This window comes from Eleutherodactylus coqui, chromosome 4 (assembly GCF_035609145.1).
Source record: "Eleutherodactylus coqui strain aEleCoq1 chromosome 4, aEleCoq1.hap1, whole genome shotgun sequence".
NCBI classification, from domain to species: Eukaryota; Metazoa; Chordata; class Amphibia; order Anura; family Eleutherodactylidae; genus Eleutherodactylus; species Eleutherodactylus coqui.
In genome coordinates this window covers 169458533-169589268 of record NC_089840.1, presented here as the reverse complement: position 1 = coordinate 169589268, position 130736 = coordinate 169458533, and the positions used below count along the sequence as shown (strand labels likewise).

The window sequence follows — 130736 nt, the reverse complement described above, 5'->3', positions numbered from 1 at the left end:
TTCTTCTCTTCTGCCCGGGGATTCAAAAATCCCTGCCTCCTGGAAGCGCTGGCTATGATTGACCGACGCTTAGCCAACGCTCGTTGAATAGCAGTGATTAAACCAATCACAGCCATTCATCGAGTGCTGGCTGTCATTGGCTAAGCGTCAGCCAATCACAGCCAGCATTTGAAGAATGGCTGTGATTGGTTCAATCACTGCCATTCGAGCGCTGGCTGTGATTGGCTAAGCGTCAGCCTATCATAGCCAGCGCTTGCAGGAGGCACAGATTTTTGAATCCCCAGCCAGAAGAGGAGAATATCACTGCCAAGGACCCGGGGAAAAGATGCAGCCGGGCTGACAGTGCGGGACAGGTGATGTATGTGTATTTTGATTTTTTTTTTTGCAGCCAGGGCTTAAATTTTAGCTTTGACAGTAGGATTTTCTACTGTCAGAGTTGCATCGCACCGCACCGCATGAAAATAGTGTTTTTGGTCCATGTAACAAAGAGAAAGGCTCCATATGGAAACATGGGCTACAAAACCTCACGAGTCGCGTGCATATAGCGGGACCTGCAATGCTTGTGTGTGTGTCGCATGCTACACAATATCACACGTGTGAAGTAACCCATAGGAAAGCATGGGCTTCTCATAGCAACGCTACAAAATCGCACGACTTTGTCGCCCGTGTGAACGAGGTCTTAATACTAGATCAGCAATAGACTTTACAGTTCTTCACAGATAACATTAAATTTAAAATAGACACTCAACTTGCAATACAAATGCCTTAAATCAAAATGCACTTGTTGACAACTTGATACTTCATATTTTTATTAGGCTTTTTTGTATTAGGTTACGTTCACAGTTTATATACCTGTACAGTGTGATCTGGAACTGTGGCAACAAAGTAAAAGGTTCATGGGTAGTGCTGTAACTCCTGTAATCTTAGACATTTCCTCATGTGTAAAGAACGGTTTCATAATAAGGCTCCATGGAGTCCAAACAAAAAAAGTTCTGTGCCTATAACATACAGCATATTTACATGATAACCTCATCGTACTCAACTTTTGTACTTCTAAGTTCCAGTTGGTCCACAAGAAACATAAAACCATCCCTTAGCCTCAAGATAGGTCATCAATAGTTGAACGGCAGGGGCCACTGCTTTGGATCCCCGACGATCAGCGGATTTCTCAGCCTGCTGTCAGTGCAGCAGACTGAACATAAGTCTCCAGTGGTCACAGCTGGATGTGTAATAAACCGCTTCACTCCCATTGAAATCAACGGTAGTGATGCCTTCTATCACACTTACAGCTCTGACTGCAATGAGGCATCGGAAGCTTTATAAAAAAAAAAAAATCGCTGTAAGGTGCTGAGCACTAGGAGTCTACCTTCTAATTTACTGTCCACTGCCTGTTGTCAAGTGGAGTCTGTCACTAGTGACAGACACAAACAGAACACAGGAAGTGGAAGTGTTGTCTCATGCATCCCATAGAAGTCTTTGGAGTGAAGAGTGGGGAAGAAAAACCTGCAGCAGAATGAGAAAAATTCATACTGTTACACCTGCTGAAATCACATCCACACTGCTCAATACTGATGCAAAACACCCTTCATATTGCTGCTCTGTCCGAGTGCGCAACACAGATTTAGGGAGCGGAAGCTGCAGTTTTCTTCATTTGCAGTGCATGGGAGACATTGCAGCTAGTCAACACCCACCAGCTTGGAGACAACTGAGAATTTGAGATCCAGTCTGCAAAGAAGAAAACTACTGAAAAATGCCTTACACAGGTTATATTATGATTGAGAAATGGTGGTGTTCTTCATGTACACATACAAGGCGGTTTATTCTGAAAAACCATGTGAAAGTGCAAGTACACTCTAATACACCCTCCCTTGAGTGGCGGTAGGCGGTTGCTGAACTATTCTAAGACCTGTTTGCATCTTGAACCAAACTGTAATCCCACATTCTCAGTTTACCGATCTTTTTCTTGTATTAGTCCGTTTAGGCTGTCGCTCTCTTAACTATCAGTTCTAATTCTGCTTCTGATTAAAAGAACTCCTCCGGCCTGCATTGGACTTGGATGCATGACTTGGTCGTCCTCTGGGATTAATCCTGGACTGTATTAGAAGCCATCTTGCAGGTTTTATCTTGGATACCAGGCCTCTAACACTATTCATTCTTTTATTTTTTTCTAATACACAAAGGATGTAAGTGTACAATGGATTTATTAACATACAACAGAAAAAGCACCAATTCACCTCTTCACCTACTTGGTGTTCCTCCAACTGCTCTTTTGCCATTTTTACAACCTAGTGTGTTACCAATGTTGTAAACATGATTACAGGAAGTGCAATTATATTGGTCATTCCTTTCATTTTTCAAAAAGGGAGATGGAACGAATAGCTGTCTACAGATATCTAAAGGGCTGTCACAGTGCAGAGGGATCAGCCCTATTCTTATTTGCAAAAGGAAAGACTAGAAGCAATGGGATGAAACTGAAAGGGAGGAGACACAGATTAGATATTAGACAGTGAGGGTGATCAATGAGTGGAACAGGTTGCCACGGGAGGTGGCGAGTTCTCCTTCAATGGAAGTCTTCAGAGGCTGGACAGATATCTGTCTGGGATGATTTAGTAAATCCTGCACTAAGCACGGGGTTGGACACAATGACCTGGAGGTCCCCTTCCAACTCTACCATTCTAGGATTTCAAATACCTCTGCAGCACCACTTATTGGACGGCAGCATTTCTTCCATTTCTTAGTAACTCACTGGAAACGAATAGCAATACTAGACAAAACCCAACAACAAGAGTGGAGCAGTTTCTGGAAACAAGACAATTTTTCTCATCTTGGATAACCCTTTACTTTAACCCCTTAACGACCGCCCCATCAGGAAACTACGTCCTCAGAAAGTGGGCTTTAATCCTAGAGGACGTAGTTTTATGCATCCTCTTTGGATTGATGCCCACTGGCCTGAGGACGTGACAGCTCCATGCTGTCGGTGCCCGCAGGTAGCCAGCCGACAGCATGGAGCCGTCATCCCAGCATGCGGGCAGTCCCCCCCTGCATTGCGATTGGCGCTATAAAATGAATAGCGCCGATCGCAAAAAAGTAAATAAAACCGTGTAAAAAAGTAGTAATTCAGCTGCTATGATGGATCAGATCCATCACGGCAGCTGAAAATACTCACACGGTTTGTTGGCGGTGTCCCCCGGAGATCTGGTCCTCCCGGACCCGCCGGCGGCCTTCTGCGCATGCGCGCCAGACGATGACGTCACGCGCAGAAGCCCGGGTGTCCCCGGCAAATTTAAAATCTCCTGCCTCCCGGCTCCTGAAGGTAGCCAGGAACCAGGAGGTGTTACCGGGGACCACTGTGAGCGGGCCCCGGGCCCGCGATCACCGCTATCCATTGCGATAGCGGTGATTGCGAAAAAGTTGAAAAAGTAAAACAAAAGTAAAGTTTCACCTCCCCTCATGGATCCGATCCATGAGGGGAGGTGAAGATACTCACCTCCGGTCCTCTGCGATGTCCCGGGACCCGAAATCCCCGTCTGCGCATTCGCGCCCGATGATTGACATCGGGCGCGTGCACAGAGGGGCTCGAGCCCCGGGAAATTCAAAATTGCTCTGCTCCTGGCTGCCATGTGTAGCCAAGAGCAGAGGGATGTCACCAGGGACATGATCACTGTCATCCAATGGATGACAGTGATCATGGAAAGTAAAAAAAAAGTGCAAAAAGTAAAAAAAAAAAAAAAAAAAAAGTGCAAAAAGTAAAAGAAAAGTTTTAAAAAGTTAAAAAAAAGCTTGCGTTTCATCTCCCCCCACGGATCATATCCGTGAGGGAGGATGAAATGACGTACCTAAGGCCTGAGGATTTATCCGCAGACCTCACCCCAGCTTCTGCGCACGCGCCCGTCGCAATGTGGCAGGCGCATGCGCAAAAGCCGTGTTTTTTTAAAATCTCCCTGCTCCTGGCTACAAAACTTAGCCGAGAGCCTGGAGATTTCACGGAGGCCCGCGGTGAGCGGTTCCTGATCACGTGTTCGCCGTTATCCAAAGAATAATGGCGATCACGTAAAAGTTAAAAAAAGGGGAAGGTTCATCTCCCCTCACCGATGCGATCGGTGAGAGGAGATAAAACTTTTTACCGGAGGCCTCCATATTTGCACCCCGACGCAATCTTCTTCCGTGAACTTTCCCGTATTCTGCGCATGCGACCGCCGGCAAAACACCGGACACATGCGCAGGAGTCGGGGAGCCCAGGAAACGTAATATCTTCTTGCTCTCGGCAACCAACGGTCACCGAGAGCCTGGAGCAGTGACGGGTGGCCTCGTTGAGCAGGCCCCGGTCACGTGAAAAAATGGTAGCGATCTACCTTTGGCCGGTCTCACATGACCGGATAGGAATTACGGATTCCGCATGCGTTTGATTAGCGGTAATACGCAGATCAATCGCATTGGATTACACAATTCCGCTCACATTAGCGGGTTGGAATTGTGTAATCCACTCGCAGAAAACAGAACGCAGCAGGTTCTATTTTATCGCGGATATCCGCAACATAGAGCCCATTGTGCTCCATGGTCATGGATATACCTGCAGCCCATACGCAACTACGTTGTATACGGGCTGCGGGTACCCGCGTCATCGCTAAGCGACGGTGCGGGAAATACAAACAACAAAAAAAAAAAGTGTACTGCGCATGACCGCCCGTGTAAGTACGCATTTATGCGCAGTACATTACGCGGCCGTACGCAGGGTCACAGCCGGGATCCACCTACGGCTGCGTAAGCCCGGCGTTATTCAGACCGCTACCTGTAATACGCAATTTACAAGAAGCCCCGGGAATGCTCGCCTTCCTGCAGTTCCAGGAGCACCTTGTTGAGCGTCTTCTGTGTGAGACCGCCGCACCTCATCAAGCTTACGGAGACTCACGGAACGCCACTTTTTACACCCCATCCCCGCCACTGAGGTCAAAAAATGACCCCCAAAAAGCATGAGAGGAGGGGGGATACCCGATTTTATTGCCCTATGTGCCCATCCCAACCAGCCTCCATAATTACCCGTCTTTGGAAATACTACACAGTTCACATTATTACTTTTATCTAAGATTTGGGGAACGCCGAAAAGGGCGTGGAGGGGGTGGGGATTTTTAGGGAGTCAATTTTTATTCCGTACAAATGAGCAATGGGGCCTGGAATTTATTCAGTTGTGCCCTGCAATCCAATGGGTGTTCCCTCCATTACAGGCCTTGCCATGTTTCCTGTAAGTAGATTAGGGCCACAATGGGTATGTTTTTGAACACGGGACAAACGGGGGTATCCATTTGGGGTGAACGTCTTCATTCCTATGTACACTGTACAAAAAAAAAAGTTTTTAAATTTACAAAATTGCCAAAAAAATGAAAATCGTAATTTTTTCCTTCTGCTTTGCTGAAATTTATTCAAATACTGTGGGGTCAAAATACGCAGTACACCCCTAGATGAATTCGTTAAGGGGTCTAGTTTTTAAAATGGGGATATTTGTGGGGGTTCTTTATAGTTTTGGACGCTCAATGGCTCTATAAGTGGGCAATGGGGCCTGGAATTTATTCCGTTGTACCCTAAAATCCAACGGGTGCTCCTTCCATTATAGGCCTAGCCATGCGTCCTTTAAGTAGATTAGGGCCACAAGGGGTATGGTTCTGAATACGGGACAAACAGGGGTATCCATTTTGGGGTGAAAGTCTTCATTCCTATGTGTGCTGTACAAAAAAAAACAGTTTTTAAATTGATACAACTGCCAAAAAAATGAAAATTGTAATTTTTTTCCTACTGCTTTGCTTAGATTTATTCAAAAATTGTAGGGTAAAAATACACAGTACACCCCTAGATAAATTCGTTAGGGGGTCTAGTTTTCAAAATGGGATCATTTGTGGGGGTTCTCTGTCGTTTTGGCCGCTCAAGGGCTCTACAAGAGGGCAATGGGGCCTAAATCACCTTCATGCTAAATTTCTGTTCTGAAAGCCACGACTACTCCTTTCATTTTGGGCCCCGTTGTGCATCCAGACAAAAGATTAGGGCCACAATGGGTATATGTCTCTGAACACGGGAGAAACAGGGGTATCCACTTTGGGGTGCAAGTCTTCATTCATGTGTGTGCTGTACCAAAAAAGCAGTTTTTAAAACGACAGAATTGCCAAAAAAACGAAAATCACAATTTTTTCCTTTTGCTTTGCTTCAATTCATTCAAAAACTGTGGGGTCAAAATGGTCAGTACACCCCTAGATAAATTCGTTAAGGGGTCTAGTTTTCAAAATGGGGTCACTTGTGGGGGTTCTCTTTGATTTTGGCCGCTCAAGAGCTCTACAAATGTGCTATGGGGCCTAAAACGCCTTCAAGGAAAATCTATGTTCTTAAAGCCACCGACTACTCCTTTCGTTTTGGGCTCCATTGTGCATCCAGACATGAGATTAGGGCCACAATGGGTATGTCTCTGAACACGGGAGAAACAGGGGTATCCATTTTGGGGTGAAAGGCTTCATTCATGCGTGTGCTGTACAAAAAAAGCTGTTTTTAAAATGACAGAATTGACAAAAAAACGAAAATCACAATTTTTTCCTTTTGCTTGGCTTGAATTCATTCAAAAACTCTGGGGTCAAAATGGGCAGTACACCCCTAGATAAATTCGTTAAGGGGTCTAGTTTTCAAAATGGGGTCACTTGTGGGGGTTCTCTTTGGTTTTGGCCACTCAAGAGCTCTACAAAAGTGCTATGGGGCCTAAAACGCCTTCAAGCAAAATTTATGTTCTGAAAGACACCGACTACTCCTTTCATTTTGGCTCCTGTTATGCATCCAGACATAAGATTAGGGCCACAATGGGTATGTTTCTGAACACGGGAGAAACGGGGTATCCATTTTGGTGTGTAAATCCTCATTTTCATGGGCTCTATAGGAAAAAAATAATGTCTTTAAAATGACATATTTGCAAAAATATGAAATTTTATTTTTTCTCCCCTAAATTGAACTAATTCCTGAAAAAAACTGGTGAGGTCAAAATACTCATGACCTCCCTCAGTGAATACACTAAGGGGTGTAGTTTTTAAAATGGGGTCATTTGTGGGTGTATCTATTATTCTGACACTTATGAGCCTTTGCAAACTTGGCTTGGTGCAGGAAAACAAAGTGCTCCTCAAAATGCTGAAAAGTAATGTTAAATTTGTACGTCCTCTAAATGGTTAAAAAAAACACGAAAGTTTTTCAAGTGTGCATTCAGAATAAAGTAAACAGATGGAAATACATATCTTATCAAAAATTTGTACAGTATGTTTGGACATATCTGAGATATTACGGTTGAAAATGTGAAAAAAATGACAATTTTTTCAAAATTTTTCCAATATTGGTACTTTTAATAAATATACACAAATTATATCGGTCTCTTTTTACAATCTAAATGAAGTACAACATGTGGCGAAAAAACTGTCAGAATCACTGGGATATGTAAAGCCTTTACGGAGTTATGCCACGTTGAACGACGCATGTCAGATTTCCAAAATTTGGCTCCGTCACTAAGGCGCAAACAGGCTTCGTCACTAAGGGGTTAAAGTAGTCCTGTTGGAAAAAATATAGTAATATATAGCATTCAGCTCATGTGACCTTTCTTGTTTCTTACAACAATGAAAGAACAAAGATATGTGCAAAACATACAGAACAAATGCTGGCCATATAGATAAGATAGCCAGCCTACAGATGTTTCCTGCTTGGCAGAAGCGTGTTCTGTCTATGAAGGGATAAGCAGCTGCCACGCACCACTAGTCAGCTCATCTTAGGATGAATATAGATTCCAGTTGCTTCTGACATGTTGTAAAGTATTATGTTTTGCAGGATCCACGGTTCAAAATATCGTGTCTACTGCTCCACTGACGGTTTCTATACCTTCCATAGTAAGAAGTATGGAGGGACTATATAAGTTCAAGGATGGGAGCACAAGTTCACACACTTACATACAAAGAATATGGGAACCATCCCCTGCTAATGGCAGTCCATTCAGGTTATATTACTCCACAAAAGAAAAAAGGTTAACAAGCACTTTTTATTTCTTTCTAGAGGCAACAGAAACCTATTTACAGATATGGTACATTGAACGAATATAAATTTTAACATTCAAAAAACTCAAAAATGAGCCATTCAGGAAAAGAAAATAGTGGAATACCCGATCAAAAACATACGTACAGATCTGTCGCTGGTTTAGTTCCAGACAAACGTATTCCCTCAAAATAATCATATTCAAATACTGTCCTGGAATCATAGCTGCTGCAAGGGGTTTTCGGGAACTGAAACATTGCTGGCCTATCTTTAGGCTAGGACCACCGCCTGGTAAACCAGCTGTTGAAGAGGCCGCGGCACTTAGGTGAGTCCAAGATGGCTGCTACCCCACAAATGCAAATTTATGTAAATAAATATACATGATTGTGATCATCTGCATATTCATTGCTTCATAACACAATCCACAACCACACACAGTGTATTTACCAGCGCAGAGATAATGGATTTCAATAATGAATGTGTTTAGGGTGTATACAAGATACAGTTCAATACAGTTTGGTGAACATCTTGTCTTAAATGTTCATCCCTCACACACGCGCACTCTACCCTCCCCCCTTCATGCCTCACACGCGCACTCTACCCTCCCCCCTTCATGCCTCACACGCGCACTCTACCCTCCCCCCTTCATGCCTCACACGCGCACACTCTACCCTCCCCCCTTCATGCCTCACACGCGCGCACTCTACCCTCCCCCCCATACCTCACACGCGCACTCTACCCTCCCCCTCATACCTCACACGCGCACTCTACCCTCCCCCTCATACCTCACACGCGCACTCTACCCTCCCCCTCATACCTCACACGCGCACTCTACCCTCCCCTTCATACCTCACACGCGCACTCTACCCTCCCCTTCATACCTCACACGCGCACTCTACCCTCCCCCTCATACCTCACACGCGCACTCTACCCTCCCCCTCATACCTCACACGCGCACTCTACCCTCCCCTTCATACCTCACGCGCACTCTACCCTCCCCTTCATACCTCACACGCGCACTCTACCCTCCCCCTCATACCTCACACGCGCACTCTACCCTCCCCCTCATACCTCACACGCGCACTCTACCCTCCCCCTCATACCTCACACGCGCACTCTACCCTCCCCTTCATACCTCACACGCGCACTCTACCCTCCCCTTCATACCTCACACGCGCACTCTACCCTCCCCTTCATACCTCACACGCGCACTCTACCCTCCCCTTCATACCTCACACGCGCACTCTACCCTCCCCTTCATACCTCACACGCGCACTCTACCCTCCCCTTCATACCTCACACGCGCACTCTACCCTCCCCTTCATACCTCACACGCGCACTCTACCCTCCCCTTCATACCTCACACGCGCACTCTACCCTCCCCTTCATACCTCATATACTTTATCCTCTACTTGCTGAAGAAGCAGCTGTACTTTTTTTCCATATGAAACATTTACATTTATCTACAATTAACAGTTTCTACTTGCTGATCGGCTCTCCCATCAGCAAGTTACTTAAGGCATCACCAGCTACATCTATAGGTTGTAACTGTGTCTATGGAAGACTCCATCAATGTAAAGGAAGCAGATACTGTAACGGGATGGATGATGTGCTCAACGACTCCGGTTACGTACTAGCGATAGGAAGGTGAAATTCTTTGGTGTCAAAGATGAGCGGTCTCTTAGGTGGATTAGGATCCTTGTCTGCCCTATGCAGAAGCTTGAAGAGCCCGGTACCGATGTTCATAGGGATTCCCATTATTATACATTCTGACACTCCTAGGATAGAAGAGAGTGTGAGCACAAGTTATTCCCAAGGAGGTTGTTGAGATCCCTTACAGGAACTAGGATTATACTTAGAGATACATCACAATGAATGTTCAAAGCTGAAATCTTTACAGCAAAACAGGTTTTGGAAGCCTTTCACAGCACAATGTAAGAAGCCATCTAAGAAGTGGAATGCTCCTATTTACATCTCCAGTCCTAGCAAACATACGATTTTCTTTCTATATATCTATGGAGCTGCAGGAATAGGCAGTTCGCCGCAGATAATAAATGTGCCCTATAGTAAACCTTATAGCATACCCAATCTTTTCAATAAACTTATGCAAGTGGGAAAATGGAACCAGGCCTTTGCAGATCCGGACTATTTCAGGGGATGTGCCCCCCTTCAGAGTACAGTAGGTTGCTGGCTGGCTGGGTGAGAGGCCATGATGTTGGCTGGGAGGGATGAAGGTTCTCCTTAGGCCGGCTGCACACAGAGCGGGATTCCACATGCGAGTTCACACAGCAGATTCTGCTCTGACCCGGGCCAGCAACCCTGCTTTTGCTGTACTGTGGATGACCACGGACGCTCGCCAGCAGGCATGCGCCGTACAGATTTTTTTTTTTTTAATGCTTGTTTTTCCCATTGCTAAGCAATAACGTGGGTACCAGTGGCTTATCCGCAATGTCAATTGCGGGTGGGCTGTGGGTCAAACGGCTTCTGTTGACTTCAATGGAAGTCATCCGTGCGTATTCCGCACAAAAATAGAACATGCTGCAATTTTAAATCTGCTCGCGGAAAATCACAATCCGCTCATCTGAGCAGACAAGCGAATGTTCTATTTTTTTCAATAGGCGCATAATACCATGGATCGTCCGCGGATTCAACTATTGAAATAGGGTCGTGTGCAGACAGTCTTAGGGAGAGCAGAGTAGGTGTCAGGAGACTTATAAGGCCATTCATGCTCTTCTGGGAAATTAATGCAAATTGGAACAGTGCCACCTATTGAAAGGCAGCATTCCTGCAAGTCAATGTCAGATCTTTTCACAGGGGGCTCAGGTGCCAAGACCTCCACAATTTCCAACAGAAAGGAGGAGAAATGCTGTAACCATAGTACAGGCTCACAGAAGTTGATGGCCCATATACCATTGCATCAACCCAAAAATCAACAGAATAAAGCTGCATGATTTTAGAAATTTTTAAAGACTCATCCCGACACAAACAGATACTTTGGACCTGTTAAAAGCTTGTGGAAATGATAGTAATACGAACTATTAGCTGACGACCAGGTTGAGCATCTTGACTCGAATTTACTTACCACAGACGGAGTCTTTTTGCCCAAAATACGCAGCATCAAAGAGGTGGTCAGCAGTCTTTTCAAAGGAAGCCAACATCAAGACACTTTCTTTCATCTTTGCCAGACCAAATCGTGTAATACCAAGCACCTCTCCCTGCGGCAAAAGGGAAGTATACATAAGAAAAGTTAATAAGTCAGCATGGAAAATGGGAGGAGACGACAGGGCCAGAACTTATACTTACCTTGTAAGTCATGAGGTCTGCAAGTAGCATGACATGTCGACGGTCAATGCTCATCCCGTGGTTCACCATCGTGTATTGAATCTCATTTATGATGGTGGAGCGAGCTGCTTCAATACCAATAGTCTTCTCCACCTGATTGAATGGGAAATTAGTAGAACATTTGCAATGAAGATATTCTAAATGGATTGTTGGCTCCCATCAGCCCCTTACACTAGAGTTGCAGTCATAGAAGCTGAAGCAGGTACGTGACTCTCAGGTTATGTTCAAACGATGAAATCTGATACAGAATTTTCTGCATGGATTACACCTCTAAAACCAAAGCAGAAATCCACAACTACTCGCCTATGGATCCTGCTGCAGATCTGCACACAGATTTAGCCCCGTCACTAGGCAAATTCCGTATGTGGAATCACCAAACCATTTCTGTGACAATCCACAAGAAGTGACATGTACTTACAATCCACAAGAAGGAACAAGATTTCAAACGGAAAAACGTAAAAAAAATTATGCATGCGCATTTTGCCTGTTGACAAGGCTAAATCCACCAATGAAACCGTAAGAAAAATATGTGGCATGGCAACGAATTTCGGCCGTGGCTTTAGATGCAGCATCCATGCTGAAAAATCCACATTAGATTCTGCCCTGCGAACATACCCTCATGCTTACCTTCCTCGCAGTTCCATTTGAAAATATGCCGCTGCATACGTCCCGAGGCCTACTTAGGCACACGCTTTGCAAGAGGACAGATGGGGCAAAGGGGGGAACGGCAAGGAGGGCAAGTATGAAAGTCACATCCATGGAATCATGAGATTGCAGTTATCCACAGAAGTAATTCCTAGTACTACCTATCACACTGAAGGTAGTAACACATTATCTTGCTGTGTTTTTTTATTAAAATAAAAGAAACTAAAATTAAGCTCATCTTAACAAACAGACAGGCAACCTAAAAATCCTCCACTTTATAAGCCCTCATTATTAAAGGTGTTGTCTCGCGAAAGCAAGTGGGGTTCAGCACTTCTGTATGGCCATATTAATGCACTTTGTAATATACATCGTGCATTAAATATGAGCCATACAGAAGTTATTCACTTACCTTCCCTGTGCTGGCGTCCCCGTCTCCGTCTAACTTCAGCGTCTAATCGGGCGATTAGACGCTGAAGTTAGACGGAGCCATGGAGACGGGGACGCCAGCGCAGGGAAGGTAAGTGAATAACTTCTGTATGGCTCATATTTAATGCACGATGTATATTACAAAGTGCATTAATATGGCCATACAGAAGTGTATAACCCCACTTGCTTTCGCGAGACAACCCCTTTAAGTAATGTCGATCATAAATAATATAGCTTACTTCATAGGTGTTGTTTGACGTGGTATGAGAGCCCTTCACTCCATGGGTAGCCATGACAGCACGCAGATTATCCCCCTCCACCAGAAGTTTATACTTTTCTTTGCCACTCTGTTCATCAATGTGTATGACTGCACGGGCGACTTCCGGAATGCCCTGCACCACCACCTAAACAGATAAAAAAGGGGGGAAAAAATGTAGAGATTGTGTAGCAAGTCTATCAAACGCTTAGATCTCACACTCAAAAAGAATCAGAATAAGCCAAAGCTGTAAATAGACCTATAAAAATAGAGTTAACTAAAATCAGTCAACTTTTATTGGGTTGTCCAAACAGAAGACAAAAAGAAAATATAACACAAAAACATCCTCAATGAATCGGTTTTTCCCACAAATGGTAAAAGCTCATCTGTGTACAAAGCCACGCGTTCCTCCCAATGTCCATCCTGAAGCCTATGTGGAACGTAGAATAACCAACGTTCTACTGCCACTGCAAATAGAAGTGCCATGAGCGGCCAACCTGCTCATGTGACCCTCTCAAGGCAGAAACTATCAGAAAAAGCATAATTAGACCTCATGCAAGTACTAAAGGACACAGAGCATCTGAACCTATGTAATAAGTTTCAGGCCAAAGCCTATTTTATCCAGAATGGCTCACAGGTAACAGCGTTTGCTGCCTGGAAATTAAGATACAAGTGGCGATAATTAACCACAGCAGACTTTACTAGTGTAAATCCAGACTGGTCTAGATGTATTAGTGATGTTATCACACCTGCCAAGCCAGCACCACAGCAATACTTTAACAGCCGCTGTAAGGAGAGCGATCAGCCTGTATGAATTGGGAATAGTTGGATCTTTTTGTATTCAGGTCCATCAACAGCATCTGTATGTACTTCTAACAGTTCTGGCACGAGATCCTCCTCATACATCTTCTACAGCTCCACCAGAAGGCCACCAGCCCCTGGAGCACTCTCACCCTTATATCCTCTATCAAATCCTGCAGGTCTAATAAGATGGGAGATTCTAGCCAATCCCTTTCCTCGTGAGAATAAAGAGAGGTTCACGCCGTCCAGATACACCCACAAATTGTCTGGGTCATACACAGCCTTACTACTGTACATGGGTTTGTAAAACCCATAGAACGCCAGAAGTATCCACAACAGTCTGCCCCATTGAGTAATGAGATGATCCATTATGCCCCCATCAAAATATGCTGCTTGAGAAACATTGTTATTATCCATTTGCTCCAGTAAATATGTAGCGCTTCAGTAATAGCCACTCTAGTTTGGAGTTCAACCTCCATCTGTTTGAGCCGAATAGTAGTAATATTTTAATTAGCGGCCCCTAAGATATGCTTTCATAGACAGCCTGGGATTTTAAACCTCAAATATTCTTGAAGGCAACTGAGGATCTCCACTTTATTCCTTTCAACTAAGATAGCTTCAATTTCCAATCCAGGTGACCTCTTGGTTTCACAGGCACAAAGTTACACCGCATTCATAAAATCTTCAGTCCCTCTCAATTTTTTTTACATTTTATTATGTTTTGGCCTTGTGCAAATTTCCTAAAAAATTATTTAACTTTTCCCCCCAATCATTCTGCAGTACCCCATAATGACAAAGTGACAACAGAATGGTAGAAATCTCTATAAATAGGTTTTAAATTAAAAACATTTAGCATTGACATAAGTATCCATACCCTTTGGTATGACACTTGAAATTTAGTTCTGGGGTTCCCCAATTCTCTTGATCACCTTTGAGATGTCTCTACACCTTGATTGGAGTCACCAGTGGGAAATTCAGTTGATTGAACATAATTTTTAAAGATACCCCCTTGTCTATATAAGGTGTCTCAGCTCACAATACATATCAGAGGGAAAACCACACCATGAGGAGGAAAGAACTGTCTGCAGAGCTCATAGACAAGATTCTATGGAGGCACACATCTGGAGAAGGCGACAAAACATTATGCTGGACCGATAATTACCAAGAGCTCAGCGGCCTCCATAATTCTTACATGGCAGAAATGTGGAACAGTTAGGACTCTTCCTGGAGCCGCCGAACCACCAAACTAAGAGGAAGAAGAGGCTTGGTAAGAGGTGACCAAGTACCCAATGGTCGCTCTGGCTGAGTTCCAAAGATCCTGTGTGCAGATGGGAGAAACTTCCAGAAGGTCAACCATTGTACAATCACCAAGGTGGGACTGTGAAGCATAAGCTGCATTATAAACCAAGATATATGAAAATACAGTCAAAATGGCAAACTGCCTGGGTATCGTAGTGACTATCCCATGCAACAAATAGCAAAAAGTCATCAAATTGTTCAATTTATGGTGGGTGGTCACAGGAGTTGGTATATGGAGTGGGCTTGGGAGCACTCTGTGTGTATCGGCATTTCTGATAGCTGACACTCTCCTGCAACTTGAGCTAGCTTCCTGTGGGGTTCAGGGTGGGTAGGTATGAGGTGGTACCCTTTTCACCACAAACAAATGAGTCTTTGGCAAATACCTGTATCAGCCAGTTTTCAAAGAATGTATTGGGGTCCGATCCCTCCATCCTCACCAGAAGCCCAACACCACATGTTACTACAGTGGAGCCCATTTTCTAAATTGTCTGTTTTTGCAAAAGCAACATCTTGCACATTTTTCTGTAAATTTCTCTGTACTGGTGGAATAAATCCCCCCATTTCATTTACGAGGCCCTCCATTGCAGGAGCTCACTCTGACACTTTTTCCAAGTCATGGAATATAATCTAAACATCTTTCTGGATGCCTTATAACTGATGAGTTAAGGATAATAGTGCTTTTTTTTGCACTGATTAATGGCTGAAAATACATCCATAACCGTAGACTCTGACTCCAAAGTTCTAGATTTATCAGGCCTCTGAGAGTCAATGCTAATTGGTACAGTTCCTGAGTCAGAATATACTGCTGCCTACATAAACAGTTTCTCCACCGTTCAGTCAGCAAGGTTTTCCCATCAGCTGGGCGATCATCAGAGATCCAGGACGGCATCACTTTTCTGGCCGGGAAGCCTCCAGGCACTGCTGAGCAGCTGCTGCTTAATCTTCCTGTGCCAGAGTTAAAGGGGTTGTCCCGCGAAACAAAGTGGGGGTATACACTTCTGTATGGCCATATTAATGCACTTTGTAATGTACATTGTGCATTAATTATGAGCCATACAGAAGTTATTCACTTACCTGTTCCGTTGCTGGCGTCCCCGTCTCCATGGTGCCGTCTAATCTTCAGCGTCTAATCGCCCGATTAGACGCGCTTGCGCAGTCCGGTCTTCTCCCTTCTGAATGGGGCCGCTCGTGCCAGAGAGCGGCTCCTCGTAGCTCCGCCCCGTCACGTGTGCCGATTCCAGCCAATCAGGAGGCTGGAATCGGCAATGGACCGCACAGAAGACCTGCGGTCCACCGAGGGTGAAGATCCCGGCGGCCATCTTCACAAGGTAAGTAAGAAGTCACCGGAGCGCGGGGATTCAGGTAAGTACTACCCGGTTTGTTTTTTTTATCCCTGCATCGGGTTTGTCTCGCGCCGAACGGGGGGGCTATTGAAAAAAAAAAAAAAAACCCGTTTCGGCGCGGGACAACCCCTTTAAGGCACCATGTTAGGCCTTCACCACAATGTCTGTCTGACTTTCCACCATAATATAAAGTTCTCTCTCTGGAGCCGATATGTTCAGGCGAGTCTTAGAACGCATTAGGAACGCTTTTGAGTTGTTTTCCACAGGACTTTAATAACAAATAACTGATATAAGCAGCAATGTTCTGAGTCTCTCTGTTCAACAGCCTGCTAAGCCACGCCCACAGCCCTATTAAAGGGGTTTTCTAAGAACCTGACACTGTCGGTAATGGGAGAACACCTGAAAGAAAACAAACCTCAATACTCACCTTCAGCTGTGCATTGTTCCCCCACTGCCAGTGACTGCCGCTTCGGTCTTCTGTTTACATCGGCTGTAGCACTGAGATGGGTTGTTTACCCACCTAACTGCTGCAAACAATGGGAGGGAGGCAGGGACATTATTAGAAGCCCACATAACAAGTTTACGGGACATCATCAGACTTTCTGGCCAGGTGACGTCACCTGACAAATGTCATGACACCGGACTGCCGAAGCGCGCACAGGGATTCAAAACTATATAAAACGTAACAACTTGGAAAACCCTTTAAACTATAAACAACTGTAGAATACTTCAAAGCCAATTACTACAGAGTAGAAACCCAAATCATTTTGTGTGCAGTGGCATATTTCAGAGGAACGCTTAAAATGGGTTCCTCATTTGGTTTTATTTTGACTTGTAACTAAGTGAACCTCATAGTATTGATGTTCAGTTCACTACACTGGCCTTTGAAGGGGTTATAAAAGATTTCAGATGGGTATCATTGACTATTCTAATTTCCATCCCAACTGGAGCATCCAATAGAGCCCCAGTTACAAGAAAAACAGCCCTAGAAATGACAATAGTCACAGGCAAATGTGCTTTGGGTCTGATGAAATACAGATCCTCTGCCGAGGGCATCCTGTGATCATGGCATCTGTCATATAATCTAAGGCCCAATAGTCACAACAGCATTGTGGCATGCTGCAGATTTAAGAAATCCAGTGTATATTCTACAGGGTTTTTTTTTGTTTTTTTTAGAAGTAAGGATACCCTAATCAATACTCTTAGCCAGTTGAAAGTGGCTTTGTAGCAAGCAACACCTTTCTATTACTGGACAGTGACCAGTTGCCATTTTCAATACTGCAGAAGTCCGTATATAACATCAGTTGCTGCATGAATAAAACCTTATGGTGATCACAGCAGCTTCCACGTGAAATGTCCATTATGAGGATACTTTGTTCATGGAAAGGACTTGCTGTTCTGAAGACGAAGGTAGGCTCTACTCTCCATTTACCCATCACACTTAGGCCGCGTTCACAATGGTGTGAAAATTGTGCAAGATTTGTGCATTGCAAGACGCACAAAACACACACAAAAATGAGCTCCATTCTTTTTGAATGGGGTCATACACATTAGAAATTTTTTCCTGCATGGCACTGCGATGTGGCATGTTCTATCTAGCTGTGAGAACTCGCAGTGCACCCTCATTGTTTTCAAACAATGGGAGAACTCTGCGATCCTCTGCTGCCAATTCCCTTCATCCCCACAGGGATGCAAGGCTGTTTTCACATGAAAACACTGCGCATCCACAGGGCTGTCACATGAATGGCAAGGGGAATATCAGGCCGTGATTAACAGCCCAATACTGCCCTCACCAGTGTGAAGGAGCCCTTACAGTTGAGCAGCAGTTTATTTATCTGATATACACTCTGTGACCCCCCCCCCCCCCCCCAAAATAAAAAGAAATCCCGCCCCCAGAAGTTGTCGTTTTGCTGCAAAAAACTCAGCATGCGGATCCATCTCAGGCAGATCTGTAAATTTTGAGAGTTGTAGTGTGATTAGATGAACTGTCCAGAGACCCTAAAAGTGGTTCCTCCCTTGGCCTATAAAGGGCTCTCGGAGGCTCCTTGTGTGTAGTGACCTCTTCTTTCACTTGTGTAGAGCTTGTTGACCACTAGACATCTCTGCGACGCAGAGAAGAGATTTCACCCCCTTACCAGTGTCTGAGAGAGGCGCATTATTGGAATGTGAGAAGCTGGATGGTCGTATCAATGAATTGTTCCCCATCTGGGCCGTTCTGTCCAGACTGTTAGGGGGTGTTGGGATGAGTGGATGTGGGAGGGCACACAAGTCGACCAGGATAAGGACGCCCCCTACAGACCACCAGCAGAGAGGAGCATCTGACAAGCACCAGCAGCTTTAATTGTTTGGTTGTCCACCATCCAGAGACAGGTGGTGCCATCCCTACACCCCTATGTCTGTTTGAACCATTTCTAGGTGCTTGGCTGAAGGACATTTGGGCTCACAACGCCCATTACGTGTACTGCCTTTGACACCCACCTTCTGTGGTGTCGTGAATGATGAAACTAGATTCCTACAGCATGGAAACGGGTTGTCTTCAGGGACAAATCCAGGGTTAGTTTGGGCGCCAAAGAAATAGCGGTAAGCACCTCAATCTGCCTTTGCTGTGGAGCGGCACACTGCCCCCTGCAGGCGGGATGCACTGGGGGGCCATCGCATACAACAGTCGGTTACCTCTAGTAGTGGTAGGAGGGACAATGACAGCTCAACAATATGTTCAAGACATCCGGCAGCCACGTGTTCCTCTCACGGCAGCTTCCAAGAGGCAGTAGGATAATACTCAGCCGCACACAAGGGGGTCACAGCAAGCCCCCACAACATTGTCACAATTCCGTGGCCTGCCTAGTCACCAGATTTATCGCCAATAGAACACGTATAGGACCAGCTGGGATGCCAACTTCAACAGCCCACAAATTTACATAATCTAGAGGCTCAGTTACAGCTAGTGCGGAGCGATATGCCACAGGATACCATACAGAACCTGTAAGCCTCCATGCCCACCCGTATCACATCTTGTATCCAAGCTAGAGGCGGCCCAACAAAGTACTAGAGCCTCCATGTCCATCCGTATGGCATCTTGTATCCAAGCTGAAGGTGGCCCAATAGGGTACCAGAGCCTCTTTGCCTGCCCGTATTACATCTTGTATCCAAGCTAGAGGTGGCCCAACAGGGTACTGGAATTTCCTCCTGCAAGGGGTCAGCTCCCCCCCACCTTGCAATATTTCTAGTAAAAAAAACAATACAATGAAGAACAAAAACATATTTGATATTGCTGTGTTGGTAGAAGTCCAATCTATCAAAGTAACAAAATTATTCGTCCTACATTATGCATGTAAAAAAAAAAAAATACACAAGTTGAGGTTTTTTTTGGTCACCTCCATGTCCAAGAAAAAGATTACTTATATGAATTTTGTACTGTCATAATAGTATTGTTTCACAAACTAATGTTATGTCTTTTTTGCCGCAGTATGTAACCGTAAGAACAAAGCCACCCAAAGATGGCGAAAGTTACGGATTACTTACCGGTAGTCCCATTTCCAGGAGTCATCACGACGGCCCCATTACGTATGGAGGTTGCCCTCTGACCCAGGTAGGAACAGGAAGAGTTTAAAAGCACCTCCCTTTCCACCCGTGCTTTAGTGACTTACAAATTATTATGGTGGACAATGTTTACTAAACCAAATTTTACCTTTATTCGGTCATATTTACATTTGAAGAACATGAATTAACTAAAGGGAGGGAACTATGGGCCGTCGTGATGACTCCTGGAAATGGGACTACCGGTAAGTAATCCGTAACTTTCCAGAGCGTCATCCCGACGGCCCCATTACGTATGGAGTATACCAAATTATACGTGGCTCTAGGGTGGGACCACTGCCTGAAGGACTTTCCGTCCATAGCGCAGGTCTTTGTCCGACTGGACGTTAACCCTGTAATGTCGGGTAAATGTATGTATGCTAGACCAGGTGGCTGCTTTGCAAATCTGCTCGGCAGACGCCTGGCCTTTTTCTGCCCAAGAGGAGGAGAGGGAGCGTGTGGAGTGGGCTCTAATTTTCCCCGGAGGATCGAGACCCCTGGCTTTATATGCCTCTTGGATGGCGGTCTTGATCCACCTCGCGATGGTGCTCTTAGATGCCGTCTTTCCTTTTGCCGGCCCCTGAAATTGGATAAAGAGGTGGTTATTTTTACGGAAAGAACGGGTGGCCTCTAGGTACGCTAGAACAGCTCTCCTAACGTCTAGGCTATGAAATTCTCTCTCTTTTTTGTTGCGGGGATTTTGACAGAAGGAGGGCAGAGTGATCGTCTGCTCCCTATGAAATCTTGACACGACCTTCGGTAGGAAGGCTGGGTCCAGTCTGAAGGTAATCCTGTCGTCTTGTATTACCATGTATGGTTCAATACAGTATAACGCTTGTAATTCCCCTATTCTCCGAGCCGAAGTTATAGCAACTAAAAGGGTGACTTTTAGCGTGAGTAGTCTCAGGGAGAGTTGTGAGAGGGGTTCAAAGGGGGGTTGGCAAAAGCTAGTTAATACTATATTTAGGTCCCAGGTAGGGAAAGTTTCTCTAACAAAGGGTCGAAGCCGTTCTGCCCCTTTGAGAAACCTACGTACCCAGTGGTGTTCTGCCAAAGGGAAATCTAAGTAGGACCCTAGTGCTGCTGTATGAACTTTAAGGGTTCTAGGGCTAAGGCCTTTTTCTAGGCCTGCCTGTAAAAATTCCAGGATTACAGGTATGTCAATCCCTGGGATTTTCCCTGGCTCTATTTTACAGAAATCTGTGAATTTCTTCCATATCCTATCGTAGATAGCTGTCGTGATAGGTTTACGGCTTTTTGTCAGGGTAGTAATTACATTATGGGAGAGTCCCTTCCCACGCAGTATCATGCTTTCAGCATCCATGCTGCTAGACTCAATTTTTCGACCCCCGGGTATGTTAGCGGGCCCTGGAGGAGGAGATCTTCCACGGCAGGTAGTAGGAGTGGACCTCGAATAGTCAAGGCTTTTAGCAGGGGATACCAGGGCCTTTTGTCCCACATAGGGGCAACTAGTATGACTGACGCCCGGCTGGTTTGGATTTTCCTGAGGGTGCGGGGGATCAGTGGGAAGGGGGGGAAGGCATAGGCTAGGTCCATGTCCCAGCTTTGAGACAGGGCATCTACCCCGCATGGATTGTCTCTGGGGTTCAGCGAGTAAAAGTCCCGGCACTTTGAATTTTTCTTCGTGGCGAACAGGTCTATCTGTGGTTCTCCCCACTGGCAGATTAGTTGGTCGAAGACTCGCTGGTTCAGTCCCCATTCTCCTGGATGAATGCTCTGTCTGCTCAGGAAGTCGGCAGCGACGTTTGTGGACCCTTTTAGGTGGATCGCTGAGAGGGACAGCACGTTGGATTCCGCCCAGCGGAGTATCTTTGTTGCCAGTTGTTGCAGGTGTGGGTGTCGCGTTCCCCCCTGGTGACGAACAAATGACAGAACTGTCATATTATCGGTTAGAATTTTTACATGCCTTCCTCTTATAAGGGGTTCTGCTGCCTGAAGGGCCTCCCAGATTGCCCTTAGTTCTCTGAAATTGGACGAGCGTTTAGCTACTTGGGGGTCCCAGATTCCCTGTAGATTTAGGTCGGCTACTTGTGCTCCCCATCCCGTTTTGCTGGCATCAGTAGTGATGGGTACAGTAGATTCTTGTGACCAAGAGGTACCTTTGCTTAGGTTCCTCTGTGAGGTCCACCAGCGTAGGGACTCTGACTCGGACGGACAGGCTCACCTTCTTATCCAGGGATGTCTGTCATTTGTCCCAGTTGGCAAGGATAAATCCTTGTAGTTGCCGGGTATGGGCTTGTGCCCATGGGACTTTCTGAATGCAAGCTGTCAGAATGCCCAGCACCTTCATTGTTTCTCTAATGGAAACCGTCGTAGCCTGACAGAGGGAGTTTACTCTTTGGGTGAGGTCTTCCTTCCTAGATGATGGAAGCCGGGATTCCTGGATGTGGGAGTCTAGTAATACACCCAGGTACACCTTCTGTGTACCAGGGTTCAGGTCGGACTTCTGTTTGTTGACTATCCACCCTAAACTGTTTAGGGTGGACAAGACCATGGATAGGTCTATACACATGGTCTTCTCTGTCCTTGACACTAACAAGAAGTCATTCAGATATGGAAATATACGGATCTGGTTCCGCCTGAAATAGGCTACCATCTCTATTACGATTTTCGTGAACACCCGAGGGGCGGTGGAGATTCCGAATGGAAGGGCCGTGAATTGATAATGTTGGATCTTGTCACCCTCCCGCAGAGCAAATCTCAGGTACTTGTGATGGGCAGAAGTTATTGGGACGTGGTAATATGCATCTTTGAGATCTATGGTGCACATTACACTATCTCGGTCTATTAGTGAGACGATAGATCTTACTGATTCCATCTTGAATTTTTTGTACGAGATAAATTTATTTAGGGCTTTAAGATTAAATATAGTCCTAATGGAACCGTTTGGTTTTTTGATTAGAAATAGGGGGGAATAGAATCCCTCACCCCTTTCGTAATCAGGGACTTGTGTAATGAACCCTAGGTCCTTGAGTTCCTGTACACCTTTTATGAGGTTCCCTTATTCCTGTAGGGACCCAGGGGAGGTTATGAGGAATCTCCTAGGGGGTAGAGAGTGGAACTCAATTTGGTACCCTGTTTCGATTATTCGGAGTACCCAGGGGTTAGAGGTTATCCCCTGCCACTGGCTTAGATAGCCCGCTAATCTACCCCCTGTTTGTTCAGAGGAGGGTTGGACTTCCTTACCCCGACCTCCCTTGGGGTACGACCATCTTCCAGTCTTCCCTTTCCCTTTAACTTCGGGAGGTGGCTGGCGTGTCCTCTTCGGGAAGGATGGTTTCCTGAAAGGTTGTCTGTCGGGCAGGGTCTTACTCTTGTCGTCGACTTTCTCCAGGATTTTGTCCAGGACGGGCCCAAACATATATTCCCCTTGGAAGGGGATGGCGCAGAGCTTGCTTTTCGATGTAATATCTGCGGGCCAAGTCTTCAGCCATAATGCCCTTCTCGCTGAGTTGCTGAGGACTCCGGTTTTTGCACCGTATCGCACCGTCTCCGCTGATGCGTCAGCCAGGAAGGCGGTAGCCATTTTTAGGAGGGGAAGACAGCTGGCCAACTCCTCTCTGGGGGCCCGATCCTTTATGGAGGCTTCTAGCCTGTTTAGCCAGAGCACCATGGATCTAGCCACTGAAGTTGAGGCTATGTTAGCCTCGATGGTGAGGGATGTTGCCTCCCAGGCTTTCTTCATTAATCCGTCGATTTTTTTATCCATCGGATCGGATAGCTGGGAGGTGTTCTCGAAGGGCAAGAGGGTCTTCTTGGCCGCTTTTGCAATTTGGATGTCCACCTTAGCGGTCTCCCTGTACAGGCGGACGTCCTCGGTAGCGAATGCGAGCCGGTTTCGGATTTCTCTTGAAACCGCTATCCTTTTTTCCGGTTCCTGCCATTCGTCTGTAATCACTTGCTGCAGGGTCTGATTGACCGGGAACATGATCTTTCTCCTGGACCGGAGGCCGCCAAACATCTCATCTTGGATTGTCCTTGGCGGGTTATTCTCCTCAATTTGCATTGTTTCCCTCACCGCCTTGATGAGGTGCGCAATGTCGCTTGATGAGAAGTAATACTTTCTCTCATCTTCTGTAGGAACTGGTGGGTCCTCTAATTCCCCTTCGGACGGGAGCTCCAGTGATTCACCGGAGATTGAACTCGCCGATTCGGTCTGCCTAGGTCTTTTAGGGACCCGTGACGGACCTGGCTGGGCCTGGGGAAGGGACGCCATGGAAGCCTACAGTTCTTCCCTAATCATGCAGCGGATATCAGATTTGAATGCTGCTTTCTCTTCTGCGAGTATTTTCCCCGTGCATTCCTCGCATAGGGGCTTTTTATAGCTCTCCTCAAGCCTTTTGTTGCAGAGGACGCATTTTTTCGATTTTTTTCTCGGGTCCGTTTTCTTTGGACCCTCCTTATCCATCTACCCATGAAAGTGGGGGAGAGGGGAGAGAAGAAGGGGAACATATATGCATCCGCTGTACAAGTGATCATTTTGCGCATTCTTTTTGGCGTATAGCCTACTTACAGTTGGTAGGGTATCAATCTCTCCCTCACGTGCTGAGCTGTCGCGGGTAGACATACTCACATACACTGTCTGGCAGTCAGCAGGATCCTCCATGGAGTTTAGCCTGCTTATATGGGGAGGATTTTCAAATTTGGCGCCATTTCCGGGTTCTTGCCAGTAGCCACGCCCCCTACATTGAGCGCGTGATGTCACCGCGCCGGATGACGTCACCGCTATGCGCCCGAGGACCAGGGCGGCCCGAACGTGCGAACCGCGCGAGGGAGACCAGCGCTGCTGAGGCGACTTACGGCTCAGTCGGTGGCGCAGGTCGGGGATGCAGGGACTCGTGAGTGTGCGGCCCCGACCTCTACCCCTCCAGGGGGACCGCACAGCGTGCGGTAACTTTTTTCTTCCTTCTCCGCAGCTTGTCTGGAGCTGCTCCTCTGTCCCACCGTAGGGACAGGAAGACACTAAAGCACGGGTGGAAAGGGAAGTGCTTTTAAACTCTTCCTGTCCCTACCTGGGTCAGAGGGCAACCTCCATACGTAATGGGGCCGTCGGGATGACGCTCTGGAAATTACATTTTTTCCCCCATTTCAGTTTTTTACTAAGTACTAAGTTTTGTACTAAGTTTTTCAGTACATTAAATGGTACCATTGAAAAAAATACAACTCGGTCCACAAAAAAGAAAGCCCTCAGACAGCGATACCGATAAAAAAATGTTATAAGTACAGTGGTACCTCGGGTTACGAGTGCCTTGGCTTGCGAGTTTTTTTTTTTACTTGCGAGCAAGGCTCCCCCCCAAATCTTTGCTCTGATTTACGAGCAAAAATTCGGGATACGAGCCTGCTTGCAAGAAAAAAAACTCGCAAGCTGAGGCACGGGGGTGGATGAGGAGAGATCTATACTAACCAGTCACCGGCGTGTCGTCCTCCCGATGGTTTGCGGCACTGCTGCAGGCTGTCGCTCCCTCCTCCTTGCCGACAGAGCATTGCTTTTTGAATGACATCATGAATGGCTGTGATTGGTTAACGCAGCGCCGGCTTTCATTGGCTGACGCCACGCTGAGTTAGCCAATCAGAGCATTATCTTTCTGGAGCAGCACCGCAGATCATCGCAGAGCGAGGTAGATATAGTTTCCCTATTGAAATGCACTGGAACACATTTATGACGTTTCAATGCATTTCAATGGGGAAAAGTGCTTTGACATTAGTTTTTTGCCTAACGAGCTCCGTCTCGGAACGGATTAAACTCGTATGTCAAGGCACCATTGTATTTGAAAGTGGGAGAAGAAACTGAAAAGGGGGTAAAAGAAAAAAAAAAGCGGGGGTTGTCCTTACAGTACTGTAGACACGTTGTATCACCCACCTTTGGAAGCTCCTCTTTAAGTGACTGTAAGACGTAGTACATGGAGCTCTTGTTGTTCTCTCTGGGTGTAACACATAGCACAGCCTCGCCATGAACGGCGATATCTCCAGGCTTCACACGCAGTTTAGACATGCAGATGGAGTATCTCACAGTCTCTGCATTCACCTGAAAAAAACCACCATCACCTGTTAATGGGATGTTTCAATAATAATAAAAAAAACAACTAACCAGAGAAGTTTGTAGACTAACTCACCTCAAGCCTCAGCAACCGTATCCGTTCTAGTGAAAGCTTCACCAAGAGGAAACAATCATCAGGAAGAAACACCTCTTCTATGTACTCCGATATCTGTGTACAAATGTCAAGAAGTAAATTGTTACTAGCCAATTGGTGATATAACTTATTTTTTCAATGTCATATATCCACTACAGATTTTTAAACTTAGATTTTCAAATCTAGTCAAATCTTACAGCAAACTGTGCTTTTAGGTAGCCATCAGTAGGCCTACTACTCAACGACATGTGGATGGTAGTCTTAAAAGCTGAACAATGACAGTGGTCCAAGAGAACTACTCTCTCCGTCAGACGAAGCAATGCCAGTGTCACAGTAGATATATTTTGAATGTCTAAGTTACTATTCCAAAACTAGAGACCTCAAAATTCAATTCCAGTAGTCAGTAGTGACGACCATTCATGATATGATCAATACTCTCCAAAAACCCGTACTTTCACTGGCTCAATGACATCAACTACTACAAAAACTACCATGTCTCCGGTTTCATAATTAAAAGATGAACTGCTACCTTGTATTAACAGATAATACGACACCTCAACTATCATCACTCCTCCTCACTATACAGCACCAACATACTCCGCAGCACTTCAATCAAGTAGTTTTATTCCGAACTGGTTTTGATCCAACTACAGTCTGGTCAATTAACATAAGTATTAAGTTTTTATATTCTAGTCAGATTATTTGGATGTTAAAGTATTTCTTATAGCATTTTTCTTATTGTTGGAGAACTTTTTGAACATAAAAATACTTGGTTGGTCCATGTTACGGCCATAACATGATGATTATGTAGAGTCATAGCTATGTGGCTGTTCTCCATACCGACATCACATCATTCTGGATCTCCGCTGCGCCAATCATACTGACGTCACATCATTCTGGATCTCCGCTGCGCCAATCATACTGACGTCACATCATTCTGGATCTCCGCTGCACCAATCATACCGACGTCACATCATTCTGGATCTCCACTGCGCCAATCATACCGACGTCACATCATTCTAGATCTCCGCTGCGCCAACCATACCGACGTCACATCATTCTAGATCTCCGCTGCGCCAATCATACTGACGTCACATCATTCTGGATCTCCGCTGCACCAATCATACCGACGTCACATCATTCTGGATCTCCGCTGCGCCAATCATACCGACGTCACATCATTCTAGATCTCCGCTGCACCAATCATACTGACGTCACATCATTCTAGATCTCCGCTGCACCAATCATACCGACGTCACATCATTCTAGATCTCCGCTGCGCCAATCATAGCAACAAGTGGCCAGAATAAACACAGGCAGCTAATAAACCAGCTACAGCTGGACAGTTAAGAGTTATTGTAGACGCTTACTCATTTTCAATAGGGTCAGTTTTGGTCCTTGGGGGGGCTGACGGAAGTAGAAAGGACCAGCCACGTGAGCCGCAGTAAGGACTAATCCTGAGAGACTGTTGGAGCAGATATCCACCAACTTCTTACCGTTGGAGGGGTGTAAGAAGCATGATGGCAAGGCAGTAGCATACTCCTTTTCATCTGGTTAGATTAAACAGTAGTGTAAGCGGATGCAATTAGTTTGATGCAAGCAATGCAGCACCCCATTATATATAAAAAACTGTATTCGTTACTCATTTTAAAGTGCTATTTATTCCAGGACGCCACTGATATGAAAACGGGGGCTTAGATACATTATCTATATATATAAAATTGAATGTCTGTCTGTCTGTCTGTCTGTCCTTTATGCGCTACTACACCATTCATCTGATCGCCATGAAACTTTGGGAAGTTGTTGAGTACACTCCTGGGAAGATTATAGGCATAGTACATTTATGCTATGATAAATGGCACGCGTGCGTGCGTCGTCGACAGTTACGCCCCCCCCCACGTAGATCGTTCGATTTCCATCATTGCCACTAATTCTCTCACTTCCCGATGTCGTAGAAACATGAAATTTGGCACGAGCATAGATTATGTCATAAATAGGAAAAGCTAATGGGTCCCAACTCAATTATTCAATTATAAGCGCCAAAGAATTAGCGTCCAAATTTTACGTACGAAATCTAATTTTCTCACTTCCCAATGTCATAGAAACTTGAAATTTAGCACGAGCATTGATTATGTCATAAATAGGTAAAGTTAATGGGCCCCAACTCGATTATTCAATTACAAGCGCTAAAGAATTAGCATCCAAATTTTACGTACGGAATCTAATTTTCTCACTTCCCAATGTCATAGAAACTTGAAATTTGGCACGAGCATTGATTATGTCATAAATAGGAAACGGTGATGGGTCCCAACTCAATTATTCAATTGTAAGCGCAAAAGAATTAGTCTCTCTCTCTATATTTATTTATTTAATATATATATATATATATATATATATATATATATATATATATATATATATATATATATATATATATATATATATATAAAAAGGAATGTATGTCTGTCTGTCCTTTTTGCGCTACTACACCATTCATCTAATCGCCATGAAACTTTGGGAAGTTGAGTACACTCCTCCGAAGATTACTGGCATAATACATCTATCCTTCGATAGGTGATGCGCGTGTGAGCATCGTCGACAGTTATGTCCCCCAGACAAAGATCGTTTGATTTCCATCTCAAGCACGAAAGCAAAAGGCATTATGAGCAACGGGATGCGTGTTAAACTACAAAATGATGCATCCGCCGAACGTTTCGCAAGACAATTGCTGGATATTGAGAATCCTGAGGTAAAATGAAAGCTGTGCTGTGATTGGTTGCTATTTTTTATACTGCTGAGGTAACATGAAAGCTGCTGTGCTGTGATTGGTTGTTATATATTATACCGCTGAGGTCACTTGAAAGCTGCTATCTAGATATATAAAAACGAATGTATGTATGTATGTATGTCTGTCTGTCTTCGCAGCAACGCGCGACGGGTACGCTAGTCTATCTATATAAAATTGAATGTATGCGTGTCTGTATGCGTGTGTGTCTGTTTGTCCTTTAAGCGCTACTACACCATTCATCCGATCGCCATGAAACTTTGGGAATGTATGTATGGATGTATGTATGTCTGTCTTCGCAGCAACGTGCGACAGGTAAGCTAGTATACAATAAAAGACAAGTTCAATAAATAAAAGACATAAGGAGGATTATAGTGTGCAAGGAGGGCGGAAAGCAGACAATAGGTGAGATATATGCTTCTCCTAAGGCAGCATAGTACTAGCAGGTTACTGTACTTGTAGACTTATTGCTACTTACAAACATTTAGTTGCTTACCTCCCCTAAAAGGGTCTTCTCAATTCTGCCTTTTACCAGACGGGCAAAGTCAGAGTCATCATCCCTGTCCAGGTGGGCTGTTATGATTGGAGTACTGAAGCGATAAGAATTTCAACACACAACTGTTACATTTTAACAACTGTTACAGTTGTTACAAGTGTCGTAGCACAACACCCCTCCCCCGATGCAGATAGCCCAGCAATGAGCCGATTGCTGTAGGGCTAGATTCAGAAACCCCCAGTGTATTAGTACACCAAAGTAATACATTCTAAGTATAAAACAAAAATGGCAAATCCGTTAGAGAGCTTTCCCACCAAAAAAAGCTAAACTATCTTCAGAATAGTGGCTAATTAGATTGGAGGGGTCTGACCGCAGAAACCCCCCCACATATCCAGTGAACAGCCAGAACAAAGCGTTGGTTACACATGTGCTGCGACGCCATTCATTTCAATTGGACCACCGCAGACACCCAAGCTATTGACTGTGGCTATTTCTGAGTTTCTTGTGAAATTAATAGAATGGTAGTCCACATGGGCAACCACTTTTATTCTAAAACGCTTTGGATGGCGTGAGTCCCAGCGGTTGGACATCCACCCTTTTGCTAGTTATCCCCTAATCATGTGGTTAGCAGATAACTTATTTTGGTGGGACAACCCCTTTAATGTGAACTGTACACTACATAAAAACAAAAAACATACAAATATTAGGCATTCAAACCACCATAAGCAGCTGAAGAAAAAAAAATCAGAAAACTGTTTTCTATACCCACATAGCAAAAGAAAACCATATAAACTGCACAGGATTTCATACATCTACTATCAAACAGCACTGAAAACAAGCCCTCATACAGCCACATCAATGAAAACAGAGTTATGTCTGCTTAAATAAGAGGCCAAACCAAAAATAATTTAGCTGTCATTAAGGTACAAACAGGCCAGGTTATTAAGAGGTTAGACATTCCCTTTAACTGGGGCTAACAGCCAAACTCTGTTCTCACACTGGAACGCATGTATAATTGGTACGACACTGGTACTACAACCAACTTATCACATACCTGATGTTCTTTGAAGCATTAATGATTTCCTTAATACGAGGCACACCCAAGGTGATATTCATGGAGGCAACTCCGGCAAAATGGAAGGTCTTCAGAGTCATCTGTGTTCCCGGCTCCCCAATACTTTGAGCACACAGGGCTCCGACTGCAGACCCCGGCTCCATCTGCGCTCTGGGGAAGAGTTAAAAATTAAATGAAAGGCAACTCTGCTTCAGAAGTAATAATCTTGTCCTCTACGGCCAACTACTAGGTGGGGGGCACAAGGTGTTGGGCATCGTGATGAGGTATGGTGGCTTTCATGCATTCCTGTGTCTGTACCCAAACTGCTGAACATTACCCACAGTATATATACAGTAGACATTTACACCCTTTATGCATCTTACAATTCGGTGTATGCTATAGTAAAAAAAAAACTGGTAATTTCATACCTCATGTACTTATCACGGCAGGTCTCCAAAAATTTTTCCAATTGAGTTGGTGTAATCCTGTCCAGTTGGTATAAAACACGCGGCTGTGCATGGAAGACATATATGTCATTAATAGTTCATGCATTATCTCACCAGGCAGGAAGAAGCCAAGTTCGATTTCTCAGTCATTAACTTGCGATCAAGGAACTTTATTTTTTGACTGGCTGCTGAAGTTACAACAGAGGTTTTTAAATATCTTTTTTGACTACTTTTTTCTTTTTTTTAAGTTTTATTGGTAAAAGGTTAAAAAAAATTAAGATTTATAGCATTGTTTTAATTAGTATATTTATGCTACAATAAAAGTGTAGGAATGGGTTCCTCATTTTGTTTTGGACGTTTTGATATACAATCTGTGTTGTTTCGGATTACATGGCGCATACAGTGACAGTTTTGGGTCATTTTATTTTTTATTTATATATCTTTATTTTATGTTGTAATTTTTTTAAAAACTTATTTATGTAATTTTTTTAACCATCTATGACTCCCATGACATCATATAAGACCTCTGGGGGTCATTCACATGGTCTTTTTTTCCCTCACACCTTTTCCACTGTCGCTGGGGAAGCCATAGGAGCCGCATCCATAGGAGCCCCAGTTACAGGGAAACATCCCCCTATAGTGACAATAGTCACTGACAGAACTGATCCGGGTCTCCTAGGACCCTGTAGTTCTGCTGGGACATGGGCTCCCATGATGGTCACGTCATTGCTGGGGCGCATAGTGGAAGAATCACTTCCAAGTCTTAGTACATGACATTCTTTGAGCATTATGTGCCTGGGAAAAGAGAAGGCAGAAACCACTTCACCCTTATCCTCCAGGTTCTTAGCTGTGACTAACAGCCGAGGACCCAACCTGCTCCTACTCTATTGCAGGAGTAGAGGCTGTATATTTACGATTGGCTGGGATTAGAGCCCAGGACCAAGCGCCGTATATTTACAGCGCTTGGTCCTTAATGGGTTGATATATTAGCAAACAGTCTGTTACTTCAGCTCCGGGGGACTTACAGTGTGCAAGTACTCAACCAGGCATTCTTCTACAAAGTAACTGATTCCATGCACTCAGGAGGAGACACTCCAACACCTTTGTGCTCGCGGATTACCTCGGTGGTGCCGTTGTCATTGATGCCGTATTTATCTCTAGTCTTCTTGATGCTTTCTGATACAGTCTTCACAAACTTTCTAATTTCCTGATAAAATAGATACAAAAATAAATAAATAAAAATCCATGTGACATGAAAATATTAAGCAATCCTGCTTGTGCACAAAACTGCGTAGCACTAATCTCTTAGGCCCACGGGCGGATTTTAATTATAAAATTTGCTCGAGTCTCCCGCGCAGGAGATCTGCAGCTACAGACGCCTATAGGGATGCATGAGCATCTGCAAAACAATTTAGAGTTTGCGGATGTGATTTTTTTCGCAGCATGCTCCTTTTTTCTGCGGATCCCACGGGATGGCTTCCATTGAAGTTAATGGAAGCAGTCTGATCCGCGGGAAAGCTGGAGATTTAAAAAAATAAATTAAAAAGTTGCACTGCGCATGCGTCTGGCACGTCAGCTGGCGCGCCGCCCGCATCTGCCGTGCTGAAGAAATAAGATCCGGTGCGATGAAGAAAACCCGCACGGCAGCCGGACAGGTAAGAAATGTCTCTTTAGGCCTCATGGCTGTGGGTAAGGGTGGAAACTGCTGCGGGATTCTACATTTGGAAACCGTGTGTACCTGTGGACATGAGGCCTTAGGCTTTTATTCACACAAACTTAGCACTCCAACGTTTGTTCCAACTTTTAAGCAGAAAATTGGCCGGTGATGGAAACCAGGAGTGAATGTGGGAGATGGAAACCTCTTTGGTCTCCGTCAGTATTATCAGCTGGATAGTAAAGTGTAGTCCAGGTCAGTATTGGTTTCTTTCCCTAGCAGTTTTCTGCATAAAAGATGGAGATCGGGACCCACCCAGTGCTGAAGTGTTATAGTGTGAAAGCAGCTGTGATGGGTATTGCTGAGTATAAGGATAAATACTGCAGTATTACATGTGTATATCATTGTTACACTATGGGCATTTATGCAAACTTTTGCCAGCAGAGAGTGTTCCTATGTAGTAGCGAACATTAATTCCACCCCTGCGTGGCGGGCAATGAACAAGTCTGATCCGTGGGCTTTGAACTTCAGAATCTAAAAGGCTTATGCACACAACACGCTACAACTCTGCAGCAGCACACTTGTCTCCATATGCCTCACATGTCTCTCCAGAGGCTCATGGAGACTTTCTCAGCAGGATTCCACATGCAGTATTATGGAGCTAATCTCCCAGAGAAGCTCGGCTATCAAGGAAGAATAGTTCCGTAACGCTTTGTCTAGTGCTATAACTTCCAGGACGCTGAACATATGAAACAGAAGGGGCTCTAAACACAAAGATCAGCTATAAAAACTACAACTGAACTGCAAGTTATCCCACTCTTCTGGACTCTTAGGGCTCCTGTACACGGCAGAACCGGATTCTGCATGTGGCATCTGGCCCTGGGAAGAATGGCGTACGCGCATACCTTGTCACTTTCGCTTTCATCTGTACTGCGGATTGTTTGCATCGTGAACCGTCGGACATGCGCAGTACAGATTAAACAACTGATTTACCCATGTCATTGCCTAGTGATGACGCGGAATCTGCAACCTTTTCCCAATGTCAATTGCAGAAGGGCCACAGATCGGACAGCTTCCATGGACTTCAATGGAAGGCGTCCGCATGGAATCAGCGGAAAAGTGGAGCATGCTGCGATTTTTCTTTCGCTTGCAGAATTGGCTGCGGATCCGCAGTGCAGAAGGCCGCCACGGATTCCACAGCAAATATCCGTCCGTGTGCAGGAGGCCTTAGCAGAATGTTTGCCGCTTATAACCAGAAATAGGAACTGAATCCGAATGTTCATTTTTTATTAATCAGTGGCGGTAGTCCTAAACCTTCCAGATAAGGTAAACATGTGGAGAACTGAAGACCTAAGTTACCATCTAGACTGCATGTTACCCCACATGGATCAACAATGCCAAACACAAGCACTTTTCATGTATGGGGATTCTGCAATTCACTGTCATTATCACGGCTTGCGACAAGATCGCTCTCTTCAGAAATCTGTGGCTATACCATTATACTTACTCCAGTCCACGGCTTACTCGCGACTAATGCCAGGCTCACATGAGCGTAATTTAATTGCGCATTACATACACAATGTACGCAAGCATAATACAAGGTAAGTGGAGTCAATTAAAGTACATTGATTTTCATTGATCCACTCACACTTGCGTACATTCATTGTGTGTAATACTCCCATAGAAAACGCAGACTGTTCTATTGTACAGTGCATTACACGTGATAGACCCTATTGTTCTCTATGGGTGCGTATAAAAAACCCTGTACATACAAAATTACATTACGTGTGTACACTGGGTTTCTTGCATGTTGATGGGAAACAAGACTTGAAAGTTGAAAAAAACAAACAAACAAACAAACAAACAAAAAAAAAAACAGGCAGCGGCTGCAGGAGAGCATCCGTGAGATATGCTGTCATGCGCAGGCAAACACGCTGATACACAGCTCCACACGAGCAGTAAAATGCAATGTTTTACCATCCGGTTGTGTGAGACCGGCCTTAGATAAATTTCGAAAAAAACAAATTGCTGCTGGACTGAAAAATAGGAAATAAAATTAAAAAATACCAGAAAACCTCCCACCCTGCAGACTGCTGTAATGAAGCGGCTTCCAGTCCTAACAGACTATGCGACTTATCTTCCCCAGGATGTTTGCTTTGACTCCTCATATTAAAATTCTTCCACTGGACAAAAAGTATCAGATATGTGAATGTGTAATATATATCTATCCACACGGTTCTTCCAGGATGGCCTCACATTCAACGGCTTAATTCTTGTCTACTATTTCTTGAACTCTTGTGGCATTATGTAACGGACTGTTACACCTTAGAACCATTTGGATGTTGGGCACCGTTCACATTTGGGCATTTTCCTAAACAAAAAAACTTAATGTACTAAAAGCCAGTCCAACAAGAGGGGTCTAGTGAGCGACAGACTGGTATAGGAGAGGGTCCGGCACGCCACAAGCCGCAATGAAGGACTAAAAAGGGAGCATACGATGCCATATAAAGGCCACATTAAGTGCCTGGCGTACTATGTCACTGCAAGGACCCAGTGTGCCCCTCTACAAGATGCTTGCAGTCTCTTTCAAGCAAACCAAGTAAGGTTAGAGGAACATACATGCAGGTCTCCATTTACTAGCCACAGATTTACTCTGCTGGTTTCTGCACTCAAGAACACGTATCACTTCATTAGATGATTAATAACTGACGTGGTTCACTTCCAACACTGTCATTTCGGGCTCATTCACACAGCCATATGCAGAAAGCGTCATGGGTATTACGCAGCGTTCTACCCCAGTGAGCCAGCTGTCGCTGCCTAGGGCAGCAATTGTGCACTGCACATAACAGCGCATCACAGACACTGCCATGTGCAGTGTGACTAGTTTATGTTTTGTTTTAGAATTCCTCGCTCGGTCTCTCAGCGGCATTGTGTATTAAATGCCGCACATATGCAATGTATTGTGTATGTACAGCGTTTATAACGCAACCTACAGAGAACAAAATGGCTGTAAGCGCATAATACGCGGTAAAATAGAACATGCTGCATTCTTTTATATGCATATTATATGCAATAAAAAAACCTATTGTGTTGACCTAATGAGTCAATGAAGATCAATGTAATTTTATTGATTCAATTCACTGCATAAACCGCAGTGAAATTCTGCTGGTGTGAATGAGCCAAAGACAGTAACATGCACGCGTCTGAACACGAGAGTTGTTAGGTGTATACCTCTGTATGGACTTATCTGCAACATGCAAGTGTCCAAGAGGCAACAGGAAGCACATAGTAGAGACAGACACAGTATGTTCATGTTCCACCTCCGCACACAGCACGCTACCCTCCCACATCGGGGGAGAGACCTCAACCCATGCTTCATTACCTCATAATAGTGGCTAAACCCAGTATCTGTGAGGGACTTCAAGCAGAGAAAGGAAATCTCATGGAACAGCTGCTACAAATACACTGCTATCTAATAATGCAGATTATATAACCGCAGTGTGGGGAGTCTTCAACTAACTTTATAAGATTTAGAACTCTCCAAAAGTAAAGCGTTCTCTCTCTTCTATCACAATCACAAAGCAGCTTTCATTTAGTATTTTGCTCTTCAGAAGTGAAGGGTGGGCTGTGACTGGTTGTTAGGGTTCTTTTTAAGAGTCACCATTAACTGCAGGACACAGTGTTGTCAGAGTGCTGGTCACGTGGCACCGAGTATTGTCAGAGCGCTGGTCACATGACTTAACCCCTTAAGGACATGGCCTGTTTGGCGTTGAGGACCAAACGATTTTTGGTATTTTTTCATTTGCATTTTTCAAAACCCAAATTGCGCTTTTTGGGGGACAAAAAGCTAAAAATTGGCATTTTGCCTCAGTTTTTTAGCATTTTTTTCCACCGCATTTTGCCATGCAGGATAAAAAGCGTGTTCAATTTATTGTACGTCGTTACGGACGCGCCGATACCAAATATGTGGCATTTTTAATTTTTTTTATGCCAATATGAGAAAAAGCATAAAAAAGTTTTTTTTAACTTTTTTTTTAAAACATCTTTATTTTTTTGTATTTATTTTATTTATTTATTTTTTTTACACAGTCTGTGTCCCTCTGAGGGACTCACACAGCAGGACTGCAGATCGCTACGGTAAGGCATGGCAGGACTTCTCTGCTGCCATGCCTTATCGCTTACTATAGCGATCACAGGCTATGGCAATACAGGACGCTGGTATCTGGCGTCCTGTTGCCATAGCAACCAGCCAGGCTCTTGCGATGTTATCGCGAGAGCCGGCTGGAGTCACAGAGGGAGCGCCCTCCCTCTGTGAACCCTTTCCCTGCCACGATCTACTTAGATCACAGCAGGGAAGGGGTTACCAGCGTGAGTGTGTGTGTGTGGGGGGGGGGGGGGGGGGGGGGAGCGGGACGTTGGCTACTAGTGACGGCTACTATGATCTTGCACTATCCCTATGACGTAAGGGTACGTCTTTTTGTGGGAAGTACCCTGCTCCCATGACGTACCCTTACGTCATGGGGCGGGAAGGGGTTAAAAGGCAGGAAAGGAAAAGAATACACAGGCTGGAGGGGAGGAGCTACAGAGACAGATTCTTCACAGCAGCTATGGTGAGGTCTTCCACACCCCTCCAAAAAAAAGCCTGTCCAGAGCAAGAGCAAACCGCTGCTAAAAGAAAGTAGCAGATCCACATGCAAGAACAGGTCCTTCTTATGCTACCAACACCTGAGCGCAGTAAAACAGAGCTGCACATCTAGACTTACACAGTAGCGCTCATCTAAGAAACACAACACTCACATTTGCTTACTGCACTTATGAAGTTATAATAACTTACCTGCCTGCTTTTAGAACAATTCTCATGTTAGGCCGGCTGAACACAAGCGGGTCGGATTCCGTATAGGGAGCCTGCAGCTGAATCGGACCCTGTGCTTAGCCGGCGCCCACACGTACCTGTATTTATCTGTACTGTGGATGGTCCGTATGGCTTGCTGTCGGACATGCGCAGTACAGATTTTTTATTCAAATCTTTTTTTCCCCGCGCCGTCACAAGGCGGTGACACAGAATCCAGGACCTTTTGCAATGTCAAAAGGGCCGAGGGTCGGACGGCTTCAATTGACGCTGTCCATGTGGAAAACACATGCTGTGACTGTTCTTCTGCTTGCAGAAATCAATTCTGCAAGTGTGCAGGAGGAAGCGCTTTTCCATAGCATTTAACGAATGGTATTTGCTGCGGATTTGCAGTGCAGACACAGACTGTAGATTCCGCAATTCCCATTGGTTTGTGTGCAGCTGGACTTAGTCTTTTACATGATTTTTGTGTTACATGACAAGAAGTTAGAAATACCTGTAAGTAAGAATCCTGGCAGGATAAGAATTCCGCCTTCTTCAGTATGGACTCCGTAGTCAGAACAAGTTCATTCTTACTTAACGCCGGTTCATCAGAGCAGGGAAACACAGCCTGTGGAAACAAATAGGTCACCATGAAGGTCACAGGAGGAAGAGAAACTGTGCTTTTTCATGGAGGCTCCGATTGGCTGAGCAACAGCGCTCATGATCCAATCACAGCATGATCCAATCGCTTGCTGGAGGTGGGGTATTCAAAGCCCAGTTACCAGAAAGAGTTTTCGGTCATTGCTTAAGATTACACTGCAGCCTACCGCAGCACCGAAGACCAGCGCGAGGTACCCAGACGCCGCCGGCTTAGTGAGTATAAGACACCCCCCGAAAATATGACACTGCCTATTTTGGGGCAAAAATTAATACAAGACTGTCTTGTTTTTCGGGAAACACGGTATTTGTCGTATCTGATCTCCAATCATTCGCCTTTACCAGGGCCATAAAAACACGCTCAACCTTACGGCATCCAAAGACACACCGGATAAGTTCTTTAAAACATGGTACTAATGGACTGAGTTTCAAAATTTAGAGGAATATAAGAACCTGTGTGCTCAATAACGAAATTTTGGGGGTGGCTTGGGATTGTTTTTTGTTTTTATTTTTCTTCCCCTCTTTGTCTCCTTCCTACGTGTTCCCCACCCTTCCCTCTCCCTCGATCCTTGGTACCCCCCCCACACACACACACTCATTCGCTCCTGTCATAACCTACCCCCTTCTCTCACAACTTTTGGAGGCCAGTGGACAACTCCCAAAATTAATAGGATTTTTTTGATAAATATTAATTTAGTTTAGGTTTCCAACATTTTTGTCAAATTGCACAATGATTAAATCAGATAATCTGCATCAACTCATGTCAATAGACATAGATAAGTATAGGGAAACCTAGAAGCATGTTCTTCGCACTGCCTTTGAACAATATGTAATTGTATTTTTACTTTGAAATTAAATTTGAAAAAAAAAAAAAAAGTCACGTGGGCTGTGGACATGACAGTTCCATGCTGTTGGCTACCGGAGGTATCCATGAGGGGAGCTGAAAGTACTCACCCCTGTCCTCCGCAATGTCCTGCGACCAGAGGCGTAACTTGAAGCTCCTGGGCCCCTATTAAAAACCTGTAACAGGGCCCCCAACTCTAATGCTTTGTTCATAGTACTGGGCTCCCTATGTGGAGAAGAGGGGCCTTATGGGCCCCCTAAGGCTGCTGGGCCCTGGTGCAACCGCATCCCCTGCATTCTCTATAGTTACGCCCCTGCCTGCGACGCATGTGCGCCAGACATTATACGTCGGGCGCGTGCACAGAAGGGCTTATGGACCAGGGAATATAAAATCCCTCAGCTCCCGGCTAACGGATGTACGCAACTGACTCCCAAATTTGGGATTTTGAAGGGACAAGGGCATTAGGAGTATTTCCCAGATACTGTCAGGAGACTAATTAAAGCAATTTGGCCAATTACAAAAGGATTACTATCTGTTGCATACAATTATTACAAATAATTCTAGCTTACAGGACAGAACTGATCTCCACAGGGATAAGTATTTTTAACCTGGTTTAGTGCACGTTATTGGTAAGACCACTTCTACAAACAGGAAACATATCAATATTATACACTCTTCTTCATCGTAGTTCTAACTCGCCAAGCCCTGTTACAATTAAGGCCCAATGTCCACGGGCAGATTTTAATGATAAAATCTGCGCGAGTCTCCCGCGCAGGAGATCCACAGCTCTAGGCGGCCATAGGAATGCATTAGCATCCGCAAAACAATTCAGAGCATGCGGATGTGATTTTTTTTCTTCCAGCGAGTGAATCGCATGCACGGGAAGAAATTGCAGCATGCTCTATTTTTCTGCAGATCCCGCTGGACAGCTTTCATTGAAGTCAATGGAAGCCGTCCGATCCACGGCACAGCCACAGCTGTCACTGTGGACGTGCTGGGGATCCGCTGGAAAGCATAAGATTTAAAAAAAAAAAATAAAAATATATATTTATTTTAATAATAATAACAACAACAATAATAATAACAACACATGCGTCCGGCACATCGCCGGCACGTGAGGACGCATCCGTCCATCCTGAAGAAAGATCCGTCCGGCACAGAGGAGATCCCCGCTGAAGCAGGACAGGTAAGAAAGTGTATTTTTCTGTTCATGTCTGCGGGCACAGATTTAGCAGTGGAATCCGTGTGTGCAAATGGATATTGGGCCCAAGAGTAAGTAGGAGGGAGACACTAGTCCCATCGAGGACTCACAGGTGGGCAAAATCACGCAGATCACATTGGCTGTCACAACTATATTTGTTGCAAAGAGTATATTGCACTCCCACTTTCCTACATGACATAGGGGTAAGGGAATCTCCCCTACCTCTGCAATTTGAAATTCAACTTGTAACACACATGATGTAGCACAGTCCAAAGATAACTAGATACTGGAATGAGGTCCACACTATTAAGTAAACTTGGATTCTTGGCTGAGTGATCTCCCAGTGGTAAAAATCAAAACAGATAGCAGCCGGCACATCACAGAGCTTGGGAGACGCCGGGAGCGGTTGAGCCGCAGGGCTGTGCAGGAGCTAGGGTCTGCATCCCACTGTGAAAACCCTAGCAGCAGGATCCGACCTGGCCGTCTGCAGGCGGCCTTAATTGTATAGGATCGGATTGTTTTGGAGGAGGTTTCTGTGCGTCTGCTCATTCATACCCTTCCTGTAAATATGATTGTTACTCATGTACTGGAATAAGTGTGATGTCTCAGATGTCACTTGCCCTGTATGCGTCTACTTTGGATTATTTTCACACCATTATAGAGGCCATGCGGTTGCAGATCTGTTGTATATGTTAAATGCATTGCTGCTATGATGACACCATAAACTGTTATGTACATTTATGCTGCTTTAAATGCTACATTTTTAGTGTGGCACCAATGTCACATAACCGCCGCGGGAGTAATAGGTTTTCCTACTCCATTTCTCTGTAATGGGATTGTTGTAGAACATTCATAGACATTCTCTCTTGATGGGATTTTGGCTGAACTGTCTACTGGGAAGAAGGGACGGAGAGAGGGTGGAGTGGGAAGAGGTTTGTAATGTTGTGCGCTTTATTGTTAAAAATACTCAATAAAAGCTACTTAATCTGAAAATAATGTAACTCAGGTTTGGGTGCCACTGCATTGGAGAGCGAAAGTGGGGCAAACAAAACACACACCACCTCCTTTTTGGAATAGTTGGGGGTCCCAGCATTCACACCCCCAAAAAGCATCTTAATCTGAAAATGCCGTAACTCAGAGCATTTCTCATGATGATCAAAAAGTTAAAGGGGTTGTCCGGCCATAAACATTAGGTCTCATTACTTCTGTTTGCCCAATACAATGCACTTTGTAATATACATTGTGCATTGTAAATTAGGCAAACAGAAGTTATTCACTTACCTTTTGGAGTGCCCCCCCCGTGTTGCTCCTCGGTTGCCATTGGTTCCGACAAGTCTCTTGTCCTCTTCTTGTCGGGCCAGCTCCAGGTGCTCTCTGCACGGGGACGCGCTTCTTCTACTCCGCGCATGCGCAGTAGATCTTCTTCTGCCGGCTGCTTCAGGAAGCTCTGGTCTGCCTGCAGGGGACGCGCGGCCGCGGGATCTTCAGCTGACAGGTAAGGGGAGTGGAGGAGGGGGAGTGGAGTGTCGGTCTCTCACGGGGGAGGGGTGCTGCGAGCTGTCAGTAGTCAGGGGTGGGGAGGTGTAGGGGTGACAGACCTGTCAGTCAGTAGTCCCGGGATGGGGGTGAGGGGGAAGGTGGGGGAGCTGCTGGTCGGAGCTGTCAGCCAGTGGGGGGGGGGGGGGGGGGGGGGGGGGGAGAAGCTGCTGGTCGGAGCTGTCAGCTGGTGGCTTGCGGGGGAGGGGGGGCACTGGAGGGGGACACTGTGGGGTGCATGTGTGGAGGGGGCTGTGTGTGTGTCAGTCATGTTTGGTGCTACTTTCACTTTCAATAGCTGAGGATCGCGATTCTCTGCTATTGAAAGTGCTGCTACAGATCACGATCCTGCTAGAGCTGTGACAGCTGTTAGCAGGAGATTCCTTCATCTCCTCAGCATGTCCCCTCATTACTGGACACTGACAGGGCTGTCACAGTGTCCAGTAATGAGGGGACATGCCAGGGAGATGAAGGAATCTACTGCTACAGTTGTCACAGCTCTAGCAGGAGATCGCACTGCTCTCCCTGCCCTCTCATTGCTCTGAATGGGGCCGGACGGCTGCCGGCTCCATTCAAAGCAGTGAAGTGTGCATTTGCATTATGACGCCGGTCTTCCAGTCATGTGACCGGTGTCATCGGGAGTGCGCACGCTGAGGAGAGAGAGGCAGCAGTGCATCATGGGAACTACCCAGCGGCGCCATCTTTGAAGAATTCTTCAGGCAAACTTTATAAAGGGAAGAAAAGGAATGAAAAGGTAAGCAGAATATCGATTTTTATGTGAAAGGCTGTTGTCTGTGATGCTTCTACTCCACAGGGCATTAATGGGGGGGAAAAAAAAAAATCAGTTTGGGCGGCGGACAACCCCTTTAAATTCTAGTCTTATCTGACCAGAGAACCTCTTATGTGCTTGTGCAGTTGGTCACATTCTGTTTGGCAAACTGCAAACAGGTTTTCTTTAAGCAACTTTTTTCTTGCCGGTTTCCAAAAAGCTCCACTTTGAAATGTGCGGCTTGTTGCGCTTCTATGGAGAGATACTTCCATCTCCGCTGTGGATCTTTGTAGCGCTTTTCAGAATTATCACTGATGTCTTTGAAGGTTTAATCAGAGATTTCCAAAACCCCCAAAGATGGAGCATGCAGAGGCAAAAACTGCTGAGAAACTCCACATACAAGTCATGTAACCGCCAGCTGCAGTATTATCCCTCGTGCACACAAACCGCTTATTCCAGAAAGTCACCTAACACAGATATGTTGTAAAACCTATCCAACTCTTCAGAATTAGATGCTGTGTGTACATGAGGTGTAGCACCATTTCTGGCCATTATATGACTTGTATTCTGCATTTATCAATGGTTTTACCCACTGCAGGCTGTACGTTCTTCAGTTTCCCCTGAGCTGGCGGGTGGGGACTGCTGTTCTGATGGGTCCCGTACACAGCACATGGAAAAAATAGAAGACTCTGTTCCATTCATTTCTATAGCACACCCACAGAAATAATAGCATCATGGAGGACACTAGAAAAGTATTGAACAATTTAGATGTGAATTCAGTAGCTGTAACAGTAAGGCTGGGGTCACACAGGGCGGATTTGCCGCGGATTGCCGTTGCATATCCGCACTGCGGGAAAACCGCTGCGTTTGCAGTGCAATGCAGCACAAATGAGATTTGCCAAAAAGCTGTTCTCACAGGACGGATTTTTTCCGCACAGCCGCAGTGCGCAAATGCAACTGCGTCGCGGTTTTAAAAGGTGCAGCATGTTCATTCTTTGGTCATTTCCGCAGCGCTTTTTTGTCCATAGACCTCTATGGACGCAGCCAAAACCGCACCAAATACGCGACAAATACGCGACAAAAGTAAAAACCGCTGCGGAAAAAAACGCTTGCGGATTTTTCCGTATGAAAATCCGCAAGCCCAAATTAACCTTTGAAGCGGTTTTGCCGCAGAAGCAATTCTTCTGCGTCAAAACCGCAACAGAAAAACCGCAGCACAACCGCAACAAATCCGCCCTGTGTGACCCTAGCCTAAATAACTCATTGTTAGCTGCTGCACCATGTCTGCTGAAGCAGCTTCTCTCTCCCACCTCCTCACCTCTTCATAGAGTTCTATAGGCAACATGAGACATCACCCCCTGCACCTCCTGTAACCTTGCTGTCTGTTACCGGATACGGGCATCACTTAACAGACAGTGGACATGAAATTAGAAAATGTGAGAACCCCTAGTGGCCAGCACTTGAGGAATTTTTCAGTACAAAAAAAACCATTTCAGGTGATTTGAACTTTTGCTAGTTATCACATTGACAGAAGTTAATGACCATTTAAGTAAATGATGCATTTCACTCTCCAGACTAGAAAATGCCAAAATGAAGATGGAAAAAACAACAACTTCTACCTTTATATTGTCCAAGACTCTCTTAAATTCAAGAGGTTCATCCTTTCCTTCCATAGCTGCAGGGTCCAAGCCATCTCCTCCATATATAAACTGAATAATATCACCAGTAGAGCTCCTGACAGTCAAGTCATATTGTGAACAGAGATCCTCCAGAGATTTCACAAGGCGCCTCTGCAAAACAGAAATGGATTTAGGTTTTATAAGGTTGTCTTGAGGTTTAATGTGTATATATTCTATAATGAATATTTAACAGCTTCCTGACACCTACCATACAAGTACGGCGGAAGTAGAAAGGGACAAGATGGAGCAGGCTCAGGAGCTAAGCCAGCTTCATACTAAGTGAGTGCCAGAGGTGTTACACAGGTGACACCTTCCACAGTGACTTTGACTAAAGCTATGACTCTGGATGTCTAACTTCTTAGATGCACCGACTCCGGCATCTAAGTGGTTAGACCGATAGATTATGCTTCCTCCGTACAACGCAATCACGGGTGCCAAACGGTTCCCATAACAGCTAAAAACATACTAAAGGCCTCCAGGTCTGCCGCTCTAGTACTTCTATTACACACTGCCTGTGGTAGGGTGTAATGGGACGACAGGCAAAAAGTGATCAAATGTTGAAATCCCACCAGGGGACTTTATATACAAAGATGTTTTTTACAAAAATATATAGAAATATATTACAGGTTCAACTTTTCCAATCTTTTTACATAAAAAGATCAACACATGAAAAAAAAAAAAATCTGTCCGTGGTATTGTCATGTCCGAAAAAGGTAACATCTAAAATAAAACCAAAAACAAGCAAAAATGCAAAGCGATTTCTACAAAAACAGAAGCCTCTGAAGAATGGGGGGGGGAAGCTACTTGCTTTCTCATTTAAGAAGTGCACAATTTATCAACTGCAAAAGATGCATTGGGAGGCTACACAAGAGCACACACACTCTCCTCAGCTCTTGGTCTTCTATTGTGTCTCCCTTTGCTATGAGATCTGTGAGAAGTGTAGAAAGAATCCATGTCAGCAGGATTTTCTATATATATATTTTTTTTTTAAACACTGGGGTCCGATCTACATAGATTGCAACATGTAGGGGGGTTATTAACAGCGGGGAATACTGTCCTCATGCACCTCTACTGTTGCAGCGGGAGGCTGGCTATCAGTGGCAGCCGACTCCCGTTGTTGGATGGTTATGTCCTGTTGCGGTAAGTATCCCGCTGCCATGACGTAACGTTACATCCCGTGGCATTACACATTACAATTTATTATGAAAGCTGCATTTACACCTCTGATAGATGTAAAGCTCAATAAGGGCAGTCATTAGAGTCTATCAGAAATGACAAACTGATTTATACTTTATCTATAAAGTACACTGCAATATGAATAAACACTTTAAAATATACTTCTATATCTTGGAGACCAAGCTAACTCTACAGGCAAACTTAGCAGACTAGAAGGCACTCTGCACCTTCGTTGCTGGGCAAGTTTTATTGCAGCTAGAGGTACAGCTTTAGGCTATTGAGCTGTAATACATAATCTTGACCAGGGTCTTTATATACAGACATATGCAATTATTTCACAGTTTTACTTTGTAATAGAGGGTGTTACGCTCTCTCAGACACACTTGCCTGGATGCACCTAGAGCTGAACTACAGTTAGTCCCCGACTTGCGAACAGGTTCCGTTCCGGGAGCCCGTTCGCAAGTCCGTTTTGTTCGCAAGTCGAACAAATGGTTGTATGGAGGGGATCGCGGGTGGATCCCGCTCCATACAACGTCGGGTGCCGGCTTTTTCTTACAGCGGGCACCCGGCGGCAGCAGTTCCGACGAGCCGTGGCGCTTGTCGGAACTGTTAACACTTTAAATACCGCTCTGACAGCGGTATTTAAAGTGTTAACAGTTCTGACGAGCAGCGCGGCTCGTCGGAACTGCTGCCACCGGGTCCCCGCTGTAAGAACAGCCTGCACCCGACGTTCAGGGGGCCCGTACAGCGTCCCATGATGAGATCGCGGGACGCTGTGCGGTTGCTAGGCAGCCGGGGACCTCCTGAAAGGCCCCAGGGCTGCCTATGCAGAGTGCCCATCAAGCGCACGGCTTGCTAGGCGCTCTGCATAGACAGCCCTAGGGCCTTTCAGAAGGCCCCCGGCTGCCCAGCAGCCGCGATGTGACCGGACAGGCTTCTATCAGGCTTGATAGAAGCCTGTCCGGTCCCTGCACAGAATGATGTAATGCCATAGCATTACATCATACTGTGCAGGACAGATAGTCCCCGACTTGCGAACATTCGACTTACGAATTTCGCTAGATACGAACTATCTGTACTGATTTGTTGTGCCAGGGCTATGGAAAATGCTTGAGAATACCAAAAGAATATGTACATGTGCTTCATCAACTACAACCTTTGACTGCGTTGACCATGACAAGCTATGGCAGACCCTACAAGAGCTGGGCGTTTTGGAACATCTAGTCAAGCTGATAAAATCAGAAACAGAAGCAGGTCTAAAGCAGCTGATAAAACTGAAAGTGAAAAAATGTGCCTCTACCTGTATTTAAGGAAGACTAAAATTATGACAACTGCAAAAAATTGCCAAATTCAAATCAAAATAGACAATGAGGTCATAGAATGCGTGTGAGACTTCATCTTCCTTGGCTCAAAAACTGCGCAGACTGGCGTATCTTTGCCAGAGATAAAACGCATGATAGCATTGGGGCAAAGTGCAATGCTTAATATGGACAAAATCTGGATAAGTAGGGATATCGGTATAACAACTAAACGCAGGATAGTGTAAACCATCGGTTTCCCCATTGCAATGCATGGATGTGAACGCTGGATTGCAAGGGATGCTGATCAGAAGATTGATGTGTTTGATCTGTGGCGCTGGTGAACGCTGCTGCGTATACCATGGACGGCGAGAGTCCAAGCAAAGTCCTGAATCGTATAAGACCCGATATATCACTGGAGGGTAGGATGACTGGGTTCAGGCTCACGTATTTTAGCCATGTAATAATAATATATATATATTTTTTTTAAAGAAACGTTTATTTAGCCAAAATAGATACATTTACAAAAACAGCGGACACCAAAAAGAATGCACATCTTGTTGATACATCACAGTATATGAGAATTGAGAGAAAAAGAGGACAAAAGCAAAAACACTGAGTGTCTCGCATATTCATGTGCATTTCTCATAAGACATAGTATTTGGCTGTTCATTTTCGCATTTATTTATCAACTGCTCATAATAAAACAAACCCAAACCAGGTTAGGGCTCCAAGCCTCAGAGTCCAAAAATACCAGGAGAGAAAGAAAGAGAAGAAGAAGAGAAGAAAAAGAGAACGGGAGGACCCCCCCCCCCCCCCCCAAGGTCAAAATAAACAAAGGGACATAAGAAAGATTAGAGAAAGCACCCCCCCTCCCAGAAAGAATTTTAACCCTCCCCCCTTAATCCCTTAAACAACAAACCTGTGCGACTCTTAAAGAAAAAAAAAAAAAAAAAGGATTAGCCTAAACAGTAGATTGGTTCAAGTGCGTGTACCTTATTTTATCCCTTCCTAGTTTCTAGACAGGCATCTCTGCTGCCGTTGCAGGACAGTTTACCGAGCCCCCCCAAATTTTGTCAAACTTCTCAGGACATCCTCTCGCCATATAAGTCAGTTTGTACATTGGAAGCACAGAGTTCACCACCTGGATCCATGCGTTTCTGGTTGGCTTACCAGGGTGTTTCCAATTCAACAAAATCACCTTTTTAGCATAGAAAAATAGTAGTTTATATAAGGTGCGGGTTGCTGCTGCCACTGGTAGGTCTCCAACAAGCCCAAAGAGGCACACCCCAGGGTGCATGATCCTCGGGGCCCCAGGTGAGATTCCATAAATATGAGGACGCCCCCCCAGTAGTTTTGCATGACACCACAGTCCCAAAACATGTGTATGATGGTCCCATCGGCAATTAAACATCGGGGGCAGGTCGCTGAGGGGAGTAGACCCATTACATGTAGCCTAGATGGGGTGTAGTATATCCGGTGTAGGAACCTTACCTGGATGAGCCTATCTCTAGCACTAATCAAGGGAGGAACAGAGCTCGTCAATATGTCTTCACCCTCTCCCTCCAACAGATCAGGAATGTCAATGATCCATTTTTGGGTGGCTCTCTCTCTCAACGGGGCAAAACACTGCACTAAGTGGGCATAGAAACTGGACAATGGTCTTACTATGTTGCACATCTGTGCCAAACCCTCCAACCGAGTCAGGGACAGCGGTATGGACAGGCCCTGAAACTGAGCCCTGATCACATGTCGTAACTGGTAGTATCTGAAATAGGAGTGTTCAGGCAGGTTGTAGACTATCTGCAGTTGAAGGAAGGTGCAGAAGATGCCCTCAGTGACTATGTCAGATAGTAGATTAATACCATGAGCTCTCCAGAATGCAGACTCTGTAAAGCGCTGCAGGTGCGGCAAGTGTGGATTATCCCACAAAGGAGTATGTGGGGACCATGTGACTTCCACTACAGGGGTCAGCTGCAATGCCTTGTGCCATATTTTAAGTGTTACCAGCATGGGGGCAGGTAAGGGGGCACTAGAAGAGGAGTGGCCGCGCATCAGCAGACCCCTCAATCCCAGGGTGGGGTCCGCCACACTGCGCTCCAGTCCAACCACCGGATTGTAATCCGATGAGGTCAGCCACCACCCAGCATACACCAGCTGGCTGGCCAGGTAGTAATAGTAAAAATGGGGTAAGGCTAATCCTCCCCAGCTCACTGGGAGGCACAGGGTCTCCAATTTAATCCTGGGGGTGGAGCCTCTCCACAGGATACGCAGTACAATCCCACGAAGCGTAGCGAAGAATCTGATTGGGACCAGGACAGGGGAGTTATGTAGTACGTACAAAAATTTTGGTAGCAGCTTCATCTTTATCAAATTGACCCTGCCCACTAGAGTGAGCGGGAGAGAGGCCCATCGTGTCGCCATTTCCTCAGCCCATTTCAGGAGGGGAGCTAAATTAAGGTCAAAGAAGGCAGAAGCCCTCACCGACACTCTTATACCCAAGTAGGTTGTCTGAGTTGTCCAGCTCAGTGGAGCGGGCAAAGGGAGCTCAGCCGCTGCAGAGTCTATTGCAATTAAATGGGTTTTGTCCCAATTGACCCGAATACCTGAATGCAGGCCAAATGTGTCAAAAATGGTGAGTGCAGAGTCAAGTGAGGACTCCGGATCCTGGAGGAAGAGGAGGGTGTCATCAGCGTATAGTGCTATGCGCTCTTCATAGTTGTGAAGTTTAAATCCTTTTATTACCGGCGATGTCCGGACCCGGACTGCAAGTGGCTCTATAGCAAGGGCAAACAGGGCAGGGGACAGGGGGCAACCCTGTCGTGTGCCTCTACCGAGGGGGAACTGGGCCGAAATATGGACATTGGTTTTAACACTGGCTACTGGGGAATCATATAGGATCTTTACCCATTTAATAAATACTGGCCCAAATCCAAACCATTGCATCACTGCCCACAAGTACCTCCACTCTACTGAGTCGAAGGCCTTTGCCTGGTCTATAAATACCAGGGTGCGTTTCCCGCAGTTAGAGTGTTCATATGTCAGATGGTCAAAAAGCCACCTTAGATTCAGGTCTGTACTTTTGCCAGGCATGAAGCCAGATTGGTCAGGGTGTATAATCTCTTTAAGAACGGAAATTATGCGCGTCACCAGTATTTTTGCTAGAATTTTAACGTCGTTGTTAAGAAGCGAGATGGGCCTATAGGAACCACAATCTGCAGGATCTTTTCCAGCTTTAGGAATCATGACAATTATGGCCTTGCGCATGGTGTCCGGCACGGCACCATCTCGCAGAATAAAGTTATATAGCGTTAGAAGCCGGGGAGCTAGGAAATCCGCATTCTTTTTATACCACTCCCCAGGGAGTCCATCCAACCCTGGCGATTTCCTATTGGGAAGTGACTCGATAGCGTCCATTACCTCCTACTTAAGTCCCCATCCAAATAAGTGGCACTACTTGGGCTCAGCGCTGGGAAAGGGACATCACCAAGGTAAGCTATTAGCTGTTCATCCGAGCAGCTAAGTTTGGAAGTATAAAGATTACTATAGAAGTGGGCAAACGTTAGATTGATCAGTTTGGGATTATCCACCAGGGTCCCCGAAGCATCGCGCACCACCGTGATTGGCAGCAATGTCTGATCCTCCCTTGCTAAATAGGCCAGCAGGCGACCGTTCTTATCTCCCTGGTCAAAGACCTGGTGACGAGTGTAAAGAAACTTCTTTTTGGTATATTCAGTGAGTAGTAGCTTGTATTCCCGCCGTAGGTTATTTAAGTCCAGGTAGGCCTCTGGGGAAGGATCTGCTATGTGTCTGGCCTCTGCCGCAACAAGGCAGCGTTCCAGGTCCAATCGGGCAGCATGCAGCGATCTTCTATACTCAGCAATGGCGGATGTGAAAGACCCCCTAGTAAAAGCCTTAAAGGCGTCCCACACAGTCAGCTCCGAAGCAGTCCCCTCATTGACCTCCCAGTATATCCCTGCTTCCTGCTCAGTGTACTCATGTACCTCTCCCTGCGCCAGCCATAGAGGGCTGAGTCTCCACAAAGGGCGAGAGCCCTCCACACCAAGGTCAAGGACCAGATGGAGTGGGGAATGGTCCGATATGCCCCTGGGCAGATAGGAAACATCCCGCACCATAGGAAGACAGTCCGGGGAGCCAAAACACAGGTCGATGTGGGAAAAAAATAGATTATACTTACCCGATAATCGGGTTTCCAGTAGTCTCCACGACAGCACCACCTGAGATTGCCTCCTCCTGATAGGACAGGAACATACTGAGAGGTTAAAAGCTCCCCCCCCCCCCCTTCCCCCCTTCCCCACTTTCCTCAGTGGATTCTAACGAATTGCCGGGGTAGGAGCCTAAATTAAAATTTTTTTATTTTTTCCCCCCAACTGGGGTTTTTTTTTTTTTTTTTTTTGGAAAATGATATTCTATAATTTCTTTTCTATCAATTTAGGGGGGGAATGTACGGGTGCTGTCGTGGAGACTACTGGAAACCCGATTATCGGGTAAGTATAATCTATTTTTTCCCCAGTCGTCTCCACGACAGCACCACCTGAGACGTACCAACTAAAGTCTTTTTCTAGGGTGGGATTGCTGCCGAGAGGACTTTGCGGCCGAAGGCCATGTCCTCGTCCTGCTGCACTTTTACCCTCTAGTGTTTAATGAACGTGTGGGTTTTTTTTCCAGACTGCGGCCTTGCATATCTGCTCGACCGAAGCTGAGCTATGTTCGGCCCATGACGATGCTACTGCCCTTGTAGAATGGGCTTTAAGAGCTAAAGGGATTTCCTTCCCGAGGGCCTTGTAGGACTCTATGATGGCTAGGTGGATCCACCTGGCTATGGAGCTTTTTGCTGCTTTGCTCCCTTTGTTTGGGCCACTGAACTGGACGAACAGGTTGTCGTCCCGTCTCCAGTGGCTTGTCGCCTCTATGTAGCCTAGGACTGCTCTCCTAACGTCCAGGCAGTTTAGGGTTTTTTCTTCTTCGTTTTTAGGCTTACTGAAGAAGGAGGGAATTATTAGGTCTTGTGACCTATGAAAATGTGATACTACTTTCGGCATGAAGGCAGGTTCCGTTTTAAATACTAATTTGGAGTCCGAGATTTTCAGGAACGGGTGGCGAATGGACAGGGCCTGCAACGCGCTAACTTGCCTTGCGGAGGTGATGGCTACTCTAGGAAAATAGTCTTGATCGTAAGCATTTTTATCGTTAATGCTTCGATCGGCTCGAATGGTTCTGTTGTCATGGCTTTTAGGGCCCAATTAAAGGGGTTGTCCCGCTCCGAAACGGGTTTTTTTTTTAACCCCCCCCCCCCCGGTTCGGCGCGAGACAATCCCGATGCAGGGGTTAAAAAAACAAACCGGAGAGTGCTTACCTGAATCCCGGCGGTCCGGCGTCTTCATACTCACCTGCTGAAGATGGCCGCCGGGGTCTGCTCCCTCCGTGGACCGCAGGGCTTCTGTGCGGTCCATTGCCGATTCCAGCCTCCTGATTGGCTGGAATCGGCACGTGACGGGGCGGAGCTACACGGAGCCGGCATTCTGCACGAGCGGCCCCATTGAAGACAGCAGAAGACCCGGACTGCGCAAGCGCGGCTAATTTGGCCATCGGAGGCCGAAAATTAGTCGGCACCATGGAGACGAGGACGCCAGCAACGGAGCAGGTAAGTATAAAACTTTTGATAACTTCTGTATGGCTCATAATTAATGCACAATGTACATTACAAAGTGCATTAATATGGCCATACAGAAGTGTATAGACCCACTTGCTGCCGCGGGACAACCCCTTTAAGGTTCCAGTCTGGGCAAACATTTATGGGCCTGGGTCGCAGTCTAGCTGCTGCTGTCAGGAACCTGCTGACCCATCTGTTTTCTGCGAACTTTGTGTCGCATATAGCGCTAAGGGCTGCGATCTGGACTCTCAGGGTACTTGGAGAGAGGCCCATTTCTAGACCTTTCTGTAAGAACTCTAACATCAGAGGGATATCCGGGATGGAATCCCGGGAATCCCTTCCCTGTCTCCATGAGAAAAACCTTCTCCAAACCTTCTGGTAGATAAGGTGGGTCGTCTTTTTCCTGCTGGACATTAGTGTTTCGACCACTCTCTCTGAGAACCCCTTCCCTCTTAGTGAGGATTCCTCAAGAGCCATGCTGTTAAATGGAGCCTGTCTATGCCCGGGTGGTTCAGTGGCCCCTGTGATAGCAGGTCTGTCCAAGTAGGAAAGGTGACTGGGTCCTGGATGCTCAGTGTTGTCAGGAGACCGAACCAACTTCTCTTGGGCCAGAAGGGGGTCACCAGGATTAGTGCGCATACCTGGGTTCTGAAATGTTGTAAGACCCTGGGGATCAGCTATATCGGAGGAAAAGCGTACGCCAGCCCCTCTCCCCAGTGCTGGCCTAGGGCGTCTATTGCTGTAGGACGATCTCCTGGCCAGAGGGAGAAGAAGTTGCTTACTTTGGCATTCTCCCTGGTTGCGAATAGGTCTAATTATGAGGTCCCCCACCGGTTGGTCAGGATTCTGAATGCTTCCTGGGAGAGAGACCACTCTCCTGGGTCTAACTGCCTCCTGCTGAGAAAATCCGCTTTTTGATTTAGTGTCCCCTTCAAATGTGTTGCCGTGATCGAGAGGATCAGGGCCTCTGCCCAGTGGAAAATTTTTTGCTCGATGTTTTGCAGGGCGGGAGACCTTGTGCCCCCCTGGTGCCAAATATGGGCAACCGCGGTGGTATTGTCCGACAATATCTTTATGTGCTGGTTCTGTAGCGAGTTTCCTAACTGCTGTAGGACCCACCATACGGCCTGTAGTTCCCTGTAATTTGAGGATTGGTCTCTTATCCTTTGTGGCCATAGGCCCTGAAGGAACTGGTCCCCCACATGCGCTCCCCATCCCCAAGCGCTTGCGTCCGTTGTGATGTGCGTGGTCGGGTTCTGTATCCAGTGGACCCCTCTCCGCAGGTTCGCTGGGGATGTCCATCAACGCGGGGATGTTTTTACTGTGTTTGGGATGTACATTCTTGCCCCTAGAGAGGACTGTTTTTTTGTCCCACGTGGATAGGACTGAGGCTTGCAGAGCTCTGCTGGGAGCCTGGGCCCATGCTACTCCTGGAATGCATGATGTCAGGCTTCCCAGGAGAGACATGGCTTCCTGAATTGTGCACGATTGTCTCCGTAGGCAGGTTTTGACTAGCCGTCGGATTTTTTGTATTTTTTCCTCGGGTAGGCAGGAGCATTGAGATTCTGAGTTGAGTGCTATGCCCAGAAACGTTTCTTCCTTGCCGGGGTTTAGGCTGGATTTTTCCCAGTCCTAGGGACTGGAGAAGTTCTAGCACTATCTCCAGGTATTTTGTTAGGAGCTCCCTGGACTCTATTATCAAAATATCGTCCAGGTCGGGTATTATTAGGATCGACTTCTTCCTCAGGTAGGCGGCTACCTCTGCCATAATTTTGGTGAAAATCCTGGGTGCTGAGGAAATCCCGAAAGGCAGGCATCTGAATTGGTGGTGCTCTATTCCTTTGCCCATACCCACTGCGAACCTTAGGTATTTCTGGGACCCCTTGTGGATCGGCACGTGGAAATAAGCGTCTTTTAGATGGATGGATGCCATGTAGGCCCCTCTGGGAATCAACTTTATTGCTGAGGAGATGCACTCCATTTTGAATTTCCTGTATCTGACGCAGGCGTTCAGAGGCTTCAGATTCACCATCATCCTCTGTCTCCCGCAGGGTTTTCTTACTAGGAAGAGCCTGGAATAATGGCCCTGGGTTTCCTCGTTTCAAGGTACGGGGGATATTGCGTTTAGTTGTTGCAGGTCCCGAACGCTTTGCCTCTGTTGCCCTGAACCTCCTGTGGTAACGAATTTCCTTCTGAGGAGGGACACCAGCTCTATCCGGTATCCCTGCTGTAAGATCTTTGGGATCCATGTGCTTTCGCAAATCGCGGCCCATTGATCCGCAAAGCTCCCCAGCCTTGCCCCTACGGGGATGGCGTCAGGGTCTCTGCTTTTTGGCTCCCCCTGGTGGGGGTTAAAGAAGATATTCCTTCCTTTGCCCCACTTAGGGTAACTCCAACGTCCCGTCTTGCCCTTGCCTCGGTAGGTCTCGGGCTGTTGCACTGGGGCCCGGAAGAAGGTCTTCCCTCTCTGTGGCTTTTCTTCCGGGAACCCCCTCTGTCGGCCGCCTTCTCCAGGATCTTGTCTAAGTCTGGTCCGAACAGAAACTGGCCGTAGAACGGGAGGGCACATAGCTTATTTTTAGAGGCTAGGTAGTCTGACCACGACTTCAGCCATAACACCCGTCTGGCTGAGTTAGACCGGGCTGTAGCTTTCACCGAGAGCTTGACTGTTTCGGCTGCTGCATCTGCTAGGAAATTTGTTGCCATCCGCAGGATAGGGAGCGAGTTTAGGATCTGTTCCCTTGGCATCTTATTGGTTAAATGCAGCTCCAGCTGTTCTAGCCATACCCCCAGAGTCCACACCACGCAAGTGGCTGCGTTACCTGGCCTGAGTATGTTTGCCGCTGCCTCCCACGATTTTTTTGAATAATTCTAGTGATGTTTTTGTGGACAGGGAAGGTATGCTTACGCCTCTCCCCTAGTCCCCCGAATATCTCATCCTGCAGGGTGCGTAGTTCCCTGGGCTCTTCCATTTTTAGGGTAGCCCTGACCGACTTAATCAGTTCCGTTAAGTCGTCCTGATGAAATAGGTAGTTTTTGTAGTCCTCCTCATCTGAGGACTCCTCGGCCGCCGGTTCCTCTTGCTCCGACCCGATTGAACTCGGAGTCGGAAGGCTCCTCGGGAACGTACGCCTTTTTCTGGCGCTTAGCTGGCGGCGCTATCTGTGACTTTAGGGCTGATCGAACCTCCTCTTTCACCAGCTTCCTAACGTCCTCCCGATTCCTCTTTGACTAGCCTAGCTACGCACGCCTTGCATAGAGGCCCTGGTACGTAGCTGGCAGTCTTGTCCCGCCTCCACGCATTTTTTGAGTTTTGTTCTGGGGGGGGGCATCTTTTTTATCCCCCTGACAAAAGAGCATTTTTGCGGGTAAATATGCAATTTTCCATACATAATACACTGGATTTTTGCATTTGTATTTTTTGCCGCACTGGCTACTTACGGCCGCTGAGGCTGAGGTTTCAGCTATCTCTGGAGCTGGAGCACTCATTACTATACCGGTGCTGCAGACACCCTGCGACCTGTAGTGCTGGTCCACCTTCTGGCTTCTCTCAGGTTCCTTATTTTGAATTTTTTGCGCTCCTGCGCTAAGCCCCGCCCCCTCTGTGTGTCTCCTGATGCGAGCGTGATGACGTCACCACGCTGGACACGTGACGCGACGCCCCGCCACCCGCCGTCAAAGGGCTTCCTGGAGCGCCGCGCTGTGACTATACGAGGAGGAGGAGGAGGAGGGGGGGCTGAGGCTCCCGCTTTGTACCCCCCATGGGCCGCCGTTCCGGGAGGAACCTGGCCCGGGGGCTACCACCCCATGTGGCGTCCCGGGAGTCGTCTGGCTGGGAAGGGAGGACAGGCTGACCCACTGCCCTCCGATCCGCCCGTGAGTATGCTTTGGCTGGCTTCTCCACCAGCCCCTCTCAGAGATCCTGCCTCCTGGCAGGACAGGAAGACACTGAGGAAAGTGGGGAAGGGGGGAGCTTTTAACCTCTCAGTATGTTCCTGTCCTATCAGGAGGAGGCAATCTCAGGTGGTGCTGTCGTGGAGACGACTGGGGAAAAAGCATTATGTGTTAGGGAATGACATGAATAGGCAGTGTCATGCAGGTGTCGCCATATTTCCTGCAGCAAGTAGGAGTCAGCCCATGTCAGCAATCTGGTTGATACCGAGGCAGCTGGAGTGAACCGGTCCCGCACCGGGTCCAAAATCAGATTGAAGTCCCCCATAAATATTATTGGAGTAGGTTCGAGCAAAACCACCTGGGCCATCACATCGGAGAGGATTTTATCAGCGGGGGGCGGCAGATAGATATTGATTATTGTGAGGAGCCGACCATGGAAGGTGCCCTGAAGGATCAAAAACCGACCCCCAGGATCAATGTGGATTTGTCAAAGTACAAATTGGGCTGCTTTAGTTACCAGGACGCTGACTCCCCTGGCATAGTTGGAATAAGTAGCGTGGTACGCAGCGCCTATATTGGCCCTCTTAAGAGCCAGTATCTTTGAGCCCTGTAGATGTGTCTCCTGAAGTAGTATGATGTGGGGAGAATGGATTTTTAGAAAATTGAAAGTTAAAGCTCTCTTAAATTTGGAATTCAAACCCCTAACATTCCAGGAGATCAGCTTGAGATGCGTGTTAGCCATTGTCATAGAGTTGGACATTGTTTGCGCAGGACACCCGCATAACACCGAAAGAAGAGTCACGCCAAAACAAAGTGCAATAAAGTAGAATGGTTATCTTAGATGTATGAACCATAACAAAAACCCCTTCCCACCCTACCCATCCCCCCGAACTTAGGACAGGTTTGGATCCCAGAATACAAAACTTTGAATAATAATAATAATCTTTACTTGTATAGCGCCAACTTATTCCGCAGCGTGAGCAGAGTCGCTAGAAAAATTTATAATGCTTGCACCGATCAGTGGCAAAAGAATACCTGGCCGCCAAAAAACACGATCGCTGATACTGGCATGGATATCACACAACTGAAAAAAAGCAGTGCAAAACCGAAAAACATGGAGGGAGGAAGCCTTTAGGGTTGCTGAGGGGCGTGAATGACTAAACGGTTAACAACAACGAATAGACCATTTCAAATGATATTGAAACTGAACTTCTCAGCTCAAATCCTCTACTAGGTGTGCTTCAAATAGAAAATGCAAGGCATAAATCAAAAAGTCAGAGAAAGTCATGTTATTAATGCACCTAATGAGACGATACAGATACACAACTTAGATAGCATCCAGGCCATACCTGCATATAACCAGTCTCAGCTGTCTTTACAGCTGTGTCTACTAGGCCTTCACGTCCAGCCATGGTGTGGAAGAAGAATTCTGTGGGCGTTAGTCCAGAATAAAAGCTGTTTGCCACAAATCCTTTGGCTGCCGGTAGCTGTGATTACATATTAAAATTTCAAAATGAGTTTTCTGAGAGATTTATCATCCATTACCCTCATTCATGAGATCTGTACAATAAATAAGTGATTTTCTTACAATAGATGTAATCTACACCAAAACTAAGAAAATTAACTGTATTCCCTGCAAGGTTTTAGGTTATTTGATGAGAAATCTGGTTCCATATCAAAACCTACAAGACTGACATATTTAGATGTCAAGATGAGAAAGTACTCATCAAAAAAGTCGTGCTCAGAAACTCACCTTTGAATGTTTCTCAAAATGTGGAAGAGATCTGTTCTCAAAGCCGTCAGGAACACGAGAGCCACTGATCGCCTGCTGACCCACGCAAGCAATCATCTGGGAGATGTTAATAAATGAACCTAAATAAAAAGTAAAATGATCACTTGTACTGGGAGCAAGGCTCATAAAACATTCTTTCCTTTGAAGAAGCCTTCAGTACATGTTAAAATCACTCAGCTGTTTTTGGTAAAATACATTGTGGCATTATTGACGTTCGATTGTAATGATACAAACTAAGAATTCCATGCAGGTTTTCATTTAGCGAGATCTACTAGAAACCTGTAAGATGTTCCACCCCTTATAGGAAGGTTTTCCTAGGTTAAACAAATATGAAAGCGGAAAATCACTTGAGAGCTTGGAGTAACATTTTTAAAGGGATTGTCTCGCGAAAGCAAGTGGGGGTATACACTTCTGTATGGCCATATTAATGCACTTTGTAATATACATCGTGCATTAAATATGAGCCATACAGAAGTTATTCACTTACCCACTCCGTTGCTGGCGTCCCCGTCTCCATGGCTCCGTCTAATTTCAGCGTCTAATCACTCGATTAGACGCGCTTGCGCAGAAGGGTCTTCTCCCTTCTGGTCGGTCCGGGCACGAGCGGCGTTCTGGCTCCGCTCCTTATACGCGTCATCACGTAGCTCCGCCCCGTCACGTGTGCCGATTCCAGCCAATCAGGAGGCTGGAATCGGCAATGGACCGCACAGAGCCCACGGTGCACCATGGGAGAAGACCCGCTGTGCATCGTGGGTGAAGATCCTGGTGGCCATCTTGGAGGAAAAGAAGGAAGAAGTTGCAGAGAGGGGATTCGGGAAAGTAAAATTTTTTTTTTAATTTCAACACATCCCTTGGGTTTGTCCTGCACTGAACGGGGGGCCTATGCGAAAAAAAAACCAAAAAAATGTTTCGGCGTGGGACAACCCCTTTAAGTCACCAACAAGTGCAGCTGATGACGACGTATCGGTAATAAGTACCAAATCTGGTCTTTCTCCCTGTTATCATACCTTTAGAGCCACACAGTGCCATAATGAGGGGGCTGTTGCTCTTGTCCAGTTCTCTCAGGCAGGCGCTGCCAGCGTGGTCTCTGATCACTGACAGCTCACGTAAGATCAAGGCCTTGGGGGGAAAAAAACGAATGAGAAAGGACACTCATTTTTAATTCCATCAGGAACCAAAAGACATTTGTCAGTAGAAGATAGAGAAAATAACTGCAATACAGATTTAATTTACTGAAAAACCCAGCAGTGATCATGTCTGATGGATACCGGTACGTGACATTACAACACATGGATGTAGAAAAACTGGCTTTACAAAAACTAAATGGAAGCAGGCAGCTACCAAGCAGACTTGCATTCCAGCTCACCTGTACACGTTGTAAGTGCTTGCAGTGCTACAACTCTAAGACTGGGTTCACACCGAGCGGAATTGCCATGCAGACTTTCTTCACGGAAATTCTGCCGGCAATTTTTATTCCGAGATAAAGCAGCAAAGTGCACGAGACTTACAAAAATCTCGGCCACAATGGCTTCTGCACAGTGTGCGGACAAGCCGCACTGAAACTGACATGCCGTGTGGAAATCAATGTCGCGCCATGTCAATTTTAGCGCCGTCTCCGCTGCGGCCATCTCTTCTCTATGGGCAGAGACGGACGCAGGTAGACTACAGGCAGCGAAGCAGCTTCAAAATCTGCGCCGTACGGCGCGAGTTTGGAAGCTGCATTTCAGCCGCGGAAATCTTGAGGGATTTCTGTGCGGTCACACTGCAGTCATTCCGCGAGATTTCCGTGGGATTTCTGTTCAGTGGGAACACAGCCTAACACAATGTATGTTACACAGCCCAAGTACTTCCTGTCCTGATACTTTGTAATAGGGAACTTTGTAATAGGGAACCCTAGTAGCCAAGCACCCAGATGTACAGAAAAATATCTCCTTTCACTAAATGTAAGAGAAGGATTTTTAGACCGTGAAATTAAGTCATAACTGATCCTTACATAATGATTAGGCTTCATTTACATAAAAACCTTATGTTTTGGTGATAAACACCTCTAACTATCCTGGAATTAATAATGATTGAAAAAATGGGTATTAGTGTATCTTGACGCCACCAGCCTGAGGGGTGGAAATGGGCTGAGGAGAAGGGAACGCCCAAAGATTCCCATTGGCAGATGCATACACACCCTCAGCGATATGCCAGGGGCATATCGCTGAGGGTGTGTATGCATCTGCCAATGAGAATCTTTGCGCATTCCCTTCTCCTCAGCCCATCTGCACCCCTCAGGCTGGTGGCGTTAAGAAACACTAATACCGACAAAAGGTATCCCTGGTAGAACTTCCCTGGTACAATATTTGGAGACTAAATTTCAACCAAAGCCAGATAAATCAGCAGCACATACTTATATAGGACCTACCTCTAAGGTCTCTTCAGCACTACACCCAGGTTGCTGTTGTAACTTTCCAGTGTTTAGCGCTTCAATGTACTCATCACACTTCTTGTAACCAGCATCTAAAAGATCTTGTTTGGCCTTTAGTAGACCTTGTCCTGGAGTGACATCGCCAATGCCAATGGAGAAACCTCTGTTTGCTGAATCAGAACCAAAAACATATGAGGTAAATTATTACGGTTGGCATTAAATCATGCTCAATGTCTGTATTAAGAGACAAAAACACGCAAAAAAAAAAAACCAAACAAACAAAACACATGATCAAAAAAGAACAAAAGTATGAAAAAATTTACAGCCTATCGATTCCTGTTGCAGATTTCCCTCACCAAGTTCAAAATGGGAAGTAAGAATCCACAATAAAACTCGGTTGTGACAAATTTTGCTGTTAGTGTATACACATATACTAACGATCAAAAGTTGTACAACACCAATTTTTCCAGTCTTTATTGAGGTTTCCACAGTTTAATATCTTGAATGTACTTGGAAATGAAAGCATAGAACAAACAAGAGGACTAAAAATGGATTAACTTTGTTGCACTAAAATAAACCTAGATTTTTGAGTTTTCCTAGTCGCACCTGCTAGATGATATAACAGCTTTACACAATCGAGGCTTTCTTTTTACAATTGCATTTGGATATTTTTTCAGAAATTTCTTCACAATATCATTGCAGAAGTTCCCACAAATGTGCTGAACTTGTAGGTTGCTTTGCTTTCACCCTTCTGACCTGTTCATCCCAAACAAGGTCAATGGGGTGTAAGTCTGGAGAGACTGCAGCCCTTTCCATTCTATGATGCCTACTGGCTTCTTCCGGTCTTATTAAGTAGTTCTGACATAACCTAGAAGTATGTCTTGGATCATTGTCTTGCTGTAATATAAACCCCATACCAATTAGGAGTACACCAGAGGGTATTGCATGGTGTATCAAAATGCTGTGACCCTTTTTGTCCAGTGTGCCAGTCACCCTGTGCAAATTACCAACTCTGGATTCAGCAAAAGAGCCATCACATTTCCTCCTCCATGCTTGACAGTTGGTGTCACACTCAGAAACCATCTTTTCACCTTCTCGATGGCATACAAAAACAGTTTGATGTACTAAAGATGTCAAATTTTGATTCATCAGTCCATAAGATATTCTGACACTCTTTAGCAGTCCACTGGAGCTGCTGCTTAGTCTTTTTATTTTGCAATCTTAGCAGTGTCTTTCTTACTGATATTCTACCTGTCAGACCTGCAGGTAGAAGCCTTCTCCTAAGTTAAAATGGCAACTTGTTTATTTTTTTGCTGCATCAAGCTGTACTTGAAGATTTTGTCCTGTGATGCACCGATCACACAAATTGTTGCCTCTCAAAAACCTGTCAACTGATTTTGTAGAGATCTTTAGTCTGCGGACCTCTTTCTGTCAGTCTTCTCAAGTTTCCAAGTGCCTTTTCATGGTATAAGAATCTAAACTGACTGCCACCTTGGCTTTCTTGGCATGGTCTCTGTAGGACAGATCTACACTTCTAAGGGTTAGAATTGTCTGTCTTCTTTGATTGCTATTAGAGATGAGCGAGCGTACTCGGAAAAGCACTACTCGCTCGAGTAATTTGCTTTATCCGAGTATCGCTGTGCTCGTCCCTGAAGATTCGGGTGCCGGCACGGAGCGGGGAGCTGCAGGGGAGAGCGGGGAGGAACGGAGGGGAGATCTTTCTCTCCCTCTCTCCCGCCCGCTCTCCCCTGCTCCCCGCTGCGACTCACCTGTCAGCCGCAGCGGCACCCGAATCTTCAGGGACGAGCACAGCGATACTCGGATAAAGCAAATTACTCGAGCGAGTAGTGCTTTTCCGAGTACGCTCGCTCATCTCTAATTGCTATCATAATGGCAAGAAAAAGGCAATGTTCTCTGTCCTTAAGAGCACAACTGGCTAAATCCTGCCCCAGGCTGTTTCAACACTGGCTATATAGAATCAGAGGGTTTGAAAGTAATCTTCAGAAGCTGAGACACCTGTGCTCTACAGGTTCACATTTACTATTACTGATCCCCCAGACCATTACACCAGCAGTGGGGGCAGGATTGAGGCATCAACACTAGGTCTCCAGACACGAACATGGCCGCCACCAGTGACCCAACCAAACCAGGATTTATTGCTAAAGACAACCCTGGTTCCGCTCTGTAGCAGTCCAGTTTCATCACTCACAATAGCACTACAAACAGAAGCAAGGGTGTATATGTGTTAAAGGCAGTGCATGTAATGGGCGCTGAGAGATCGAATGTCCTTCAGTCAAGCGCCAGGAAATGGCTCAGACAGACACATCTGTAATGATCGTGCCACCCATCTCTGGATGGTGAACAATGAAATAGTTGGAGCTGCTGATGCTTGTTAGACGATCAGATGCTCCTCTCTACTGGTGGTCTGAGCCCGATCGCCTCGTTTGCCCTCACACATCCACTGGTTGCAAGAGTCTGGTTAGAACAGCCGGTGGGGGACAATTTATTGATACGACCATCCAGCTTCTCGCATTCCAATATTTCGCACATCTTAAATTCTTAACGGGATAAAATTTATTCTGTGCATCGTAGAGGCGTCTAGTGGTCAACAAGCTCTACACAAGCGGAAGAAGAGGTCACTACACACAAGGAGCCTCTGAGAGCCTTTGTTATAAGTCAAGGGTGGAAGCACTTTTAGGGCCTCAGAGGGCAAGACTGTTCATCTAAAACACAACTCATCATTTGCTTATTTGCCCGAGATGGAACTGCATGCCGAGTTTTGCAGCAAGACAACAACTTCTGGGGGCTGGATATTTTTTTATTTGACAAAGTATAACTGTAGGCCATGACAAAGAGTGTGGTGGAGGAATAATAGTTATGCGCAGGAGGCCGGGAAACAGAGACCAGTAGGATACCAGGCAAGTATAGTTTGGCCTGGTTTTTAAACAATGCACAGCAGCAAATTAGCAGCAAAATCCACTAATTTTGGTAGGGATATGCCTGCATCCTTCTCCAAATTTTCTGCAGAAAATCAGCTGTATGTGGATGTAATCTGACAAAACACATATGTCAGGCTTACAGCAATAGGTGCTCAAATGCATAAAATAGTGGATATGTCTAACATTGAAAACTTTTAAGACCGACATTTCATCCTAATGCTTTCAGTGGAATATTTCCCTGTGAAGCTCTACAGGTTAAAAGTGGACCATATATTGCAAAAAGAAAAGTTAAAAAGGGACTCTGGCAGGTCTGAACATATTATATAATCATTTATTAGTAGTACAATCTTATTAATGACGTGACAGTAGGTCATCCCTATTAAAAAATAAAATAAAATCTTGAAAACCCTTTTAACAATGGTGTCTAAGGCCCATTTATACTCAAAGAATCTTTCGAACAATTGAAAGATTGACAGTTTTAGTGATCATTTTGCATGAAGTATTACAGCGGACTAATGCCCATGAACACTATCAGCTTCATTTGAGTGTAAAACGCCCTCCAGAGGCTGTTTGCAGAGCACAGCATGTTGTCTGAGCTCTGCACATAGCTCCATTGTTCTTGCATGGGCTGTCAACAGAATACAATGTAATCAGCTGCTCCTGTACAGAACACAGCGTGCGGTTCCTGTTATCTCTCTCTCCAGCTGAATGACGGATTTTAAATTCACCTTTAAAATCGTTCAGCCAACGAGTGAACGAAGGAACCGTTTACACGCAACGATTATCGCACTTATGCCATCATGAACGAATTTTGAGTGATAATCTTTGCTTGTAAATGAGCCTTAAGACAACAGTTGAACAGCTTATTTACAATGCCATGGTGCAAACTTTTACTTACACAGGTATACCGGCGCCAGTCTTGCCAGACGTGACATAGCATCAGCAGCCTCAACTTGGCCCCAGTCTCTCAGGAGAATATAGAAAATGTTGTTTTTCGACCCGGAACCCAAAGTTCCTTTATCCATACTACCACACATCAGGTCACTATTCTGAATGGTCACATCTGTGGAAACAGTCCTACTACTTGTAAAGTAAATCATTTAAAAAGGAAGAAAAAAACATGTAAAAGTTCCTTTAATACGGAACTTTACCCATATTTGCCAACAGAAATTAAAAGGGTTGTGCCATGACTAATGTATACATGCTTATAAAGGGGCTGACAGAGTAAAATATTTCTGTAAAAAATGACAATGTATGCTCTGAAATAAAAGAATAGATGCTTACCTCTCTTCTCTCCACTGGAAGCAGGGGAGAGGCTGCGGTGAAGGTCCCTCTATCAGTGCTGGCCGGAAGTCAGGTGATCGCTGCGGCGGCAATGTCTTATACTGAATTCTTGGCAGCACGGCGCCTAGGATGTGGGTGCTGATGCCAGGAGAATGGAAGGTGATGCTCCAGCTGCTGATTGGCTGCAGTGTTTACCCGATTTCCGGACAGAGCTGACAGCACAAGACTAACAAGAGCAGTTCCACTGCCTCCAGGGTGGAGAACAGAGGTAAGCATCCATTTCATTATTTTAGAGCATGCCTGACATGGCCAATCCATTCTTTATAAAGTAGAGAGTACTAGAGAATGGAGTAAAAGAATTTCTGTTGGCTAATAAAAGGCAAAATAACTTACTGTCCAAATAAAGAGAACTTACAAGAATCGTTAGAGCACAGATCCTCTCCTTTCCCACAGTACTGCTTTCCCTTCGTACGCAGGTTGGCACGGACAGGATTGTCTACACTTGGTTGCAGGATAATGCTAAAGATTTGCTTTCCAGTCCACAAAGTTACGGGCTGTGGAAGTAAAGTAGAATTGTGTGAGCCACAAAGTGTGAAAATGCACAACAACTCACCAGACGAAGATTAAAAACAAATACCTTTAAGATTGCTGGATGTGGCAGGCGGACTTTAATCTTTTCATCTTTACCAACTAAGATAGAGGCAATGATTTGACAAGCTTTGGACCGGTCAAAGAATGTGTCCTTGAGCGTGAGGAGGTAGGCGGCTGGTAAAAGTAGACATCACCATTTAACACTATAGAAATGCACAAGTCGAAAATTCCCCAACAGGCTTCTACATACAAATATTACATGTGACATACCTGTAAGAAAGTCCTGAATAGCAGCAATCAGCGGCTCCCCATTACGAGGTGTGACCAGGTTAGCTTTAGTCTGAAAAGTAGGTTAGAAAATTTTGAATCATATGCAAAGCAAAAGAGGTTTGCCTGATAAAAAAGAAAAATAAAATAACCCCAGAAACAGCACAACTCTGTCTGGGATTGAGGCTCAATACATGTAACTTTTTTGTGCATCAGTGGTGTGAATCTTAGCAATATGTAACCAGTGTAACCCCTTAAAAGGGGACGTACCACGGAAAAATATCACTCATCGTTAAATGCAACCCATAATGAAACTTTTTTTTTTTTTGCATTTACATTTATTAAAAAGTGTTTCTATCCCCAGATATTCCCAGAGTAATGCTAGAATAGCACCACCTGCTGTCTCTATTCTGTGTCCATATCAGTAGACGTTCCAAGATGCTCAGTCTTACTATTCTCTGTGCTGCACTGGGTATGTGGAGGGTCCCTGGGGTGGCAAGCGGCTACTTCTGAACCTGCAGAGTCTTCTCTGCTTGTCAGAAGAGATGCAGATCAACTGCAGTAACAATGTCTCACTCATATCACTTGCTCAGCAATTCCTCCAAGTAGTAGAAAAGTTGCATCAAAAGCGGTTGACTTGAGGGGCAGAGTCTGACTGGGTAGATGCAAGCCGTGTGAACTCTGAGCTCCCGGTGTTGAACTCCTACTAGCCTAGCTATTACTTGAGCAACACAGGATGGGGAAGCACAATCTGATGGAGAAGACCAGGGAGATCTCCTAGCTCCCATCAAAACAGCAGCCAGAGATGGATAAATTCTTTAAAAAGCAGAGAGAAACAGCTGCATCTCATGGTCTCACGATGGCGCCGGCAGAGGAACTTACCAACTACACCTCTGAAGATTCGGAGGAGGACACTGCAACAGAGGGAGCAAAAGGTACATGCCATATAAAGAGAATGTCTTAGAAAACTCTCTCCTTGGCCTTAGTCCCTATCGCTAATGATGTAACAGACATTAAAGCAGATGTACGCCCGATCGAAGGAAGAGTAGATTACCTGGAGCAATCTCAACAAGCACTAACCCAATTCTGTGGTGCGCTAAAAGACCAAGTCACGCTGCAATGCTCTCATTCCTACTTCTGGAGGACCAGCAGAATCAGAGCAGGTGGTCTAATGTAAGAATCAGAGGCCTACATAAGCAGGGTAAGCACTCCACCCTACTCGTGAATGTGGGAGCCATTTTCTCAGACCTAGTGGGCCAACAGCGTGCAAGGATCCATATTAAAAGGGCTCACAGAGCCTTGAGACCAATACCAGCCCCGTCGGACTCATCAAGGGATGCGATTTGTGGCCTCCTGCGCTACAGATACCGCGTTGTTGCTGACAAAAACATGAGAACAGGGTCAGCTAGAGTGGGAAGGGGCAAATATCCACATTTATCATGATCGGGCCCCTACTACTTTATTCAAGCGCAAGCTCTTAAAATCGAGACAAGTTGAGAGGGATAAATATCCCCTATAGATGGGCATTCCCTTTTGGCCTCGGCTTTACAAAAAATGGCAAAAGAGTCCCCATCTGAAATCTGGAGGATTTAACATCTTTCTGCGAAACATTGGATATCCCCCCACTTAAATTGGACACTCTGCTTCAGATACCAAAAGTGGAAGATTGGCCAACCTTACCTACATCTTCCTCCTGGACCCAGGTCCAGAGGAACAAGTCACCTAAGTCCAAGAAACGTGCAGGACTATGAGCAGACTGATGTTTAATTGTCAGGACTATGTAGTGCTTAACAAATGAAGAGTGCTTTTTTGCGCATTGGATCTGTCCCGTTCCCTATGGGACTGAGAAACTTTATGCAAAGTCACTAGTTTCATCTCATTTAGCGATCTCTTGATACTCTTCCTTTGATTACCCATGCCGTACTTCCGCAGCTATGTTTTTTTTTATCCTTTATGTAAAAGGCAAATTGCTCAATTTTATTTGAATACACTTAAAGGGGTTCTGACACAAATAATGTTTTTATGCTTTAGCAGCCATTGTTCCCTGGTGTGCCTAACGGACCCAGGGAACCCATGGTTTAATGGCTGCTAAAGCATAAAAAGATAACACTTACCTGTTCTTCTGTTGTTGACATCGGGGGGGTCATCTCCCAGCAGGCGCTGTTCCTCCTCTTCTGTCTGCACTAGCCGCGCCGCTCCGGGATCACGCGCATGCGCAGTGGAGAGGTGCCCTCTGACAGGAGTCAGGACGGGCTGCGTCTCCACTGCGCATGCGCAGCACTCCGGAGTTCAGCAGGACGGACGGGCCGCCCACAGTAAGCACTGTGCGGTCCGTCCGTTCACCTCGGAAGTGCCTGACGGACGGACCAGAGCAGGAAGCGGTCTTTTTGACCGCTCCTGCTCTGCTTTAAAGGCAAAGAAGAAGATGCCGGCTGGAGGGGACATGCCTGGCGATCGGGCCAGGCCAGGCAAGGTGAGTACAAATTTTTTTTTTTTTATGTCAGAACCCCTTTTAAATTATGGCTATGGGAGTTACTCCGATCGGGAATTCCATTTTTCTTTCCTTCCTCCTCCCCTCCACTCATCTCACCCTCTTTCCCCTCCTGTCCATACCCTCACCGTTTTCCTACTAGCGGCAGAGGCACAAATTCAACTAGCAGACCTAAGAAATTAATTAAAACGCATATTAAAACTACCAAGCTGCTAAGGCTTTGCCCCATTACAGATATAAAAACTACGCTCATGGGAATTGGGGTGGGGGTGGTGGGGGAGTCATGTCCGCCACGATCAGGAAATGCAAACTAGACTCGTGGATCCACGACACAAAGGGTGTGGCTAGGTCTTTTTCCTCTTTCTATTTCAACCTTTATAACACACGGTCTAAACAATATCACCCTTCCCAAACTGACAATGGAAGAACAAGAGACATTGCTACTCCCCATCTCATCAGATGAAATTAAGTTAGTACTTTACTCCATCTCTAGTGGACGGAGTCCTGGACTAGATGGATTCCCCATCTCGTACTACTAAAAAATTATTCCATACTCTTGCAGTACCCTTGACCATTTTTTCAACAACCTTTAAGAAGGAGCCCCACTTGCCAATCATTAGAGGCCTATGTCACCATCATACACAAAGAAGGTTCCCACTTGCTGTGGTAATTACAGACCTATATCCCACCTTAATAATGGCATCAAACTATGGTCCAAATTGATAGCAAATCCCATAGCCCCATTCTTACATAAATAAGTGCATCCAGACCAAACAAGTTTCATTAAGGGTAGGGAGGAGAGAGGAAATGTGTTAAAGATCCTCTATGCTATTCAACATATGAAAAACACCCATTCCAAACTCCCTTTATTAAGGACTGATGCAGAAAAGGCTTCCGACAGAATTGACTGGTCATTCAAGAAATCCACACTACTAAAATTTAACTTCCCACAAAATTCATTGACCTAATCACCGCCATTTATTCTACACCACATGCACAACTTAAAGTAAACTGAACTTTAGACAGGACTGAGTTAGACAGGACTGTCCTCTTTTACCCTCTTTATTTTAACGATAGAGACTCTAATTCAAAACATACGCAAAAATCCCTTAGATTGAAGCATTAGAGTACGAGAGGGGGAACACAAAATAGCCGCATTTGCGGATGACCTGCTCTTTTTCTTATGGAACCCTGCCAGGGCTTTTCCCTCTCTCCTCCAAACATTTAAAACTTTTGGTTTCATCTCGAATTTTAAAATAAACCTATCAAAATGTGAAGCACTTGGAATCTCAATCACTGACAGATAGATCCTTGATGACTTATCACTTCTCTGACATATCTAGGAATCAAAATACCAAAGGATGTATATACTTTTAATCACATTCCCCTCCTTAGATTCATACGTTCCCAACTTCAGTTACTCGACTTGCATATGATCTCCTGAATGGGTAGGAAAGATCTAATCAATATGTGTTACAGGTAGCACCCACCTGGCTACCAGGTTCCTTCTTTTGTGAATTAAAATCCCTTTTCTTGAAGTTTTTATGTAAATCACGGTGGGGTAGACTAGCTTACACCACACTTCGCTTACCAAAAGAACTAGGGGAATTCGATTTGCCGGATGTGGCCTTATATTACTAAGACATTCAGCTGCATCTTCATACAAAGCCATTATCGGCACATATAAGTAAACCATATAAACAATTAGCAGAATAGATTATGAGCAATAGGGAATTAGCATCACTGTGAGATTTAAAACTATATATATATCTAAGCAGAAAATGTCTAGATCTGTCTTTAAAGGAGTCATTCAGTCGTGGCAGAAAATTAATCAATCTTATCCTCCAATACAAAACCCCTCCCCAATTATGCCAACAATTTTACTACCATTGACAGTCCAACCAGACTTTGTGGATCCGATAGAAATATGGCATGTGCTTGGAGGTATACATGTAGGTGATCTCCTTAGAGGAGAAAACTATACCTTCATTCCAGTCCCTACAAGAATCACAGAGGTGTTGGTTGGGTATGAAGCAGACTCAGAAGCAGAACTCACTGTATCTGGCCTAATCACACAGAAAAGCTGTAAAGCCTTGTTACAGCCCAACTATACCCCTTCAGAGGTCACCCTAATGGCAGTGCCCTCTTTCAGCAGGATAATGTGCCCGGCCACAGGGCAAAAATTGTCCAAAAATGGTTTCAGAGACATGACAAAAAGATCAAGATGACAACTTGCTCTATCAGATTGAGACCTAGAGGACATCTGTGGGACATGATTGAGATACAAGTCCGATGCATGGAGGCCAATTTCTCCATTAGGCTAGACCACTTGTGCTCTGTTGCAGCTTCTGCTGGTCATTATCACGTACTTCAGGGATATCACAAGGAACTATGCTCCATTTGGCTGTTGTCAATCCGACTGGCTAGTAGTTTTGTATTAACCATCTATTAAGCTTTCAGTGTTTTTTAAGCCTCTCATTTCTGAAAGTTTACAAGGTTTCCAACCACCTGACATGGTAGGAGACTGTCCTTTTATATAAAAAAAAAAAAAAAAAAAAAAAAAAAAAAAAATCGGCACTCAAATAAAGTTTCGGTCTTTTATGCCAAATTGTTGTTAGAATTGGCTCCTAAGAAACCTTGTTTTATATCTACGTGGGAAAGAGAGCTAAATAGAAAATGCCCTGCATCTGAAATGAACCAAATCTTAACTAGATTACACGGTTTTTCAAGCTGCATGACCACTCAGGAAAATGCATACAAAATAATCACTAGGTGGCTTAGAACACCCCACACATTAGCAAAAATGCACCAGGACATCTCAGATAATTGCTGGCGGTGGTGGACAGGGAAAAGGAACAATGCTCCATATCCGCTGGGCTCAGATTGAACTAAAGGTGAATTAGATATCTAAAACGAATTTGACTCTCACCCCCGAGATAGAACTTCTGAGTTGGACTCATTAGTGCAGCAAAAACCACTATTCTTATTGAAAATTTCAGCTTTTTCTTGTAAACATCTGTGGCGAATGTTTTATTGAAGTTTGTTATAGTTTTACGAAGTGGATTAAGATTTGATACATATATATCATCATTATTATATGATATATAATATTGTGTAATTCAAACTTTATCTATGACTGTACAACTATATTGAAAAGTCACGTGATGTACTCTTATGTTTCGTACATCTTTGTTGGTCTCTAATAAAATGAGATTTGGTTAAAAAAAAAAAAAGAAAAAAAGGAGGTTGACTTACTACACCAACAACCCTCCACATACACAGTGGAGCAGACCAGACTAAATAATGGTAGCATTTTATATTATGTTAACCTTTGATTTTTGGAATCATATTTTACACTTTTTGTAACTTCAACAAGGGGACTTATAGAAGTGATCCTTTGATCGCTACCATAATACACTGCACTATATATGTAATGCGGAGCATTATGCCTGCATGTGACTACTCTGACAGGCGGGACATCAGAATAGAAATCAGATGTGGTGGCCTTTTGTCATGCCTGCTGTTACCATGGCAAGACACTGGTATGCTGTAATGGCATTATGAAGGCACCGATGCGCCGACAGAATGAGCCTCTTACCTCTGTCAATGTCTGGCTGCACTGCGATCTAGTTGGAAGCACTTACCCCCATCAATACATAGGCTTCTGCTTTGGCTTCTTCTGTCTGGGGGAGATGAAGGTTCATTTCGTCGCCATCAAAATCTGCATTGTATGGTGTGCAGACACATTCGTTGAAGCGAAAAGTCCTATGTGGTTTAACCTTGGCCTACATGGGGAAGATACCGGAATTACCAATCATGGAATCTCCTTCATAACAAAACGATGTAAAACATTTTTAGGGATAATATAATTAATGTTTAGTGGAAAAATGCAAAGAGCAAAGTCCCAGTCAAGGAATAGAGGATTAATTGCAATCAGCTATATCTGAAGGGTCCACACTGTGAGGAGAACAAAGGGACCACCAAAACTTATATCTTAAAGGGGTTTTCCCTCGGCAGCAAGTGGGGTTATACACTTCTGTATGGCCATATTAATGCACTTTGTAATATACATCGTGCATTAAATATGAGCCATACAGAAGTTATACACCTACTTCCTCCGGTGCTGGCATCCCCGTCTCCATGGCGCCAACTCAAGCTGCCTTCTCCTTCCATTAGACGCGCTTGCGCTGTCCGGTCTTCTGCTCTGTTGAATGGGGCCGCTCCGGCGTGCTTGCGCCGGAGAGCGGGTCTGCACATGCGCAGAAGACATGTGCGGCGCGAGCACGCCGGAGCGGCCCCATTCAACAGAGCAGAAGACCGGACAGCGCAAATGCGTCTAATGGAAGGAGAAGGCAGCTTTAGTCGGCGCCATGGAGACGGGGACGCCAGCACCGGAGGGGGTAAGTGTATAACTTCTGTATGGCTCATATTTAATGCACGATGTATATTACGAAGTGCATTAATATGGCCATACAGAAGTGCATAACCCCACTTGCTGCCGCGGGACAACCCCTTTAAGACATAGGAGATGAAGCCAAGAGGAAAGGACAATCTAATGCAAAGGACCTCCTTAATAGCAGTAAGCAAAAATAAAATACTCTTTCCAAAGAGCATAAGAATGCTGTTAACGGATAAATCACCTGTCAGCAATAGGAAATCACACTGCCCAAACTTAGAAGAAAAAACAGTACATGTGAACTTACTCTTTAAGAGAGGTTTAAAAAAATACCAACAAGAGAGGTGTAAAAAATACCAACATTACACGGGAGTTAGGCTAACAGCACACAGGCAAGTGCGATACTGGGCCGGGAAACTGGGTTCGATCTCTCACTAAATGTGCGTTTGCCACAGATAAGAGGTGATAGGCAAAAATGCCTCACTTTTGTGAAATTCCGATCCTTCTGCACAACTTTCACGCACGATAGTGGATTGGTTTCTTTTCTCATTTCAATGGAAAACCTCGCATTGCAATCAAATGCACATCGCACAGCAAGCCAGTGCCATGCAATGTATTTGAGGCCTCATTCAAATTAATGGGCAACGCGTTCTGAGGAACACAAAAAAATAGATGTGCCATGATTTTTTTTTTCCTTGCAGCATCACTGTAAGGGAAAACATCGCTCATGTGTATGACGCCATTTAAAAGAATGAAGTTCAAATTCATGCAAATTTTCTGTGCCTTGCAATGCACAAAACTTGTGCAAGATTCCTGGGCGTGTGACACCGGCCTTAGAGAACTAATGGCTTCCAGTGACAAATCTACACATCATCACTCGAGCGAACATTCTCGTCCGAGCTTGATGCTCGTTCGAGTATTAGCATACTCGATGGTGCTCGTTACTCAAGCCAGTACCACGCAGTGTTCGACCCCTCCCCGGACTACCACCTCCTGCTGTGACATGCCAGCGTGTGCACGTCCACAGCAAGGAGGGAGGGAGAAAAAAAAAAGCTCGGCACCCGGCGGAGCCATTGCAAAAATGCTCGGGTCTCCCATTGACTTTAATGGGGTTTGTTACTCGAATAGAGCTCTCGAATATTACGAAAAGCTTGACTCGAATAACGAGCACCCGAGCATTTTGGTGCTTGCTCATCTCTAATAATCACATAACCCTGCAGAAAAAACGTCCTATAAAAAGGTCAAGTACACGGTCATTTCTGGGCTAAATATCCTACCATATGTTGGGTCAGGCAAATACCTGCATGACCTGAAAAGTAACATCTGCGGAGCGGGATGAATTTGGTTTAAAATATAATCAATTAGACAAATGTTTTATTTTTCATATAATTTAGTTATAAAAGAAAAAAAAGTTTATAAAATAGCTAAATAGAGGTTTACTAAATGATGAGAATATACATTCACTATGGACAAGTTGAGTATTAGGAACTTATCCTCCATACAATAAACATCCCTATTCCAAGTTACTTACTATATGAGCCATGATGCTGAGTTTGTGCAGCGATGGCTGTCTGTTAAACAGAACGATGTCTCCATCTATGAGGTGCCTCTCCACTATGTCTCCATATCGGAGCTCCTGCGCCATCTTTTCACGGTTACCATACTTAAGAAACCTGCAAAAACAAGTTTTCCACTATAGACATGATGGATGCAAATGCATAGTAGTTAGCTTACAGAAAAAAGTTATATATTTAGGTTCTCCATCCCATCTTGGGTGATTTTAGACCCCTTCAACGCTACTAGACCCCTTCACACTAATGGAGCAGTTTCATTGCTGCTGTACAATAAGAGACCTTTTTCTAACATTATTTGTGCTACATTTAGCCTTTCTCCAGTTCTTGAGTCATTACCATCTTCTTATCTTGCATTCAACTTTGGTATTTTGAGTTACATATTCCCACCATATAAAGGTACCGCTTTATACTATTTCAATGGCCCTCTGATTCCCTTTACTTGTCCTTTTTAATTGTCTTGTTTTATTATGTGCCTGAATAAAGATATGGTTTTAAACTGAGAATTATTGCCCAATCTCAGTGTTGGTTCTATGTGCTTGGGGGAGCGTTCTTGTATGTATTGGATTAAGGAAATCATTTTGGATGTATATTGGGTGCAGTCCTCCAGTTCTTGCCTACACTCCGCTGTATATGCTATATACAAAGCTTAAACACAGGAAAGGCGAACCTCTTCATCTGGGTATGTCTCTGCTGAATGAAGTTGGCCCCTGGATGGACATCCGGACCGTTCTGCACTAGCTTCCTCATAAAATGCATATTTGCTTTGTTCACCTGTAAGAAACAAAGTGAGATATGTAGCATTAAAGAGATGCTAAAGTGGTGGAGAAAGAAGATCATAGACTAAATGATATATTGAAGGGAGTCTGTCAGCTCTGTGGAGCCCTGTAAGCTAAACCTATAAGCTCATCGGAGCTGACACAGAGAGTCTGGATATGCGAGTCTAATAAAGGTTTATTACAAATGACTAATGGTCTTCCCTATAACCTGTAGGAAAGTGTCTGGCTCCTCCTCCATTAGAATACAATTCCGGAGATTTCATACCTGGCAGTGACAGATATGGCTTCTGCCGCAGCCAGAACAAGGAATCCCAGGTTTCATCTTCCAACAGTACGGAGCAGCCCCATCCCACACAATGAAGTCAGAAGTGCACTCAGTAGGTGACTACTGAACAGATGGATTAACCGGCAGATGGTGACGATAGGGACCTTCCTACTTGGCCCCTCATGTTCCCTGGACCTTACGCCTTGTAATTGTTCTAGGGGAGGGTTAGCATCTACATGCCCCCCCTTACCACCCACCAGGCACGATCTGTGAAGACGCATCCCAGAAGCTATTGCATCAGTTAGGATCCTTTAAAATGTGTCTGGCTCTGATGAGAAAAACATTTTTGATGTTGTGCTACAAAACTTTTTGAGTTGGTTTCCATGGATATAAAATTTTAGAGGCTTCAAATTGGGAAGATCATTTGTTATAACCCTGTACTTACTTTCCCCGCCGTTTCCTCGAGGTGCACTGTCAAAGCCACCGGTAAATGTATCCAGCAAACCACTTGTGTGCATGTACAGTACGAGAGGACTAGTTCTCTTATTCCACGTGTGCGCACAAGTGGACTGCGGAGTGCATTCAGCTACAGCTTTCACAGCACACAGCAAAAATAATGCTCAAATGTTCAGACTGAGTCGGCTCCTATGAGTCCATAAGTTTAGCTTAATGGGGCTCAAAGGAGCTGACAAACCCCTTTAGAAAGGAGTTGTGCCAAATTATAAAGTTATCTCCTATTGACAGGATAGGGAATAGGTTTATGATCAGTGGGGGCCCAAACACTTGTATTCCTACTGATACCGATCCGGAGAACGGGGGTGCCAAACATCCCGGAATGAATAAAATTAAGGATGATCCTTTTATTTCAATGGGAACACTAGAGATTGCCAAGCATCTATACATGCCAATTTCCTATGCCCCCAATGAAATGGGGAAGGGGGGGTTGGTGTGCATGCGTTTCCTACACTCCATTCATGACCTTCTGTTCTCAAGGTCGGTGGGGATCACAGTAATCCAAGTTGGACCCACCGTAATCTAAGTTGTCGCCTATACTGTGGGTAGTGGATAACTGTAACTTGGCACAACCCCCTTAGCCTAAACACTGCCAAAATAAAGTTTGGTTCACAGGGAATTATGGCCAGGATCAGTTCTAACAATTTCGGCAAAGTTCCTTGGTTTGGCTGAAACCAAATATTGTTTTCTTCCATCTTTGGACTGATCCTAATCTAAATCATATGGTACATATTCTGCTCTACCTGTCTGCAGCTTTAGAATAATATCCTGCCCACTGAATGCGACGGCTGACCTTGCTATGTTGAACATTGCTATATCATCCAATAGCAGAAACCAACCTCACTAATGTATGCAAACCCTGCAACTGTCTTCAAAGTCTAGTGATGAACCTTCCCAGGAGAGTGAAGGAAGGAAGGTTAATAGTTGTAACTTAAGAGAGTTTCGGGCAAGTTTACCTTCTCAGGAAAAGTAAGTATTTTGGCAACGTGAACAGGAACAGCAACTTCATCAATACGGAGGTTGGGATCAGGAGAGATAACTGTGCGGCCAGAGAAATCTACTCTTTTGCCTGAAAGATTCCCTCTGAACCGACCTGTAAGAGAAAAAAAAAAAAAAAAAAAGAGTGAAGAAACAGAAGTTAAAATTATTTTAACTGTAAGCCTTCTACCATTTTCAATAAATATTTTTGTAAAGAGAGGGGACCCTTCAGTGCGCCATTTGCCCATTAATATCGGGCATACTTTGGAGCTTAACAAGACACATTTAGGACCTAAAAAACGAATATTCCCAGAATGCCTCAAACCACAGCTGACCTGATCCACAATGAAATAACGTTTTTGAACGCCGCAAGGCCACATCTCGGACCATACGAAGTCATGAAAAGAGTTGCAGGGCCTAAAGGTGGACGTCTAAAGCAAGTAAATCACCAAAGTTCAAACTAAATCCAACCCATGGAGAGCATGTGTCTTTGGATGTGAAGCTGAAGGACAAGAGGGCAAAACGATGAGGCAGGATGACACCACCTGCAGCAGGAAGGAGAGCACAGGACCGTGAAAGGAGGTTTGGGCCGACAGGGCTGTGAGCTCACAGACACGGTGAATGGAGGGAACAGCCACCAAAAACGCCACCTTGCAGGCCAAAAGGTCAGCAGGTATGTGCAGAGGCTCGAAGGGATGAGACTGTAAGGCTGGGTTCACACAGGGCAGATTTGCCACGGTTTTGCCGCAGCAGTTCTGCCCGCGGCCGCTAATCTCGGGATTAGCCAGCCATGTGGATGAGATTTCTCAGAAATCTCGTCCACACAGGACGGCTAATCCACTGTGGTAAATCCGGTGGAAACCGCGGCTGCGGCCGCCGCAGCTTCAAATGATGCAGCATGTCTATTTACTTTTTTTTTTGTTTATTTTCGTCGCGGCCGCGCTCTCCTCTATGGAGCGCCGGCCGCAACGGAAAAGCAAGCGGTCGGGCCGCTTCAAAGCCGCCGCGGCTTAAACCGCAGCTGTTCTCCCGGCGGAAATCTCACGGTTTTTGCTGCGGCCAAACCGAGAGATTTCCGACGGGAATCCGCCCCGTGTGAACCCAGCCTAAGCCTTCCAGGACCAGATTAAGGTTCCAAGACAAAACTGTTCAACATCAGGGAGGGGCGGTGTACGCGACTCCCTGTCTGAAAGTGCAGGTGGCCAATTTTAAAGCCAAACTGTACTGGAAAAGGATGGACAGCACTGATACCCAACTTTTTAGGGCTCACTCACACGCAAACAAGCGATGCTAAAAGCCCATTGATTTCTATTGGGCCACTCACATCTGCGTTTTTTTCATGTGTTTAAAAAAAAAAAAAAAAAAAAAAAAAAGAATGCAGCATGTCCATTTTGATGTGTATTACATACCAAGGGTGATCAATGAGTGCAACAGGTTGCCACGGGAGGTGGGTAGTTCTTCAATGGAAGTCTTCAGAGGCTGGACAGACATCTGTTTAGGATGATTTAGTGATCCTGCATTGAGTAGGGGATTGGACTCGATGACCCCAGAGGTCCCTTCCAACTCTACCATACTAGGATTCTGATATAGGCTATGGGGATCGTGAAAAACATGTGCATAATTCCCCAGTCACAATATGCCACTATGAGTGTGCTCTTAAAGAACTGATGCCCAAGACAAAGTCCAGACCTTCTTGGAGAAAGGATAGGAATCAGACAGAGAAAAGCACATGGAAGGAAAATTCTTTTCCTTGCACCACAAAAAGTTCTCCACATGCGGTGGTAAACCCAAGAAGATGAGGATTTTCTAGCCTTTAGCATAGTCTGGATGACAGGTTACATAAAGCCAGTATTGTGGCTTCAATCGTCACGCCGTTAAAGGAAGACTGGATAAACTCGGGTGGAAGATAATCTTGAAGAGGAAGGCACCACGGAGCTCAACCAGATTGGCGTATGAGGTGTATCAAGGCCAGGCTGGAGGCACAAGAATCACTGAGAAACCTTTCAGTTTGTTCTTTTTGAAAAGGTGATGGATGAGTGGGAATGGAGGAAATATGTAGTGAAGCTTACTGCCGTTCCACATAATTACAAGGAAATCCACTGCCCGAACATGGAGGTGGGTCTAACAATCTAGACATGAAGGTTGGAAGCTTGTAACCGATTTGCAAACATCTGGGAAACCCCATTTATGGCAAAACGCGTCAGTATAGTTCCTAGGTCACAGCAGTGAACAGGCATGAAGGCTGTGGCGCGAGAAAAAGGACATGGTTACGGGCACTGTATAAGGGGAGAACAGGAACCAATATGGATGTGGGAGAATGTAGTGCCCAAAGCCCTGATTGGGCCCTAGGTATGGAAGCATGGCTATAGAAGGGAAAGCGTAAGAGTACCTTACGAGACACATCCAGGGGAGGGAGAAAATGCTAGTTGATGGTACTACCTAGAACTAATGTGGTGGAGAAATGGGGAGGGGGATTGTATATTTACCCATCCACAATGTGCGTTCCTATACTTGCTAACTTTTGTGCAGGACTCGGGCAGGGGTCACTATGGCTGTGGACCATGCCTCCTTGTTTTTAGAGGGTAGAGCATACAACAATGTGTTTAACTCCACACTGTTAGCCTTCCTTGGTGGGGTAACAGAGCAAGCCTAGTGCCAGCCCTATACTCTGGAGTCCAGAAAACGATACAAGCTGAAGACTGATGAAAGTGTCCGCAGAAGGGAGACCTCTAAGCTAAAACAGATTAACTTGACACAATTATATGACGACTTGTTTTTTTGTGGGATGGGAAGCATTTTTAAAAATGGCATCATTGAACATACTGAAAAGAAAAAACAGTTAAAAAAAAAAAAAAAAGGATGATGCAACTGTGTGGTAAACAGCAGGCTTGTTTAATTCTTTTGGTTGGTACAATTATGGTGATACCAAAATTTATATAGTTTGAATGTTTTACCACTTTAGAGAAAAAAAAATATTTTTTAGTAGAAAAATTTTTTTTGATTGGTATCGCCATTTTTTTTATGGGTCACAGGTCACCATACATGGCAAACCTCAAGGTCATGTACCTCAGGCCATGGGCATGCTGTGATCAAATCACATAAGTGCTAATAGCGTGAAGGAGGGAACCTTCCCGATGGTTGCAGGAGGACTGTGGCTGTAACTTAGAACTACAATCCTGTTCCGATTACTCCGCTCTTGAGTCCTTCCAGTAATCCGTTCGGAACATGGACGGCATGCAGAAACTACCGACCCACTGCACTGTATCCAGGTTTAGTTTGGGCACAGACGATGGTCTTGTTTGTGTCTGAAGACCTATGGGGGGGGGGGTTGGGGGGAGGAAGCATCGCAAACGACAATCGGTCACCCCTAGTAGAGGTACGAGGAACAATGACAGCTCAGCAATATGTTTGAACATTTCTGGAGAACAGGAGTAGTCCCATAAGATTGGAGAAACACAAAAGTTGTCCCCAATAGGGAAAATGTTCGATCCACGAAACTACAGGTCTGTGAGCCTGACTTCTACACTGGAAAATATTTTTGATCAAATTATCAAACAGCAGCACATGTGAAATAGACTTCAGTATACTAATAGATCACAGACTGAACATGAGTTAACAATGTGATGCAACAGCAAAAAATACAAACGCAATTCTGCAATGTATTAAGAGAAGCATAGAGTCTAGATCAGTGTTCCTCAACTCCAGTCCTCAGGGACCGCCAACAGGTCACGTTTTCAGGATTTACTCAGTATTGCACATGTGATGTAATTATTGTCAGGACCTCAGACATTGCCACAGCTGTTCTTACCATAGGATATCCTGAAAACATGACCTATTGGTGGTCCCTGAGGACTGGAGTTGGGGACCCCTGGTCTAGATCACATGAGGTAATTATTCCCATCTACTCTTCCTTAGTCAGACCTTATCTGGAACACTGTGTCTAGTTCTGGACACTCCAATTTAAAAAGACAAACAAACTGGAGCAAGTTCAGAGAAGAGCTACCACGACGGTGAGCAGTTGGCAAACCATGTCATATGACATCCCGTATCAAATCTTGTATCCAAGCTAAAGATGGTACAAAAGGGTACTAGAGCCTCCATGCCCATTCGTATCACATCTTGTATCCAAGCTAGAGGCGAAATACAACTGGGTTCTTGAGCCTCCATGACCATCCGAATCACATCTCGTATCTAAGCTAGAGGTGGTATAACAAGGTACTAGAGTCTCCTTACAAGAGGTCAGTTCTCCACAATAAATTATACTTTTGCTCCAATATTGTAATCACTTACTTATATCAAATGTCACAATCACACAGAGAAAGTTTCATCCATCCGACAACTCCTAGATTTTTTTCTTTTACAAGGAGTGTGATCGCACGTTCAGTATGGCATTAGTTATGAATACATTGCATGATATCCACAACGATCCGAATACAATTCGACATGGAACTGTTCAGATACTTGAATATAATGTCTCTGTGCTTCACCGAACTAATATGTTCTAATACAATAGTTTCCTCCTAACTCTCAGACTGCATATTTACAGGTCATACCACCAGCAACCATATAAGGGCATATTAAATCAAAAGGTCTGTGACTATACCTTGCTTCCCCTTTAGTCTTTGAACAAAGCCACGTGTCCATTTCTTGGGAGCCATATTTAGAGGAATCCCAGAGAGTTCACTATTTATGTAAAGTGCACATTGCAGCTGAAGGAAATCCCAGTCCTCGATGATCATCTGAGTTTTGGCTCCTGAGATTCTATGCTAAAAACCAGATAGAATAGTCAGCATTCTGTACCCCATTGTTATTGACATTTAGATTTATCAGCACTCCTTACATTTTCAAACCCACTTGTACTTCCCTGAAGACCCCATCAGCAGAATACTTCTACCGCACTGAGGAAAGACAACACACAGAATGCGACGTTGTGCTTTAAGCTACTCCCACATGCCGCACACGTAACACCCGGATTTTGACACAGATTTCATCCCTTCAATTGAAGATGTGAAGCCCAGGCTAATAACCCGTGGCACGGACATGAAACAGATTTAGAATTCTGCTCCGCTAATCAACTTACACTGCAATATGTGGATTAGATCTGAGACCTTATCCACATTGCTGGTACTGGAAATGGTACAAATTTTCTGCAGCCGATTCCACTACAGAAAGTGTGAAATCTATTCACTGTGTGTAAATATACCTTTACTTTAGTCTTCCTGTGGTTATGCCATGGGAACTGTGGTCCTGCTTCCCAACACCACCAACTCATATGAACAGCGTGGTATAAATGGTATAAATAAAGGCCATTTTCTATCTAACTTAACAGCACAGTAATTAAATATTACATTCTGGTAACAAATAAAATTCCCGTTCACATCGCATTTGCCCCATATGTGGGGAAGTCTCCCAGTATATGCTGAACATAAAGCCCTGATGTATGCCATTGTACACAGTGGCATGCATCATACACATATAACAGTGTTAGAAAAAAAATCCCCACAATACAATATTTTTGCGGAGGCCACAGAAAGCACAGCGGACTCTTTCCTATACAAAAACAAAAGGTCATGTATAGCTGCCCAGCAGATACCGATAGGATGTAGTGTGAGTGGAGACTGGGCGCTGTGCTAAACATTCTTGGCAACGGAAATTACATTGCATGAGAGAAAATAGACAAAGAAGCTGTATACACGACTTAAGTCTACTTCTGTAGCATCATACAGCTATTCCACATTGATGATATTCGACTATCGGCAGCAATAAAGGTTTGCAAGTGTGGCTGCACCAAGACCTTCCATATTGTGTATGGCCTGCCTAATATAGCTTTCATATTAACAATTACATATTGAAGTGCAGACATTTCTTTTCTACGTACTGGAATGGGAATCCTACTCTTTGCACCTAGCATACCTCAGACTGCAGTCGATTAACTTCCAAGACTTGCAACCACAGAAATGTGCTTTTAACCCTTTCCAATCCAATTTTGGATTCAGGGTTTTCTAAAAGGCTTTCTCTTTTTGCTGTTATACAACAGTGCCATCTGCTGGCTAAAGTCAGTGTGTGTGCGCCAGAGAAGCTCTGACAGTGGAGTGGCTGACAATAGACAGTAAGAATACCCTGTCGGAAGTCTTCTGACATTGGAGCTGTAAAAGCTTTAATCAGAATGTAAGAAGACGTCAGACAGTGGATTAGAAAGGGTTAATATCATTTCAGCAGTTCTTACATGGTAAACAAAAGTTAAAATGAAGGAACAAAGCCGCCTCTTACCTTCTTAATGACATCATTTAAGAAAATTATTTCTGTCAGCTTCATAGTCAGATCATCTTCGTTAGTGCCAGACTTCAGGTCACTCACTACGGACGGTCGGATGCAGAGTGGAGGAACAAGCAGTCTGGTGAGGAGGAGGTCGCACGGCTTACCAGCTTCCGGATTCATGAGCAGTAGAGGAATATCTTCAGCTGGGATCCGTTTCAGAAGATTCAATACGACTAACGGGTTTAGATTCTCCTGCAATAAATATAGATGTAAAGTTTGCTTGTGAAACATTAAATGGGTATTCTGGTGATCTTATTAAGCTAATAACTAAAGGCCCATTTACATGGAGCGATGATCACTCAAACGACAGTTTGAGTGACAGCTTTGAGCGATCATTTTGCATAAACTTAAGTAGCTACTCAGCTACTTAATAGCTATTTAGTGTGCAAATGAAGCCTTTAGCTGAATGCAGTTAGTGGCCGAAGGGCTCTTATCTGCTTTCAGTTCCTTTGTTCTCCGACGGGAAACAATGCTGTTAGCACTACCCATAGAGAACTGATCAGACCGCACAACGATTTTTAGGTTGGCCTGAATTTAACGATCAGCTAGCCATGCACAAAAAGTGTATGATGGTCGAGCGTTTAAACGCAACAATTATCGCTCAAGCGATCGCTTTTGAGCGATCATCGCTCCGTGTAAAAGGGCCCTAACTGATTTGTGGGGTCTGACTGCTGAGACCCCCACCAACCGTCAGAACGAGGGTTCCATATCCCCTTGAGACACCGCCAAAGCGAATGGAGCAGTAGCGTGCTTACTCAGCCAACCATTCATTTCAAAAGGGAGAACCGGAGACTGCAGAGTACCTGAACACCATTATTTGTAGCCCCCACTGATCAGCTACTTACCCAGTCTATCCCACTTAATTAGGACTTTGACATAGCTTGCAGATATATTTTTCTAACTCTTTTTGCTGCATATTTGATATACCTATAAAGTCCCTGTTCCACTTCTTCCAAAATGCCAGAATAAAATTGTGAAGGCTTTTACCATACTCCATCAAAAAGACATATGCATTTTTTTCCCCTCAACTTCACCAGGGTAAAAGGGGAGTCAGAGGATCCCCCGTTTCTCCCAATAGGTGGAGCCTCTACTCCGAGACCCCACAACCTATCAGATGTTTGTGGCATCCTGTGGATATGCTTTACTGCAAAAACTCTTTCAAGGAAAAATAGCTAAGTTAAAACTTAAGGGAGGTAAAACACTGGTGAAATGGATACTTTTTTTAAGGCACCTGCAGAGGCCAAGCTGACAGAAATCAATGGGAACACTTAGAAACGACAGTAATACTTTATAGAATATAGCACACAAATGCCTATGATTGGGTTCATATATTAAAGCTCTCACCTGTGCCCGTCCTAAGAGAGCCTCCACCTCCTTGTTGTGCTCTATGGCATTCTCAAAGGACTGCAAGAACTCAGACACCATTGGATCGATCACTTTTTTAGTAGTCTTGTACTTTTCATGAATGATTTTGAGCAGACCGCACTTCTTCACGGGGCCTGCAAACATTACATGGAGAAAACCTTAAACTAAATCCACTTATTTTACAGTGCTGAAATAAACATCTCTTGTATGTTGTAGAGGCTTTTACTAATTGTGTGGTCCGGCAGGACAAATACTCCTGCGTAAGCTGCACTTTTAAGAAGGTTGGGCAACATTACCAATTGCTACATGTCTAACTGAACAACAGTCTTAGAAACAAATCTAACCATTGAAGGCTCCACAGTACAAACAAGTTGTCTTTTTGCGACACTTCTCAGATACTTTTTTCTTTAGTCCTCTTTTCTGCAGGTAAGTAAGGCCGGGCCTCTTCAATAGATCCAAAAATTGTTTCTTCTCGTCGGCGCTCAGCATGATATGGGAGCAGGTCTTACAGATCATCTGGGAAAGAGTCAAAACAGGCAGTCTGAACAAACATGGAAACGTGAACATGTAAGGCCGTCTGTCCTGTACAGCCTTAAATAATAATGTCTTCCGAGGGCAGACAGTGAATTGGAATGGGTTAATGGATGCTGAACACCGGACAGAACTCTGAAGCCAATTACATTATTGTCAAACATGTGGAGTAAAAAAAAAACACTAAAAAAAAAGGCAAAAACACAGAAAGAAAATATCAAAGAAAGTTGCCATATACTTACTGATATACTGATACAAGAGGGCACCACAACCACCAGCATTCAGACAGCCAGACTGTTGTATAAAGGAGCAAGGGACAGATGAACAACCACTCAGCACCTTCCTTTTACTGAGGAGGGTGCTACTTAGTACTATACTTGCACATAGAAAAAGCACATCAAGGGTGTTGGGCCACGTAGCATTTGTAGTGCACCATGCAGGCTTACAGCCTATTAGTAACGCCATATTTCAGTCCAGCGGGCTGTCCCGTACTTATTGGTGAACCACACTGGCACCTCCGGGACCCCCAGCGTTTACAGCCGCACCACATTTTACTGATACTTACAATGTAGAATGCTCCACTATTGAGCAGTCTGGCTGTCTGCATGCTGGGGGTTGTGGTGCTTCTACCGATCCTCTTGTATTAAAATATCAGTAAGTATATGGCCGCTTTCTGAGGAAGGGGGGGGGGGGGGGGGGTGAATGTAAAAAAATATACTTAAAATCTTGCTTATTTACAGAATTTTGTAACAAAATTTTCCTAGGTTGTTGAAAATCAGTCTCAGTTCCACATACTGTGTTTCCCCCAAAATAAAACCCTGTCTTATGTTAATTTTTGCCCCAAAAGAAGCACTAGGTCTTAATATACTATGTAGATAAAGGGTTCCACAGTAGCACCTAATTTCAGGCAGGGTATGCCAATACTGGCAAAAACGTGTGCGGGTTCAAAAAAACGGGGTTGGATCCAGTCCCCCAAACAACAATTCAAACAAGAAGAAGTATGAATAGCACAGTTAGGTGCAATAATAAAAGTTTACATCCGCATGGATGTCACTTTATTTTTCAAGCTTGACAAATACTGCGGCTGTGCAGTCGAAACGTCGCCTGTTTTCTTTTATGCCAATGAAAAATTAAGTGACATCCATGTGGATGTAAACTTTTATTATAGCACCTAATTGTGCTGTTCATACTTCTTGTTAGGTCTTAATATACTTACCTAGCAGGCTCAGTCCAGGTTCCTCCCGCTGCTCTCCAGAGCTCTGACACGCTGAGCCCCTGCATTGATTGGCCTAATCATAGATCCTGCCTCCACAACGCAATGGCTGTGATTGCTTCTTTGATCGCTGCTTAGCAAATCAATGCAGTTCCCGATAAACCAATCACAGCCATCGCATTGGTTCATCGAGCACTGCATTGATTAGCTGAGCAGCACCTGAGAACCAATCAGAGGCATCGCTTCCCATAACCAAGAAGTGATCTTCTGTGTGGTGAACGAGCACTGCAGGACGCACAGTGGATCTCCGGACAGCAGCAGGAGGACCTGAACCGAGCCTGCTAGGTAAGTATTCCTTTTTTTTTCCTTATGTAATGCAGCTAGGACTTATATTTTAAGCTCCCTCAAAGACTCAGGGTAGGGCTTATTTTCAGGAAAACAGGGTAGTATAGTACTGCCTGAACTGACCTGTAAGATGCCAATGACGGCCTTGAAATATCCTACATGAAAGCAAGGTAGTTCAAGATCCAGGTATCCATAATGACCTAAACAGTCAGCCAAGTTCTTTCCGCAGGTCAGGCAGTTCCGGTCCTTCTCACTGGTACCCTAAAAAGAGAGCAGTTTAGTAAACCCATTTATATACCCCATTAGGGAATTCTGAGCTATTAGAGGGAGGTCCCATTCTCCGGACCAGAGTGGTAGAACTGTTACACAGAGGGTCTGCCCCTCCAGAGCAGCAGTTTTGGCTAGCATTACGTAGACAACACAATGATTTGAATAGCCAGTGTAACGCTTGGTTTCTCCAATGACAGCGCACATCTACGCCAACTCATCATACTAAAACTTACACCCGTTTCCAGCATACATCACAGTAAATCTGTAGGGAAGTAAAAAGGCCAGACCCCTCCTGTTACCCTCCATCCACTTTCCACATTACTTTTTTAAAGTAAAAAGAACTATAGAATGATTACAAGTTGTTACATTTTGTGTGACTATCATACGAGATCCAAATGTTGTCAAAGAACCCTTCCAGCAAGCGGGGATTATCCAAAGCAGGCCCCCTCTAAAGAGAGGCTTTAGCAGACAAATCAGAACCTTCTCCCTACACCATTACCTAGAACCCCCGTTATGACACGTCCCCCTCCCCACACAGATACTAAATTGCTTCTGCTGCCAATGTGGCTATAGAACTGCCTGCCGATCGCAACGCTGACACTTACTGACGCCTGTGACGCTTAACTAAAGAAGGTGCAGCCACATCTATCAGAAGGGATCAGCATATAGACCTTTCCATACCGTGAGCCAGAAGCCAGAGGGCTCCAAGGCCAGAGATCACCAGTGAGAGCCTCCATCACCTGCAGATTCAGTGACGACAGAAGACACGAGGACAAGATCTGCTGTCCTCACCCGCTACATCCTGGGGTCTTTCTATGCAATCACCTATCCTAAAAGGAAAAGCACTGCCGAGGACACCAGATACCAGGATTACACGGAAGGCTCAAATACTTCCACCGCAGGCTTTTTTCCTACTTCAATACTCCGTTACATGACAAAAACATTTAATAACATTATCAAACGTTCTGCAAAAACAGCAGGTTAAAGTGGTTTGCAGGGAGAATACTAGTGGTGATCTGCAGTCTCCTCAGGATAGATCATCAATAGTTGGTCAGCTGGGGTCCGTGGCTCGGGACCCCAACTGATCAGCTGATTGTGTGCCTGCTGACAGTGCCACAATTACACAGCGGAAGTCTCTACTCCGACCTCTGTATGGGCTGGGGTCTCACTGAAATCACTACGAGCCGTGCCTGCAGTTACAAGTGCCAGCCACTACACATATGTCGGCGGAGACTTCTGTGTAATTTTGGCATGGTCAGCGGGCGCACAATCAGCTGATCAACTGGGGTCCCAAGCGACGGACCCCAACCGAACAGTTGAGGATGGGTCATCAATAGTATTCTCCCTGGAAACCCCCTTTAGCCCGGACTAACAGGTTTCTTCTAGAACTAGAAAAAAAGAAATAGTGCTTCAAAATAATTCCAACAAGTGAAATAAAGGCGGAGCAGTTACGTACCATGCGGTGATCCAGGACGCCAAACGGAAGGGGCGAGTGGTTGTTGTCCTGGCTGTACAGACTCTTGCTGACCACCTGGATGTGCGCCTGCTGCCTCATCTGCTCCGCAGACTTCACCCCAAAGCAGATATGGCTTCTAGAGAGGGACGGCAGAGAGGAACACATCAGCAGACATAGCAGACTCAGCAGGGACCGCTGTGTAGTAACGCGGTCCCTGCTGAGGCCCAGGGGCCGCTGCTGTGTAGTAACGCGGTCCCAGTTGATGTCACCCCCCCCCCCCCCTTTCCCGGGACAAAGTCACATCCAGACACCAGGGGGTCACTTTCAGGCCCCCGTCGGTCTAGAACCTGTGGTCTACGTCTACAGACGTGACCTCTTCTATAATCATGTGACCGTGGTAACCAAGCACTGGCCTCGGATGTATACGGTTGGGGAGCGCTGTGGATTGTCGGTCACGTGTGTGTGATATCACTGCAGCAGCGAGGACTGGACAGACGGAGATACAACGGACAGAACAGCAGGGTCTGCGTGTCCCCAACTGTCCAACAGTGTGGAGAATCCCTCTAGAGGGGAGCCGCTGCCCCCTGAGGTTAAGGACCGCGGGGAAAGAAGTGTCCCCCCAACAGCATCACTCCTCCTATGGGCAGTCACTGTAGTCTAAGGGGCTCGAGGGGGAGGACCACCATAGTGACATCACTCCGCCGTCACACAGGTCTGATGATGTCACCAGTCAGTGCAGCATCACCGGGGGCGCCAGAGGGGCAGTCACGACACTGCGGGGTCCTACCAGCCACAGGGGCTGCTGAGAACCGGGGTCATGTATTCCCCACTGCAAGGAGGAGGAGGCGACAGGCAGCAGCGGATGCTCCGGGCACCGCGGGGGAAAACAGCGGGAGAGAGCCGGGAGATGACCGGAGCACCGACACTGCACAGCGGGACCCCATGTTGAGCAAGTCTCCTCCATCCCCGCCGAGCTACACGGCGCCATATCTGGTACTCCGGCGGCCCCGTCCAGCACTCACATCTTCTTCGCCACATCCGTCTCTCTGAACTGTTCCTTCATCTTTCCTCGATGAGCCCCAACCGCCACCTACACACTGTCAGCGCTGCATGCCACAGCCGGCATTTCCGGGAGACCTCCCACCTCACTATAGAGTCCCAGCAAGCGGAGAGGAAAGATGCCGAGTGGCGCCCGCTGGAAGAGCGCCACCGTCAGGCCGATGTCTAGACTGCAGTCTGCCATCACTGCTACAGAACAAGGGGTAACGTCCACCACAAAGCACCGCGTCCTGCAGGCATATTTAGGATTTCAGCCGCAGTTCAGCAGCGCTGCTGATTAGAGCCACCTAATTGGCTCTTCGGCACCACGTGACTACACAGCGTACACGCGCATTGCCTTCAGCAGCCGTGCACTACACGCTACAGTTAAGCAGACGTGCGCTACACACTACACTTAAAGGGGTTGTCCCGCGGCAGCAAGTGGGTCTATACACTTCTGTATGGCCATAATAATGCACTTTGTAATATACATTGTGCATTAATTATGAGCCATACAGAAGTTATAAAAAGTTTTATACTTTTTATAAGACCTATCATGTCAGCTGACGGTCAGTCAGCGCTCTACGCCTGTGGGCGCCAAAACGACAGCAATAGACGACTGCAGCAACCACCACCTAGGCCTCCATCACAGCGCCGATTAACACGCCTCGGGGGGGGGGGGGGTTGAAAAAAAAAAAAAACCCCGTTTCGGCGCGGGACAACCCCTTTAAGCAGCACGGGGTTAGGGTTTAGGGTTAAGAACCGATGTGATTGAAGAGAAGCAGCATCCACGGATATTTATCTCAACGCTTTAATTTATGCAGCATAAAACAACGTTTCAACCATGATATGGTCTTTGTCAAGTTCCATATCATGGTTGAAACGTTGTTTTATGCTGGATAAATTAAAGCGTTGAGAGAAATATCCGTGGATGCTGCTTCTCTTCAATCACATCGGTTCTTAACATTTTCCGGTCCGAGTGGATCCAGGACTGGTAAAGAAGCGCGCAGTTTCTTGCCCAGTGGTTTCCTCCCTCTCCACATTGAGGTTTGGCGTGTGCTGTTGTCTTTTGATTTCTGAGGGTTTAGGGTTAGGTTTAGGTAAACCTAACCCTAAACCTAACCCTGTGCTGCTTAAGTGTGGTGTGTAGTACACTTCTGCTTAACTGTAGTGTGTAGTGCACAGCTGCTGAAGGCAATCCGCGTGCACGCTGTGTAGTCACGTGGTGCCGAAGAGCCAATCAGGGGGCTCTAATCAGCAGCACTGCTGAACTGCAGCTGAAATCCGAAATATGGGTCCTGCAGTACTAGGGTGCTCTGTGGGGGCGTCACCCCTTGTACTACAGGAGGCGGTGCTCTGTGGGGGGTCAACCCTTGTACTGCAGGAGGCGATGCTCTTTGGTGGCGTCACCCCTTGTACTGCAGGAGGCGGTGCTCTGTGGGGGGGGGTAAACCCTTGTACTGTAGGAGGCGATGCTCTTTGCTGGCGTCACCCCTTGTACTGTAGGAGGCGGTGCTCTGTGGGGGTGCCACCCCTTGTACTGCAGGAGACGGTGCTCTATGGGGGGGGTCACCCCTTGTACTGCAGGAGGCGGTGCTCTCTGGGGGGGGGCCCTTGTACTGCAGGAGGCGATGCTCTTTGGTGGCGTCACCCCTTGCACTGCAGGAGGCGGTGCTCTGTGGAAGCGTCACCCCTTGTACTGCAGGAGGCGGTGCTCTGTGGGGGCACCACCCCTTATACTGCAGGACGCTATGCTCTTTGATGGCGTCACCCCTTGTACTGCAGGAGGCGGTGCTCTGAGGTGGGGTGTGCCCCCTGGTACTGCAGCAGGCGGTGCTCTTAGGGGGGGGGGTCACTCCTATTACTGCAGCAGGCGGTGCTCTGTAGTGGGGGGTCACCCCTTGTACTGCAGGAGGCGGTGCTCAGTAGGGTGGGTCACCCCTTGTACTGCAGGAGGCGGTGCTCAGTAGGGTGGGTCACCCCTTGTACTGCAGGAGGCGGTGCTCTGTAGGGGGGGTCACCCCTTGTACTGCAGGAGGCGGTGCTCAGTAGGGTGGGTCACCCCTTGTACTGCAGGAGGCGGTGCTCAGTAGGGTGGGTCACCCCTTGTACTGCAGGAGGCGGTGTTCAGTGGGGGGGTCACTCCTTGTACTGCAGGAGGCGGTGCTCTGTGGGGGGGGGGTCACCCTTGTACTGCAGGAGGCGGTGCTGTGTGGGGGGGTCACCCTTGTACTGCAGGAGGCGGTGCTCTGTGGGGGGGTCAGCCTTGTACTGCAGGAGGCGATGCTCTTTGGTGGCGTCACCCCTTGTACTGCAGGAGGCGGTGCTCTGTGGGGGGGGGGGGGTAAACCCTTGTACTGTAGGAGGCGATGCTCTTTGCTGGCGTCACCCCTTGTACTGTAGGAGGCGGTGCTCTGTGGGGGTGCCACCCCTTGTACTGCAGGAGACGGTGCTCTATGGGGGGGGTCACCCCTTGTACTGCAGGAGGCGGTGCTCTCTGGGGGGGGGGCCCTTGTACTGCAGGAGGCGATGCTCTTTGGTGGCGTCACCCCTTGCACTGCAGGAGGCGGTGCTCTGTGGAAGCGTCACCCCTTGTACTGCAGGAGGCGGTGCTCTGTGGGGGCACCACCCCTTATACTGCAGGACGCTATGCTCTTTGATGGCGTCACCCCTTGTACTGCAGGAGGCGGTGCTCTGAGGTGGGGTGTGCCCCCTGGTACTGCAGCAGGCGGTGCTCTTAGGGGGGGGGTCACTCCTATTACTGCAGCAGGCGGTGCTCTGTAGTGGGGGGTCACCCCTTGTACTGCAGGAGGCGGTGCTCAGTAGGGTGGGTCACCCCTTGTACTGCAGGAGGCGGTGCTCAGTAGGGTGGGTCACCCCTTGTACTGCAGGAGGCGGTGCTCTGTAGGGGGGGTCACCCCTTGTACTGCAGGAGGCGGTGCTCAGTAGGGTGGGTCACCCCTTGTACTGCAGGAGGCGGTGCTCAGTAGGGTGGGTCACCCCTTGTACTGCAGGAGGCGGTGTTCAGTGGGGGGGTCACTCCTTGTACTGCAGGAGGCGGTGCTCTGTGGGGGGGGGTCACCCTTGTACTGCAGGAGGCGGTGCTCTGTGGGGGGGGGTCACCCTTGTACTGCAGGAGGCGGTGCTCTGTGGGGGGGTCACCCTTGTACTGCAGGAGGCGGTGCTCTGTGGGGGGGTCAGCCTTGTACTGCAGGAGGCGGTGCTCTGTGGGGGGGGGGTCAGCCTTGTACTGCAGGAGGCGGTGCTCTGTGGGGGGGTCAGCCTTGTACTGCAGGAGGCGGTGCTCTGTGGGGGGGGTCACCCTTGTACTGCAGGAGGTGGTGCTCTGTGGGGGGGGGGGGCATCCTTTGTATTGCAGGAGTAAGCTATTAGAAACCATGGGCTTCACAGACATGTTTTGTAGCAATGATTTTGTAGCCGGTGTGAAAGAGGCCTCAGACTAGATGATGTTATCCGCAACACAAGTCATGTGACCGTAGACCCCCGTGTAGCGCTACCACCTCGCACGGATATTGAACCTAATGAATTCCCAGGTTACCAGAATGTTGCAGCGCACTAAAACCTGAGCTCATGAGATCTGTGGCGTAAGCGATGGACAGGCCTTATGTTGGTGTGAATGAGCCTCTGCAGTAAAGGTGCGTTCACACGCTGTCAATAGGAGTATTGCAGTCCATGACCCTGCGGCGTGCTCGTGGCCGCACTGCGCTGTTATCTTGCGTTTTTTCTGCTGATTGACATTTTGCTTACGGACATTCATAGTGTATTTATGTGCTTAGAAAAATGCACAAAATTGCACATGGTCGGATTTTCATTGCGGAATCCAGAGTGGGCGCCTTCCTCAAGGTTCCATAGCAAGACGCAATTTCCTCTACGCAAACGGAAATCAATTTCGATTTTCCGCTCGCGAAATAGAAAACGCGGCATGGTGCAATTCTGTGCGGCCTCTGTGCAGACGGCTTCCATTGAAGTCAATAGAAGCCGTCCGCTCTGCAACCATTTCGCATTCATCATTGCGGAAAGGCTGCGGGTTCCGCGTCATTGCCTAGCAACGGCATGGCATTATCTGTACTGTAAAGGTGCGCAGGGGGAAAATGACATCCGCAGGTATTTAATTACCTGCGAGTGCCCAATGATTTGCTATAGGCGCGTATCACACGCGGGAGACCCACGCGGATTTTGTAAATTAATTTATGCCATGGACATGAGGCGTAATTGATTTTTAACCTTCAAATCCGCAGTGAATCTGCAAACGTATTTGCGGATCACTGCAGATCGTAAACTCCTACAGAGATGAATGGAGCACATCTGCCCGTGATCCATGTTAAACTGAAGCATGCTGTGATTTATTATCCGCGCGTGGCATCCGCAAATCATCTAAAATCAAATCTGCAGGTATTAATTGATGTGCGGACACCCCATGCATGGATTCCGTAAATCAAATACGCCTGTAGACATTGGACCTAAGACGCAGTAAGATGGGACAGCCTGCGTATCTTGTCATGTGATCGCACATCATGTGAACACAGCCATTGTAAACAATGAGATCTATTCACTGCATATTACATGTGCAAAAATTGGCTGGTACGCCGGTGTGAGCGAACCCCGAGGAGGTGAGCCGTGAGCCGCCTACCGCCACCACCGTGCACTCGGAGACACGGAAACTAGCGTTGCTCCTTTAAATGGGCGGGAACTATGTACATGACTGACAGTGCATTGGACCACTGATTGCCTTCACAGCGACTCTAGAGCCACACCCACTTCCTGTAAAGCCGACGTTATGATTGGCTGAGCGAAGCTCGCTCTTTCTTTCCTTCCTCCCCGAGAGAGACGTTACAAGATGGTGAGTGTCACCGCCCGGTACAATCCGCCGTGTATCTGCGCCATCCCGCCCCGCACGGCGCTGAGCTCCTCCAGCGTGGCCCTCCGACCGCTTCTGCACCGCCGCTGTCGTGGACTGCTGCTCTCCGGAGCTTCCTGATGCCGTGTTGTCCGGTATCGGTGGCGCGGCGCTTGGTTGGGTTGCAGAGATGTAGCTGAGCTGACGGTTGACTTTGCACCTCTCGCTTATCTACAGGTCCGCCGTGGAGAGGCTGAGGGGCCTAGTGGGGTCCGTCTAGGGGGGCTTACTGCTGCTGGAGAGGGTCGGTGGGGTCCTCCACTTTCTGCTATCTGGCAGGCTGGTCGGCGGGGGTGCAGCGGCTCCTGCAGCGGTGATGTTATCTGCCTGCCCTCATGGCCCCCCAGTATCGGACCCACCAAGGCCGCTCTCACACAGTTTTTAAGCCGCAGCGGTAATGGTGGCCCAATACTTTCATTGACTTCACTGTGTCCTCGCAGACCTGCATGCGAAGTGGAGCGCTGTCTGCTCTATTTTGGCGCGGCTTTATGTCTTTTATCGCTCCTCCTCGCCCGTTAGTGGTGGTTGCACTAAAAACTGTTAGATGCTGCAATCTGCTTTTAAAATTGTTGGTAAAAATCTCAGTAAAATGCGATTAATCGAGGCGTGTTATCGGCGCTGTGATGGAGGCCTAGGTGGTGGTTGCTGCAGTCGTCTATTGCTGTCGTTTTGGCGCCCACAGGCGTAGAGCGCTGACTGACCGTCAGCTGACATGATAGGTCTTATAAAGCATGATCATTCGTGAAAGTACTGTGCAGAAACTCGCGTGCGCCGATCCCTGCTGGTGAGGCTGGTTATCGCATATCTGACAATAACCGACATCGCGAAAGTGCAGCGTTTGTATACAGCGGCACTAAGTAGAGCGGGAAGTAAGACGGCGCGAGACAACGTCACATCCCTGTGCTACGCGGCTAACCTAGCGGTAGAACGCTGCGGTGTACATACGGTGTTCTCCCATCCGTGTCTCCCCTACCCTCTTGCGCAATGCTCTCCAGTCAGTGGCGGCCCCTGCTGGCTGTTGTCGCCCCTGCAGGGTTGGTAGAACACCATTGATGTATAACTGACTTTCCGTCTTCTTCCTCTTAGAACGACAGCGTCACCATCCGGACCCGGAAGTTCATGACCAACAGGCTGCTTCAGAGGAAGCAAATGGTAAGCCGCTGCCTGCCCTGATCATGCCGATGACTGCTGTCCTTTATGCTGGACTTATAAACCTCTTCTCTGTGTCATTGTGTGACCCAACAGACCAAGGTATAGCTGCTGCCACTAAAAGGTGACACAAAGCAGAGTGTTGGCTTCTCCTACTGGCCCTCTCCCTCCTGCAGCCACTAGGCTAAATACGATATAGGTGTTCTGCAGACCTAAGTGTTTGGATATAATGTATCCCCTCCCAGAAGACTCTGAAGAGGTATCTGCTGCGGGTGGAAAGTAATCGCCATGGATGGCAGTCTCCTGGATTAGGGAGGTGTCTACAGCAAGCCAACGGTGAGGGGCAAGTGGTCCATTCAGTAAGCCACATGGTCAGTCAATGTGCTGGAGCTCCGGGCTACCCACCTGTCCTTCAAGCGTTGAACTCGTAGGACATCCAGTCAGGGTACAGACCGACAACGTGTTAGTGGCATACGCCAATCATCATGGTGGCACCTGCAGCTCCACCGCCATGATGGAGGCCTCAGATCCACCAGTGGGTGAAGGCTCACTGTCCAGCACTCAGCAGTCTACATTGTGTGGAGGGGACAATCGGCGTGTAGACTTTCCCAGCTTGGAAGTGAGTAGATCCTTGAGTGATCGCTACCCCACAACATGTTGCAGGACGTCTGCACCAGGTAGGGAGTTCTGAACGTGGACTTCATGGCCTTCAGATTCAACCACCAGCTTTCAGCCCTCGTGTCCCGTACTCATAACCTCATGCCCTGGGCATGGATGCGTTAGCAAAACGGAAGCCATTCTACTTTACATATTCCTTTCCACCAGTTCCACTGTCTGGCTACTCAAGAAAGCCAAACTGGAGGGCCTTCCACTGATCCTCATCGCTCCAGACTTTACGCCGGTGTGGTCACTCTGCTTGCCAGCACACTCTGGAAACTCTCGCTCAGAGGAGCTCCTCTCAGGGTGCAATCTTCCACCGGAATTTAGCCATGCTGCATTCAACGGTCCAGTTGTTGAGACCGCGGTTCTGAAGGTGCTTGGTTTTGTGGACTGAGTCGCGCATAACATGCATAGGACCAGAAAACCCTCTTGCTGTATCTACTACTGGGCTTGTAGGGACTTCAGCTTCTGCACTCCCACCCATGTGCTTCATCTCTCATCCTGCCATTCCTTCTGGAGGGGATATATTTGGGGTTGGGGCTTAGCTTATTCAAAGGTCAGTTCTTCGTACTGTTGATCCTTTTCCAGCCGCCTCTGGCATTGAAGGCTGCGATACTTTCCTTCAGGGGTCACTCTATTCCCTCCTTAAATGACCCCTCTGTGCTATGGGACTGAGGTCTCATGTCCACGGTCATGCATGGATTCCCAGTGCAGAATCCTGTAGCGGTTTCTACTTGTGCCTGCAGCCATGAGGCCAAAAATACATTTTATCACCTGTCCAAATGTGGTGTGGGTCTCCTCAATCGTGGCCGCATCTTTTTCTTCTGCAAGGTGGATGCTTTTAGGCGTGCTGCACGCATGCGCTGTGTTTTTGTTTTTTAAATACATAATTTAAATCTGCTTTCCCAGTGTCAGCTGTGGCCGTGCCCCGCTGATCGGATGGCTCGTAGTTGGTCTGCTCTTAGGTTTTGTCAATCTATGTCTCTGCGCCATCGCTTCTACTGCTCGCATGAGAACTCTATCCCTCCTGCCGCCACTAAGCGAACACCTTTTTTTGCTTAGTGTCGCCTCCTAGTGGCAGCTGCAATACCCAAGGTCTGCTGTGTTCCCCAATGGATGAGCGCTTCCGCTAAGTAACATCAATCCCATGTTTAGATGTGAGCTCCAAGGAGTCATTGCTGTATCTTGCGTCAATGGACGATATTAGTAAACATGCAGTTTAGGAAGAAGACAAATGTAGCAACGTGGCCAGTTTTCAGTATTGCTGATTATATAATGTGCATGTTGTGCTTGCTTTTAGGTCATAGATGTCCTCCATCCTGGAAAAGCTACTGTCCCAAAAACTGAAATCAGGGAGAAGCTGGCAAAAATGTACAAGACAACCCCAGATGTCATCTTTGTCTTCGGTTTCAGGACTCACTTTGGTGGTGGAAAAACTACCGGCTTTGGCATGATCTATGACTCGCTAGACTATGCAAAGAAGAACGAACCCAAACACAGACTGGCCCGAGTAAGTGACAAGGAGGGCCAAAGGCTTTCCTACCCTTAAAACTGTCCAGGGACCCGGATGATCCTTTAGACCATCCAGACAGGCTGCATACATCAGATGCTGTCCTGCTGACTTAATTGCAACCCACTGTACGTAGTAAGGCTGGCACTGGAGTACTTACTGTCTAGTACGCCTTCTCCACTACAGTGTGAAGCTTGGTTATACATGGCACAGGTAGGGCTACAAGATTATTGATTGTGATGGAGTCAGCGGGACTATAGCAGGATGGGCTGCATATCTTTTCAGCTGATCAGAGCAGCTCTTTAATGTGGGAAGAAGGAAAAATTCAAATATTCTTGCCTTTAAAGGGAACCTGTCATGTTTGAACCCCATAAACTGTTATGGGGCTGAGATGAGGGAAAGTAGCTGTTCCATTCCAGTGCTGTGTCCTTAGTATGCACATGGCTTGACTACTGCATGATTCTCCTACTCATTTCTATGCAGAGAGTCAAGGTGCTGACGTGTGCCAACTTAGTGGGGACACAATGCTGGAATAGGGCACCCGGTAAGTATTAAATGCAGCTTCCCCGTTCCCTCAACTTTGAGCCACATAATGTAGTTTATGAGGCTGGAATGTGGTGATGAGTTGCATGTAAAATAAAGCTACCCTAGTTATTTGACTCTAAAGCCTGATGACCTGACTGCAGACAGACCAGAATATCATTCCCGTTCTGATCCAAACTAGTTTAAATGGAAGTGTTGGCAGTTATGGACAGAAAAGCGCATAATTTGGTAATCTGATTAAGTCTGCATTCAAATGTGTTTTGTATCACAGTAGCTTATGGCCTGAATACGGACTACCGCACTAAAGACAATAGTCTGTAGCTTGGATAGAACAACCACCACAGGGATTTCCAGTCACTCCTATGTTCAAACACCAAAAATAAAGGGAATCTTAACCACTTGAATTGAGCAAATCAAATATCTAATGAAGGTGACAGTTATTGAAATAAAAGCTGTCTTTAGTAATTCCTGCCTGGCGGTACCTGCAGGGGGCATATAGCATTACATGGCTACTACTGATGAATGGTGGTCAGTCTGCCAGACTAGTAGGGTCCCCTCTGACATCACTGATCCTCCTTGAGACAACCTTTACTTTAATTCTGCACAAGTTTAACCCATTCCCGCTGCAGGGCGTAAGTTTACGTCCTGGGAGCGGGGTACTTCCCGCAACAGGGCGTAAACTTACGTCCTGGAGATAGCGCGGGATCACATATGATCCAGCGCTATCCCGCAGCGGGAGCCGGCTGTCAGTCACAGCCGGCGTCTCGCTGCAGCAGCGGGGGGACATCGGAGATGCGCCCGCCACTTTTAACCCCTTCCCTGCCGCGATCTAAGTAGATCGCGGCAGGGAAAGAGTTCACAGCGGGAGCGTGGCTCCCTCTGTGTCTCCGGCCGGAACTCGCGATGTCATCGCGAGAGCCCGGCCTGTCACCATGGCAACAGGACGCCAGACACTGGCGTCCTGTATTGCCTATGCCTGAGATCGCTGTATGAGCGATAAGGCATGGGAGAGCAGTAGCTCTGCCATGCCTTATGACGGCGATCATCAGGGCAGTGATTAAAGTCCCTCAGAGGGACTCAAACAGTGTAAAAAAAAAAAAGAAAGATTTAAAAAATGAATTAAAAAAAAGAGTAAAAAAACCATTTTTTTTATGCTTTCTCAGATTAGCATAAAAAAAGGTAAAAAAAAAATAAAACCCCACATATTTGGTATTGTCGCGTCCGTAACGATGCGTACAATAAGTTGCACATGCTTTTGACTGTGCACTGAAAAAAACGCTAAAAAAAAAGCTAAAAAACTGAGGCAAAATGCTCATTTTTAGCATTTTGCCTCACTAAAAACGCAATAAAAGTGATCAAAAAAGTCGTATGTACGCCAAAATGGTACCAATAAAATCTACAGCTCGTCTCGCAAAAAATAAGCCCTCATAGAGCTCTGTACATCAAAAAATAAAAAAGTTACGTGACTTTGAATGCAGCAATTTAGAATAGAAAAAAGATTTCCAAAAAAAGGTTTTTATTGCAGAAAAGTGGGAAAACCTAAAAAAAAGTTAGAATTTTGGTATCGTTGTAACCGTAGCAGTCTGCAGAAAAAATGGTAAGTCTCATTTATGCTGCATGATTAACGGTGTAAAAAAAAAAATAAAAAAATCTATGGCAGAATTGATGCGTTTTCTCTCTGCTATCATTAAAAAAAAAATTTACAATATAGTCTATGTACCCAAAATTGGCATCGATAAAAACTACAGTTCGCCACGCAAAAAACAAGCCCTTATACGGCCGCGTCCACGGAAAAATAAAAGTGATGGCTTTTGAAAAATGGAGATGGAAAAATACCAAAAAATCGCTTGGTCCTCAACGCCAAAATAGGCCATGTCATGAAGGGGTTAAAAGCTGCTCTGATATGTTGTACACTGTAACAGGATTTTGTTTCTAATGGCCCTTCTACACAGGATGACTGTTCAGATTCCCATACTCCCACAGGAATATGAGCGATAATCGTTCTGTGTAAACGCATGCAGCGAATGAACCTGTCGTTCAGTGTACACAGCAGGTGGTCACTTTCAGAACTACTTACTGTGAATGGAGTTGGGCGGGTTGAGAACGCTCCTCGGCTGCTCTGCTTCTATTCTGGCAGCACTGAGCGATGCCAACGATACCTGCTCCAATATAACTGCTCAGGAGGAGCCTCACTGGGACATGCTGTCCTGGCATTATTTGCCCAACAGCTCATCCCGTGTAAAAGGGCCATAAGAAAAAACCAAATAAAATGAAAGGGAGGGGAAAAAAAACTTTCCTGTCATTATGTAAGGGACAGTTCCTGTAGTTGCTGAGATTAAATATACTTTTTTCTTTTATAGCACGGTCTGTATGAGAAGAAAAAGACTTCCAGAAAACAGCGTAAAGAAAGGAAGAACAGAATGAAAAAAGTCAGGGGTACAGCTAAAGCCAGTGTGGGTGCTAGCAAAAAGGTAAGTGTGACGCAGTGATACCCTTGGCTTCCTTTACAATGGTTGGTAATGTCCCTTTAAACGGCCTCTCTAATAACTTTCAATTTTCTCTAATCTTTACTTCCACACTTCTGAAGTACAGAAGGTAACCTTTCCTCTAGAGAATTAGGATGTAGAGTCTACACGACTGTAGCTTTGTACTTGTTAATGTTGTGAAGAGAACCCCTCAGCATTAACTCAATTTGGCTCGTGCTGTAATCCTCTTGGGGTGCTAGTATTGCAACTTTGTTCCAAAAAGCCGGTGGAGCTGTGCTTCTGCGGCCGCCAGCTGGACTCTTCACACTGAGCTGACGAGTCCCAAGTGGCAGCCGCAGTTGGGGTTCCTCAGCGTGCTTTTTGCAGTGGGGATGCTACTTGGAATTAGCACCCCAACTGACTCTAGAAGTGCTGCTTGTCTAGAGAATTTGTCTGCATGCTCCAAAGGTCCATGTAGCCTAATATAGTACAGGCCATGGTAAGGCACCAGGGGCCTACTAGACCATTTACATGTACTTTCGGTGGAATTTTGTGTATATTTATATTAGCCTGTATATATTTGCTGAGCACTTGTTTAATTTATAGCACCATATTATAAAACAAAAGGACTGCTCTTTCAGAGTATTTGCTTCCCTAGTTATTAAGGGAGACACTAAGGCCTCCCTCACACAGGCGTTTTTTTGTACAGTGTTTAGCACTGCTGAAAACGCAGCGCAACTTGGTACTGCTTTATTGACTGCGCTAAACGCAAGCCCTAGCTACACTACCAAAAAAAGGCAATACTCGCCAAGCTGGCGCCAGCTGGTTTCCTGCAGCTGCTCTCCAAAGCTCAACCAGGCTTCCGGGCACTTGTCAGCGGCGCAGATCATCTTTTGCTAGTAATAGGGTTTGAAGACCACGCTTCCAGCAAGAGATTGCTCTGATTGGCTGAGCTAGCACTTGAGGCACCAATCGGAGCCAGCACTTGAACTAATCACAGCAATTGAATGAATGGCTGTAATTGGCTCAGCTGCAGGCCGAGCCAATCTCTTGCTGAAGGCAGGGTCTTTAACCCCTTCCCGCTGCAGGGCGTAAGTTTACATCCTGGGAGCCTGGTACTTCCCGCAACAGGACGTAAACTTACGGGGGGGGGGGGGGGCCATCGGAGATGCGTCCCGCCGCAATAGCGTGCGCGGGTGGGGTGGGGGGATCGGAGATGCGTCCCCGCTGCAACAGCGCGCTGCTTCTCTCTCCGGCCGGCTCTCGCGATGTCATCGCGAGAGCCCGGCCTGTCCTGTATTGCCAATGCCTATTATCACTGTATAAGCGATAAGGCTCTGCCATGCCTTATCACAGCAATCATGAGGGCAATGTTGTAAGTCCCCCAGGGGGACACAAATGTTGTAAAACAAAAAAACCTAAAGATTAAAAAAATTAAAAATGCTTTTTTACCTTTTTTATGCTTTTTCTCAGATTAGCATAAAAAATGGTGAAAAAAATAAAGCCCCACATATTTGGTATTGTCGCGTCCGTAACGACGCGTACAATAAGGTGCACATGCTTTTGACTGTGCACGGAAAAAAAGCGTTTAAAAAAATGCTAATTTTTAGCATTTTGCTTCACTAAAAACGCAATAAGTGATCTAAAAAGACGTATGTACTCCAAAATGGTACCAATAAAAACTACAGCTCATCTTGCAAAAAATAAGCCCTCATAGAGCTCCGTACATCAAAAAATAAGTTACAGGACTTTGAATGGAGTGATTTAGAGAAAAAATGTTTTCCAAAAAAGGGGTTTTATTGCAGAAAAGTGGAAAAACCTTTAAAAAATGTAAGCATTTTGGTATCGTAACCGTACCGACCCGCAGAAAAAATGGAATTGTCTCATTTATGCTGCATGATTAACGCTGTAAAAAAAAAAAAAAAAAATATCTATGGCAGAATTGATGCGTTTTCTCTCCCTGCGATCATAAAAGTTTTACAATATAGTTAATGTACCCAAAAATGACGCCGATAAAAACTACAGTTGGGCACGCAAAAAACAAGCCCTTACACGGCCGCATCGACGAAAAAATAAGTTATGGCTTTTGATATTTGGAGAAGAAAATCCGCCAAAAATTGTTGCGTCCGTAAGCCCAAAATAGGCCATGTCATGAAGGGGTTAAACACTATTACTAGCAAAAGATGATTTGTCGCTGCTGACAAGTGCTCAGAAGCCTGGCCAGAGCTTTGGAGAGCAGCAGTAGGAGCCAGACAGCACCAGCTTGGTATTTTTTATTTTCCAGCTTTCCTGGCTGCGGTTTCAACTGTGCTTAAAACGTATGCCAGCGCTGCTGAAAATGCTGTGTTTCTGCAAACGCCTGTGAGGGAGACCTATGTTTTTGGCTGTAACAAACTGGTTAAGTTGTTGTGTTCACTCTTTCTGCCTCTCTGTTTCACTCTTTCTTGGCACCCTTCTTCAGAAATAAAGTGACCTACAGGTATAGTGACTGCATGAGTGTGACTGCTGTTCCAAACTGTCCCATTTTAGGTTTGCATGTGACTGTTCTCATTGTACATGAGTTAATGGAACATGACTGAAAACATAGATGGTAAAACTTGTTTACTGCAATGTCTCTAGAATCAGAAGAACACTTTAAAAATTCATATTGCATAGTGTAAGATGTGGAATTCATCTGATCTACAAATGTGAGGCGGTTTTTACACTTTCTAGCTCTCATGGGTGCACTTCTGGAGACTATTAATCCCTTGTGGACTTTTCAAAAGAATCAAAACTTTTGTTTTTTGCAGACTAGCTGTATTTTTCAATGCTACTATTTAATGTACCATATAATGTCCTGAAACTTAAAAAAAAAAAAACTTAAATGGAGTGATTTTAGAAAAACATAACTTCACTGTGAACACACTGCAGAAGACTTGAGCTTGCAATCATTAAATCCCCCATGCAGTATCGCTTGGATCAGGGTATTTAAATGCTGCTGTTAGAACTGACAGTAGCATTTCAAAGGTTAACAGCCGCGATCAGCGTTCTCGTGGATTGCTGCTGTAATGAACAGCCAGCATCTGCATTATAGGGAGCGGAGTTGGCTCACAATCCCCCCTCCCTACAAACCCTGAACAAACGGTGTAAATTTACATCCTGTGTCGTTAAGGGTTTAAAATTTTTTTTATACAAGCTGGACTGACAGGTAAGGGCTCATATAAATGGCAGTCTACATTGCTCCTCTGTATAAGCACAATCCTACTCCATGTGTTCGGATATTGTCTGTAAAAGCAAATCTTCATGTAAATGGCAGCGGTACGATAGAGGCTTAATGCCATACAAAATAAACCCAGAGAGAACATCCACATGACATATTCTCCGCAGCAGGATTTTGTCATGATTTGTGGCTAAATTTTCATGCAGAATTCAATTGCAAAAGGTGCAACTGGCAACAAGAAAAGCCACTGTATAAATTGATTCTCTACTTCTGAACTGCAGGTCAAGTTAAAGTGGTTTCACATCTGCGGCGGGGAAGGGGGGAACCCCGGCTGAATGGGTCTGTCTTATGATGGAACTGAACAGTGCCACTTGGACCCCACTGAAAATGATGGGGTCTGGTTGTTTTCTGCTCGCCTGCATTTTTCTTCCAGTCTTTTGTGTCAGATCTGCGATGGACCCTCCAACCCTTACACTGCAGATTTCAAAAGAGTGAATTTAAAAAAATAAAAAAAAAAATATCATATACATGTAATAAAAGATCATCCACTGTGCTGCTAGTGCAAATGCTGTGGATTTTTAGCACTTATAGGGAGTCTGTTCTGCAGGCATCATATTATGGGAAAACTGTATGTATGGTCATTCAGATAGCTATCAATCACTGGCTCCACCCACTGGACTGCGTCTCTGAGCAAGCAGAGCTGCACGTGAATAAAATTCTACTGAATTGGCAACTACATATCATCTACTCTGCTCTTCTGGCTCTACAGCATGATACCTGCAGAATGGATAAAATGTTCCAGCTGACAGACTCCCTTTAATTCTAATCGAGGAAGTCTCCAATGGCTACACCCAGTGTGTATGTAACCCAACTCGAGTAACCTGCCAAAAACTTCTTGTATTGGTAGCAGACGTCAGTTGTGACAGTACTATGTTCTGTTGCAGTGTGAATGAGTAGTGGCTACAAGACTTGCTGTGTTTTGCACAGCAACAGTTTTGTTAAGTTGTAAATGTCTGTTGCCGGTAAGCAGTTCAAAGGTCAAACTACATAGACATTAGCATTTAAAGTCTGCAGAGTCCTTAGCCACACAGTGGCCACTACATATTTCTGCACCCTTGGGGTATTTTCAGATGCTGCGGGTGCACTGGAGCTCCCGTATCTGCAGTATTCATAGTAGCAGCAGTGCAGATGAGACATAACCAAATGTCCTATCAGTTGTGCTGCGCAGAGCTCTTCGATCACACAGGTTGCATCGCTGTAGCGCTGCTTAAATCTGCACTATTTGGGGTGGTTTTTGCTGGTGTGGAGAACCTGCAACAGACCCCCCCCCCCCCCCCCCCCCCCTTTTTGTGGCTAAACGCTTAGGTTGGGTTCACACAGGGTGTGTTTGCTGCAGAAATTCCATGCAGAATTTTGCTGTGGCCACTAATACTGGTATTAGCCAGCCATGTGGACGAGACTTGTCAAATCTTGTCCACACAGGATGGCCAATCTGTTGTGGCGTTAGCTGACACTGTAGCGTGGATTTCCCTGCCACAGCATGTCCATTTCTTTATTTTTTTCTCCTCTGTGGGAGCGCTGGTCGCAACGGAAAAGCATGCGGCAAGCTGCTCGAAAGTAGCTAAGTGCCGCGGGTTTTGAAGCTGCGCTTTCCTGGCAGAAGTCTCGCAGCTTTACCACAAGATTTTCGACGGGATTCCGCCCCGTATGCATCCAGCCTTAGTGTTCATGCAGAGCACAATTGAGCAGCGTATGAACGCAATTTCTGTAATCATGTTAAAATTGTTTCATATGAATACACATAAATGGGGAAACGCATGAGCTGTTGTGTCCCAACATATATTGGTTTTGGTGTTTTTTTAGATTTTTAATGTGATTTTTTTTTTTTTTTGCTTTATTTCTTTTTAACATCACTTTGCTATAGGTTGTTGGGTTTTCGCTTTATCGCTTCAAGGGCTCCCTCATACAAGTACACAGCAAATACACATGTAACATTGCACATTTACTGCATATTCTATGCACCCATAGACTTTAATGATGACTATTATGCGCCAAAATAGGACATGCTGCCGTTTTTCCCCCACATGTATAACGTTCTGAACGCCAGTGTAAGTCAATGGGCTTTTAGCACTGTGTTCTGTGAGCAAAAAAATACACACATAATATGTAGCCTAAATACTAGAGATGAGCGAGCATACTCGCTAAGGCAAACTACTTGAGCGAGTAGTGCCTTATAAGAGTACCTGCCCGCTCGTCTCTAAAAATTCGGGTGCTGGCGGGGGGGGGGTGTGTGTGTTGTAGTGAGTTCCTCCCTGCCGACACGTGAATCTTTAGAGACAAGCGGGCAGGTACTTGCATAAGGCAAATACGCTTGTGAGTGAGCCCTAACTATGGTTAATACTGGGAACTCGTCACTTTTAAGTTGTAAAACATCTTGGGTTTAAAGTCTCATTTACTAGATTTTCCTAACTAGCATTGTTTCTCACTTGGTTTCCTCTAATATTTGGGTGTCCTCAACTTATATTCTTCCTTTTCTTTTCCTGCTACTTTCCCAGTGAGTTTGAGGCTAGTTTTCACAGGTACTTCAATTCTGATGTAATGCATGATTGCATGAAACAATACTGCTTTTATAGGATGGCTGATGACACAAAGCTTTGCATGCTTATTTTGTGTGCATTTAGAGTAGTTAGCTTATGTACTGTTAATTACTGTTAATTAGTATAGGAAAAACCTCACTGCATGATAAAAACATATATTTTTTTTTTTTGTCATGGAAATTTGCCTAAAGGGACTTTTGCTACCTTATTTGACGAGTGCTTGAGGCTAAATTCTGTCATGCGAGTTGCGTATTGGGGCAGACTCCCCTCATCAGGTCATCTGTATACACTTGGCTTTTTTTTAGGTTACTTAAGTTGTGTTTGCTCGTGTGTTGGTCCCTTTTCTGATTCTAGGGCATGCTGCAGTTTAAGCTAGGGGGATGTTGAGAAACTTATCTTTTGCCATGTAGTTTTTATGTTTGGTGTTTTGTTTATCTTTCTTTTCTACTTTTGTCTTTTTGCAGAAGGACTAAAGGATCCCAAGATTGTCCACATGTCGATTGTACTTCAGTTCTGGATCTTGTAATAAAAATGTACAAAAATCGATGCTTTTGACTTTAATTGCTTTTGTTTAAGACTTATTTTCTCAGGGGCACATGTTCATTTTCCGTATGGATACCTCAGGGGCTGCAAACGCAGCATTGTGTCCAAAAATCATCCCAGCAAAGTCTACATTCCAAAAGCCAAAAACACTTCTTGTCTGAGCCCTGACACATGCACGAGTTTACGTGCACAAATGGGGCATTTGTAAAAACAGAGAAACAAAGCTCTGAAGTTATTACTGATTCTGCAAACTCCTGCTGTGTTATAGGAAAAAAAAGGTTTTTACATTGAAAATCTACAAAAAAGAAAAATGAAATTTCAGTTGCCCTTTGCTTTTAATTCCTGTAAAACATCTGAATGGTTAAACTCCCTAAAGATGGATTCACACGAAAGTATATCGGCTCGGCTTTCGCGCTGAGCCGATATACATCGTCTCTCTCTGCACGGGGGGAGGCTGGAAGAGCCAGGAGCAGTGCTCTCAGCTCCTGCCCCCTCTCTGCCTCCTCTCCGCCCCTCTGCACTATTTGCAATGGGGAGAGGTGGGGCTAATTTGTGGAACTTAGCCCCCCCCCCTGTCCCGCCTCCTTTCATTGCAAATAGTGCAGAGGGGGCGGGAGCTCAGTTCCTGCCCCTGGCTCTTCCATCCTCCTCCTCTGCAGATGAGGACGACGTATATCGGCTCGGCGTGAAAACCAAGCCGATATATGTTCGTGTGAATCCAGCCCTAGGCTGGGTTCACACTGGACAGAGTTGCTGTGCAGAATGTCCACACGGCAATTCCATCCTGGCTCCTAATCTCGGGATTAGCCAGCAAAGTGGATGAGACTTTGCAAAAATGTCATCCACACGCTGCGACTAAGCTGAACAGAAACTGACTTGTGGCGCGGAATTCAATTCTGCAGCATGTCAATTCTTTTCTCTCCTTCCTATGGGGAGAGGAAGCCAAAGCGGAATGCCGACGGCGAAACCGCTCCAATTCCTGTGGCTAAAGGCCAAGGGTTTGAAGCTTTTTCAGCTGGAAAAAAAAAAAAAATCAAAATTCTATCCCGTGTGACCCGAGCCTAAATGCCACTTTGAAGGGTGCAGATTTTAAAATGTAGTAGTCAAGGTGGATTTTCTGATATTTAAAGGGGGTATCGCCATAATAAAAAAAAAATTCTATACTTTCATATTTTTTCCCAGGTAGACTTCCTAAGGCATCATCTCTATTGTCTAGTCCCCCGGTCACCTTGCTTCCAGTTGGCTTGTTATGAAGCATGTATTCCTTGCATTCTTCTGCAGGTCAGTAAAGGTCTCGTCCTGACATAGCGCTCACTGGCTGGGTAGGAATGCTGAATCTATTGAAACAACAGGCATGCACATTCTCTGCAATAGCTAGGCACTCCGTACATTGCAGGAAGACTGCCTGTGGATGTACGTAACGTCACAGGAAACAGACTGGTCAGCCAGCTGGAGGGAGTGACTCACACCCCCACAGGACTGCAGGAGAAGATGAGGTAAGTAGACTGTGTGGGGAGAAATGGGGACGCATAATTATATATTTATATATTTTCCCCAATGACAACCCCTTTAAGCCCTTAAAATCTGTCAACTGAATTGGTCCTTTTTAAAAAGAGAAAAATCAGCTATTGAAATTTGTTAGTAAATGTGAAAAGTTAATGCTAAACTTGTACACAAACGTTAAAAATTATTGCAATATATATAGTAGTCCTATGGTAAATGTTAGTCAGACATCACAAAAAAATCTGCCTATGGCCTCCCTCACACAGGTGTTTTTGTACAGGGTTTAGCGCAGCTTTTCCCCATGACATCATGACAGCATATGCTGGAGGTTGCTCACCTGCTGACCTGATGGGACAGGAAGAGGCAGAGTATAAAAAGAACCTCCCCTCCACCAACACCAGTGTTTTTCCTGTCCCTTCAGGACAGCAACGGCAGAGCTCCAGCGACGCTGTCCCATGCCGGAGGAGGACTTACCGACGAAGCGGCAACCCCAGTGGGAAGGACCCCATCTGGGCGCTTTCCGGGGACTGCGTGGGCCGGGGTCCAAGTACGGGCTGCCGGCACCACTGCGGCCGTCATTTCAGGCGGCGGCCGCCATCTCCGGGTCCAGGGCCGACAGGAGCGCTCCAGGGCGGCGGAATACAGCGCGGTGACATCAGACGCTCCGCAAAGGGGCCGTGGCCTGCAAAGGGTGTGTGGCCTGGCACGGCCGGCGCTGAATTTAAAAATCTGCTGCCCCTGCATCAGCTGGTGGTGTTTCCCCACGCTAAGGAACGATCCTAAGTACAGGAAGCGTTCCTGCAAGACGCAAGATGTCGGCCAGAGAGGACCCAGAGACCCTCCAAACTGTAAGTGGTCCGGTGGACCAACCTACACCTGCACTACATACACTTCCCGACTAACAGAGTTTCCCTTGTCTTACAGGACAGGGATACTCAAAAACCGAGGGAGGCTAGACGAAGGAGTAAAAAATGTCCAGTATGTCTAACCAAACTCGACGACTCCTGCACAAAAACGTTATGTGCTACCTGTTCCGCAAAAGTTATGCAGGAGGAAAAAACTTCCCTTAGGCCGCCTGCACACGAGCGTTCCGGATTCCACTCGCGGATTTTCACGCGCGTATGGTACCTAAATGTGCTTGCGGATAGGTGCGGATGCGTGAAAAATCACGCGCGGATATACGCGGATGTGTTGCGGAAAAAAACGCGCAGAAAAATCCGGAAGACACCCTTATTGTAAACCCAACCCCTAGAGAACTGCCCATTCCCTGGAAAACAGCTTAAAAACCAACACCCAGACTCCGTTTTGTCCCTCTTGCTTGTGTGAGCACTGTTAAATTATTCTGGCAACATGCTTTCACCCGGTGAGCAGATGTCTTTGTGGGCATGGTTGATCCATGAAACTTTTTTCGGACGTACTGCGGTAACGGAGGAGGAAGAGCCCCCCAGGAAAAAAAGGAGGTACTGGGTGTACCCTGGCTGGTGTCTGCTGGCTGCTCTCTGGTAGATGAGGGGACTGAAAGGACAGATCTGCAGTTGAAATGTGCCTGTGAAGCTCTGCTGTGTGTTGGGACGCCTCCTACCATGCCTACTTCCTGTAGTCATAGCAACCAGTGACTCCATCCGCAGCTGCACTCCGGATGTACTGCGTGAAAAAACGCACCCATTCACTTGTATTGGAGGCTTCACGCGCATGATCCGACCAAAATTAGAACAGGTCGCAGATTTTTTCACTCGCGTGAAAAAACGCGATACACATCCGTCCGTCTGGGGACAACTGCGGATCCTCATAGGAGTATATTGGCTGCGGTCTGGGGCGGATTATGTGCCTAAAATCACGCGCTTGAAATTCTGCTCGTGTGCAGGCACCCTTATGGCCGAAATTCGGTCAGTCGCACGGGAAGAAGTGCAGTCCTCCCTCTCGGACCTCCAACCTGGGCTTTCTGGGGTTACACGCAGGTCGGTTCCGGCGGTGTCTGAGTCCGACTCCGACATAGCGGAAAATATGGATTTTGACGGGGAAGTGACGCAGGAGGACAAAAAATATCTTTTCTCTACCTCAGACATGGATCAACTGCTAAAAGCTGTACGCAGAACCATGCAGGTGGAGGAAGACGTGCAGCAACCCCGCACAGTCCAGGAGGATATGTTCGCGGGGTTACTCCCGCAACAGAAATCTTCATTCCCCGTAAACGCCACGCTCAAGCAGCTGATTCTAAATGAGTGGGAGGGCGTGGATCAGGCTCCGCTAATTCCTAGGGAATTCAAAGAACGCCTTTTATTTCCGGGAGATGAGGTGTCCTTTTTGGACGAGATACCAAAAGTCGATGCGGCAATTGCCATGGTATCCAGAAAGTCCGGATTACCCTTTGAGGATACGTCCCACTTAAAGGACCCGTTGGACCATAAGGTGGACACAACCATGCGTAAAGCCTGGTCTACCTCCGGTCTGATCATGAAATCCAACATCGCGGCCACATCCGTGGCTCGTTCCATGGCAATCTGGTTGGACCAATTCGCAGCCCTAGTCGACCAAAAACCCCTAGGGAGGAGTTCGCAAGTGGCATCCCTCTGCTACGGATGGCAACAGGGTTTCTGGCAGATGCTTCAATGGAAACAGTCCGCTTCGGAGCCCGCATGGCAGCACTATCGAACACCGCCAGAAGGGCAGTGTGGGTAAAAGAGTGGTCGGGGGACTCAGCTTCCAAAAATAGGCTATGTACCCTACCGTTCCGGGGCGGGCGCATATTTGGACCAGACCTGGATCGTCTGCTGGAGAAAGCAGCTGACAAGAGTCACGGACTACCTGCCACCAGACCACCCAAGAGACCCTTCACTCCTCATCCCTCGTCCACGTACGCCGGGAAGGGGAAGACCGGAAGATGGTCTTATCCGAAGGGCGGAAGGGGTAAGACTTTAACTTTTGTCCCTCAGCCCATACTTTCGGGCCCGGTAGGGGGTAGACTGGCTTGCTATTCCAATAGCTGGCGTAGTATTACAACTAACGAGTGGGTACTGCACCTAGTGTCGGAGGGGTACAGGATCGAGCTACTATCCCGCCCCCCGGACAGATTTGTGATAACCCCAACCCAGTCTCTAGGCCTAGAACAGGCTCTGTTGGAGGGCGTACGGAACCTGCAGGGTCTCGGCGCGATTATCCCGGTCCCCAAGAAGGAACAGGGAAAAGGTTTCTATTCCCCCCCTCTTTCTGGTTCCCAAACCAGATGGCTCCCACCGCACCATTATCAATCTCAAACAACTGAATAGATTCATTGAATATAGGAAATTCAAAATGGAAACCATTAGAACTGCAACTCCTCTAATTGCCAGAGATAACGTAATGGCTACAATAGACCTTAAGGATGCCTATTTTCACATCCCTATTTACGCCAACTCACAAAAGTTCCTGAGGTTTGCGCTGGGGGTAGAGGGGGAAATCTGCCACTTTCAGTTCGTCTGCCTCCCATTTGGAATCTCCTCGGCTCCGCGAATTTTTTCCAAGGTCGTGATAGAAATGGTGGCCTTCTTACGAAATCAGGGTGTCATGATCATCCCCTACTTGGACGACTTCCTATTGGTGGCAGATTCCCCGTCTACTCTGAGATCACACTTGGAGTCCACATTGCAATTATTTAAGGAGCTTGGCTGGATTATTAACGAGTCAAAATCCAACATGGAGCCAGAAACCAGGAAGAAATTCCTGGGTGTCATCCTGGATTCCAGTCTACAAAATTCGTCCCTTCCTCCCCTAAGAAAACATCTTATCATAGAGGAATGTTCCAACCTCTATAAAAAACATAGGGTAACGATAAGAGACGCAATGCGGATCCTGGGACTAATGACTTCGTGCATCGGCGTGGTCCCCTGGGCCCAGTTCCATAGTCGCGGACTCCAGTCACTAATTCTCCAGAATTGGGACAAGGTAGCCCTGCTTGTGGCAGTTACGTCGGCCAGACGTGTGGGGGAAATCCAGGCCCTCTCACGAAGGGCCCCATATATGACTATCCACCCAGACAAAATAGTTTTTTCTTTAGACCTGTCCTTCCAGCCTAAAGTATTGTCACATTTCCACAAGGGCCAACCAATAGTTATTCCAGCCTTTTGCCAAAATTTCAAAAATGGAAAAGAACAAAAGCTCCACAATATAGATGTCAAAAGAGCGGTACTAGCGTACCTTGAGGCAACGGAAAGTTTCAGGAAGTCTGACAAACTTTTCGTTCAATTTCAGGGGCAGGCCAAAGGAAAGGCCGCTTCTAAAGATGCGATCGCCAGGTGGCTCAGGAGAGCCATCCAGGAGGCTTACAAGGCCAAGGGCATCCCCCCTCCAGAAGGATTGAATGCCCACTCAACGAGAGCGGTGGCATCCTCTTGGGCAGAGAGCGCACGCGTCGATTGAGCAAATCTGTAACGCAGCCACATGGACTTCAGGCCATACTTTCATTAAACATTATAGGCTGGACTTTAAATATAGTCAGGACGTATCCTTCGGTAGGAAGGTGCTCCAAGCCGTAATCCCTCCCTAAAAAGCACATGCCACTTATTTGGTATTCCTCCAGCGTATGATGTCATGGGGAAAACGGGAATTTTTTCTTACCGATTAATTCCCTTTCTGGAAGACATCATGACAGCATACAGGCTTCCCCCCCCCCCCCCCCTTACCAACATGGTTACCCTAGTTTGTCCAACACATGAGGTAATCTGTATGCTTTGACTTCTGAGGTGTGTGATGTCAATAAAAACACACCTTCTGGTTAAATAGCTGGTCACTGGGGTCATTTGGAACGCACTGGTGTTGGTGGAGGGGAGGTTCTTTTTATACTCTGCCTCTTCCTGTCCCATCAGGTCAGCAGGTGAGCAACCTCCAGCGTATGCTGTCATGATGTCTTCCAGAAAGGGAATTATTGGTTAGGAAAAATTCCCGTTTTTCAGCACAGGGCTAAACGCTCCCATTCATTTCAATGGGGCTGCTCATACAAGGCTGATATGCAACGCTGTTGAAGACGCTGCGCTATTTTATTTTTGGCCGTTTTCAACCCTGTGTTGCCCATTGAAACGAATGGGCAGCGGTTTCAGTGCTGACAGACGCGGAACAACTTAGCACTGCCGAAAGTGCAGTACCAAACGCCCTAGCTACACTGCCTGAGTCAAAAAAAAATACCCACCTGACAGGTGATGTCTCTGTCCTCGGGGGTGCTCTTGGGACTTGTCCCTGCCTCCAACAAGAGATTGCTCAGCCAATCACAGCCAGCGTTCTATGCATCCAATCACATTCATTAAATGGCTGTGATTGGACGCATCCAATGCTGGCTCTGATTGTCCAGCCAGCTATCACTCGGCGGCGCTTAGCCAATCAGAGCAATCAACTGGCTTCACAAGGTCCTGACAGCGACTTCAGCAGCTAGGGGAGTATTGAGATTTTTTATTTTTTTTCCCTATCGGGAGCCTTGGCTCTGCTGAAAATGCAGCCAAAACGCAGGCATAACGCATGCCAGCACTGCTGAAACCAGGCAGAATCTGTAGAAAACCTTGCATTTCTGCTAACACCAGTGAAAGAGGCTTAAAGGGGTTGTCCCGCACCGAAACGGGTTTTTTTTTTTTTTTCAACCCAACCCCCCCCCCCCCCCCCCCCCCCCGTTCGGTGCGAGACAACCCCGATGCAGGGGTCAAAAAAGAAAACCGGAGAGTGCTTACCTGAATCCCCGCGCTCTGGTGACTTCTTACTTACCTGCTGAAGATGGCCGCCGGGATCTTCTCCCTCGGTGGACCGCAGGGCTTCTGTGCGGTCCATTGCCGATTCCAGCCTCCTGATTGGCTGGAATCGGCACATGACGGGGCGGAGCTACACGGAGCCGCTCTCCGGCACGAGCGATCCCATTCATAAAAGAAGACCCGGACTGCGCAAGCGCGTCTAATCTAGACGCTGAAAATTAGACGGCTCCATGGAAACGACGCTAGCAACGGAACAGGTAAGTGAGAAATTTCTTAACTTCTGTATGGCTCATAATTAATGCACAATGTACATTACAAAGTGCATTAATATGGCCATACAGAAGTGTATAGACCCACTTGCTGCCGCGGGACAACCCCTTTAAGGCTAGCCATACACAGGTGAGTGATATTCGGCCATGAATCACAGCCCAGTATCACACTTGCCACCATGTAAAAGCCCCAGGAATACGAGGCGGTTTTTATGTGAGAACGGCCTTGCATTATGTAGAGGATCACCACGTTTTCACATTGCTTTCAATGGGGCTGCTGCCACCCCTGTTGAGAACAGTGGGAGATCTCACAGCTAGATTGGACATGCTGCAATAGGTTTGTGGGAAACCATCGCTCGTGTATGAACCTATTCAAAAGAATGGGGTTCATATTTTTTCATCTCAAAACGCACAAATCTCAGTTTTTTTTAGCCTTGTGAAACCTGTATTACAAGGAAAAACATTAAATTGTGAATCTTTCCCAATTTTTTTTTTTTTTTTGTTATATAGATGAAAATTTTACAACTAGTCATTGTGTTTTGAGAAGTAAAAGCATTTGAAAATTAGTGACATGTCTGGTTTGGAAAAAAAAAAGAATCAGGCTTGGTCATTAAGGCCAAAATAGGCACATGTGTGCTGTGTCTTGAGTGTGATTTGGGATTAGTGACTTGATTCAAGGCCTTTGCAAGAGTGCCTTGTATTTACTGAATTTTGGCATATATTAAAGTATCTGGATAGCATGGTCAATCACAAGGCCTTGTTCACATGGCTGACAGTCGTGTTGCTACAAATCGCATGTATGTGAAGCCAATGCTTTCCTATGGGTTACTTCACACATGCGATGTTTTGTAGCATGCAACATCCTGACACAAACTTCTCAGGTCTGTTGCTATGCCCACGCCTCGTGATGTTTTGTAGCCCATGTTTCCCTATGGAGCCTCCCTCTGTTTTATCACAGAGTTTGCTGCTTACTGTGCAGGCACTTGCTAGGGCAAATGTAGGGGTGGGTGGTAATTTAGAAGAGCAGGATCAGGCAGTTAGCTGGGTGACAGGAGGAGAAGATACAGGAAAAATTCAGGGAGGCTAGTCCTGAATCAGACCGACACTGACTGGCGATCTCACGTACCTTCCTGTCCCAACAGATATAGAGGAGAGCGACTCCAGGGAGTACTGGAGGGAGGATGGAAAAGACCGTTTACCTAAGTGTTGAAGAGCGTGGTGCGGTGCCTGCTCAGTAAGTGTTGATGGTTTTCGGATTGCTGGACCATCTTTACATGCTTCAGCATCCCTGCACATGGGCCAGACATTCAGCCTGCAACACTGCATCCGGCACAGGGGCACTGGACGACGACGACGACGACTCAGAAATGAGTATACTCGCTAAGGCTAACTCCGAGAGAGAGAGACCCTCCCTCCCTCCCTGTACCAGTGGAAATCTATCTAAAGTTGAGCATGGTGATCGTCTCCTGCTCTCTGCATTGATCTAAGTTTTATATAGAGGCACTTATTAGCTCCTCTTACTGACTGTTTCCATTGGATACTTATACCCTGTACAAGTGGAAATCTATCCAAAGTTGAGCACTAGTACGATCGATGGTTCCAGTCACTTACCTTGATCTTATTATATAGCTCAGCTCTAATCACACATTATAAGCGTTAATAATATATCGGATAGTTGGTGTGAATATATAACATACTGGTTCCTGATGAAGTGTCTGCATGTGACACAGAAACGTGTGGAACCGAACCCACATAATTTTCAATCAGAATTTTCTGACATTGGAACCATAAATATAGATACAAATAAGATCCTTCTTTCAAGTAATCATAATTTTAACCTTGCTGATTGCACCATGAAACATCCATGTTTGGGAATATTATTATTTACTACCAAAATGAAAAACAGGGATCCATTTTTGTTTATATTGTCCACTCAACAGGTTACTTGATTGATTTTGAGGTTGCAGTCCATCAATTATTCTGTGCTTGCCAATTGGCATGATTGGACAACTGTGACAAATCTGACAAATCTAACACTATCACCCTCAATCGGCTATGGTGACAGCGCCGCCTACTGCCTATAACACGGTGTTAAGTTGGACATTTTTTGATGTGTTTTGTGTGAGTTTGTCTTTGTCAGCCCAAGATTTTAACTAGTATCAATAAAAGATTATCTATGGAATCTGTACTCCTCCCCTCAAATTTATACACCAGGTTTTCTCTAAGATTTCCCCTACAAAAAGGTACCAGACAGGGATGCCCGCTCTCTCCCCTTTTATTCAACCTTGCAATAGAACCATTAGCAAGAATACTATAAGGGACTACAGGGATCAAAGGTATCAAGATCCGGGACAAAATGGTCAAGACAATGCTATTTGCGGATGATATTTTGTTGGCACTTGGTGGTCCGCACACTGATTTGCCATGGGTTTTTGCTATATTAGAATCTTTTGGGAAGAAATCGGGTTTCAAGGTAAACACTACAAAAAGTAGATTGCTGGACATATCCCCCCATGGCAAACTCACTGGCATAAATCTCAAAAGTTCTCCAGTCAGTATAGTCCAAAAATAGTATTAAATACTTGGGAATAAATATAGGCAAGAGACCAGAATCCCTTTACTCTCTAAACTATCCCCCATTGATACTAAAGATAATAAAAGAGGTAATCTCCCTCTCTCCCTTCTGGGCAGATGTCAATTAAAATGGTAAGCTTCCCAAGACTCCTTTACCCTCTGCAGACAATAGCCCTCTTACTACAAAGATGCGACTTGAAGAAATTGCACATGCTATTCATGACCTTTGTTTGGTCTCGGAGGCGAGCACGTATTGCCCTAAAACAAAATGATGCTCCCTAGGAATGGAGGTGGAGTAAATTTCCCAGACATCCGTATGTACAATGTTGCTAGCCTTATGCGACCTTCTCTGGACTGGATAAGGGGATCTAGCGAATTTTCTAATAATAACTTAGAGGTGGAATTATTCAACCCATGGAGCTTAAATGCCCTCTTGCATACAGGTTTTTCTAATCTTCCTATTGAAAGTAAACATTCTATATTGGCTAGAGCCACTATAGCAGCCTGGTAGATAGCACGTAAGAGATATGACCTGCCATTTAAAATCTCCAAACATATGGACTTATGAAATCAGCCAGAATTTAAAGAAGGAAGGGAAAACAAAATGTTCAAAACATGGCGACTGAAGGGTATTCTAAAAGTTCAACACCTTATACATCCAGAAGGTCCTAGATATAAGTCTTTTAGGGAGCTGTGCAAAGAACACAATTTACCAGCGTCACATTTTCTCCCATACGCCCAAGTACAAAACCTCTTACAGAAAAGACTAACTGATATAATAGAGGAGGCAATATCTAACCCTATCGATACACTAGTTAAAAATCTCTCACATAAATATTCGATTTCTGTTTTATATAACAAATTTAGAGAGGGGTGGGTGATGGAGAACAGCTCTAACTTATTCCAAAAATGGTCCCACGACCTACAGATCCCGGAACTTCCCGAGGGAATGATTAAGAGCTAGAACTCTGTGAGAAAGGCAATCTCAAATGAACGATGGCAGAAAACATATTTTAAAATAATCCACGGAGCAATTTATGGGTTTGACAAAGCGCAGAATCCAAATGGCCCAACAAGGTTACAAGCTTGCCCTAATGCACCACGCCTAAATCTGATTTCTTACATGGCATTTGGCAAAGCCCAAAGATAAGTAGGTACTGGGTTGAGATCCAAAAGTTGGTGCAAGACATAGGGGGTCAGAACCTGCAATTAACACCACAAGTATTTATACTTCACCAATTTCCAAAACAGATGAGAAAGGTTAATATGACACATACCATACTTCTGATCGGCAAGAGGTGCCTTCTGAATAACTGGCTGCTACCTAAACCCCTGTGAATAAATGATGCCTTACAACAGTTAAAACACCTGAAAATGGAAAGAACTGAGATTGAGCGATGTGTGGAATCTCAAGCCCCTAAATTTTTCGAAAAGTGGAGGGATTTCATGGAAAAATTTCTTGGCCACAGGGAAATTATGGAATGTATGTCACAGTTCACCAACACCACTTGGGACTAGAGATGAGCGAGCACCAAAATGCTCGGGTGCTCGTTACTCGAGTCGAACTTCCCGCGATGCTCGAGGGTTTCTTTTCGAGTAACGAACCCCATTGAAGTCAATGGGCGACTCGAGCATTTTTGTATATCGCCGATGCTCGCTAAGGTTTTCATTTGTGAAAATCTGGGAAATTCAAGAAACGATAGGAACGACAAAGAAACGGATAGGGCAGGCGAGGGGCTACATGTTGGGCTGCATCTCAAGTTCCCAGGTCCCACTATTAAGCCACAATAGCGGCAAGAGTGGGACCCCCCCAACAATTTTTACTTCTGAAAAACCCTCATTAGCAAGGCATACCTTAGCTAAGCACCACACTACCTCCAACAAAGCACAATCACTGCCTGCATGACACTCCGCTGTCACTTCTCCTGGGTTACATGCTGCCCAACCCCCCCGCACGACCCAGTGTCCACAGCGCACACCAAAGTCCCTGCGCAGCCTTCAGCTGCCCTCATGCCACACGCTGGCCTCATAGCCACACCACCCTCGTCTATTTATAAGTGCGTCTGCCATGAGGAGGAACTGGAGGCACACACTGCAGAGGATTGGCAGGGCCAGGCAGCGACCCTCTTTAAAAGGGGCGGGGCGATAGCCCACAATGCTGTACAGAAGCAATGAGAACTCCAATCCTGTGCCACCTCCGTCAGGAGCTGCAAACGTGGGCATAGCAATGGGGAATCCATGTGCCACACAGTATTCATTCTGTCAAGGTGTCACATAGCTCAATCCACACTGCAAAGGGAAAGCCGTCAGCACTCTGCCCCCTACCCAAGTCAGTCAGTGCCTTTTGTGCCAGACAGGTCAAGCACCGCAATTGGAACTAAGTTTGCACCAACAGCATAGGTGGGTCCTAGGAAGCCCAAGACATGAACAAAAAATTGATCTGAGCGGCCAAACAAGGCAGACTTGCACCGCGCCCACGGCATAGGCCTCGGCCCACAGATTCAGCAATCCTAGGCTGGGAGCGGACTTTCACTGCACCCACGACATAGGCCTCTGCACAAACCCTCAGCAATCGCGTGCCTACAGCGGACTCCAATGCTAGCGTAGCTGTGCACGTCTCATTAGCGCTGTATTGCTCCTGTAGTTTGTCCCAATGCAGTGCCCCGGATAGTAGAGCTAACGTCAGATTAAATACAGGTGGGCTTCGGCCCACACTGCATGCCCCAGTCAGACTGGGGTTCTTTATAAGTAGACACAGGCAGGTACAACTCCGTCTGGACCGACAGCATGGGTGGGTCCCAGGAAGCCACCGGCGTTGTATAAATAAATCCCATTGCATTGCCCAGCACAGCTGAGGTAACGTCAGATTAAATGCAGGTGGGCTTCGGCCCACACTGCATGCCGCAGTCTGACCGGGGTTTTTAATACATAGACACAGGCAGGTACAACTCAATAATGTAAAGTCCGTGAGGACCAACAGCATGGGTGGCTCCCTGGAACCCACCGGCGGTACATAAACAATCCCATTGCAGTGCCCTGGACAGCAGAGCTAACGTCAGATTAAATACAGGTGGGCTTCGGCCCGCATTGCATGCCCCAGTCAGACTGGGGTTCTTTATAAGTAGACACAGGCAGGTACAACTCCGTGTGGACCGACAGCATGGGTGGGTTCCAGGAAGCCACCGGCGTTACATAAATAAATCCAATTGCATTGCCCAGCACAGCTGAGGTAACGTCAGATTAAACGCAGGTGGGCTTCGGCCCACACTGCATGCCCCAGTCGGACCGGAGTTTTTAATACATAGACACAGGCAGGTACAACTCAATAATGTGAAGTCCGTGTGGACCAACAGCATGGGTGGCTCCCTGGAACCCACCGGCGGTACATAAACAAATTCCATTGCAGTGCCCTGGACAGCAGAGCTAACGTCAGATTAAATACAGGTGGGCTTTGGTCCACACTGCATGCCCCTGTCAGACTGGGGTTCTTTATAAGTAGACACAGGCAGGTACAACGCCGTGTGGACCGACAGCATGGGTGGGTCCCAGGAAGCCACCGGCGTTACATAAATAAATCCCATTGCATTGCCCAGCACGGCTGAGGTAACGTCAGATTAAACGCAGGTGGGCTTTGGCCCACACTGCATGCCCCAGTCAGATTGGGTTTTTTTTTTCTTTCAAAGTATTTTTATTGCTTTTTTGTTAACATCACATATGCAATTATTTCGAATATCATCCAAACATGGATTCTACTAAGAAAATACAGCTTGTGGAAGTTAGACTGCGGTTATACTGTATGCATCAACAAATAAACTTCCTTTCGAATTCAGTTTCTTTAACTGTATTGTAACTTATAGTTAACTTTAACAGCGGGAGATGGGGTGTGTGATGTAGGAGGGAGGAGGGGAAACGAACAGGGGGAGGCGGGGGATAGTGCCGGGGCACTAGGTTGTGTACGGTGTTTTGTCATGGGTACTCATGATCCATCCTCGTCACTCGCATGAACCTGTGTTTAACCATCTCGAGAATCCAGGTGTATTTCGGGTATTTATCCAGGCAGCCCACGTTCGGTAGAACTGGTCGTATCCTGTCACATCCTCTGTTTGCCTGAGTCTCTCCATGCGTTCTATCTCGTCCATCGCCCCTATCCATGCGCTTCTGGGTATACCTAAGCTCTGTTTCCAGAATCTCGGTATCACCTGCCTTGTGGCCATGATGAAAAATCTCAATAGGCCTTTTTGGAGCGATGGAACATCACCTGAAGGAATGGATAGGAGCGCCAGCTCGGGTGTTAGTGTGAGTGGTTCTCTGGTTACTGTCACATACAGTTAGGGCCAGAAATATTTGGACAGTAACACAATTTTCGCGAGTTGGGCTCTGCATGCCACCGCATTGGATTTGAAATGAAACCTCTACAACAGAATTCAAGTGCAGATTGTAACGTTTAATTTAAAGGGTTGAGCAAAAATATTTGATAGAAAATGTAGGAATTGTACACATTTCTTTACAAACACTCCACATTTAAGGAGCTCAAAAGTAATTGGACAAATAAACATAACCCAAACAAAATATTTTTTGGTTCAATATTTTGTTGCGAATCCTTTGGAGGCAATCACTGCCTTAAGTCTGGAACCCATGGACATCACCAAACGCTGGGTTTCCTCCTTCTTAATGCTTTGCCAGGCCTTTACAGCCGCAGCCTTCAGGTCTTGCTTGTTTGTGGGTCTTTCCGTCTGAAGTCTGGATTTGAGCAAGTGAAATGCATGCTCAATTGGGTTAAGATTTGGTGATTGACTTGGCCATTGCAGAATGTTCCACTTTTTTGCACTCATGAACTCCTGGGTAGCTTTGGCTGTATGCTTGGGGTCATTGTCCATCTGTACTGTGAAGCGCCGTCCGATCAACTTTGCAGCATTTGGCTGAATCTGGGCTGAAAGTATATCCCGGTACACTTCAGAATTCATCCGGCTACTCAGTGCCATTGAAAGCCATGCATGCCCATGCCATCACGTTGCCTCCACCATGTTTTACAGAGGATGGATCATGTGCCGTTCCCTTTCTTCTGCAAACTTTTTTCTTCCCATCATTCTGGTACAGGTTGATCTTTGTCTCATCTGTCCATAGAATACTTTTCCAGAACTGGGCTGGCTTCTTGAGTTGTTGTTCGGCAAATTTAACTCTGGCCTGTCTATTTTTGGAATTGATGAATGGTTTGCATCTAGATGTGAACCCTTTGTATTTACTTTCATGGAGTCTTCTCTTTACTGTTGACTTAGAGACAGATACACCTACTTCCCTGAGAGTGTTCTGGACTTCAGTTGATGTTGTGAACGGGTTCTTCTTCACCAAAGAAAGTATGCGGCGATCATCCATCACCGTTGTCTTCCGTGGACGCCCAGGCCTTTTTGAGTTCCCAAGCTCACCAGGGAATTCCTTTTTTCTCAGAATGTACCCGACTGTTGATTTTGCTACTCCAAGCATGTCTGCTATCTCTCTGATGGATTTTTTCTTTTTTTTTCGGCCTCAGGATGTTCTGCTTCACCTCAGTTGAGAGTTCCTTTGACCGCATGCTGTCTGGTCACAGCAACAGCTTCCAAATGCAAACCCACACACCTGGAATCAACCCCAGACCTTTTAACTACTTAATTGATTACAGGTTAACGAGGGAGACGCCTTCTGAGTTAATTGCAGCCCTTAGATTCCATTGTCCAATTACTTTTGGTCCCTTGAAAAAGAGGAGGCTATGCATTACAGAGGTATGATTCCTAAACCCTTTCTCCGATTTGGATGTGGAAACTCTCATATTGCAGCTGGGAGTGTGCACTTTCAGCCCATATTATATATAAAATTGTATTTCTGAACATGTTTTTGTAAACAGCTAAAATAACAAAACTTGTGTCACTGTCCAAATATTTCTGGCCCTAACTGTATAGACGTTCCATATCTTGCCAAATGGGTGTCACCATGGGGCATTCCCACCAGATATGTATCATCGATCCCACTCCCGCCCGGCAGCGCCAGCATACATTCGGGGATGAGGGGAATAACACATGTAGTTTCTCTGGGGTCATATACCATCGTGATATGATCTTAAAATTTAGCTCCTGGAGCCTACTGGAGATAGACATTTTATGTGTAAGTTGGAACGCTCTGCTCCAGAGCTCCTCGGGGAGTGACCTGCCCAGAGTCTCCTCCCAAGCTCTTATCCACCTGGGTTGGTGATTCTCCAGACTCTCATTCAGTAACTGATTATAAAGTAATGAGACTGTGTGTCTGGGGGTTTCCGAGGCACAGCATAGTTTCTCAAAGGGAGTGTAGCTCATGTTCCATCCCGGGCTGGGTTTTATCCTTCCTAGGTAACTACGTATCTGAAGATACTGCATCCATGAGTCCGGGGGGACCCCTTGTGTTCCTCCCAGGGCGATTAGATCCCGTACGCCTCCGGGCTCCACCACCTCTCCCACCCTGGCCTCGGCGCCTGTTGGTGTGAACCCCAAACTGCGTACCGATAATGTTGCCGGGAGTTGTGGGTTCCCAACTAATGGGGTGAGGGGCCCCGGGACTGCGATCCTGCATCCTCCCCTCCACGCACCCAGCAATGTTCGTACCATGATTGATGTATCTACTCTCTCCCAATTGATGTTTCCCGGAATCCAGAAGACCCCCCCTTGTCTCGACGATGTTGTTTTCAATCTCTATTTGCACCCAGAATTTGTCTGTCCTGTGGTGGAATAGGTCTAAAATTAGGGTGCCTATGGTCGCTTTATGATACAAGCGGAAGTCCGGGAGTCCCACCCCCCCTTTTTTCTTCTGTTTTGTGAGGCTCTTATAGCTGAGTCTTTTGGATCCTCCCTTCCATATGAACTTGAGCAGTTGGCTTCGTAGGCTGTTAAAGAAGCTACTCGGGGGGTTACATGGTGCAGTTTGGAAGATATATAGCAATCTCGGAAGAATGTCCATCTTAATTGCGTTCATTCTGCCAAACCATGATAGTGGAGCGCCCGACCACCCCTCCAAGTCCCCCTTCAGGGTTGCTAAAATAGGTTTATAGTTTAGTTCATATATCTGGGATAGGTCTGTTGGGATGTGAACCCCCAGGTTTTTAAATGAATCATATTTCCAAATGAATGGGAAAACCGCGGCTAAATCGTCGGCTTCCCTTCTGGGGATCGAGATGTTGAGAATCACTGACTTCTGGGCATTGATTTTATAATTGCTGAGTTTACCAAACGCTGTGAATTCTTGCGTGATGTTGGGGAGGCCTACTCGGGGTTCGGCTATGTAAATTAGGAGGTCATCCGCAAAGAGTGAGGTTTTATGTTCTTCGCCTCCCACCCTTATCCCTTTTATCGAGGGGTTACTTCTAATGGCATTAGCTAGAGTTTCCATCACTAATATATAGAGAGTAGGAGACAGGGGGCACCCCTGGCGCGTACCGTTCCTGATCTCAAAGGGGTCGGATAGGTTGCCATTGACCCTGACCTGTGCCGAGGGGCCTCTGTATAATTCCATGATCCAAGCTAATGTCCTAGGTCCCACTCCAGCTTTCTGGAGTGTCGCCTCCAGGAATCTCCAGCTTATCCTGTCAAACGCTTTTTCTGCGTCGACAGAAAGCAGACATAGTGGTGTTTTCTTCCTCCTCGCCCAATCGATCAAAGACCGGGTCTTGGCAGCGTTATCTCTGGCCTCCCTCCCCGGGACAAAGCCGACCTGGTCATCGTGTATAAGTCGGGGTATCAAGGTGCTCAGCCTGTTTGTTATAATTTTGGAGAAAATTTTTAGGTCGCAGTTGATGAGCGAGATCGGGCGGTAGTTGCCGCACGCTAAGGGGTCTTTTCCTGGTTTGGGGATCAGGACTATATGTGCTTGTAGGGCCTGAGGAGGGAAGGGGAAGCCCCGGGACACCGCGTTGAAAGCCCTCAGAAGCACGTCGGAGACCAGGCTCCCGCATGCCTTATAGAATCCCAGGGAGGACCCGTCCGGACCCGGGCTCTTCCCTGTTTTGATTCCTTTCAACACCTGTGTGAGTTCTTCCTCCTCAATCTCCCTCCATGGTCTGAGACTCCTCTGTTGATAGGTGTCTCTTGACGTGGAGTCCCAGATACTCCTCTATCTTTTGTTTATGTTGAATGTCCGATTCCTTTTGTACTTCGGGGATATTATATAGTGTGGAGTAAAATAGGCGGAATTCCTCCATTATTTCCCGCGGGGAGTGTACTCGTCTTCCTGATGAGGAATTGATAGAGTGTATGTGTGGTTGAGCCTGTCTAGGGTGTAGTGATTTAGCTAGCCATCTACCGCTCTTGTCGCCATATTCGTAATATCCGGCTTTGATTTTATCTCTTCTGGCAAGGGCTTTTTGGTCTAAGATGTCTAATATTTTATGTCGAAGTTCCGATATTTCAGTTTGTAGGGCGGGAGTCGCCTGGGACTTATTTGATGCTTCCTTAGCATTAAGATCCTTTATTAACTGAGTGAGTCTTCCGTCTGATCCTTTTTAATTCTCGCTCCGTGGGATATAAACACCCCCCTCAGTACGCATTTCAAAGTTTCCCATTTTATCGGGGCGGGTGTGGGATCTGTGGCGTGGTCTAGCTTGAAATTTTCTATTGTTCGTTTTACATCGTTTAGGCATGCCGTGTCCTTGAGTAAGTGGTCATTTAGGCGCCATGTGAGTGTCTTTCTTTATATGCCCCCCAGGCCCATGGATGCGAATACCAGGGAATGATCTGACCATAAAAATACGTCTAAGGAACATTGAGGGTCCCTGTCGAGTAAGCTATGTGAAACGAATATATAATCAATTCTACTATAAGAATTGTGTGCCATAGAATGGAAACTGTAATCACGCTTACCCGGGTGGAGAATGCGCCACAGATCAATCAGGTCCATACTCACTAACGTTTTCTGAACCCTGCGGATGGCTGATCTGGTGAGTGCAGAGCGTCCCGTGGAGGAGTCTAGTCGGGGGTCCATGCACATGTTAAAATCGCCTCCCAAGATGATCTGGGTCCCCTCTGCGAAGTCCGCTAGTCCCCGAAGAGCTCTGGAGGCAAAAGCCACCTGTCCTTGATTAGGAAAATATAGGTTAGCAATTGTGATAATCCTATTGTCAATGGATATCTTGAGAAATATGTATCTCCCATCAGCTCCTATTTCTTGTGACAGGATTACAGGTGTTATAGATTTATGAAATGCTATGGAGACTCCACAGGTTTTATTCTCCGGGTGCGTGGCATGGAACCATAGGGGATAGAATTTATTTTTCCCACAATCCGGGATTCCTGAACGTGGAAAGTGCGTTTCTTGCAGCATGGCAATTGTGACCCGTTTCCTGTGGAGCCTGTATAGCACCTGGTTACGTTTGTTAGGGCTATTAAGCCCCTTTGTATTAAAGGAGCATACATTTAGTCGTGCCATCCTGTCATATGGGGAGATAATATAATGGAACAGCGAGTGCCGTTAGTTGGAATCTTCTTCTTCCAGGGCACAACCTAGGTTGGGGGGGGAGAAAGGGTCAGACAAGAGGGTGGGGAGGGGGGGAAGGATAGGGGGAACAAGCATCCACTTGCAACATTTTGAAATCTTGTCATCTTTGCTGTAACGTGTGGTTCTAAACTAACTCTTAACATTCGACTAACGTCTTTGCAGCAATACATTGCTGCGGTCCCTAGTGGGGGAGTGACTGAGTGCGGTCGAGTCCAGGTCCGGGCCTCGTCCACCCTCCCCACGGCGGCTGAAGAACACTGTGTAGGGCATCCAGACCTGTAAATCACTAGAAGAGCGAGAGAAGGAGCGAGGGAAGAGAGAAAAGAGGGGGGAAAATGGAGAAGAGAAATGTAGAGAGAGACAAAAGGGGAAGAGAAAGGAGAGCAGAGAGAGGAAGAGACCCCCCGACTTATCCAGTGGAAATCTGTAGCCGGTCCCGGGGGCCCGGTGGGCAACGTAGTGTGGATTATGGGGGTGGAGTGTCTCTGTGCTTTGGCGGAGACGTCTTGCTCTTGTAAGTCCCACTGTTCCAAGGATGGTTCTGTTGCATAACTTGGGCTTTGGATCCGTACGGGAGTCCTTTAAATCATTGTAAGGGTGAGTCTATTATAGGTTGGTGGGTTGATGCTTCTCTGCCTTCCTCAGGGCTTCTTCGTAATCTCTCAACTTACTCCATTCCAGGGGTGTCTTATTCAGTTTTCAATGTCTGTGAGTTCTTGGTTGGTGGTCTCTATCAATCTCGTTTGGTCTTCTGCGGTTGGTGTTCACCGTTTGCCACTGCCCCTTGGGCGGGGTGGTTGTGGGGTGACTTGTTTTCTGCCATTCTGGTAGTGAGACCATTGGTAATTTGAGGGCCGTAAGGAATTTAGGGAGATCCCCTAAAGATCTGAAGATAGCTGTCTCGCTCCCTCTTCCCGCAACCAATTGGAATGGGTATCCCCAGCGGTAGGGAATTTCCCTTTCTTTAAGGAGTGATGGCAGTGGTCTAAGAGCTCGACGTTGCTGTAGCGTTTTCCTGGAGAGGTCTGGTAGGAACAGTAAGTTTCTGTCTCGGTATTTTATTGGGCCTTTGTTTCTGAACTGGCGTAGTATCTCCTCCTTCTCTTTGAAAAAATGGACCCTGCAAACCACATCTCTTGGTTTTTCTGGGTCTGCAGGTCTCGGGCTCAGGGCCCTGTGGATCCTGTCAATTTCTATTGTGTCGTTCGGGGATCTGTTGGGAAGGTCTCCGAAACATTTGATAGCCCAGGTCTCCAGGTGTTTGTTTTCGATTTCTTCACTTAGGCCTCGAATTCTAATATTATTTCGTCGGTGACGGTTCTCTATATCGTCTAGCTGGGTGGCTAGCTCTGCGATTTGGTTAGCATGTTCACTTAATATGTCGTGGTGTTCGCTCATATGTTGGAGCATTAGATCTTGTGTTTCTTCGGTTTCTTGAAGGCGGTGACCCATTTGTTGGATTTCTTTCTGTAAGGATTCCAGCGCGGATCTTTTTGAAGAGGCGAATTGTGCAAAATGGTTGTCAAGGTCTTCCTTGGTGGGGATTGATCTGAGGTGTTCCTTCCAATCCCATCCATCTGCGATGTTCGTGTTAGTTTGTTTGGGATTTCTCTTCTCTGTCTGGTAATGGTTCGTATTTAGGGTATGTTTATCTGTTATCTGTGTATTTTGTGGGTTCTCAGCGGTAGCTGAGTGTTTGGCATATTTGTTTTTGTTGCTTTCCAGACTGCGCCTGCTTGGCTGCGGTGAGCTGTTGCCTGCTTCTTCCCCTCCTGCTAGGCCCCCGACTGGGGAGTCTGACTGCCTCATTGGACTTTGTGTGGTGGCCGGGGGGCTTGTATACCCCTTGCTTTCTCTCCTTCCAGGGGGTATGGGTGAGGGTCCGGGAGAGGTTGCCCACTCCTCCTCTCCTTCCCAAGTTTGATCCTGGGGTGAGGGTGCCCTGCTTGTTATCCCCTCTCTGTCCCCCTTCTCCCACCTTGTGCTGTGGGGTCTTGGGCTGGCCTTTCTGGTATCAGGGGGACTTATTTGTGTTCCCTCCCCTGTACCTGTGTGGCCTTTTGTCGCCCGCTGTGTCTCCGGGGCTCCCGCCGCGCCTCTCCGCATCTGTGGGCCTCCGCACTCCTCCACTTCCGGTTCAGTGCTTGGGGAAGATGGCCGCCGGGCCCTGACTTCCGGCGCGGCTCTTCGCTCCCGCGGCTTCGGTGCCGGCGCCCGACCCTGCTCGATAGCTGGTAAGTGGTATTCTGGGTGCGGGCGGAGGTCTGCGGTCGCTGCCGGGGGGATGCCGAGGTCTACCTGCGCTGCTGGTGTGTGGCGTGATCGCGCGCTGTCTTCCGGCGCCATTTTGCTTTCCCCCGTTCCCGCCGGCTGGTCCGCTGTGTGGATCGGGCTCCTGGGGTCTTTTCCTCTGGGTGGGGAGCTGTTCTCTGTGTCCCGGCCCGTCGTGGTCTCCGTCCGGCGCCTCCTTCCCCTCTCCTCTGTAGCCCCCTCTGGGTCTGGAGGTTTCGCGCCCACTCCTCTCTGCATGTGGCGCTCGCCGCCGGCGGTCATGTAGCGGTCCAGGGGACCGGAGTCTTCCTCCCTTGACTTGCTGGAGCTGGTGCCCCCTCTCCTCTTGACCATGGCTGCTTTTGGGAGGTCGTTTGGTGGCTGGATGCCACTTTTAAGGGGTTAATTGCCGCGGGGAAGACTGAGCACAGGCAGCGCACGTCTTAACCCTCCATTAGTCAGGCCAGATTGGGTTTTTTTTTTTTATAAGTAGACACCGGCAGGTACAAATCCGTAATGTGAAGTCCCTGTGGACCCACAGCATGGGTGGCTCCCTGGAACCCATCGGCGGTACATAAATGTATCTCATTGCAGTGCCCTGCTCAGCAGAGCTAACGTTAGATACAATACAGGTGGGCTTCGGCCCACAGTGCATGCCCCAGTCAGACTGGTAATATGTACCTTAACAGTAACCGCGTTGGTGGGAATGTGGTCACGACTGCGGACCTAGTAGCGCGGTTTTATTTAGTTGGTTTTCGGAATGTGGGCATCATTAAGTGGGCCGTGGCAGGGGGATGGTGGGGGGGGGGGCTCTCTTGTGTCGTTAAAGGTGAAATTCTTGGACTGCCACCAGACGGACCAATGCAAAGGTATTTGCCAAGAATGTTTTCATTGTTGGAGGAGGAGGGGGATGTTTTTGAGGCACTATGTGTCCTCTCCACGTGTCCGTGGTTATATGCACCTTAACAGTAACCGCGTTGGTTGGAAATGGCCTCGCCGCCATCATGTCTTTGGGAAGCCTCTGTTTCCACACCCCAGTGACATAGCATTAGCAGTGGTATAGGCAGAGCCCAGAATTAGTAACATTTCAGCGGTAGTATTAGGGACAGGCCCCAGTAACATATCACTAGCAGCAGTATAGGGGGAGCACAGTATTAGTTCCATTTCAGTAGTAGCAGTCTGGACAGGCCCCAGTAACATATCACTAGCAGCAGTATAGGGGGAGCACAGTATTAGTTCCATTTCAGTAATAGTAGCAGTCAAGACAGGCCCCAGTAACAATTCCGAAGCAGCAGTATAGGGGGAGCACAGTATTAGTTCCATTTCAGTAGTAGTAGCAGTCAAGACAGGCCACAGTAACATTCCCGTTGCAGCAGTTTAGGGAGATAACAGTCTCTTTCACATTTCAGTAGTTGCAGTATAGACAAGGCCCCAGTTACATTTATGTAGCAAAAGTGTAGGCCAACCCCACACACCTTGCTGTACCATGAGTGCAGGCGAAGCCCATAAGAATTACTAGGATTACACTGTAGGCGATGGCCCAAACAAATTGGTGTACCAACAGTACTAATGTACCTCAGAAAAATTGGCCATGCCCAACCAAGATGGCAGGTGAAACCCATTAATCGCTTTGGTTACTGTGGCTTAATTTGTAACTAGGCCTGGAGGCAGCCCAGTTAAAATACAAAATTGGTTCAGGTGCAAGTTTGAACGCTTTAATGAGAATTGAAACGTAAAAACATTGTTTACAAAAGTAATATGACTGAGCCTTGTGGGCCTAAGAAAAATTACCCGTTCGGCGTGATTACGTGAGGTTTGAGGAGGAGGAGGAGGAGGAGGAGCAGGAGGAGGAGGATGAACATAATGCACAGATTGATGAAGCTAAAAGGTCCCCGTTTTTTATGGTGATAGAGAACGATGCTTCCATCCGCGGGTGCAGCCTACGTATTGTTTAGGTACCGCTGCTGTCCGCTGGTGGAGAAGAGAAGTCTGGGGAAATCCAGGCTTTGTTCATCTTGATGAGTGTAAGCCTGTTGGCACTGTTGGTTGACAGGCGGGTACGCTTATCTGTGATGATTCCCCCAGCCGCACTAAACACCCTCTCTGAGAAGACGCTAGCCGCAGGGCAAGCAAGCACCTCCAGGGCATACAGCGCGAGTTCAGGCCACGTGTCCAGCTTCGACACCCAGTAGTTGTAGGGAGCAGAGGCGTCACGGAGGACAGTCGTGCGATCGGCTACGTACTCCCTCACCATCCTTTTACAGTGCTCCCGCCGACTCAGCCTTGACTGGGGAGCGGTGACACAGTCCTGCTGGGGAGCCATAAAGCTGGCAAAGACCTTGGAGAGTGTTCCCCTGCCTGCGCTGTACATGCTGCCTGATCTCCGCGCCTCCCCTGCTACCTGGCCCTCGGAACTGCGCCTTCTGCCACTAGCGCTGTCGGATGGGAATTTTACCATCAGTTTGTCCACCAGGGTCCTGTGGTATAGCATCACTCTCGAACCCCTTTCCTCTTCAGGTATGAGAGTGGAAAGGTTCTCTTTATACCGTGGGTCGAGCAGTGTGTACACCCAGTAATCCGTAGTGGCCAGAATGCGTGTAACGCGAGGGTCACGAGAAAGGCATCCTAACATGAAGTCCGCCATGTGTGCCA

The 130736-nt window shown here is 46.3% G+C and overlaps 2 protein-coding genes across 4 annotated transcripts; one reads left to right on the top strand and one right to left on the bottom strand.

The window, feature by feature from the left end:
* Nucleotides 1-9330: 9330 nt before the first annotated feature.
* POLR3A (RNA polymerase III subunit A) lies at nt 9331-88821 on the bottom strand. The gene is made up of 31 exons (XM_066600368.1): nt 88671-88821; nt 87649-87784; nt 86046-86183; nt 84178-84349; nt 83813-83967; nt 82421-82660; nt 80754-80916; nt 76129-76265; nt 74286-74389; nt 73576-73717; nt 71293-71433; nt 65161-65230; nt 64937-65064; nt 64715-64853; nt 63914-64078; nt 60074-60246; nt 58671-58782; nt 57625-57743; nt 57221-57358; nt 43770-43940; nt 37658-37771; nt 31779-31865; nt 30641-30723; nt 30213-30383; nt 29159-29252; nt 25860-25952; nt 25607-25771; nt 12690-12854; nt 11341-11472; nt 11120-11252; nt 9331-9815 (listed from the first exon to the last, which is right to left on the bottom strand). Exons 1-31 carry the CDS (start codon nt 88709-88711, stop codon nt 9664-9666), a joined length of 4173 nt encoding a protein of 1390 aa, XP_066456465.1. The 5' UTR covers nt 88712-88821; the 3' UTR covers nt 9331-9663.
* Nucleotides 88822-93462: 4641 nt separating this feature from the next.
* RPS24 (ribosomal protein S24) lies at nt 93463-106273 on the top strand. Of its 3 annotated transcripts, XM_066600366.1 has the most exons (7): nt 93463-93547; nt 94691-94756; nt 96714-96923; nt 99827-99937; nt 102393-102410; nt 105686-105709; nt 106192-106273. In XM_066600366.1, exons 1-5 carry the CDS (start codon nt 93545-93547, stop codon nt 102396-102398), a joined length of 396 nt encoding a protein of 131 aa, XP_066456463.1. In that variant the 5' UTR covers nt 93463-93544; the 3' UTR covers nt 102399-102410; nt 105686-105709; nt 106192-106273. The 3 variants fall into 3 exon arrangements, with proteins under 3 accessions (XP_066456463.1, XP_066456464.1, XP_066456462.1); XM_066600367.1 differs by lacking the exon at nt 102393-102410; XM_066600365.1 differs by lacking the exons at nt 102393-102410; nt 105686-105709.
* Nucleotides 106274-130736: the final 24463 nt, after the last annotated feature.

What these genes read in the sequence shown, in the direction of transcription:
- POLR3A (XM_066600368.1), bottom strand. Translation starts at nt 88,711, where the DNA reads ATGAAGGAACAGTTCAGAGAGACGGATGTGGCGAAGAAGAT. An exon ending in GCGTCCTGGATCACCGCATG is followed by an intron (nt 86,184 to 87,648) that starts GTACGTAACTGC and finishes CTCTCTTTTTAG; the next exon opens with GGTACCAGTGAGAAGGACCG. An exon ending in TATTCAGGACTTTCTTACAG is followed by an intron (nt 65,065 to 65,160) that starts GTATGTCACATG and finishes TACTTTTACCAG; the next exon opens with CCGCCTACCTCCTCACGCTC.
- RPS24 (XM_066600365.1), top strand. An exon ending in TGCTTCAGAGGAAGCAAATG is followed by an intron (nt 94,757 to 96,713) that starts GTAAGCCGCTGC and finishes GCTTGCTTTTAG; the next exon opens with GTCATAGATGTCCTCCATCC. An exon ending in CCAAACACAGACTGGCCCGA is followed by an intron (nt 96,924 to 99,826) that starts GTAAGTGACAAG and finishes TTTCTTTTATAG; the next exon opens with CACGGTCTGTATGAGAAGAA.